This window comes from Heloderma suspectum, chromosome 2, assembly GCF_057233095.1.
Source record: "Heloderma suspectum isolate Gila_16-S chromosome 2, 16-S_ref, whole genome shotgun sequence".
NCBI lineage: Eukaryota > Metazoa > Chordata > Lepidosauria > Squamata > Helodermatidae > Heloderma > Heloderma suspectum.
Genome location: NC_139459.1, coordinates 13,967,809 through 14,089,704, shown reverse-complemented (window position 1 = coordinate 14,089,704; position 121,896 = coordinate 13,967,809). Strand labels below are relative to the sequence as shown.

The following is a 121,896-nucleotide window of genomic DNA, read 5'->3' as shown; positions in this document are numbered from 1 at the left end:
GATGGCTCAGCGTCGGATGCGATTTGCAGCCTTGTGGCTAACTTTGGCGCCACCCAGCGGGCTCTTATTTAACCAGAAACGCCATTGCCTCAGTGCTGCTAACAGACAGCGAAGTCTGGCTTTTCTTGCAGAGGAGTCAAACCCAGTGACCCCTTCAGGCTGGGAGGGAAGGCTATTTGCAGTGCTGAGCTGGGGGTCTGTCATCTGCCTCCGGAGCCAACTGGCCATCTGCCTAGCAGCCCTACGGCCATCAGCTAGCTGGACGTGAGGCATGGCTGGATATAGATGCTGCCCCAAAGAGCAGTGGGAACTGGGCATCACTGCCAGTGAGTCCTGCCTGGGCCAGAATCCTGCTCAACAAGAGGGAAAGAGAAGAGGTACTCAAAAGCCTGCTCACTAGCTGCAAATGGCCTTGTAATAGTTCAGGGACCAAAAAGCATTTCCATAGCCTTTCACAACCTGGTGCTCTGCAGATGTGTTGGACTGCAACTCCCATCATCCTCAGCCAGCATGCCCAATGCTGGCTGGGAAAGATGGAAGTTGCAGTCTAACACATCTGCAACCTCTCCCCAAGGGAAGTATTTAAAGATACCAAATGCCGCCTCTCTCCCTTCCTTCCTTCCTTCCTTCCTTCCTTCCTTCCTTCCTTCCTACGCCTTCCTCAAAACCCACTTTTTCCCATGAAAGGTTTGGCACAACCCCATAGTCTCCATATCGTTTGGTAACTAAGCCCGATTATGTACAATGGCAATTCTTCCTGGGTTTTGCCTCTGCTTCCATGTTGGCCCCTTTGCACATAACAGCAGCAAACCGTGGGTCAATTAATCCACAACTTGCCTTTGTGTCTGCCCCTGCCGTTTTGAATATGCAGCCTCCAATCAGCCCAACCGGAGGTTCCTCCATGATGTCTGAACTCAAAACACTGTGGGTTCATCATGGATTAAAAAGTCCACAGTTAACAATTAATGTAGGTTAACTGTGGGTTGTTTAATCCACAATTAACCCGTAGTGTCCAGTTTCAGATGTCACGGGGAAATATTCAAAATGGGAGTGGTACAAACCCAGCATGTGCCACAGCAAATCGTGGGTTACTTTCGAACCAGTTCATTGTCTCCCTCACGTGTCAGTTTCTAGAGACTATATGCCCCTTGAAGCAGAGAGCTGACCTCTCATTCTTTGTGAAGCACCACATAAAATCACAGAACAAATGAACGTCAGGAGTGTTTTTAAAAGAATGGAGGCTCCTCATGCAGTTCAGGGGGCAGATATGTCCTAGCCCTGTGGCAATCATGTGATAAGACAGAAAGCCATTCTTGTGGGAGCACCTAAACTTTCATGTCTGCTGCTGCTTAGACAAAGTCCAATTGGTAGATGAGGTCCCTTATGCTTAGGTTTAGCATCAGTATGTGGCTTCCTCACACAGATGCTGATGTTCCAGTGTCCCAGCAGGGTCCACCATGTTGATGCCCTCCTGCCCTTGCTTAGGACTTGAGTTCTGGCAACTGGAATTTGACCCACAGTTACCATTTTGTTTTCTCCACAATGTCCAGGATGTTACAACAAACTAGTCAGAGCACTGTGGGGTGGAGTGGGGGAATGGTTGGCCACCTGGCAACCATTATTCTTTTTTTCCCATAATGCCCTTGACCAACACCAAGCACACTGCGTGGAGAAAACAAAATGGCAGAGGTCAGAAAGCTGTCCCACAGAGGAACTCTGTCGCTTCTTAAAAAGAAGAAAAGGTGTGTGGGTGGGGGACCATTGCTCTGTCATGCTACAGACACACACACACACCGACCTTATGGGGCCAACCTACATGTGCCATGGGTCGCAATCCTGATACCTCTTCCCATAGCTCGAACACATTATCTGCCTCTTGTTCTTCCTTCTCTGCCACCACCCACTCCTAGTCAACTCAAGCTAGGGTAAAGTGGGTTTCCTCCCAACTCTGAGGGTGTTTGCTTGGGAGTAGGAAAACAGCCAGTCACAGCTGGCTAAGGAATTGTCCCATCGTCCTTCCTCTGCATCTTACTCGGTAAAATGTAACCCAGCATAGGCAGTATGTGCTGGGAGACGACACACTGATCATTGAAGTCCATCCCAATAGTCCAGTTAAGGAATGTTTATTAAAGTAAAGGTAAAAACAGGATTGTGAAGGAAAGCAGTGAGTGTGCATGATAATCTAAGAAAAGCGGAACTTCTGCCAGAATACTAACCTACCTGTACTGGGCATTTTATCAGAGCAAATAGACCTAGATCAGGGTCCCATAGGCATTCAGTGGAGTGTCTTGTGCTGGTCAAAGATGGATGACAGACAATTCAAAGTGGGCATTTTGCCATGTTTGATGCTGTTTAATTGGGGTAGACTTGATTGACAGTGGCCACCCAATTGACCCATGGGCACAGCTTCATGCATACTGGAGGAAAGGGACTATCGTTGTTGGAGTTTACCTTAGGAAGGGGAGGATTCGCAAGGATGTGGCTAACCCTTTCCTGCCAGATGGCCTTGTGTATCTCAAGGGGATGCTGGATGGGACATGACTGGAAGCGTTCCACCCAATGGAGGCTGCTATTCGTGCCACTAAATGGAAGACCGAAAATGCTAGTGTTACCTTGTTTGGGCTTCTTGACACAGACTACCACAGCTACCCCTGTGGAATACACTGGGAAACACTGTCCATGTTTAAGGGGCCGCAGGACAGTTTTCCCCAAAGCTTCCCAGGCTGAATCACGGGCACCAGCTTGGGGTAGGCTGAGCTAAAAGGACCAATGTTCTGACTCTGTAGCAAGCAATTTCCCATATTCCTAATATGTCCACAAGGTGGCACCGTGCTACAGCCCTTGGGATGCTCGAGGCAACTAGAAATCATCTCAGCAAACATGTGGACTCAAACTTGCCACTAGAAAGTGTGGCCTAGTGATTAGAGTGCCAGAGTCAGGAGTGTGGAGACTCGAGTTCAACCCCCACCCACTCTCAGCCGTAAAACACACAGGATAATCTTGGGCCAGTAACCATCTCCCAAGCTGACTTACCTCACAGGGTAAAATGGTGGGTAGAGAGAATGGGGCATATCACCAGCTCGGAGGAATTTAACCTGGGAATATCTTATAATACTGTAACTAACACACACACACCATGGCAGTGGAGGCTGATGGCTCCAATGGCAGTGGGGTGGTAAATCGGCTCTGGGTTTCAGTCTGAACTCTTAAAGGAGCTATCCAAGGTGTACCAGCTTCCACTACAACAAGGGCATGATGCAAAAGTAAGCACATAGAGCAGTCCCCCACTGTATATGCTGCGGCTCTCCCCTCCTCCCTGCTGTCCTCATGTCCAGAAGCCTACATGCGTATGGGTGCCAGGGGATTGGGGTGAAATATCTCTCTCCTGCAATGAACAAATAAAGAAAAATGCTCATCCATTTTGTTAATAGCTACATGTGCACCTCAACCGTTCTCCAAGGAGCTCAGGCCATCATACATGTCCCAGAACACCAAATCGTCATGAATTCCATCCCCGCCGGCCTTGTGTAGGTTGTTAGTTATTGGGATGATCACAGCAGTACCCTTTCAGGGCAGAACAGCTACAGTCAGGTCTAGGTATATGCCATGGTTTGGGGCGGGGGGGGGGAGAGAGACACACAGAAAACATGCGGTGTGAGGTACTAGCCCGAGAACTCCACTTTTTGAGAAATGTGACTTTCTAGCCCTAATGGTTTCTTTAAAGTGTGTGGATCTCAGAAGCTGGAAATGTTGCTGGGTAAAGTCTCCAATGACCAGACCGTGAGGATTCAGTGCCCAGTATTGCTCTTTGCCCCTCCCCATGACCAGCAAAGTTGCATGAGAAATTATTCAAAGTTTCTTAATCTGCATAATTTATGCAGGTTGCAGAATTCAGCTCAAGATGTGGGTTACACTGGCCCATAATTTTTCATTGTTGCACCACACAGACCGTCTTGGCACTTGCTTAGTTTCAGCCAAGACACAGGAGACAGTTTATTGTTATGTTGACCTAAATTGAGGTGGAAATGCAAGAGCCTCACATGAGTGGGAAAAAGAGATAATTATTTCAGCTAATAGTGACCGCAAGTGACCTTTTTAATCCTATTTGGAAATTGGGATAATCCCTAAAAAAAGACAGTTCCTTCTGTCCGTGACCATTTAAAGCGCCAGTTGCTTCAAGCAACAAGCCCCAGTGCTGATGAGCCACCTCCGAAAAAAGGTAACTGTACCTTTAAAACAAACACATACAAACCAGACACTATTTGGTATAAGGGAAAGTCCATTAGGTTACAACAACAAAAGACCTCGATATTCTTAAAACTCAAAAACAAGTTGTCTAACAGCTGAGAGACTGAGATAGTCAGTCACCCAAGAAGCTAAGCTACTGGGATATGGAAGAGCTTTGCACCTGTTGAGCTATTTGCAAATAGGTTTTTAAAAAAAACCCAGCTAGCTCAGGTAACTTTTGAGTCAGGAAGGGTTGGCTAGTCTCAGGGCACCTGCTGGACCATTTAATAAAATTAAATGAGCAAGGCAAGGTTACCTAAACAGAGTTGCTTGGGCAGACCTCCCAACAGCATTGGTATGTCTGTCAAAAATATTATATTGCATTAGCTAATTAAGACACAGTTAACCTTGGATGAGCTGAAAGATGCCAATTTCACTACAAAGAAGCAAATTAAACTCAAGATTAAAGCATTAGCTATCTAGAAAGATCAGGATTGTATCAGTAATGTGAAGTATTGTCTTCTAAAATCACATTTGAACGAATTCTCCCCCGTGAAGGCATTTACTTTCCCTGATGTAATTATCATCCTGCTGTTCTATTTGATTGTTTTCTATTGCTTTTTAATAAATTTTTATTGTTTCTGTTTATTTATCTGTTCTAACTGTAATTGTTTGTTGAGTTTTAATATTTATTTTTTAATACTTTGGCATGTAAACCACTCAGAGATTTTGTTATATTGCGCGGTATACAAATATTATCAACTGATCGATCCATCGTTCAGTTTACGACTCTACACTTTCACTAAGCTGTCTACTTATCTGAAGGTAAGGTACCTGTTGGCCCCCTTTTTAAATCTGCCAGCCTCAGCCTGGCTGCAGATCTTTGCAGACTTCAGTCAAAATTTTTGCAGCACTTCAAAGCTCCTCTAATGCATAGACAGCTAAGGCAGTTTCTCAGATCTTTTGATCCTGGGCCCACTCCTATACCCAATCCAGCAGTTTCTGAGTCCCAGCATAGCACTATCTGTTTTGTGCATATGTATGGGGATTCTTGTGAGCTGCACACAACTGCATGCAAGGATGGGGCATTACTCCTACAATGGCATTAGAAGTGTGACAGTACAAGGCATCTCTGATAACCTCCCAAAACTGCACGAAGACAAACACTGTTAGAATAAAGCAATAGCTCTTCTTGGAAAGGACCCATTCGTCCCCTCCGAAACTTTATGGCCATATCTCTCTACACAGTTCAAACACTGCACTGTCAAAGTTTATCAGAACTTCTACTATTAAGTGAAATCAAGTGGGGCCTGCAACAACATGTTGCAGTGTGTAGTACTCCTGGTTCAGGGTTCCAGCTACTCACGTCTTCACACTCCATTCTCCCCTAGTTTCATCAGTGTTCTTTCTGATTGCCCCACCCCTCTTAGCAGGTTTCCCCCCACACACCCCTGCAAATATAGGCTCCCCCAAGCCTGCTGATACCTCCCTTTTGTGTGAAGATGGTGCCATATTGGCCACATAAGGATCCACACTTGGGAGAGTTTGGTGTGTCATGCAGCCCAGTGGATACAGTTTTTACTTGGGCACTGGAGACCTGGATTCAACTCCACACTACTACCAAGTACTCATTTCTACAGCCTTGGGCAAATCACAGTATTTGCAAAGCTCTTTTCAATGTACAAGTCCCATATGTGGTAACCGATGGGATACTGTACTGGCAAAGTGTGAACTGTGAAGCAGAACCTCCCAGATTCAAGCCTCCTCTGCCATGAGCTCATTAGGTGGTCTTGGGCAAACCACTCCCTCTCTCAGCCTCACTTTGTCTGCATTGGAAATAGGATGTGATGTGGACAACCTGAAGATGGGAAGTGAGACAGCTGTGCTGGGAGAGGTCCATGTGTGCCATGTTCCAAGACATCCCTAAAAGGTCTAAGCAAAACATTACCAAATAAATGTAAGAGATATCCCCCCTGAAAAAGCCCCACACGCTACAAAGTAAGGTATTGTTTAAATAATCCACTCTATTTTATTTTGTCTTAAAATAGTTTAAACTTTATGCTACAGACTTGTTTCAAAAAAACCCAGAAAGTCTCATCTTGCACCAAAAAATATATATATATATATATATATTTTATAACACTCTGTTTTATTATTATTTTTTTCTCTGAAGACCATTAAATACTAGATGGAAATGAGAATGAGTGTTAAAAAGAACGTTATTTGTGTTTCCATCTTTTTTAAACTCAAGAGTTACACAACTGAAAACCATAAATTCTAAGCCATTGTGTTTTGTCTTCCCTGTGGAAGACTCCACGTTTGAGCTCCAGCAACAGCAGAGCTGCTAACACCAGGCCTGTAAAGAAAATAAGACGCCTGACAGCTGGGCGATGCAGTTTGCCAGATGCTTGGTGGAATCAGTTTTTGCGGCTGCAAACACTGCGTTTGTGAAAGACCCGCATGGCTGCAATTCATGACTGGCAAGCCAGGATGGGGTGTAGGCTTTGCAGGCCTGTACTAAAACTATCAAGTGCATTGGTTCTTAGCCATACAATGGCTACGGTTTCATTTATCAACTGTGAAAAAAGCAAATCAGTCTCAGAGAGCTTTTGCTCTGACAAAAAAGGAAGCAAAAAAAAGGGGGGGACCCCCAATTTCTTAGCTATCCAGTGATTGTGTTTTATTTTTTTTCCTTTCTCATTCTCTCTTTTAAAGAAGAGTATCAAGAGAGCAAAAGAAACATGTAGTGTTTTTAAATTAAAGAGAGAGAGAAACTGGTTACCAAGCTAAAAACTCATGATTCCTTTAAAACAAACACAGTGCACAATTGGAGGAAGTTCGGTTAGGATGCAGTCAAATTTTTATATGTACATGGAAGTCACAGCATATACAAACTGAAAAATAGCTTTTCTTCTTTTTTTTCCCTCCTTTTGTTTTTAAAGGAAAGCTCATCGGTGTGTTCCTCTGATGCTTCTGGTACTGGCCACCATAGGAGACAGGAGACCCTACAGCCTTCTGAAAAATCTAATTTCACGTTTTGAAAGACATCTCTATTAAACATAGTAGAAAGAGCTGCTCTAGGCCAGAGGCCATCTGGTTGACCTGCTCTTGCTTTCACACACACCTCCATTAGAGCTGCTTCCCCATGATCCAATCCCATGCCACTGCTGTATGTGTGTGAACAATGGAAGTGCATGAGTGGGCTGGATCATGTGGCTCTTCCCCATTTGGTTGTGGCCTTCCCTCCTGGCCTGGTGGCAATCAGGTGAGAAAGAACCAAGTGGCTGGCCATGCTCTCACGGTTGCAGTATTTACACACACACACACACACACACACACACACACCCTGTCATCTGGAAGAGCAGCCCAGGAAAGACGTTCCCAAGCAGTTACAGGTGAGCGAGAACGTAGCCAAAGTCTGCTCATTTAGCCATATGGGTTTAGAGCAAATGAGAAGAAAAAGAAGGGATGGCCTTTGGGCTGAGAGTTCCCTACCTGCAGGCACCACTGATTGCTTTAACAGCCTTGGGCTGGAAGGGAAGACATTGCTTGGGGCCCTCTCTCCTGTGTCCACTGGGCATCAGCAGTCCATCTACCCTGACCAATGTAGCAAATGGGCCTCTGATTTCACAAACTGACACTTTCACATCAGGGGAAGGAGCTGCTGTTCCCAAAATCTCAGGCTGATAATGTTGCAGACTGGAGGAAATGGCACATTTGAATACTCCTCCAAATTAAAACTCTCCTGCACTTTGAAAGCAAGCAAGTCAAAGTGCTGGTGGTGGTAGTAGGGAAGCGGTTCTAGCCTAGCCTTTCCCCCAACGTATTTGCTTTCTGTACACTGTGATATTTTTAATATGGCAGAGCATTCAAAAATACAATTCCTCCACCTACAGTATAAAATATGTCATCTCCATCTCAGAGGTGCCAAAGCAACAGGTGCCATCTCCAGGTCAGAAGCTGGCCATGCAAATAGCCTCTACAGCAGCCCTCCCCAATTTGGTGTCTTCCAGATGTGTTAGACTACAGCTCCCATCAACCTCAGGCACCATGCCCAATAGCTAGGAATTCTGGGGGTTGTAGTCCAACACATCTGGAGGGCACCAAGCTGCAGAAGGCTACTCTATAGTAACTGATATAAGCAAGCACCAAAGTCACAAAATGTTATCTGCTGTAATGACCAGGGTTTCGGCTGCCTCCTGCTCCCAAGCAAAGGATATTAGCAGAGTCCAAGTCCTCCTCACAGTCAATAGGGGGGGGGGGGGAAGTATTCTAATACTGTGCAGAAGCCTGTTATCCAGTTGTTCTTCTAAGTATGATTTCTAACTTTGCACAGCCAAACACCCTTCCCAGGAACAATCAGCTGGGTTTTGAAAGAGGCCTTTTTACTGACAGTATAACCTAGTGGGTAAAAATGTTCAATTGAATGTAACTGGCTTGAGTCAATACCCCTTAATGCAGGCGTGGGTAACTTGTGGCCCTCTGGATATTTTGGTCTACAACTTCCATCAGCCCTAGCCAGCATAACCAGTGGTGAGGGATCGTGGGAGTTCTAGGCCAAAACATCTGGAGGGCCACGAGCTGCCCACCCCTGCCTTAATGCCTGTTCATTCAATGGGCTGGATCTACTCCAGTGAACATGATTACTGAATTGCCACTGAAGGGCAGTCTCTTGGTTTGGTTTTCAGCAAAAAAACAATGGGCTCAAGGCTCGATCCTTCCCCCTTGAGGAATGCCTGAGCTAACTCGTGCTTCTGTAAGCAGCGGGAGGGTGGGTGAGCGAGCGTCTTTCCTGACACCAGTGCAAATGCAATGGCATCCCTCTTCTAACCTTTCACGAGCCTAAGCACACCTGACAGTTCTTCCCCAACTTGTGAGTCTCCTAGTCTTACAGAGAAAAGATATCTGCATTCCTTAGTAACTCGGGCACATTGTGATAATCTCACCATATGCAAAGGCTTGCTCCACTGACAGCTACTGCTCATGCGTACAAAAAAACACTCTGAGGACCAATCACATAATTGAAACCACTGCATGAGTGACCTGGTCATGTGAACAGTCAAGGGATTCAAGGAGTCTGAGGAACCAAGGTCGCTATACACAGTTTACTCAGAGGTTCCCCAGCATGCGCTAAGATTTGAGCCGCCGCCAATGGGAAATCAAGTGAAATCAGGCTCACCGGACAAACACGGAAATCTTGCCCGCCCAACAACCCCATCATCCGGTGCACCAGAAATCCCTCTATTAACTCCCGTGTGAAAACAGTCGGCATGGAGCAAGGATGGCTAAAATCTCATCTTGCAGCAATCCACAGAAGGCATCTGTGGAATCTGACCGAGAAGGGGCTCCGAAGCCAAGAGCTGTGGATCTAGGAACTGGTGAACTCCAGCAAGAAGATCCAAATATTTAAGGGACTTCGATAAAATGAAGGGCCATTTCTCATGCCACGTTTTAAAGACCAAGGCAGATCTTTAAGTTACACCCACAGATCTGAAGATGAGTAAAAATGAAACCCGAGTGTCCCCATTCCATCCTCTGCTTTCCAACAGGAGGTGATCTAAATATATGGTAAAACATAAGCTGCTGCTCCCAACTTTACAACTCTTTCTGAGGCAGTATGCAATGCGTAAAGGCAAGGCAATGTTAGATACCTCAGTAGCGGTAATGCAACAGGGCATTTCCTGCATTTGTTCACACCCGTTTTGCGTAGAGTCGTATCTTCCTCTTAAGGATGGTAATATTCATTGAAGAAATAGGAGACTCTCTCTCTCTCTCTCTCTCTGAATTCTCCCTTGCTTTACTTTAAACAGTGCTGGTTTTAATCTATAAAGCCCTATACGGCTTGGGACCCCAATTCCTCAAGGACCGCCTTTCCCCATATGAACCTTGGGTTCCGCTTCAGAGACCCTTCTCTATGTGCCCCTCTAAGAGAAGCTCATGGGTGGAAGTTTGGGAATGGGCCTTTCTCATGATCGTCCTCCATTTATGGACCGTTCTCTCTAAGGAAGCTCAGCTGGTGCTGACACAGTCATATTTTTGGCATCAGGCAAACATAGATTTATTTCCCCAGGCATCTGGACAGTAGTTATGTTCCAATTGTTGTAGGCTGCTTTTGTGGTGTTCGTTCTAGGCTGGGGAGGGTGGTGGTAAATTTTGTGTATTATGGATGACCGCTTTCTGTATTGTGTCGTTTTTAAGATAATAGTCATATGGTGTTTATTTTTATTTGTAATATTGTGCTGATCATAGTTTATACTGATTTTGGTTTTTTCTTGTTATATTAATTATCGATTTAATATAATTTATTTGTATTTGTGTGTGTAAGTCGCCCCAAAGCAGCTTTTTTGCAGTGGGAAGTGACACATGAATTGTAGTAGTAGTAGTAAACAGAGGAAGTACCAGCCACCCTGAGAAGGGACTGAACTGGGCTTACTCTGGTAACAATCCACCTGGAAGAGGAAATACTTCTCTTGGAAAAGGAGTCTGTGCCCCTGCCTCCTCCTCACTTTATTCTTTTCTCGTTAAGAAGAGAACAGGAAGCAAGGTGTGTCAAGCTTAAGTCAAACATCTGAGGTCCTTCGTGTGAATGCAGCACAAACAGAAGGATCCACTCCACTTTCACGTACCTTCAAATACAGAGATCTGGGTCAGGCTGCACCTGGGCCTTTAAAGCTTAACATGAAAAGCACACCTGAGTTCAGAATTAGGTACTGATGCCTTTGCCAGCCTCACCTCCTTGGGCTTTAAAAAAAATTTTTTTAAAGGCTGTGGCAAGTTGGGCCAAATCACCAGTAACAGTACAGTAGTCTAGAGAAAAATAAAATGCATTATTAGAAGCACTGAGCAGTGTGTGAGCTTCAAGTGAAGTGGAGAATAATCTTCTGCATTTTAAATAAAGCTGCTCAGTGCACATTATAGGCCTTTTGTGAGCAAGTCCTGCTGGTTTTGTAACCAAACTGACTTGTGTTATGGACACCCCTAGTCACAACTCAACACTTCTAAGCTCCCAACAGTTATACTACAATCATGATGGGGACACTCAAGAGCCATGAACAAATCAGGCCAGCGGTGTTATTTTAATGCTTACACTGCAAGGGAGAAAGAAAATAAAACCTCACATGTACCAGCGACATCCGTTTTAGTGGTGAATTAAAGAAATCATACGGCTCTCTAAAGGGTGCGAGTGGGAAGGTGTCACTGCTTCCATCAACAAATGCTCTAAATTAATCACACACAATTAAAAACTTGGAAGTTGTCAGTGAAGTCCAGTGCTGCTACGTTTTCCATAACAGGGAAGCTCCCTTTGACTATGGAGGGGTTCAGGAATTTTCTGAAATGACACTGCAATTCTAATGGGGTGGGGGGAGAGGAGGAAATTCTCCTGCAGGAGTCTGAATTCCAGAATGCCAAGAGCAGATGCTTTGGACACCAAGGTGATATCCAGGAACTTCTGTGCCACAGAAGGGAGAGGGGCTAAGTGACTAAAAACACAGTGAAATTGCATTACAGTAAGTATTTGCGCCTGCTGTCCTCGTCTAGCGTGAGATCCACCACTTCGGGGGGCGATGACCAATTTTGTGGGGGGGCCACGCCTGTCCATGGTTCTGATTGCCGGGTGCACTGCAGACCTGAGCCATGTTTCCGGGAAGACACACTTTGAATTACTCCTCCCCGAGGATGGACACACCTGTGGCAAAGCAAAGTGAAGAAACAGCATGAACATGCCTGCTAAAGGTTCCCCGTAAGAGCATCGGGGGTGGTCCACGCACATGCACTTCCATCACCTAAGGGCATTGACAAGGGACCATCTGTGATGCACGTCTTGTACTAAAGCAGGGAGAGGGAGGCAGCAAAGTTGTGAAAAAGAATGGGTGGGTATTGGTTAAATTGTGATGAGGGGGGAGGAAGGAAGGGATGAAGAAGGCATTAAGAAGTGCAGTGTACTCTTGGGAAGGTGAGCTCTCTGCACAAAACGGCCGTCACAGGTCAATCACTGAATCACCACTGTCATCATTTATATAGTGTGTGAGTGCATTCATAGCACTTCACACACATTATCCCAGTAATCCTTACAGCAGCCCTCGTTAAGTTTAGCATTACCATCCCTGTAATCCCAGGGTGGGGGTGGGTGATTTAGGCTTTTTGCCTGGTGAGTACAGACCAGGGTGGGCAACTTCCAGGGGTCTGGGGCGCCATTACCTGACCCTGGAACCCACCAGGGGGATGCACCCTGCCCTAATGCTGCTGGAAATCAGCGGAGTAGCAGCAGCAAAGCCCTGTGATATTGCTTTAAAACAAGGCATACGCTCCCTGCTCACTTTATTTTTCAGCAAAATCATAAATGTTTTTTGCTACTGCTATGGCAAAAAATTCAGAATGGGAGGAGAGCACAAAAAGTGCCCAGGGGGCGGCATAATGCCCACATCTGGTTTAGATCAACATCTAGGGAATTCTGAGATATGGAAAAGATATACATTTGATTGTTTCAAGGAGATTTATAGAAACTATGCTCTTACTAGATGAAATGGTTAATAATATGGGAGCATCATTCCATCAGTATCTTCAAATCATCAGAGCACAAGTAAGCTGCACAGGGCATTGAGGCAGGGCTGGATGAGAACATGGGGAGCATGCACAGACCTCACATTTCCTGTAATGCCCCCTTACGCTGCCTATGTGAGGGGAGGGGGAGAGGAAAACAGAGGCCTACTAAGCCCAGTGGGAATGGGGATGTGCCCATGCTTGACAAGGTAAAACCAATGGCGTACTTGAGTCAAATGTTACATGTGAAATGACCCTGAGGGCCATGTCCCATGTGCATGTGTCTCTGTGTGTGTGTTTTAATGGCATGGGTATTCCTGGTCATCTGCCTTTCTTTAGAGACATGTTAACACATCTGAAAAAAGCTTCCACTTCCAAATTCCCAATAACCACTTGGCATTTAAAGGCTAATTTGAAACCGCTTTTGCAGTGTACTCCACCCTGGAAGAAGCCTGGATCCAAAACTACATCCATCACCAAGGGCCAAAAGATACTACAGAGTAACTGCAGGGCTAGTTGCTCTCTCTGGTCGGCCACCTGTTATCAGCCAGCCCCCAAGACCACTTGCATTGCATTGGCCCCCCTCTCCCTCAAAAGAAGAGCCTGACCTAGGACTGCATCACCCGCCAGTGGCTGGAGGCCACATACTGGAAGGCAGCATGCGAGGGTTCCCTGTGGTGTCACCCTTAAAAGGTCAAAGACCCAGGGAGGGAGGGTGGATCTTTCTGCAGGTTTGGTTTTAAACTGGAAACTGAGGGATAGTTTGTCTCAGCACCTTTGTTCACATGGTTCTTCGTTTTCACTGCTTGCTTTTCCTTTTGTCACCTCATTGGTTTTCTCAGCCTTCACTCCATGTCTCCCTATGACTGGAATTCTTTTCCCCCCTGCTGTTTGACACACGTCCTTCCTGTTTTAAAAAAAGAGCTCCTTAAGAGTTTATTTTCTAGTGCTTTCCTCCCTTATGATTTCTCTCTGTTTTTATTTGAAATGAAACTTTCAGCAGCTTGTAACAATGCCTGCATCACTTGCATATCCTCCATGAGCCTCTGTGTTCAGCTTATTTTCGGCGCTACATAAATAAATAATAAATGCTCCCATGAATTTAACACTGGGCGTGTTTAATTTCTATTTTTGTTTCAGCAGGCCACAAAAACGTAACACGAGCAATTAAATGCATTCTTCATTTCAAAAATTTATTCCAGCCATTTAATTGGATTCATTAAAAACCAAGAAAGGAGAATAAAAATGTGATGAGCACCTTGCATGTTCCTGAACTCCCACAATTTCCACTTCGCTATCCGATGAGGCAATATTGATTTCTTCATTGACCTGGGTGTTGCTGGTGGAGGTTTTGTCACTTGCCAGGAATCCAGTATCCAAGTGATCTGCAGACAATAAAGTGAAAGGCAGCCTGGGATTCAGCAGCCAGGTCATCTTTGCATGCCCTCAGCAAGAAGGCATTTCTCACGACCCATGTTGATCAAGGGTCTCATTCATCACATTGCAGTAGCAGGATATACTGATGTGCATAATTTAATTTTTAAAAAATTACTGAACAGCCACAGAAGGATGCCCAGTGATGCACCCCAACTTTGGCATGCACAAAATTGAGCAACTGAAGCATCAGTCTAAAACAGCTATCAAACAATCAAACAAACAGATACAATAGCATGTAAAGAAAGCTAAAACAAGCTGCGCTGCTGAATTTCTCTGGCAAAAAAAGTCTACAACTTTAGTGCCAGAACAGAAAAGCTCCATGTGAAGCTGAAATAAGGAGAAGGCTCTTAGTACCAGATCCTAACACATCAGAGAAAGGGGAACATATGGGAGGTAGTTGGTCTGGGTGATATGATGGACCCAGTGCACCTGTGAGAGAATTAGTACCTTCACAATTCAACACCCAGCAACAGATGGGCTACTGCATTTGGGACTAGTGGAAGCTTCCAAACAATCTTCAAGGGCAGACCCATGCAGAGCGCACTGCAGGAATAGATCAACAAAGTTACAATAGTATAGGTGACAGTGCCCAGGTTCCTGATCTGGCCACAGCTGGTGCATCACACATAACGTGGACACCGTTGCCATCTGGACATAAAAGAGCAAAGTTGAATCCAGAAGCGCCCACAATAAACCCCAACACACTTATATAAGGGAAACCAAAAATATCCTGGAAGATGCACCTCAATTACCACGGCACTTGTACTCAACCAGGAAATGCACTGGTTACAGGAAGTGGGTACTAGAAAGCCATATTGGAATCCAAACAAATACATGCACATATCAGTGTCAAATAACCTTAATCTAGAGTGGTTTGTTTTCCTCCTTGTAGGAGCTGTGCACCAAACTCTTATAGCCATTGTGGGTGACATGGATGAGGAAGGCAGGCAGGCAGGCAAGCAGGCAGGCCAGCCGGCCACAGATGCCTTAATTACATCCTGTTTGGACTACTGTAACATGCTGTACGTGGAGCCGTCTTTGAAAACTGGTCAGAAACTTTAGCTACTCCAGAATGCTGCAGCCAGACTGTTGACCAGGGCCAATTATGGGGAGCATGTGACTCCCTTGTTACAACAGGTTCACTGGCTACTGGTCTGTTTCCAGGCAGAATTCAAAGTCCTGGTTATGAGCTATAAAGCCCCATATGGCTTGGGACTAGGCTACCTGAAAACCTGCTTTCTCCCATATGAACCTGCCCAGGTCTTAAAATCCTTGGGAAAGGCATTTCTTTTCAAAATGCCACCTTAGGGGGTGTGTTTGGTGGCAACATGAGAGAGGACCTTCTCAGTGCCTGCACCCAGGTTGTGGAGCTCCCTGCTGAGGGAGGCTAGGTGTGCTCCCTCTCTGCTGTCATTCTGCCAACAGGCAAAGACCTTTTTATTCAAACAGGGCTTTGGGATGTAAGCAGGTCTGTTGCGTTGGATGTTGTTTTTCTTCTGTTATTGTTGTGCTTTTAATTGTGTTTTATTATTATTTTAATCAAGTTTTATTTATGATTGTAAGCTGCCTTGAGTGCCATTTTTCTTGGTAGAAAGGCAGGGTACAAATCAAATAAATAAAGGAAGGAAGACAAACAGACCGACCCGGTGTTGCCCAACCTATTGGTTGATCCATGATTCAGCTGAAGTATGGCTGGGGTGGTACATTATAATAATATGGGGAAATGAAGGACTGTGTGTGATTTTTTTACTCAATATCCTTATTACACTGGTACACCATCTTGCTTGTACATCTGCACTTTGAATAATTCTTCATTGGATTCCAGGGCACTCAAACTATTACCAGTGTCCCTAAGCACCTTTCTCTTTTTCTTCCCTACGAACTGCTAGCTCATCCTTCTTTGCTCGTCACCTCAGTCTGAAACATCAGAAAAGGTCCTGATGAGCTCACAGAATCTGCAGTCCCATGTTAAGTGGCACAGCAGTACCCCTTGTTCAGAAGCACAATGAGACTCTTGGCAAGGAGTGCAGAAGATGCACGGTGTTCAATGAATGACGAAGGCAGGAAAGGCCACTTGTGAGAGGGAGGCAAAGCCATCAGCATGCCAGCAGGAGGGACTATGGTAGGAAGACAAGGCTCACTGAGCGATATTCTTCATGCTGTACTCTCTAACCTGGCAGGCCTAACAGCAGTTGACAGTAAACGATAATAGATATGGAGCTGCAGGCCCCATATGAGGTCACTGGCAGTCACCAGTGTGTCTCCACTAAGTGAAAACATGCACCATAACTTGCCTCCCATGAGTAAGTGGCTAATGATTAAGTTTTCGTTGTTTTGTTTACAACAGTCACTAGACTGGGTACATGCTCAGGGACCATTCACACACTCACTGCCATATTGGAGTCATTGCCCCATAATGCAATCTCACACATGGGGGTGGGGGTCATTGTATGGGTCTTTCCCACTTGTTCATTGCTCTCCCATTGGGGGCATGCATGTGGGAAAGTCACCTGGGTGAGAAACCTCAAGATAATAGGACTTTCCTGCACAGTTGCAGCATTCACTGTGTACTGCAGCCATGAAGAATTGCATCACAAGGAAGCAGCTCTCTCTCTCTCTCTCAGACTAGCAGCGCATGTCTGTAGCATGTATAGGGGGTGTCAGGAGGATGGGGAAGGAAAAAGAGGCACAGTGCTCCCTCAGGAGTAATGAGACAAGGGGATCAAAGCAATGTTGCGCATCTTATTACCTAGGCCTATTGCACATCTTATTGCCTAGGTATTGTCCAGGCCTATCTGGACAAGCCTCAAAGTTCCTTGGCCTGGTCTGCAATCCAAGTGATAACTTAACAGAAAGAGTGCGTTTGCAGCTCTGCTGCAGGCACAATTACCTCAGGCTATTCTGTATCATTTACACTGGCTGCCTGTTAATTTCTGGGCCCAATTCAAGGTGCTAAATGGTTTGGGACCACATTATCTGAAGGACCGCCTACACCTCTATGAGCCTGCCCAAGCAGTAAGATCAGTATCAGAGGCCCACCAGCAATAGCCATTAGCTACTGTGTGTGTAATTCTAATCTGTATGTTTGTGTTTTTGTAATATTGTAAGCCACCTTGTGAGGGCAGTGTGCTTGAAAAGCAGGTTAAAAATCTTTCAAATAAATAAATATGAAGGAGTGGGAGTGGCTGTGTAGGGGAGGCACAGGATATGGCCTGAGACGATGAGGTTTCCAGGTCATGGAGAAGAGGGATGGAAGCCTAAGAAGTTTAGTAGAAGGAGATGCAATGATCAAATAAGAACGGATTAAATGCTTCAAACCACTTTCCTCTACTCACCTGTTTCAGCATTCAGCTCTTCTAGCAGCCCTCTCGTCCTCCAAGTAGGCCCAGTGTCCTGGTTAACGACAGAACTGTTGTGCTCTTGAACTACTGCAGCTGCCAAAAGATTGTCCACATTCACCACTTCTGGGTCAGAGTTTGTGTCTGAGATATCATAATGAGCCACAACTGGAGGTCCATCTGGGAAGGAAAGAAAACCCACAGATATTAGATAGCAGGCATCTCAGAGGACACATACAAAATGCTAACCCTACTGTAATGTCTGTATACCTGGCATTTGAAAATCAAATGAATCAAAGCAGTGATGCAACTGTAAACTTCCCGCTCTCCCCAATTCATTCAGTGCTTTAGAACATAAATACAATGTTTTACAAGAATATGTGAATAAATGTTTACGTAACACACAAGAGATGACTACCTAAAATATTATTGCTAACAAAAAGGAACTTTATATTGCCCACCAGAAGTCAAGGATGAAGCCAGAGACCCCTAATTTTGTCCCTGTCTGCACATTGTGCAAACCAAGTAGATTTACCCAATTCTTCCCTGTTAGCCGAAATTTGCAATTCTGAGCTTTTGAAATATTTGAAAATTGAAAGCATGACTGTGGAAAAAAGTTGGTATGGAAGTGTACATATATGGCCATACGAAACTGCCTCCTACCGAGTCTGATGAACACTGGTCCATGTAGCCTATATTGTCTACTCTGACTGGCAGCAGCTCTCCAAGATCTGAGGAAGAGGTCCTGTTACAACTAGAGATGCCAGGGATTGGATACAAAGCACACACTCTACTAATGAGCCATGGAAAGGGGTTGAGAAGTCCACACACCATGTTCACCCTCTAGTTCAAGTACTTCTGATAGCACTTTCCCCACCCCCAGATGGAGGCTCATGTCACCTTATGTTTAGTGTGTATGAGAGAAATAATTAGGTGGCCTCCGAAGCACCCTGCCCCTGGCTTTTCTGCCTGAGTCACTGATCTGGGCATGTCTCCTACTTAGAAAGAGGCAGGTAGTTTTGCCATTCTCTACATTGGGAATGATCAAGCCAAAAATCCAACTACACAATACAGAGTCACAGAAAAAAACTCCACCTAGATGGAGGCTGCTTAGAAGGGAGCATGGACAGAGCTGGGAATCATACAGACACACAACAGGCAGTCTCCTCTGTGATTAGATGCTTTGTGCTTACAATAACCTTTATTTATTTGTTCAGTTTTCACATCACAGAGTCTGGAGTTTTAGTTTACGCCTCTCTCAGGCATTTGACCGACCCAGTGACCAGTGGCAGGCAAGGGACCTTGATGCACTCAAAGAGTGCATATCAGTTTTCCTCTGTGTTTTGATATACTAAACCAGTCGCGAGAATATTCTCCTCTGCTCAAGTGGAAGATCAGCTGATTCCACGAAATAAAACTGGACTTCCACGTGACCATTCCCCTACCAAAAAGAAACCCATGATCCTCACAATTCTGCTTATGCCGCCAAATTCTGTGCTGCATGGAGCAAGCAAGAATTGCAGGTTTCTAAACCCTGTGCTAAACCTTGTGAAGAATTATTGTCTGGTGTTTCTGTTTTTAAATGATAGGTCACTACGTTTAATAAAATTTGGGACAAGGGTTTCACATAATTTATTTGGCAGCTTACAATGTTAGGGCATAAATTAGGACAAATCCCCATTTTCAACTCACTCATCTAAATACACTGAAAAAAGAATCTATTTCCATTTCTTTTCAAAATTACAATAGGGTTTTTTTGCTGCTAAATGAGAGGAGAGGAGAAAAAAGAGTTCCAGATTGGGCTGTTCTCAATATAACTGCTTTAGTAACAACCATATATTCCTATGAACATGGAGAAAGGGAAATTAACTGAAAAAGCAGTTTACATTGAAAAGTCAATGGCTCAATTCAGACAAGAACAAGCTGTGGTTTAGCTAGCAGAAATCTGTTCCATGCTTATACACTCTTCTGTCCACTCCTGCAGCTCCTATTTTCTGGGATGTCCAAACTGCTTTGATGTCCAAATTGGGACCATTAACCATAGTTTACCTCCAAATTAGAATTGGAAACTATGGTTTGGACTGGGTTTCTAACTGGCCTGGAGGAAAAACCATGATTAGCAGTAACCAGAGTTTGCCCAATGCAGACTTCACAACAACCCATGGTCACTACAGGAAGTGTAGGAGAGAATTAGAGTGTGCAAACATGCCATACGTTCCTGATTACCAAATCATTTTTTCTGTTACATCTGAATTAAGTCAAGATATGTTATTCAGGCACCAATCTTTAATATCAAGAAAAAAAGGGTGGCTATCACTTAATTAATTTTATGGTTCAGCGATTCATCTGGTGGAACCAATTATCTGAACTGCTCAGCCTTAGGATAGCCCCAAAGGGATTTTTTTTTTAAATGCTCTTGGAATTTGACTTTTTTCTTTGAACAGCAAACCCTTTTCTTTGAACAGCAAACCCCCAGCAGACAAGCTGTTTAAAATGCCTTTTGCTATGAAGCACTGTATGAGGTGAGGGAAGTCTCCTGTCAACTCAAGTCCAAAGCTCCCTTGGACACACAAACTAGTTAAATGGATCTTTTGATGGTAAAACTGATAGAACAGACCAAAGGTCAATCTAAGTCAGAGGCCTGGTGCCCTTCAGATGTTTTGGACTACAGCACCCCAAATCCCTTTACCATTGGCCATACTGGCTGAAGCTTATGAGAGCTGAACACCAGCACATCTAGAGGGCACCAGGTTGCCTATCCCTGATCTAAGTTCAGCATTCTGCTTCCTTCAGTGGCCAGACAGATGCCTCTAGGAAGCCCACTAGCAGGGCATAAAGGCAAGAGCCCACCTCTGCTGTTGCTCCCCAGCAACTGACCTTCAGTGGCATATGGCCTCTGACCATGAAGGTTAAAGCCATCATGACTAATAGCTGCTGATAAGCCTCTCCTCCTCCATGAATTTGTCTCATCCCCTTTCAAAGCCTTCTAAGCTACTATCACCACAACTTGTGTACTGGATTGTATACATGAATTATGCAACCCTCACCCCTGCTGGAGGTCTCATAAGACCACCATGCAAATGTTGATAGAGAAAGCCACCACCAGTGTCAAAAGAACTGGCCCTCATTTTGGCAGGTCTACAGCAGGAGATGAAAAGAAAATCTTAAAAGTGGCCAATAGGGATTTGGAGATGGACTGCAACTCTGTAGTACCATTTGCTCATAAGAAGACCCCAGTTTCTCGGCATCCCCAGGGAAAGCATCACATGACAGAAAGCAGGGGAAGACTTTTCTTGACACCTTGGAGAACCACTGCGTGCCAGGACAGACAGTATTGGGCTCATACTGACTCAGTATAAAATCGGCTTTTTTTCCTTATATATCAGGGTGTTGAACCTCTTTCAGCCTGAGGGCCAAATTCCATTCCAGATAAACTCTCAGGGGCCACATTCCAGTGGTGGGTAGGGTCAAAGGCAAAAGGGGCGGGCCCAAAATACCAGTATATTTTAGTTTAATATTCTTACTGCCAGTAATGAAGCCTTAGGAGAGGCATTTCAACCTTTCAGAATGGGGGGGAGGGGGAGAAATTGCACAAAAGCTGGGAAACCACCAAACGATAGGTGGTCATGGGAAAGGGAGTTGGGCCAGGGGAAGGGGACATGGCCCTCTGGGGAACCCTGGAGGGCCAGACTGGGGCTTCAGGTAGGCCAGATTTGGGCCCCAGGCCTGAGGTTCTGCACCCCTGCTATATATAATGGCTGCCAGCCTCCATACATCAGTCAGATGTAATCAGATGCAGTATAAGAAGAATGTATTGTATTATGGGAAATGTGGTTAAAGTCTTAAGACTGTTAAGAGCCCTACTGGATCAGATCTAAAATCTATTATGTTTCCCACAGTGGCCAACTAGATGCTCCCAGAAAGCCCCAAAACCAGGCCATGAAGGCAACAGCTCAATCCCACTCATTGTCCTCACCCCTGGAATCTGTCATTCAGGGATACACTGCCTCTAAACATGGAAGTTCAATTTAGCTATCAGGTTAAAACAGCGGCAAAAATTTAGTCCACAGTGCATTGCTTCCAATAGGCATGTTGGAAGTTTGAGATCTAGTTCCTCAAAAACAAACAAAATCGGTAATTTAGCAAAGCCATTCTTACTTCCATAGAGAATGAATTATGTTTAAGATATCCAGTAACTGTTTTGCAACCTATACTCAAGAAAGGTATAGAAGATTCAGGTGAAACCTGCCCCAAATAATAACTGCTTCATGAAACAATGTTATAATTATAGAAATTAAGACAGACTCAACTTAAAAAGATAAATGAATGGTTAAACACTAGCATGTACAAGGGGGACAATGAACCAACATTAAACACTGATGACTATAAAACAGGGAGAAATCCTAGCAAGTTGCAGTTTGAAATTTGCTGTTCAAAATTAAACTACAGACTTTATACTATTATATGTAAGAATGAGGGGGTTTTAGGAGGGGAGAGAGAATGAGTATTATTACAGTGCTAATTAACATGCAGAATTAAGCAATGGTGTAATTTTTCTCCCCACAACATCATCAGAGTTCAGTGCAACTTGGTATCAATTGACATTACATGGTCAATAAAAAAAGTTTTGAGTGCAGAAGATACGAGGGTCAAGTACAATATTGACTGTTTATTATCTAACCAATTCAGGACCTACTCGTAATTCCTTTTAGCAGTTTGCAAATGGATTTGTTTTAATTATCAATAATACTGTCAGAAGTAGAATCAGACAGGTCTAGATAAGCCAAATTATACTTAGACAAGAATAAGAGTCAAGTCAAAATTGTACCACTCCTACATGTATAATCATGCAAAAATGTATAATAAATGTATATACATGCAGAGTGATATTCTTATCACCTACCCAGAGAATAACTTGGGTGAAAGTCTTCATCAGTAGGAAATACAAGCATAAACTTGCTATCTGTAGCTCCAACTCTTGTATCTTCCACACTTCCAAACAGCACACCTTATAACTTAGCTTAAATTTAGTATACATCAAACAGACAGTGATAGTTTACATGCTGAACAATAATTAACATTTGTCAATTAAGATGAAATGTCAAAATGCCCTTCTAAGGGTTCTTTAAAATAAGAAAAAGGAAAAAAAAAACTGGCACAAATCAAGTGTCCTCAATACGTCATCTCAACTTGCAAATGAGATTTGGAAAAGGAAAACTCCTACGCCTATTTGAATTCAGCTAAACCCAGAGGCAGACTTAACATGAGGCAAACTGAGCACATTGTGGACAGCAGAGTGGAAGACAGGCAAGTAGGGCTCCTGGAGCGCAACCCACCAAGAGGTTCTTCCGCACAAGCTCTGCTGGAGTAAACAGGAGCTGTGCAGGACATGGTTCAACGAGATCTATGCAGGAATACTGGTGGCCCTTCTGTTAACTGGGGTGCTTGCGTGTGGTGGATGCCTTTTGCATTTTCTGTCTCAGGTTGCAATTCTATGCATATGTACTTGGGAATAAGTTCCACTGAATACATCCAGGCTTGCTTCTGAGTAAACAGGCATAGATTGGATTACATCACACAAAAGTGTATTGGCTGGGCCCCTACTAAGCCTGTTAACCTCTTGGGTCAATTCACAAACCAACTTTCTGCAGCTTTGCCATTTTCTCTGGTGGGTGAAGCCTGCTATCATGATCTGTCCTTCAGTACATGTTATTTAGTTCTGATTAAATAGAATGGATGGGTCATGATGATGCACGTGTGTTGCTGGCAAGCGTTCCTTTGCAAGGCAGAATGGAAGTTTACTATCAGGGCTGGAAGGGACCCAAGGATTCAATGCTAGTGCCTAAAAATGTTGACATTTTTTCCATCCCTTCATAAGGCTGGTATCCATCAAATTGGTCAAGGAACCTAAGTAAGTGTCCCCACAGCCCTGCTACAGCTGAGCCAGAGCCATGTACATATCCCAATGACCACACCATGCTCCTGTGCACAAGGGCTCCCTATTCACTTTGGCAGAGGCAGCAATTCTGCACATGGACAGGATTACTCACTGAGAGATGTCACCTCCACTGAAATGAATGAAGGGGCCCTTGTGAGCAGGCAATTCTACACACCCCTACAAAATGGAAGGTATGGGAAACCTTCTTATCTGATAAAAACATCAGATCTAAGGGGGGGAGGAGAATCATAAAAACATGAGAAGAGCCCTGCTTGATCAGTCCAAAGGCCCATCTAATTCAGCATCCTACTTCCCTCCGTAGCTCCTGGATGAACACAAGCAAGGCATAAAGGCAACAGCGCTTCATTACTGTTGCTTCCCAACAAGTACTATTCAGAGGTATACAGCCTTCATGTCTGATAGCTGTTGATAATCTGATTCCCTATGAATATGACTAAGGACCTTTAAGACAGGGATTAAGCTAGGGGCCATCGCTGCATTTTGTGGCAGCGAGTTTCATAAATGCTGCATGGTGTGAAGGACTTTATTTCATCTGCCCTGAACCTATGACTAATCAACAACACACAAGTCATCCAGTGAAACAATGTTTTCATCCAAGCTGCCGTGTATGAATCTGCCTTGGCAAAGGATGTACTGCAACTCAATTTTATGACCAGCTTGAGTGCACATGGTTAAGAGCACATAAAGGCTCCCCCCATTGGAGACTGACGGCCTCGTGCAAAAGTGAAAGCCAGGATGAAGTTTTTTTCACATCTGCAATTTCAGAATGCTAGTAAGGGTATTGCCACATTCCACCACAGAAGAATCACCTGGAAAATCTAGTCCAAAGACATTTTTTTCCAGCATCATACTTCTTATAGTGACCTCATGAAGCTGCCTTAAACAGAGTCAGACTGTTGGCCCAAGTAGCCCAGCACCATCTTCTCCAACTGGCAGTGGCAAGTCAAGATGTCAGGTAGGGCTCTTTCCTACACTAACAACTGAGATCCTTTTAAATGGAGAAGCCAGGGATTGGACCTAGGACATTGGCATGCTAGACAAATGCCTCTGGATGCTTACAACCCTCTGCTTGTGATGGTGATTGTGTTACTCGGAAACATTTTCCCTCTGACTGCTGAGGTCCCATTTGGCTATTAGCTGTAGGAAGGCCCATAGCTTCCTACAGATTCATCTCAACCCCTCACAACAGGAACAAACTGTTTGAGCAGCCTTCCCCAACTTGGTGCCCTCCAGATGAGTTGGACTGCAACGCACATCATTCCCCACCAGCAAGGTAAACATTTGACAGAAACCTATTCTGGGGGTCTCTTGTGGCTTGATGCTTTCTACCCAAAGCTCTGCAGGCATCACTCCCTCTAACAATAAAATCAGTGCCCCTATGCCGACTGGATTAGAGCCAAAACAGGGCCACTGAGAAACAAGAGGGAGGTATTAGCATGCTGGGGGAATTCCATGGTTTCCGTAAGTATAAAGAATGTAAACCATCACTACCCACAAAAGGGACCAGCCAGCCCAATGAGGCCCAAGCATGCTCAGTGGTCATGGCGAACCACAGAATGGAAAAGAAAAACAGAAGAATTAGTGCGTGCACATGTATATGAAGTGGCTTGCTTGAGCTCATAACAGTTTATACTGCAATAGTGGGAAACTTGTGGCCCTCCTGATGTTTTTTCCATCAGCCATAGCCAGCATAGCCAATGGTGAAGGATGATGGGAGTTGCACACCAAAATATCTAGAGGGCCACAAGTTGCCCATTCCTGGCATATAGGATCCCCAAAGAGCCATGGCTGGCTGGAACCCTGAGCAGGGGCACTCCTATTAGGAGGTGAAGATATACCACAACATTAAATGCAGGTTGCAGTTGTTATCACTAAACCCAAGACTACAAAGTCAGACAGAGCTGGATTTTTTTTTAGAACAAAAAGAAAAAATCCCTCCAGTCAGGTATAAAACAAATATGGCCAAATAGTTTCAGAGAGCTGCTATTACTGTTGCTTATAATTTTGTATTAGTGTGTTAATCTATTTTAATGTTTTAATTATACTTTGTATTTTATCTGTAATTTATTATTGTTAGCTGCCTTTAGCACTATTATTAGTGGAAAGGCGGGATATAAATTTAAATAAATAAAATTACTACTGTCACCTGAGCACTTGCTGGGTTGAGCTCATCTCTGTTTCCATGCCATTATGAACCTTTGTGCACATATCTTGGTTCTCAGAAGCCTCAACGTCTTGTCTCTATGTCTCCCCTTACTCAAATCCCTTGTCAACAAAGATTACCAAAAAAGGAACTATAAAGGTGCAATCCTATGTATGTTTAAGCAGAAAATAATTCCTACAACTCCCAGCATTTATTTATTTATTTATTTCATTTATTTATTTCATTTCTATACCGCCCAATAGCCGAAGCTCTCTGGCTGGGGCACGCTGGGAGCTGTAGGACTTTTTTTCTATCTAAACATGCATAGGATTGCACCCTAAATAACATATACAATATTTAGTCAGCAAACTACACAGGGCAAGATAAAAATGGAGTGGGTCACAAGTCCCTGGATCACAACTGGTCACAAGCCTAGTTATATCAGAGGCTTTAGAACAAGGAGTAGGAAACCTGTGCCCTTCCAGATGTTGCTAGACTCTAACTCCCATCAGCCTCAGACCGCATGGTCAGGGACAATGGGTGTTGCAGTCCAACATCTGGAGGGCACAGGTTTTCCCACCCCCAGTTTAGCCAATAAAATTGGGGCGGGGGGGGGGAGAAAGATGCATATATCTGAAGGGTGGGGGGAGAATCTGAATGTGCATGAAGCAGTACCTGAACTAGATTAGCTGGATTTTAAAATAAACCTCACCAAAAAAGGTTTAACTTTACATTTGTATTGTAATAAGAATTTTATTAATATCTATATTAATTCTAGGTTACAGTAGTTACATTTCTGAATTTACATGGTTTGGCAAAGGATACACATTATTCATAAACACAGTAAAAGAACAGCACAACCATGTCCTCTCAAAATTATAATGTGAAAAGAATTATGGGGGAAATTAGCATGTATACATGTTTTCCCTTTGTTTCACATGGCTATTTTTTTTCAGGTATGAGGAGGAGGAGAAGATTTATGTATTTGGTGCACGAACAATAGATAGTTTGCATCTGATTTAAGCCATATATTAAATCTCAAACAAAATTAGGTAGATATATTTAATTGGATCCAACTCGAGTTAATTAACCCAGTCCCTAAATCACTAAAAATAAAATACCAACTACTAATTGTTCCATGCCACTGAATAAACTGGAAAAAAAAGAATTCTCTCCAATCAGTTATGAGAGGCAGGGTATATTCAATACATACAATATATACTACATAATACTGACAATGGGGACACTGACTTGAGATAAGTTACCCAGGATTTATGCAGGAACCTTGATCACATCATCATATTTGCTCCTCAATCTAAAACAGAAGCAACACCTTGCTCTCATAGCAACCTTGTGAGGCAAGAAACAAAAACAGAAGAGAAGTTGCAGTACAAATCTGGAAGGTTAAACAAATAGCTTCTGAACTAACTCTTCAGGTTAAGTGAAGAAATGCAGTCTTACAAAATTTACCCACTTTTATAGCATTAAGGTCTCAGCATTTGATGGAAGTAAAAAAACAACAACCCTGAGCCTTCAGAGACCACTTGCATGTATTTTGCTACTAGGTCCAATGCAGATGTGCCCTGATCTTTTAACCATAGTTTAGAGCAGCCTTCCCCAAGCTGGTGCCCTCCAGATTATGTTGGGTTGCAACTCCCAGCACCCCCAGCCAGCCTGGAGGCACCAGGTTGGGAAAGGCAGATTTGGAAAGTGAGAGTACCCATCACAAATCTTAACTCTCATCTCTCACCATCTTCCTCCTCCTCTCCCCCTTTCAGAACAAACCTGAAGTAATGTTGCATCTGCACCAAGTTTAATGCTAACCATGGTTACCTTTAAAAGAAGAACTTGAAGCTGATTTGCCATTCTTTGTTCAATTAGTGTTAATCTTGGTTCAGAGGTAACACTACACCATGATTAATGCTGAAAAAAGGGAAGGGGAAAAGAATGAGTGGGGAAGGAAGAAGGAAGGAGGAAGTAGAGCAGCTGAGCCTGAGGGGTACTCCCAATACCTGAACTGTGATTAAGGGATTGGTGTGATTGTTATATCTGGAGACCTTAGTCAGAAGGAACTCTGATTTCAATGTGCTTTTCTTTCTACATATGTAGATCTCCACCGTGAAGGATGTTCATCAAGTTTTCTGAATTTGCTCTCCTAAATTTGAGTATGACTGAAGGATTTTGATGGGTCTACTCTAAGTATGACTAAATCTGGAACCAAACCAATGACTAAGATAAAAACACACAGAAATACCAACATGCTGAAGAAAATAGGGAGAAACTAGACTATTTTAATGACAGGATAGGATGTAAAATAATATGGAAAATCTTCCATGCTAATTTACCACTCAGAACAAATTAGTTCAGCCCCATAACTTGATTCCAACCCAAAGATTTTAAGAAATGCCTGTAACAAGAGCCATGATGATAACTGCAATGGCATAAATGTAAAAAATATTTTTTCAGAAACATTTTCAAGACAACATCCCAACTATTTCACATGGTCTATCTTATTTAAATCAAGACGGGAACAATTCATTCAACCATCGTGTCTGTAGTAATGACAACATCAAAACAAAGGAACCAGAAATAATCAAACAACAACTTGAAATCTTAAAAGAAATCACTTGCTTGGGGCACAATCAGCAGATGCAACCCATTTAATTGCTGGACCATGAACCACCACTTCCAATATTTTTTGTGGGGGAGATTGGCAGTAGACATCCCCTATGGGTTTTTGAAAAGCTGCCCTGAGCACCAACCCTGCACCATTCCTTCAAGGCCCACAAAGGGGCGTGGCCAGGCAGTTTAAAGGGCTAGCAGGATCTCATAAGACAACAGAGAGGACACATTTTCCTTTTTATAAGATGCTGGGACATAGCCTGTCCACTCTTCCTCGGGGCTCTGCATTTCTTTCCTGACCCACTGCCACTTCCAGTTACTGCTCACCAGCCAGACATGGGACCAGACAGTGTCCCCTTGTCCTACTCTTTCCATGACCAGAATAGCAAGGCAGGGTACCTGCTAATGTAGAGCAGGGCAGGCAACCTGGTGCCCTCCATATGTTGATGGACAATACCCAGAACCCCTGACCATGCCAGCTGGGGCTTATGGGAGCTGTAGTCCAAAAAATCTGGAAGGCTCCAGGTTGCCTACCCATGAAGGAAAGTGTTACCCCTCAGTTGTTTTAAGGCACTCCATGAAGCAGCTTTCTTGGCTTTGTCATCAGATCAAGCTGAGCACCAACAGTTAGCATTATAATGCTTGCCCTCATCCTTTCCCTGCTGTTGTTTCAAGCTGGCCTGCTCACAGCACAGTCAAAACTATGATTTTCACCAATACGTTTGTCCTTTTGGGTACTTCCAATCATCAAGGAACAGCTACATGGATAGTTCCCCAGACTTGTTGACCTGTGACTTAACAGTGCAAACCTACACATATCTCCTGAGAAGTAAGCCCCCTTGAACTCAACAGGGCTTACTCTCAGGAAAGTATGTATAGGAATGCAAACTTAGGGCACATTCTGACATTACCAAAGAGCCATATGGTGCTGCAGCTCCTACGCTATGGAGATAATGTCAGAAGACAGAAAACACACAGGATGATACCAGGATGTGGCTCCTTCCCATACTAGCATTTATTCAGGAAGGGCAACGCTGGCCTGGGAAGGAGCTGCATCATTTCCCTCAGATGGCTCTCACATGATTGGGGTAGGCAATTTTGTGCCCTCCAGATGTTTTGGACTACAGCTCCCATAATTCCTGAGCACTGGCCATACTGGCTGGGGCTTATGGGAGTTATAATCCAAATCACCTGGAGGGCACCAGATTGCCAACCCCTGGCCTAGATTGTCTAAGACTGCCAGTGACATATGCTGAAGCAGCTCCCACAAAAGGTAACAGAAGGGACATGCAATAAGGGGAAGAGAGTGGGGGGGGGGTGAGCAGATTAAAGGTTTGGTAGGGAACAATATGTTCCAGTGAAGCTAAAGCTAACCCAGCATCTCTTTCCCACACTAAAGAATGCAATTTTGTCTTTATTTGCTGTATTTATTTACTGCTTTTACCATATAACCAGTGCAAGAGCCCACTTGTGTACAGCACCAATTTCATCATGCATGAATGTTCTGAGGGCAGACAAAATATGATTGCAAACAAATCTTTACATATTCATCTAAAAATAGGCTTCTCACAAGTTATTTGGATGCCAATTTTACAAGTTGCTCTTTTGTTTTTAATACATTATCAGGACATGTTCCATTTATTGCGCCACTAATTACTTTTTGTTAACGTTCACAGAACCTTACAGATATGAACACGCAGGTAAAAAAAAATGCTGCTGCTGGTAGCACCCAAACCTACAGCAGCTTCATACACTACTTTGTAGCTGGTAGTTAAGATAGTCATTGGTTAGATTTCAGATGGCAGGAAAGCTGGTTTCCTCTTAACTATGGTTAAGGGATCAGGAGACAGCTGTGGATGTGTGTGCTCCCTTCTCCTACCCCTCTCTTTTCAGGAGTAAATTCCCTCCTCCTACCTCAAACATGGTTATAAAAGCTGACCTTAACCGTGATTAACCCTAACCAGGGTGCCTACTGAAACAGAATGTGACACCAATATGAATCTGTTGTTACCATTAACCATGGTTGAGATTAATGGTGACATTTTCCTTGACTACATTCTTCCACAGCTGTCTCCTAAACTGTCTCCTAAACTCTTAAACTATGGTTAAGAGGGAGTCTGCATTACATCTTTATTGGCTCTCCACTGAATATCTCCATCCATCAGAGTTTTAACCAAAACTACAATCTTGGCACCACCAATGATATGGGAGCACTACAGAGAAACCGCAGGATTTTACAGAAAACAAGTATAATTATCTTTTGCGCAGGTAATGCATGAATAGAACTTTAAACATGTTTATCCACGGTCACTGTGAGATTTTTAAGGATCTTCAGTAAAACACCTTCTAATTTCAGTGTTAATTTTTACAAGGACTTCTAGAGCACAAAAGACCAAAACAACAACCCCCAAACCCTGCTAACAGGTTTTTGGCTAGTTACAGTTAGTTTAGAATCCATTCAAAATTATTATATTGTGAGATGTCCACAGCATAAACTGACTCAGCTGATATAGTTTCTAACACATTTGTACCATCCATTTAAAAAAATATGTTTCAGAACATTCTTGAGATGATGCTCTATATAAAAAGCAGCAGCTTCTGCGTGCTTGGGAAGATCTGTACATTTGGCACGCAGTTCTGAATATATTTCTAAATGCTTAGATGTCTCTCAGAATTAGAAAGTGGAACATATTAACTACAATAAAATAATCACAGTAAGTTCTTAACTTTTAAAGTAAATAACAGCAAATTCATAATGTTTTATTCAAGGCAAAAAAACCCAGACCTGTAAGGATAATAAAATATGACCTACGGTTTGAAGCCAATCAAGACAAGTGTATACAGAGATTAGGAAACTATCAAATTCACATCAAAACATCCATATCAAAATTATACATGGAAAGATTTAACATCAAAATTGCTTTGGAAACCATTCACATTTGCTTTTACATGAAATTAAATCCTGCATAGCCTTTCAAACAGTTACCCTGAAAATGCAGCCTTTTAAAAGCAGTGTTACTTCTTAAAAGACAAATCATTTAGCAGATAGGGCAGGAAGTAAGTATACTGACACATTTTAAAAGTTATTTTACTTTCATAAAGTCAGAGATAACATTAATGAAAGGGAAGGCCAGTGAGCATTTACACTGTGATATTGAAGAGAAATAAAAGGCCATTATTTCAACCCCAATAGGTGGGTATCACAGTAAGAAGCAGGGATTCAAAGAGTTACTTTAGGTATCACCACCCCTGGATATGTCCATTGAGATTTTTGAATGCTTTGTTTTTTAATAGCATGCCACATTACAAACTACTTTTGAAAGGCCCAGCAGTTTCAAAAGTAGTTTGCCAGGTGGCATGAGAAGGTGCTGTTAGAGAAACACATATCTTGGGCATGCATACAAAAGCCAAATTATTCAGTAGTTCTCAGCCAACATGTGCAACTGAAATTTTAGGCTGCAATCCTAAACATAAATACTAGAAAGCCCCACTGAACTCAGTGTATTTTCTGAGTAAACATGCTTAGGATCACACAATGAGCTTGAACTAGCTGCTCAATCTTTTGTCCGTATTACTTCTAATTAGATGCACTGAATTATCTGCAATATTATTTTGCCTTTTTTTGACTTTTAACACAACAAAAGAGATGATACTGAGTTACATGTACATTTTGTAAGCAACACAAATTATTTTCATCTGAAAGCCAGGCAGAGAAGAGTCAGAACTTTCCATTTCTATGAGAGCAAGCCTTATTCACAGAGCTTATCTCAGGTATAGAGTTTAACTCAAACTTGCAAATAATTATAACAATTGAACTAATGCTTGGGCATTCTCAACCAGAGGGGTTAGGACCATAGTTCAGTGATGGCTCAGAGGGTGACTTCGACAATGGTTTTATTGAACATGGATTAAAAGAGTGGGCCACAATCCAGAAAGCCATGCAGCAAGCAACACAGACAGGAGCTTTCAGCATGTGCACCCCCACATTGTCTTTATATTTTTGTAACAATCTCCGGAGGGGTAGCCATTTTAGTCTATTGTAGCAAAAACAACAAAGAATCCGATGGCACCTTCAAGACTAACAAATTTATTCTGGCATAAGCTTTTGTGGACTATAGCCCACTTAATCAGATGCATGGAATATTACGGAGAGTTTCAGGTTTATATACAGTACATGTAGTGGTGGTTGGGCTCTGGGGGGAGAATAATTGTAAACAGTGAGGTCAGAAGGAAATTAAATGCAAAAGGTTAGTCACATTATTAACAGTGGTCATTCACAGTGTAGTTGTTACTGATAACATAAACACCCTGGCACTACATGTTTTAATTGGCTTACCCAGTGCCAAGGTGTTTACAATTCTTTCCCACCCTCAGTACCACCATAACACGTTTTGTATATAAAACTGAAACTCTTCATAATACTCCACGCATCTGGTGAATGGGCTACAGTCTACAAAGGCTTATGCCAGAGTAAACTTGTTAGTCTTAAAGATGCCACTGGACTCTTTATTTATATTTTTGGGAGTTGTGACTTTTCCCACCCCAAGAGCATGGAACTCGTAAGAATGAGATGTTTATGTTAGTCCTTGGAACTAAGATCCACTTTGAATAAAAAACATCTTACATTGCTTCTAGAAGATGTACTAGCTTGGGGGAGTCTACAAAAGAAGTGAATTTGAAAGTTGAGAGGCAGCCATCAAGAATGTCTCTGCATAACTTGCAGTTCTGACTTGGCACACAGACCATTTCTAGTCTCTTAAATATAGAAAAGGGAAATAGGGCTAAAGGTGGTTTCATAGGTATGCCAGGGCCAGGCTGTATTTGGCTTCATAATGACTGTGAACTGAACCCAACTGAGGTGCAGTAAAGACATCAGAGCAGTGGCATAATGTGCTCTCAGCAGCTCACTCTCTGCAGAAGGAGGGCTGCAGCAATTTGTGCCACCTAAAATTTCTGAACCCCATTCAGTAGTCTAGCCTCAGAATTATGAAGACAGACATAGTACTTGGGTAAATTTCAAAAGTAACTTGCCATATAGCATGAGAGGCTGCTGACTGGAGGAAAAGAAGACCAATGCAATGATGCTCATGCACAACCTCTTGCATGGGCTGCCTAAACATGCTCTCTGGGTTGCAGCTACTGTACCTTATTTGTTCATGTCAGGTGATTGTGGCATGAAAATATAATTTGATCATATATAACACACACGTACATGTGCTTGTTTAGGTAGGTGTTATAAATCTTTAAATTTATTTATTTATTATTTATTTATTAAATTTATTAATCGCCCATCTGACTGGTCACCCAGCCACTCTGGGCGATGTACAACCCACCACAAAACAATTTAAAACAATAAAATTTTACCATATAAAATCAAACGTTCTTATACATTAAAACCTTACTCAACCTTTTTTATTCAAAATTTTCAGTTTTCTAAATCAATTTAACCCTAGATAGACAGACCTATTGCTTCTGTCATTAGACAGAAGCAATCTCTCAAATTCCTGTGGACCTTAAGCACTGAGTTTTTACCAAACATATGCTTCCTCAAAGTATATCTGTCGCAAACACAAACACTTGTGAGGAAAATAAATGCTAAAGAGAGGATACAAATACTGATTTATCAAACCCATCTCATTCACAGACTGGCCAACGTCTGCCTGATGTGATTGTAGGAGGAACAGAAATATGGCAAGCAATATATTTTGTTTTAAGTTGCACAATCTAGATGCTAGCATTTAAGAAAATATTCACAGGACACAAATTCCAAATGTGTATTTCCACATATAAACACTTTTGGCATGCAAAAGGAGCATACAGGAATACATGGATTGCTCCTACAGTAAGACACACAAAAATGGATTGCTAAGTTGTATCTGCCAAGCTTTGCCGATGGTAAGCTGGGAACGAGAAGCATTTTAATGGCATCCCAAGTACATCTGTTTTCTTTAAAAAACAAACAAACACTGGCTGTTAAAAAGCCTAAACAAGGAACCAAAAATTCAAATGGAACACAATGGTCAGCTTTTGCAGTATGATCCAGGTCAACAGCAAAGGTGTGAGAAGCTTGTTAAGTTTGTGACTGATTCAAGTTGGGTTCTGCGATATTCCCATTTTCAGGAAAGATAGTTGGGAAATTGTTATTAAATGTTGCTGGAAATTCTAAGGCTGTATCAGCATTCTGATAGCTCACATAAGAATTAAGGGACTGCTGTGGAAGTACTTGGCTATCAGGCACCTGAACAAATACCCCTGCCTGAGTAGTTGGGGAGATTCTTTGGCCAGCTAGTGGTACTTTAGGTTCCCTGGGCTCCAGTTGCTGCTTGCTTTCTTCATCCGTGTCAAGCCGGGTTAGCTTTTCTATCCACATGCGAAACTTCTCCTCTGTCTGCCTCTGCATCTCGGCAAAGCAGTTCATGGCCTCTTCTAGGACGCTGCCTATGCAGTTCCTATCCCATACGGTGCCCCTGTCAAGCAATCCTGGAATTTCCCTTGTCGCTCCTCCAGATCCCCCAGCACGACTGAAGCCAGCTTTAAAGACATTGAGGCCATTGCATAAGACATCATTAAAGACCATAATATCTATACATTAAGGCATGCGAGCACGAACAAGCTATACACTTGCTCTAACTGGTCAGCTACACACAATCTCAGAGAAACACTGATGTCCACCCAATTAAAAGTTCATAAGCCACCCACACTCCCCAAGATAATTACTACAATCTTCTGGCTTTCACAATGACTTTCAGAAAGTGAAATTAGTCCCATTCCTATAAGTAACTTTGGTGTCGTAATTGCTGAATGAACAATTTATCAACAATTAATCAATAATTTATTTTAAAATACAAACACTAAAATCTTGTTTTATGCACATTTTACTTAACGCCATAAAATGTAAGGACACAAGAGTTGCCCTGCTGGATCAGACCAGGGGCCATCTAGTCCAGCATTCCATTTCCAAAAGTGGCTGGTCAGATGCCACTGGGAGACATGACATGACTAATTTGTCCCATTTCAATAGGTCTACTCTCAGCATTTCTAAGTCTGGATCCAACATCCTAATTTTGCATTCAGAACAACTCGTGCTAATGTACAGAAATGCAGTCTTCATTCTGTATTCTGATAGTAGTATTTAGGTTGCCACAAAATTCAGAATATTTTGGTAAGGAATGAGCTGGCACAGAGCACAGAAGGCAGATGTGGGCATTGAAAAAGTGAAGATTAAGGGAGGTACAGATGATGAACCATGGAGAGGAGCAGGGAGCTACACAGGTAATTTATAGTACTTAGCAGCAAGTTTTCTTCCAAAACACTCTTGGTTGGGTCTTCCAATGAACACTGCTTGTATATTTTCAGCTTTTTCGTTGCTGACACATAACATTCCTACTTTAGGGGAAATATCAGAAGTTTGGGAAATCAGCTAGGCACCTGTTCTGAGATCCTGCAGATAACTGGAAATGACTGGAAATTCTCACTGAATTCATGAGTCCCTAGCTGACTTTGTTAGAGCCTTCTCCAGATGTTAGAGAAAGGGGAGGGGAAGTTTTCCAATTAATTTGACGCTATGAAAACATATTACAAGGTCACGGGGGCACCAATACTGAGGAATTACAGCATTTAGACTATCTTTTTGGAGAGGAACCAAATGGCAACAATAAGAATATGAAATAAGGTCTGATGGAGGCTAGAGATAAAATTCTCAGCTCTTGAATATCTGCAGAACTGTGCCTACTATCCCTTAATGGAAGAGATTACCTGGATTTTCATTAGAGGTATTCTTCTTAGACAGTTAAAAGTGACATGCCTCCACTTTCACAGTGAGAGGGTAGAATGACTAGAAATATCAGAAACAAACTACACATGGAGAGTTCTTTTATCCTATTCTCACAAAGCTGGCACTCTATAATGGCAGTAACTTCTGAAGTGAAAGGTGTTCAAATTTCTTTCCAATTTCTGTCATGAGATCTACTGGGAAATTCATGCGAATTCTGCCCCATCTTCTCCTCACCCCCCAACCCCTCCACAAAGAATGGGAACCTTTTCTGTGATGGGAATCTAGGAGAATTATTGCTCCAGGAAAATCAAAGCCCTAGTTTATAAGAAGCAATTCTTTCCCAGTTTTCCAGAAAAAAGCTTCCTCTGGTTTTCAAGTAGTCCATGATTCCATGAAAGTTAAGGGCTGTGAGTTTTTCCTTCTTTTTAGAACACAGAAGAACTGCACTAATCTGCCACAAATTATCCTATTACAATTCCACATGTAGAACAAAACTGGGATGAGAATTTCAGGTGCTTTGTAGAATCACAACCAACAAGTGTCTTCTGACCCTTCTCAACAGGTTGCAAAATAGCTCAACCAATATGCGCCAACAAGGTGTAACACAAAAGTCAAGTGGTCTAGGCTCTGATTCAGCTACTTGATTACCTAGCCATACACTGGCCAGACCCCACTATAATGTCAGAATAGGTAAGCCCAAGGCAGTGAAAGGAACCATGACACTACTGGATGCATAGGCTTTCAAGAAATTAGTCTGATACCCTTACCACTTAGACCAACTTGCAATATATAAGGATGGGTAGCAAGACTTGCTACAGTTTGAACATTAAACTGAAAACTGTCCATATGCCTCCAGGAAGCCTTGTGGGCACGATGATGCTTAGTTAACCCCATTCGTGGACTGTAGCATATAGATTTAGTAGCAAAGAACTGAGAACCAGGATTATTAAATTATGGTCTAAGGGGCATCTGTGGTTTCTAGTGCAACTTTTAGGTGGTCCCCAAGACCATAATGTAAATAACAGGAAAATATGAGTGAGACATTAGTTTCTTCTACATGTTGACAAGGTAAAAGCTTAAACCAGAAGCAGCTCATCTCTTCAACCATGGAAACTTCAAAGAATTAAAAGGCAATGAAGAGAACTAAATGGAAAAAATCAGGCTCCAGACTGGAAAGCTACTGGTGAGGCATCCACAACATGACGGTCACAATGTAAGATGTGGTGGTCCCCAAAGAGCAAACAAACCAGAATACTGATCCTCACTAAGACGAAAAATAAGTACCACAGGTGTACAACAGTCTAGATCAGGAGTGGGCAATTTGTGTCCCTCCAGATGTTTTAGCCTATAACTGTTGTGAACGGTACAGAAAAGTAATAAATAAATAAACCATCTCTCACCATTGGCTACTGGCTAGGGCTGATGGGGAGTTTTAGGCCAAAACATCTGTTGCCTACTCCTAGTCTAGATGGTCATCATTTTCCACAACTTTTTATAAGTCATCCTATGAATCTGTTGAAGGGTGGGGTATAAATTATATATATGTATATATATCAAATACTCTACTGAGATGCTTCAGTGATAACTGCCTCTCAATATCAGAGATAGGAGCAGACCACATATCCACTGTGAACTCAAAGTCAAAGGGCTTACTAGCATCAACATACAAAACGGGAGGGGAAGACAACTTCTGGACCTCCAGATCTTACGGAATACAACTCCCATCAGCTCTAGCCAGCATAGCCAATGGTGAGAGCTGCTGGGAGTTATATGCCAAAACATCTATAGGGCCAGAAGTTGCCCACCCCTGCAATACAGGCTACAAAACATCAGCAATGAATTCCTCTACTCAGATCTACCTATGTATATTCTACTTCAATTGTCTACATCTTTGTAAAACAAGAACAGATTAAACCAGCTAGAAAAAAGCATTTGCTGTTTCCTCTCTTTTTGGAGATGCTTAAAAATCCGCTTAAGTTTTTAAAAGCTACTTTTAGGAAGCAAAAGTCATTAAAGTACGCTCAATTCTGTACATTTCCTTCCAACCCTACTATTCTATGATTCTAATCTATGTTCACACAAACAACTATTTCTTGGACTTTTAAGTCTTCTAGTCTGTTTTTTAGTGCAACACATAGAATCAATCATTCACATACCTTCTATTCCTCTTTCTATTTGTGAGCGCATGTACATCTATATGCATGCACATAAAAGGACAAAGCACTTCTGAACAATCCCAGTAGGTATACTAACAAGCAGGGGTTGACAAAGTTGGGGTGGCCCAGATGGCCAACCAAATATTTGTTTTTGGCACCTGGCAGGTACAAAGACAACTCTTGGCGCCTCCATCCTCCCTTGCCAGTGGAGAGCTGACGAGGGACAGTGCAGGTTACTGTGCAGTTCGAGTTCCAACTCCCCCACAGGCACAGAGACAAGCCTCTGTGCCTCTACCATCCCTCCCTGTTCAGCAAGTAAGGGATGGTGGAGGTGTGCAGGCCTACTCTGCCTCTGAGTCTGGCAGAGGGTTGGAAGCTATTGCGGGTGGAGGGTTGGAGGTTCAACCTCTCCCTGAAAGATGCAGGGACCAGACTCTGCTGTCCCTCTCCTGCTCAGAGGTGGTGAAGGGTAGGAGAAGTGTGTAGGCTCACTCTGTGTCTTCCAAGTATTGGAGCTCCAACCCCCTGGCAGGTGCAGAGAGAAACCAACATGCCTGTACCATTACCCTCCATCTTGAAGTCACAGAAGGAAGGAATAAGTTTGTTTTGGCTCTCTGCTTGCACCCAGCAATTGCAGAACTAGCACAAATAGCAGACTTCTACCCGTGTTTGAGGCTGGAGAGGGGGTAGGGATCATCCCTCCCTCCCTGTAGCTCCAGCGCTGGGAGGAAGTCTTGGACTTGTCTCACTTGCTGGGGTCCAGCTGACCTCTCCCTGGTGAGAGGGGCAAATGAGGCTGTCAGAGCCTGCTAAGACAGCCAAAGACTGATTTTCAAGACAGTTTGCAGCACTTGCAGACTAAGAGAAGAAATTAATTTCTAAATTAAACAAGGAAATCCGGTATGGTAAGCCGGAGAGAGAAAGACATACAACCCTGATGTGCCTGTGTTCAGTTTCCAGATGATAATAGCCTCATGGAGTTTCAGACATTCCTTTTTGCCATTCTGGCAAAAATGGCTATCATATTGGAAATATAATTTTACTTAATACTGTACTGTAACAGGCCTCAGTAAGATCTCCATTCTTCCCAACATCTGTGTAGGCCCCCAAATCTACTTCTATTAGGAGATGGAAAATTGAACAATAAAAGCAACTTTCACTTATTCAAATTCACATTGCTGTAAACCTTTTAATTCTGGCCAGGATTCCAAAATTTTCATCTTTACAAAGGCTGCCTTGACAGTTTTAGGGAGTGTAAAGGAATCTGATTATGTGCAATTATGTACAACTAAGCAGAAGGCAGAGTACCAGCCCCCAAACCTACACATGCCTGTTCTATACATCTTTCTCAAAAATAATCTGATCAAGAATGCTTTAGGAGCGTAAAACATTTACCTTCTTATTTACATGCAAAAATAATATTTAAAATGAAGACTAGCAGCTACAGATTTTGTGCTCTTCACTTAGTTCTTCCAATTTCCCTTTGTGTTCCTTGCCCCCCTTTTAACCAAGAGAATCTGTTATCAGCTAAAAAAAAGATAGTTACCTGGTTCACACAATCTAAATAAGCCACAGTGGCTTACTCAAGCCATGGTGGCTTATTTAAATCACATCACTTGCCAGGCACGATTTCCATAATCACTGCCCAGGTGCAGCTTGATGTGGCATCCAAACCTGGGAGGCATGGCTTCTTGGGTGGGGAAACAACCCTCCAATAACCCATGAGCTGTTGTACGGTTAATTGGATGGTTGTTTTCCCCTCCAACAAGCCATGTCGCCTGGGTTCAGATGACACAAGCCACACCACGGTGATTATGAAAATCATGCCCCGTGTGAACTGGCCCAGCGTGAAGATGAGATGGCATGTTTCTAGCAACACAATTAGAGCAGTCTGCTCATGAGCACTCACCTAGATTTGTAACCTCCAATACTTGACCCCATCTGTTCTATAAAACAAGAATGCAACAATCAAAACCCTCCCTATGTTTAGATTAATACTAACACTTTCAAGAAAATCCACAACTACATCAGTAGTTTTTATAAACTTGCCTAGACTTAAATGCTTTTCTTCATACCAAGAGCCAAAAAACCAAGATTACCTACAGCAAAACACTACAGAAGGAAGCTCTGTAACAGGGGGCATATCACACTATCACTGTAAAGAGGTTGTGATGATGTAAACTTGCTACTCTTCCAAACCATTCAGCAGAGGTAAGCTAATGAAAGAACTTGTCTATATACAAATGTTCGACAAAAAATGGCACCCAACTGTTGTATACCTTACCAGAGATGGTTTAACATAAATTCTGCCTTACAGAGCACATTGTGAGAGAAATTTCCTTACTTGATAGTCAGCTCATCACCCTCATTGTTCCCAAATTTCTCTGTTGCACGGTGCCTGCCATTTCATTACACCTGGCCAAATGCTTCCTTACACTACCACATATAGTCAACAAATCAAGGGAATGAGCTAGCCTGCCAAACAATTCAAATAAACAAACCAACAAATAAATGTGAGTTTAGGCTGCACTGGTTTATGTTAGAGCTAAACCAAACTAGCAGAAGCCCCACCTGGAATATAACTGTTGTGAGCTGTACCATTTCAGACTGAGCGTAGGGCTGCCCTGCACAATATGCTCCAAGTTTAAAACAAGAATGCCAAGAAAACAAGGCTAGCCTAGAAACCTCTCCCTGAATGGCAGTTTTGTATGTGTAGCCAGCAGTTTATGTGGAGGAGCACATCACCTCCAGTCTGAAATGGCACAGCCCAGCAAGATACATCATGTTCTACTAGTCTATTCTCGCTCATAGTCCCTTTCATATCAGACTATAAAAATAAATAAATATTACAAGACTAACCTGCATCAGTTAACAATGTTTTAAACAAGTGTGAATTCCTGAGCAAAATCTTAAGGAATTTGGTCAATGATGCTGTGATCCACCCGGCATGACCGCTGAACAACCTCCATTTATTTTAACTAGTTTGTGCAAAATGCTCATGAAATCCAAGCCAAAATGAAGTATGGACAGCTATAATGTGTGGCAAACTACATCCATACACAACTGTAAACCCAAAGTGCCATGCAAAGGCAGAATCTATTGAACTTAATAGGTTACCACTGGTAGAAAGTACACTCGAATGGTCAAATGGTCAACTCAGTATTGCAGTTTTCCTTTTAATTCTTCCCAAACAGCACAGTTGTACCTTTACTTAGAACACTAATATTACAAAACTCATTTCCTCTTGTGCAAAAAAAAAAGTGTTCACCCAGAAAAGATTGGAAAACCAAAAGCTTTTTAAATAGTATTTTATTTTTAAGGTTGCTATAAAATGCAATTATTTTGAGTACCATACGCCAAGTTGAATAGTTGATACATATTCCTGATCATGCTATTTGGACTAAAGGAATAATGCAGGCCGTAACAGATTGAAAACTTTTCAAAATGCACGTTCTGATATTTTATCATAAGGCCAAAATATTTAACCTCTCAGTCAATATGGATGCAGGAGGAAAAAAAAGATTAGTAATTGCGCAATCCACGCAACAGAGGAAATTATAACTCACTGGTTTCTGAAACTGAGGAATAGTGCGGGGGCTAGTAATTTGCTATGCGCAAAATATTCCTCACAGAGGCTCTGAAGTAACCCACTTGCCTATCTGTAACTCATAGCAAGGCTGAACCAGCTAATCATGCATTGAAAGGAAGCTGGAAAGTGCAGCATTAAATGCAGTATTGGACAGAAGGGGGCCTTGTTGGAAAGATGCCCCAAAGTGTTTCAGATGCAGACAGAGAAACAGTTGCAGCTTTTTAAAAGGATCACCCATTTAGAATAAATAGCTACAAAATAGGCCTTTTTAAATATTACCATCTAAGCCACAGTGATGTTAACTGGCAAAGGGCAGGGGCAGAGAGAGACAGCAGGGTCTCAATTCATTTCATCATTATCAGGTGTTTTTTTAATTTGCTATGGTGCAAATAAGAACATTGCGAACCCCCATAATTCACTCTTAAAACGCTGCATTTTTAATGCACTGCAGCCAACATATTTACACAGAGCTGCAGTTCTCCTAGTTTATTATTTCTTTTTCTCAAGTGTCGCTCCTCTAAATTTAGCATGACAGCTGAGAAATGATGGCAGGAGTTTTACCAGTTCAGTTTAAAAAACATCCTCTACCTGGTATCTCTGCAGTGATTGTCTTGCTGCTCCCTGAAACTTCTTCATCATCATCTGATGAACTCGTGCTCGAGTCACAGGTTAGGTCACTATCACTGGTACTGCTGTCCTGCAGCAGGTTATATTTCTTGCGGGCAGCCGCCTCCCGTTTCTGCCTCAATAACCGAATTCTCTCTTTGTGCTTTTGGCTCCGATGACCTTTAACCTTAGCGACACGACCGTTTTGCTTATCACTAGACTGCCGGTTTTTCTTTGCAGCCATTGTTGAGGTTTCACTTTCCGACCTGGACCGCCTGGATTTCCTCCCAACAGTAGACCCTGACACTGCAGAAGGGTCTCCCTCTACAGTTGCTTCAGCTTGGCTGGGCTCATTCTCTTCTGCAGAAGACAGAGTGTCTGAATCAGCCAAGTGCCCACTGGAAGAAGGGGACAGCATGCAATGGTTGGAAGAGTCACTCTCATAAACACGACCAGCTACTGGCTTGTCACTCTCTGTTGATGCTAGCTGAGATTCTGATGAGTCCCGTCTCAGTTCCATCAGCAAGCATGGCATTGAGGCAAGCACTGTTGAATCCTCTACGACAGCTCCGCACTCTTTCTGAGCATGCATTTCTAGTTCTATAGATCCTTCTTCACCCAGAGCTGCCTCTTGTTTTTCTGAGAGTTTTGGTGGAACCTCTGGATCGATGAGTTCTTCTGCTTTGTCTGCTGCCTCCATCTTCATTTCAGAGTTTTAAGTCTCTCTCCTGGTCTCAAAGCATGGAGTACAGTGTCTAGCGGACAGTGCAAACTAGCCTAGGGCTTCAGCAGGAAAGCAACCTGCAGGAGAACACATAGAGCAAATGAACAGGTTGGCAGTGACAATATATTCAACTACCAAATTACTCTACGGAGAATCTGAAATAACCCCTGTAGAGTGCAAAGAATCTTGCTGATTATAGAGTAGAACTGGGTAAATCTACAGAGGCCCTTTAATGTTAATACCGTTGGCTCAGTTGGGTTTTAACCACTCCCACGTCTTCCAGAAGGGCTGGAGTTCTGCTGAAGAGCCAAGAAACTAGTCTTTTTGTTTAATGTTCGAGGTCAAACTAACGAGCATAAAAACATAAGAGCAACCACACTAGATGAGACAAGGCCTATCTAGTCCAGTATTCTGTTCCCACAGTGTCCAACCAGATGCCTATGGGAAACCCACATGCAGGACATAAGCGCAATAGTGCCTTCCCAGCAACTGGTATGGAGAGACATACTGACTCTCATACTGGAAGTAAAATATAGCCATCATGACCAGTAGCCACTGATAGCCTTGTGCTCCATGAATGTATCTAATCCCCCTTTTAAAGCTGTCCAAGTCGGTGGCCATCACTACATATCTTGGTAGCAAATTCCATAGTTTTACTATTTGGGGGCAAGAATGAGTAGTCCAGTCCAGATCTCCTTGCTAGTGAATTTGGGAAGCAGTGTTGGGATGTAGCTCTGGGGAGCGGATACTGCCTCCAGATACTCAGGAGTCAAAACAGTGGATAGTAATGGTCACCCAGTTCGATAATTTGGACACAGACAATCCAAATAATATTGAAATCTGGGAGCTGATCCAAATTCCTCTTCAGCTACATTAGTAAGGAGAAAAAGCCTCCTTTCGTGGCTTCTGGATCATTGCACAAATTAAGCACATAAAATCTCCTCCTCAATGAGGTGAATGCCCCAGTTTCCGGAGGCATGAGGGTTAATCCCCCCATCTCATTACTAGCAAACCAGTTGTGGACTACAGGAATGGTGGTAAAATTAAGTGGACTCTGCCTTAAGAGCAGAAGCAGAGCAGTCCTTAGTCATCTCAAAATATATCCTGGCATTTGGTATGCAATCTTCTCCATGCCTAAATTAAGATAATTTATGTAATAGGTTTGATTCTAATTGTCCACCATCACAATGGCGGTGGGGGAAGGTTGGGCTTGAGTTAATCTCTCAAAATGAGTTTAGGGCAGGTTGATATTAGAAATTTGGACCGCAGCAGGACTCTGCCTTACTTTCATATTGGCCTTGTTTGGATTTAATAGTGGCATCCAGCAGCAATTTAATTAAACCAATAACTGCTGGGATGCGGGCTGTCCACAAACTCCTTCTGGTTCCTGGAAGCCATGGGTTAACTTGGGGTTTTTAACCCATGAACATCCCAAGTGCCTGGGTTAGGACATCACAAAAACAACCAATAAATGTGGCATTCATAGGTTGTTCCAGGAAACCAGAAGCAGCTCGCATGCAGCACGCATCCCTGCAATTCATCTGTTAATTAACCCATTAACTGCCATAAGATGCCACTGTTAAATCCAAGCAGGGTCACTGTATCAAAGGGTTAGTGGTGATTTGAATATCCATCCACAGCTTTCTATACATATATTAATATTCTTCTTCATCTATCCCTCTCTTTTAGCTAACCCGTTTCTAAGGCCACCTATTTCATAGGTTAGGGTCTATTCAAGGCAGTACAAATTCACTATTAGCACCTCTCCCTCTTGTTCAACTGAGAATGAAACATATTCATGCTAACCTAGGTATCACAGCAGCGAGTCAATACTGATTTAGAGACCACCCTCTGGTTCCTGAGCCTTTTATGCAAATGATGCCCATTTGACAAAAAATACGGGGTCAAAGGGCATTCTATTAAGACTTCTCCATTATAATCAGCAGCATGCTACTAGCTAACTATGCAGAAAGGCTGGCTTAGTACTTGCTTAGAAGCAAGTGTGCCTCTCAGAATGCATTGCCAACATTACTTCAAGCAACATTCATGTTCTTCTTTAAGGTCTCTTTAACAGTGCTGGCCTAACAAGACCCAGATAAACTTGCGAGATCTGCCAGAGGAAGTGGGTTAAGACAATACAACTGCAAACAAGAAAATATTTATTTCCGTCCCTACTAAATCTCAACCAGTTTCATGTTTTACTTCTCTCGTTCGTAGAGAGCAGTTTATTTAAGAATTAACTAACACAGCATCCAAGCTCCTCCCATATCTTTATGATGAGAATGGTGGATCTAAAAATTTTCCTCTTCAATACAAAACATTGATCTTCAGGCTATTTCTGGATTATATGTTGCTAATCAATTCATAAACAAATCTTATTTAGGAAACTATCTTCACTGACTGGCAGTAGCTCTCCAGTGTTTCAGACAGGAATCTTTTCCAGCCCTACCCAGATTGTACATGGGTCATTCTGCATGCAAAACTACCATTTTGCTACAGCCAAAAAAAAAATAAAAATGGGAAAGATATAGGTAAAGCTAATGCAGCTAAAGATTCTGCACGATACATTGCCAAAGCCTTCTGAAGCACATTCAGAAGGGTGAGAGGCCTGCAAAAGCAAGAGTTGAACTATAAAAGGAAGGTGTGAGAGAACTATGGAAGTCAGTAATACTGCTAGAACTGTGACATAATATTAGCTTTACAAGATGCATTGATGGCGAATTTCATGTATACGAATAGCAAACTCAAGTGCTGAGTTATAAGTGATGCAGCCAAAATGGGCCTCCTAAGAAACAAGATGGAAATATCAGCATGCTAGGGTGAACCCCAAGGTTTGCAGAAATAGAAAATTATTTAGGAAAAAAACCTACAGGGCCAAACCTGTGTATGCTCTGTGGTTACAGAACACTGAATGTCTGTTGCAGGGAAAGAACAGAAAACAGGTGGGGGGGTTGAATGGAATATCCTGAAAAAAGACATCACTGGTTGAACAGGAACATTCACACTACACATTTTGTTGCAGGTCCTACTTGTTAGTTCTATTATTGCCATGCCTTAGGCTAAAATCTCTCAAATGTTGGGTCCAGAACTTGTGTGACAATAGGCTCTGGCAGATGGCTGGCTCTCACAAAATAATTTAGTTTTTAACTACCAAGATCATTTCACACAGCACACTGAACGTTAACTATTCAGCATCACATGGAAATGGTTTAAGAAATGGACATACAACTGACTACCAAGCTCAGGATTATACATGCAGTGGACCTGACTGGACATTTTCTCTCCCCTGTTCACCCAAATCTCAAAGGATGCTGTTCTTCCTCTACTTGAGACTAAGCACTCACAGTTAAGCAATTCTTACCCCTCCTCATCTTAGCTCCAATTCAGTTATTAAGGGCGCAATCCTATGCATGTTTAGACAGAGAAAAGGCCTACAACTCCCAGCAATGTTGGCTGGGGCATGCTGGGAGTTGTAGGCCTTTTCTCTGCCTAAACATGCATAGGATTGCACCCTAAAACAGTTAACCACCCAGTCACTGACCAACACAAGTTTGTAAAGACCAGTGCATAGCATATTATTGTACAATAAACAGTTCAAAACAACTAGACCATCATGTGATCAGCCTTTCAGTAATGCAGCTATATGAATGGTTCCTTGGTTATACTTAGGGAGGCTCAGCACCTCCTCCTTTCTACCTAGACAGACAGTCATGGAAACACTCTTCTTCTGGCACTTGTGGTAGATATTCATGTCTCTGTGTGCTTGCTCATGTCTGATTATTACTTCTATATAATTAGTTCTATACAAGAGGCTTAATAAGCCAAGATATGAATGAGCCTTTTGCCTGCAAATGCAGACCCTTTGCTCCTCCCCTCCCAGAGAAACTATAGTTACCTGCTGCAGAACAAGCCAAGATATTAAACCATACCACTGTTTAATAGCCTGTTCCAAAGGCTGTAATCACAGCTTCTCCACTTGTACGAAATAGGAAACTATGGTTAATTAGAGACTTCCTGGTTTGTTTGCTTGTACTGAGCTGGGAGAAGCAAAGCAGCTGTGTAGATGGGCAAAAGGTGCATTCATACCTGGCTTATTAAACCTCTTGTATACTATTGTTTTTGCAATTGTTTTCACAAGCAGTTCATATCTCAGCTTCTTAAGCCGAGATAACTGCCTGAACCAGGCTAATGAATGAACACAATACAAGTCAAATTGGGCAACTTGAAATGGATAGAATACTAATTAACTGTAATTAACTGTTTTCAAGTGATTATTCCTAGAAAGTCCATATATTATGTACATAGCTCTTCAGGAATAATAAAAATAGTATGAACAGTTAGTTTTCAGTTGCTTCATTTCCCCCCTTAAATTCTAAATAATGTAAGGGAGGTGTATGTTACTGAGTTGTCACATCTTAAAATATTTACAATAAAAATGTACAAGCAATTTATAAAATTTAAACCAGACTAAGTGCACTTTATTCAATTTTCCCCATATCAAATATTTCAGTTAAACTACTTTTGGCTATTGGGAAAAAAAATTCTGGTAAAATTATCCACACACACACACACACACACACGCCTTTAGTTGCAGGAATACCTGCAGATCTGATTTGTGCGTGCCTGCGCGTGTGTACGCGCGCAGGGGCTGGCTGTACCATTTTCTATCTCACTCTGGTACTGCTCAGTATTACTTTCCCTTTCCATGTGCTAAACCGCTTCTCCCATGCAGTCTCTTTTGCTTCCCCCCCCCCACTATCCTCCTCCTGTAAAGAACCTTTGCAGCCCCAGACTCAACCCCTGACCTTGAGAAGAAATTCCTTCCAAATGCTTCCCAGTCAACAAGCTTCTGCCATACACAGGCAGATTTATTTAAAAACAGATGATTTGCTTTTTAAATCTGTTGATTTGACTGGATGGGAAAAGGTGATTTCAAACCTCCCTTTTTACTTCCCTCAGCACATTTACTTCTACAGTCTTTTCTATGCCCCAGAGCCGTCTGCAACTGGCTTCTCCCCCTCCCCCCCATGGCTGATTAACAAACAAAACAAATTACATGACTAGGCTGTTAAGGGAAGCAAGACAAATCTGGAGTGGATTTTTTTGTCAGAGAGGGAAAGACTGTCTCTTTTTAAATTCTGGTTTTGAAGACAATTGCTTGCCAAGGAAGTGGGAGCAATGTTTAATTTTCAGAAAGAAACCTGCAGGAGACTGATGCTTATGGGGAACAATGCCTCCGCAATATTAGCCTCTCTCCTTAGTTCTGCTGGGTGGAAAGGGAAAGACACTCTGCGTATGTTCAAAAGCACTATTATATTCTTTCTGGCAAGACAGACAAAATGTGTAGACCCCTGCAGGAGAGACTAACGGTGCAAAATCCTATGCATGTTTAGACAGAAAAAAGTCCTACAACTCCCAACATTCCCCAGACAGCATGACAGGTTAGGAAATGCTGGGAGTTGTAGGACTTTTTTCTGTCTAAACATGCATAGGATTGTGCCATAAACTTACAAATTCAATTCATTTTGCCAAGGAGCTACTTGACACAATAATTGCCTTATGTGAGAATTACATGGATAACTTGCAATAGTGATTTTTCCATATTCAGATGATAAAAAGAGAGCTTAACATGTGAACTTACCCTTCAGCTACTGCTGTCACTGCTGTACCTGTTCTGTGGACAGAAGAGCTGAGTGTTCAAAGTTGTCATTCTGGCTGCGTTTCACCACCAAGTTCACTATAAAAGAACACCACACATACAAAATTCACATGATAAAAAAGCAGGGTTTTTTTAAAAAAAACAAAACAAACATGAACAAGCAAAACACATCAGGATTAGCAGGTGCTTATGAGTGCTATCCAAACTTCAGATATTATTCTACTGTATAACTAAATTTTTTTAAAAGATGATATATGATTCAAATACATTTATATAAATAAGCACAACAGATATTTCTACAACATTCTCTCCTTTGTGATGCCTGCATACAGAACTTAAAACAAATGAATTTATCTCATCCATATGCCAACAGTCGACCTTTCCTTTGGATTATGTCAAAGGAACCGAAGGGCTCTTTCACACATCCCCATTAAAGTTCACCATCACACAAAACAGACAGATATATGACCTAATGGCATACCCATTTATTCTCCTTACACCAGTGGTTATTAAACATCGTAGTTTGCAAAAACAAACAAAACCCCCAAACCAAAATGAAACAGAAGGTGCCCACATTACATTTTCTTACCTTCTGGCCACTATGACCCAGTTCACATGTCACGGCAGCAAATTGTGGGTTAACTGAAGGTTACAGGCTGTGTATGAACCACTTCCACTGTGCATAAGCAAACTCCAATCATTCCAATCATAGATTTGTGGGTTAAACCACCCAAAGTTAACCTAAGAACAAATCGTAGGTTAACTTTGGGTTGTTTAACCCACATACAGTCAAAACTGTAAGTTCACACGTCACACAGCACCCTATGATCAGGCCAATCGGAGGTTGCTTTTGCAACGTGGAAGTGGCTTGTGCTCAGCACACATCACAAGATTTGCCACTGTGACTTGTGAACTGGGTCTATATGAGTGAATGTCTGAAAGGTGTCTGAGTTAAAAACTAATGATTATGTTTGTCAACTATTTTTTAAATTATTTATTGTCCAATTTCAACAAAACAAAACTATAAAGAGGAAAAGAAAAAAATGTTATCTGTGGCCACAATCAAACAAAGCACAGGATTGACTCTGGAGGGGGGTGAGGTTTCTATGATGTTTCCACTGCAGCTGCTTGCTCTGCTAATGAGACCATTGCATTAGAGAGTATTGATTTCATGTGATCTACAAAACTAACTTCAATTCTGGCTATTTCCCACCAATATGGGTCCTTGGTAAAGCAACTAAGGGCGCAATCCTATGCATGTTTAGTCACAAAAAAGTTGTACAACTCCCAGCATTCCCTAGCCAGCAACACTGGAAGTTAAGATGATCAGAGGGTTTAGCTACCAAAGAAAAACTCACCTATAAGAGAAGAGGTGCCCTGGAGAAATTTAACTTGAATTGGTAAACCATTTTTGGACAAGTTAACACATTAATGTAGTAATCTAGCTGCTACACAAAAGCAGTTGCCTTGCCTTCAAAAGGTCAGTCTCTCTTTCCTTCCTTTCTCTTTAGCTCACTGCCAGAAGAGAATCGGGGAGAGACTGGGGATAAGGATTTTTTCACTGTTGGATATATGCAGATTTTTATGCTTTTATTGTTATGGCTCTATTTCTTTTAATAGGTATGTGCCTCTTGTAAAAGTTCTAAGTAACAAAAAGAAGCAAACTGCTTTTCAGTTTAAAGTTTGACATCTTAAACTGAAAGCAGTTAGCCTGTTCAGTATAGGGGGGGGGGGGGACATTAAAAAAAAAATCTAGATCTTTAGTCTTTTACTCACTGTACCTTAGGGACCACATGAAAATACACCAGAGACCACTGGTGACCCCCAACTGCAGTTCACACCATGCAGATTAAATGTAATGTGTAAAGCTAACCTCATGTAATGTTATTGACTTTTAGGTTTGCATTTTTGCATAAACAATTATGTGTCAACTAGGCAACAGGAATTAGCCACTCCTAAACTCTAGCAGCTTCAAATTACTGTCTCAGCGAGAACGCAGTAGCACAGGGAAGAGATAGCACTGAAGGAAACACAATACTTCCTCATTTATGTGTATTCATTAAAACAGAGTTGCAAATAGCTACTTGCCAGGTCACACAAGGTAAGTGAGAGCACATTCTAATGCAGTGACAGATGATTATGATAGCTGGGTCTCAGGATCATGTGCATTCACCTCCACCGGTAGCAACTAAGTTCTGACCAAGGCATACATGACATTTGTCCTATTTCTACCATTCTTCCAGATAAGATGTGAGTAAGAAAAGTCAAAAGAGCTGTAGACTCCTATGCTCAGGTCATATGCTATGTCTTGTTATTTCTCATTTGCTGACGGGCACACATATATGGTATTGAGGCCCCACACTGTGCCCACTGAATGTAGCATAGTAAGATTACTGTAGTCATCAAGATCTGAACCAGACGTGTTTCCAATGCAATGAAGCTTTTGTAAACTAAAGTGTTTGTTCCCTTTTGTAGAAGCCATCAAAATAGCACAACCCAGGTATTTGTTGGCAGCCTAATAAAAGTGTACATACTAGTAACATTCATAGACCCATGCACAAGATTGCATTACAAATATATGTTTTCATTTCTTCTTCTTAAGGTGCCGTCTCTTATCGGAGGTTAGCTATCATTACAGCTATTTTCATTTTTGACGCTGCAGCAGATAATCACTAGATAACTCACAGAAATCTCACTAGCACTGACAAATCATTTTGAGTATTACAGATGAACCAACAAGAGTGCTAAGCTAAGTACTAGGGTGGAACTGGAATGCAGCAAGTATCTCTTTGTAGACAAGTCTCCCCAAGCAGGTCTCACCTATTTTCTGTGACAAGCCACTAACTGATGTCATCAAAGAGAGAAGAGAGCAAGGATGACTAATCAAAGTGGGTAAGGCTTTGTGTTCTCCCCCCTTTCAAATCCCTGGATTATTAAAAAGCATCTTATTGTAAACACATATTTTACCATTCTAATAAATAGCCCAGAATGCTGTTCACTCTCAGTGTTTAAAATTATTGGTCCCCCTCTAAAATCATAAGATAGTTCTGAAATCAAGTTTGCAATTACAAATTTGCTTATTGGTTACTAAGCCTTTAAGGGAGAAATCCTATGGCCACTAGTCAGCAGCTAGATGGACGGCCATAGGATATCTAGTTTTCCAGGTACCGACCTCAGAGACCACACTCTGAGGTCAGTTCCCAGAGAACTGACCTTCCTCCCCTTCCACGCTGCTTCACAGGCAGTGCGGAACAGCCCCGTTCTCCACGCTCCGCAGAGGAGTGCAGAGCGGCCAAAACAAGGCATCCTGGGGGGCATTCCACAGCAGGGAAGACGGAAATGTCAGTACAACACATCATATGTGTCATCCTGCAGCCTCCTCCCCGCTCCGCCTTCCCACAGCTAGACAGCCAAAATCAGCTAACTAGCCACAAATGCAGGGCAGGACAGGCGCAGAGGGAATGATCCCCTCTGTGCTTCTCCTTCCCTACAATGAATAGGCAGTCACCTCCGAGTTCAGAGGCGGCCGCCTATCCTCATAGGATTGCGCCCTAAGCGGTTGTATTTTCCCCTGAGTTAAATGATTCCCAGTAATCAGGCTAAGAAACATTACGGAGGGTTTTTTATTTGTTACATTTCTATACTACCCAATATACTACCCACGATTCTATACTATCCACTACAGCAAAGCTCTCAGTGAAGCCATAAGCTATGCCGTGCAGGGCCACCCAAGATGGACAGGTCATGGCAGAGAGTTCTGACAAAATGTGGTCCACTGGAGAAGGAAATGGCAACCCACTCCAGTATTCTTGCCAAGAAAACCCCATGGAACGTAGCACAAGGCTAAAAGACATGACGCCGGAAGATGAGCCCCTCAGGTCGGAAGGTGTCCAATATGCTACTGGGGAAGAGCAGAGGGTATTTCCAAGTAGCGCCAGAAAGAGTGAAGCGGCTGGGCCAAAGCCGAAAGGACACTCAGCTGTGGATGTGTCTGGTGGTGAAAACAAAATCCAATGCTGTAAAGAACAATATTGTTTAGGAACCTGGAATGTCAGATCAATGAATCAAGGTAAGCTGGAGGTGGTCAAACAGGAGATGGCAAGATTGAACATCGACATCTTGGGAATCAGTGAACTAAAATGGACAGGCATGGGCGAATTTAATTCAGGTGACCATCATATCTACTATTGTGGGCAAGAATCCCTTAGAAGAAATGGAGTAGTGCTCATAGTCAACAAAAGGGTGGGAAAAGCAGTACTGGGGTACAATCTTAAAAATGATAGAATGATCTCAGTACGAATCCAAGGCAAACCATTCAACATCACAGTAATTCAAGTCTATGCCCCAACCACTGAGGCCGAAGAAGCTGAGGTTGATCGGTTCTATGAAGACCTACAACACCTTGTAGAACTAACACCAAAAAAAGATGTCCTCTTCATCATAGGGGATTGGAAGGCTAAAGTAGGAAGTCAAGAAATCACTGGGATAACAGGCAGGCATGGCCTTGGTGTACAAAATGAAGCAGGACAAAGGCTAATAGAGTTTTGCCAAGAGAACACGCTGATCATAGCAAACACGCTTTTCCAACAGCACAAGAGACGACTCTACACATGGACGTCACCAGATGGTCAATATCGAAATCAGATTGATTATGTCCTTTGCAGCCAAAGATGGAAAAGCTCTATCCAGTCAGTAAAAACAAGACCTGGAGCTGACTGTGGCTCAGATCATGAGCTTCTTGTTGCAAAATTTCGGCTTAAATTGAAGAACATAGGGAAAACCACTAAACCATTCAGGTATGACCTAAATCATATCCCTTATGAATATACAGTGGAGGTGAGGAATAGATTTCAGGGATTAGACCTGATAGACAGAGTGCCTGAGGAACTATGGACGGAGGTTCATAACATTGTTCAGGAGGCAGCAACGAAATCCATCCCAAAGAAAAAGAAATGCAAGAAAGCCAAGTGGCTGTCTGATGAGGCTTTACAAGTAGCTGACGAAAGAAGGGAATCAAAAAGCAAGGGAGAAAGGGGAAGATATATCCAACTGAATGCAGAGTTCCAGAGAATAGCAAGGAGAGACAAGAAGGCCTTCTTAAATGAACAATGCAAAGAAATCGAGGAAAACAACAGAATGGGAAAGACTAGAGATCTCTTCAAGAAAATCGGAGATCTCAAGGGAACGTTTTGTGCAAAGACAGGCATGATAAAGGACAAAGAAGGCAGGGACCTCACAGAAGCAGATGAGATTAAGAAGTGGTGGAAAGAATACACAGAAGAACTATACAGGAAAGATCTGAATGTCCCTGATAGCCATGATAGTGCGGTCACTGAACTTGAGCCGGACATCCTAGAGAGTGAAGTCAAGTGGGCCTTAGGAAGCATTACTAACAACAAAGCCAGCGGAGATGACAGAATTCCAGCTGAGCTATTTAAAATCCTAAAAGATGATGCTGTTAAAGTGCTGCATTCAATATGCCAACAAATTTGGAACACTCAACAATGGCCGCAAGACTGGAAAAGGTCAGTTTACATTCCAATTCCAAAGAAGGGCAACGCCAAAGAGTGTTCAAACTACCGCACAATTGCGCTCATTTCACATGCCAGCAAGGTGATGCTCAAAATCCTACAAGCTAGGCTTCAGCAGTATGCGAACCGAGAACTACCGGAAGTACAAGCTGGGTTTCGAAGAGGCAGAGGAACTAGAGATCAAATCGCCAACGTTCGCTGCATCATGGAGAAAGCAAGAGAATTCCAGAAAAACGTCTATTTCTGCTTCATTGACTACGCTAAAGCCTTTGATTGTGTGGATCATAACAAACTGTGGCAAATTCTTCAGGAGATGGGAGTACCAGACCACCTTACCTGTCTCCTGAGAAACCTGTACGAGGGTCAAGAAGCAACAGTAAGAACCAGACATGGAACAACCGAGTGGTTCAAAATTGGGATAGGAGTATGACAAGGCTGCATATTGTCACCCTGCTTATTTAACTTATATGCAGAGTACATCATGAGAAATGCTGGGTTGGATGAATCAGAGGTCGGAATTAAGATTGCCGGGAGAATTATCAACAACCTCTGATATGCAGACGATACCACCCTAATGGCAGAAAGCAAAGAGGATTTCAAGAGCCTCTTGTTGGGGGTGAAAGAGGAGAGTGCAAAAGCTGGTTTGAAACTCAACATTACAAAAACGAAGATCATGGCATTTGGCCCTATCACTTCCTGGCATATAGAAGGGGAAGAAATGGAAGCAGTGACAGATTTTACTTTCTTGGGCTCCAAGATCACCGTAGACGGTGACTGTAGCCATGAAATTAAAAGACGCTTGCTCCTTGGGAGGAAAGCTATGGCCAACCTAGACAGCATAGTAAGAAGCGGAGACATCACCTTGCTGACAAAGGTTCGTCTAATCAAAGCTATGGTTTTCCCAGTAGTAATGTATGGCTGTGAGAGCTGGACTATAAGGAAGGCTGAGCGCCGAAGAATTGATGCTTTCGAACTGTGGTGCTGGAGAAGACTCTTACGAGTCCCCTGGACTGCAAGGAGGTCAAATCAGTCCATCCTCAAGGAAATCAAGCCTGAGTGCTCATTGGAAGGACAGATACTGAAGCTGAAGCTCAAATATTTTGGCCACCTAATGCGAAGAGAAAACTCTCTGGAAAAGACCCTGATGCTGGGAAAGACTGAAGGCAAAAGGAGAAGGGGACGGCAGAGGATGACATGGCTAGATAGCATCAGCGATGCAATGAATATGAACTTGAGCACGCTCCGGGAGACAGCGGAGGAAAGGAAGGCCTGGCGTGCTATGGTCCATGGGGTCACGAAGAGTCGGACACGACTGAACGACAACAAAAGCGTAAGTGACCTCTAGTGCAATGCCAACCCCAGAAAACCCACTGCATCAGCAAATGCCACTGGTACTGTACTAGAGGTTGCTTATGTAGTACAACATAATTTATGTTAGCACTTGTTTCCAACTGGATATTGTGCATTTGCTTCACAGATTACTTTATTCAGGTATGTGTTCTCTGCTTATAATACTTGGGGCATACTGGACTTGACATCTGTCATGTAGTCTATGCTTGTATAATTTTTTTTTTTTTTTAAATAAATAGCTGGCAAGGGGTGAGCCATACCAGGACCATTGTGTGTGTGTGGGAGAGGGGCTTTAAGACTTTGCTCACACTATGGTCTTGATCAGAATGCACTATCCCATGCATCTGCTATTCCCAATGGGAGAGAAATCACCAAAGCATTCCTCTCCCCTGGTTTTGGCTCAGCACAAAATGTTAATGTCAAATGACTGTAAAATCTATGAAAAAAGAATAAAGAGAAAATTAAGTAGTCCTAACAATTTATTGCTACAGAAATGCTAGCTTCCCTAAAAGTGGTAGAAGCTCTTTGCTTCATAACCACCATAGTTATTGTTACTGCTCTTCTGGTATGATTTAAGGGGAGAGATGCAAGTTATTCCAAGACCTTGTTTTTTGTTTGTTTGTATTTTACAGATATACCAAGCATACTCATCCTCATTAACATCAGAAAGAAGAGTATTCCATTTTACTTAAGTTGGTGGAATAGCTTTTCCTTGCATTTGAACCTGCAGCTTTCCACTTGGTTAATAATGTTTTCACAACAGCAAGCTATTTTCTAAAGCGCAAGAAGCTAGGTTTAGGGGAGAAATGCTCTGTCACAGCTGATTCCCCATTCTACTCAAGGCTTTGGGAAATTACTTTGGCACTTCACCAGACAATTAATAAATTAGCTCCAGAAGCCACCCCAGAGGCACCAAGCTCTACTATGTCCAACTAGGATGATGAGTGAAACAAGAGATGAAAGGATGAAATTAGAGCACTGTTTCAGCTAGCTTTGTATAAACAAATAAGGGTTAAGAAAATAGACTGTTTCTATTTAGTGCTCAGCAGACAATATACTCAAGCCAGTACTGAAACGAAAGGAAGTGTCTTTATTATTGTCTGTAGAATATCCTGTGCATTTCTGGAAGCTACAACACTTTCAACAGAAACATAAAGGTAAAGATATGAACATTTAAAATGTGTACACAATTAAAAAAGCTCCTAGCACAAGTTATTTCCAAGGAAGTCAAATATTTAATGCAAACTAAGAAAAAGGTCTAAAATATCAACATGCTATACACCCTGTTCATTTGCTGACTGAAAGGCAACCCCACAACACTATCCCAGTGAATTTAAAAAAAAAAAAAACCTATATAGGGGAAAAAAAACAAAGTAATGTTTGTTTTTTATCTCCCTCTCAAAAAATTCTGCCTTTGGTGCTTTGTCATCCATTGTTGGCCCAGGCTCAGTCCACACACTGAATGCCACTGTCCACCCCTCTATCGTAGGCCGAATGAATTCTTTCTCATTTTTCCCACAGCAAAGGTGAATGTAAAGACAACCAACATTCAAAACCTTGTTTTCCGGAAGGGCATCAGAAGGGCATTTTGTGAACCGCCCAGAGAGCTTCGGCTATGGGGCGGTATAGAAATATAATAAATGAAATTAAATGAAACCAGAGGAGCTGTGTCAAATGAGGTTATATTTTACAAATAACTGATAAACTAAGAAAGTAGGGCCAGATGCCATTCACCCTAAATGACACACATGTGAAATTGCTTATCTTTTAACAAAAATATACAACTTAATAAAAATCAGGCTCCCTTACAAAGGACTGATAAGTAGCCAATGTAACATGCATTTAAAAACAAGGGATACAAGTCAATCTTATCAGTCTAACTTCTGTTCCAGACAGAACTAGTAGAAAGCACTATTAAAGATAAAATCATTCAGAGCCACAGAAGAACAAGCCTTGCTGAAGATGAATCACAATGGCTTCTTCAAAGAGAAGTGTTGCCTCACCAATCTTTTTAGAATTCGTTAATGAGCATGCATATAGCAGTCATTGGATAGATGTTATATACTTGGACTTCTAAAAGCTTTTCACAAAGTCCCAAAGCAAAAAGCACCCAAGTAAACTTAGCAATCATTAGATATGAAGATAGGTCCCTTTAAAGTTCAGCAACTGGTTAAAGAACAGGAAGCAAAGCAGGAATAAATAGACAGTTTGTACAATGGAGGGAAGTAGAATCTGTATTCAGGCTGGAACTATTCATAAATGATTTGGAGTTACAGAAGGGCTGGATGCACCTGATCTCGGAAGCTAAGCAGGGTCAGCCCTGGTTAGTACTTGGATGGGACACCTGCCTGGGAATCAGGCTTTCTGCATTGAGCAGGGGGTTGGACTCGGTCTTGTAGGACCCTTCCAACCCTATGATTCTATGAGTGAGCAGTGTGGTAGCCAACTTATGACATCAAATTATTCAGGATGGTGAAATCCAATGCATACTGAAGGACTCCAGAAGGATCTCTCCAAGCTAGGTGAATGAGCAAACAAGTAGCTAAAGGGGTTCAAAGTAAGTGCAAAATGATGTATCTTGGGACAAAAACATAACCTAAAATATGTGCTAATGAGGTCCGACCTCATGGTGACAACTATGAACAGATATACAACATGTACTGATGGCCACCATCTTTAAAAGGGTATCAAATAAATTCATGGAGGAAAAGGCTATCGATAGCTACTAGTCATGATGACTACAGATTATCACCACTGTCATAGGCAGCATGCCTCTCAATACTTTTTGCTGGAGTTCATAAGGAGGAGAGTGCTACTGAGCTCATGTCCTGCTTGTGGGCTTCCTAATGGGACATCTAGTTAGCCACTCTGGGAACAGAATGCTGGACTAGATTATGTTCTTATACCCAATTAAATCAATTAGTTCAATTAAATCATCAGTGTGTAGTAGAACCAGTGTGTGTGTGTGTATGTGTGTGTCTTAGGGAAATGGCAAATCCTATGTTAGGAATTATTAAGGGAGGCACTGAAAACAAAATTGCCATATAATGCTTTTGTGTAAATGTGTGGTTGGACTGCCATTGGAACAATTCTGGTTACCCCACCTCAATTCTGGATTTTTTTTAAATCCGGATTTTACTGATAAAATCTGCATGTTGAGTGCCATTCTTTGGCAGAAAGATGAGATATAAAACAAAGAAAATAAAATGAAATCACAGAAGTGAAAAATGTGAAGAAGAGGGCAACCAAAATAATCAAGACTATGAAGAGCTTCCCTATGAGGAAAGGCTTACATTGTTTGGGTTTCTTAATGTGAAAAAGAGTCGGGGGGGGGGGCACTGCAGAGATACAGTATTTAATTAACAATATGGAGGGAATGGATAGGGGGGAAATGTCCTTTATAATACTAGAACTCAGGATTACCCAATGAAATTGATGGGCAATACAGTAGAAACACATTAAGTACTGTTTCGCACTACACAAAAACTTATGGAATTCACTGCCACAGCATGCAATGACCACTAACTTAAATGGCTTTAAATTAGGTGTGATGAATTCATCGAGGAAAGGATGTATCCACAGGTGTTACTATAATTTTATTCATATTTTATTCTTATTTATTAGGGTATTTATAAACCACCCTTCAAAACACATCAGGGCAATAAATATTGAATTTCTAAAAACTTTCATACAATCACAAAATAGTCATAAAGCAACATTTAAAGGCAATAAAAACACCATGAAACTGACTCACCAACTTAAAATGCCTTAACAGAAAAGTTCTGACCTGGCGCCTAAGTGATTGCAAGGTTGACACTGGTCACATCTCTGTGGGGAGAGCGGTCCACTCATGGGGCACCATAACAGAGAAGCTAAACAACAGCTAATAGTTAAAGGGAAAGCTTACGTTCAGAGACATTGACCTGGTTCACACATAATGCTAACCCATGGTTTATTTAACCCAAGAGTTGTTGAATTCTTGGTTGTCGTGATGTGCAAACCCAGCCCCACTAACAAACCAGTTTGTTAACCACGAACAGCCCAGAAAGACAACCCATGGTTTGTTGTTGGGCTGTGAACTCTGGATTGTTTAAACTATGGGTAGTCGCTATGTGTGAACCCAGAATCGTGGACTGTTCATGAGTTGTTTTGCCAGCATTCATGAGGCAGTGGGCAAGTGTGGTGAAGAGACCAGCCGCTCTCCATGACAGTCCTACAGTGCTGTAAAGGCATTTGGGATACAGGGTGTGAGCGGGCAAAGGAGGATGAAAACAATCCCAGGACTGAGAAAACAAACCATGGTTTGTTCTGCCAGACAAATCTTGGGTGGGCAACAAACTATGGGTTAGTGTTATGCGCAAACCAGGTAAACACATCAGAATATCAGGGGCTTATATAACAGGACAGACACAGCTGCAGGCTTCCTTAGCAATCTGGCTGGCCATTGTTGGAAACAGAATGCTGGACTAGATGGATCCTCAGACTGATAAATCAGGACTCTTATGCTGTTAAGTCTTTACACTAGCCCATCCTGGGCTCAGAGGAAGTGAACATTATTGGCAAGGTTAAGTGAAGGAGAGGAAGGTATCAGCTTTTTGTAGTTACTAGTATGCCTTTTCCAACAGAAAGTCACTCCTCCCTCTATTTCAAATAGCTGGCCAAGTGGGAAGAAGAGTGACAATATCTGGATTTGGTAACACGCCATTTAAGGTGGGCCTTAGGCCTTATATGTCCATATTCCATTCCAAGTGGCCATAAGTAACTCCTTATTTTGTTCGTAAGTTCAAGATTTTCTGTACCATGTAAGCTCACCAAGATGAATCAATCCTTATCTCCACACCCCAAGCAGTGCCTTACCAACAGAGGTGTTCAAGACTGGAAAGACAGTGCAGCCCAAAGTGTGTGGATGCTATGGAAGAGAGGTATATTTATTTGTTTGACTTTTGTTACAGCTGCTACGAAATGAAGCATTTCTCGCATTACATCTGTCCAAATTATAAACAATTTTTCAAGATCAACATTGCAACATTCTACATCTTCCTTCCAACTTTAATGTCTGGGTCTGGACAATTAACTATTAAGATCTTTAAGGGGAAAGAGTTATCTTTAAGGACACCATATATAATTGAAATGGCACTTGAATGCCTTTGTCTGCACCCTACAGCCAATACCCCAAGCACAATTTTAGGAATTCTGCTCATGATTTATAGCAGCACAAGTAGTATTCAAAGATTCTATGACAACTACTATAAGTTGACAACTAGTAGCTGTCATATCCTAGCTATATTCCACTTAACCTGTTGAGTAAGTGGCAGCACTGTTGCGTAAAAGTCTACCTCAGGGTAATACCTAGTGATACTAATCCTTTGTGTATATTTCTACAGTGAGCTATTAAGATTTTATCAGCATGCTGTTAAGTGTCAATGAATGGCAGCAGAGAATTACACATCTTTGTGTTGGATTAGTCTCACGAAGCTTCTGATGGCTGAAATGCCACTAACTGACAAGCGAACATTTACCCAAGTCTGTAACTTAACATCAGTAAACGTTTATCTGTCGGTATAAAGATACCAATAAAGATAACTGCAAATACCTCAGGAGATGAGAAGAGTCAGGACAAGATTTTTAATCTTTTTATTTATTATTACATTTATATCCCACCATTCCCCCCCCCTTGCAAGGAACATGGTCCTCCTCCCCATTTTATCCTCAAAACATGGTCCTCCTCCCCACCCCCCATTCAATCTTCACAACACCTCTTGAGTTAGGTTAGGCTGAGAGTCAGTGACTGCCCCAAAGTCACCCAGTGATCTTCATGGCCAAGTGGGGACTACAAACCAGATCTCCCAAGTCCCAGTTACACATCTTTGTAATATAAATTGATGACTTAAAACGGTATTTTTATGGGGTGATTTAAGAGAATAAACTGTTTTTGTAACTGAAATGTCAAACTTATATTCATTCAACTGTTGCATTTCATTTCTTTGTATGTTACAAAGGTAACACACACTTACTGATAGCGAGATGGATAGCTAGTAAATCAATGCGCTCATTCTTATTAGATTTTTAGCCTTAAGCCTTTGCTGAAGCAAAAACAAGAACTGTCATTTCTCTTTGTTTTCCAGTGGTGATAATGTTGATGGTTTCTAAAACCTTGGTGGTGAAGAGAAGTATGAAAGGAAAGAACAGTCTTCAACAATCTGCAGCCTACATACTAACAGAGAGAAATGGTACCCCAGAATTGAGCAATATATAGTGGCTATATTATAGCCAATGTTTTGGGCTTGATAGCTCATTTCTTCATCATCTTGATAAAACACCTCCTTTCATTTTTAAAAATGGAAGTTTGAGAATATGACAGCAAGAAACAGTCACTTAATTCCAAACAACCATTAACAGGACAAGTGTTAAGGCTCAATACAATGAGGTGAATAATGTTCGAATTCCTCTTTCTGTCTTGTTGTGGCAAAGGGGCTTGCGTAACTCAGTGAAGCCAGAAGCTATGCCGTGCAGGGCCACCCAAGATGGACAGGTCATGGCAGAGAGTTCTGACAAAATGTGGTCCACTGGAGAAGGAAATGGCAACCCACTCCAGTATTCTTGCCAAGAAAACCCCATGGAACGTAGCACAAGGCTAAAAGACATGACACCGGAAGATGAGCCCCTCAGGTAGGAAGGTGTCCAATATGCTACTGGGGAAGAGCAGAGGGTATTTCCAAGTAGCGCCAGAAAGAGTGAAGCGGCTGGGCCAAAGCCGAAAGGACACTCAGCTGTGGATGTGTCTGGTGGTGAAAAGAAAATCCGATACTGTAAATAACAATATTGTTTAGGAACCTGGAATGTCAGATCAATGAATCAAGGTAAGCTGGAGATGGTCAAACAGGAGATGGCAAGATTGAACATCGACATCTTGGGAATCAGCGAAATAAAATGGACAAGCATGGGCAAGGTGACCATCATATCTACTACTGTGGGCAAGAACCCCGTAGAAGAAATGGAGTAGCACTCATAGTCAACAAAAGGGTGGGAAAAGCAGTACTGGGGTACAATCTTAAAAACGATAGAATGATCTCAGTACGAATCCAAGGCAAACCATTCAGCATCAAAGTAATTCAAGTCTATGCCCCAACCACTGTGGCTGAAGAAGCTGAGGTTGATCGGTTCTATGAAGACCTACAACACCTTCTAGAACTAACACCAAAAAAAGATGTCCTCTTCATCATAGGGGATTGGAAGGCTAAAGTAGGAAGTCAAGAAATCACTGGGATAACAGGCAAGCGTGGCCTTGGTGTACAAAATGAAGCAGGACAAAGGCTAATAGAGTTTTGCCAAGAGAACACGCTGATCATAGCAAACACTCTTTTCCAACAGCACAAGAGGCGACTCTACACATGGACATCACCAGATGGTCAATATCGAAAACACATTGATTATGTCCTTTGTAGCTAAAGATGGAGAATCTCTATCCAGTCAGTAAAAACAAGACCTGGAGCTGACTGTGGCTCAGATCATGAGCTGCTTCTTGCAAAATTTCGGCTTAAGCTGAAGAACGTAGGGAAAACCACTAAACCATTCAGGTATGACCTAAATCATATCCCTTATGAATATACAGTGGAGGTGACGAATATATTTAAGGAATTAGACCTGATAGACAGAGTGCCTGAGGAACTATGGACGGAGGTCCATAACATTGTTCAGGAGGCAGCAACGAAATCCATCCCAAAGAAAAAGAAATGGCTGTCTGATGAGGTTTTACAAGTAGCTGAGGAAAGAAGGGAAGCGAAAAGCAAGGGAGAAAGGGGAAGATATACCCAACTGAATGCAGAGTTCCAGAGAATAGCAAGGAGAAACAAGAAGGCCTTCTTAAATGAACAATGCAAGGAAATTGAGGAAAACAACAGAATGGGAAAGACGAGAGATCTCTTCAAGAAAATCGGAGATCTCAAGGGAACGTTTTGTGCAAAGACGGGCATGATAAAGGACAAAGAAGGCAGGGACCTAACAGAAGCAGATGAGATTAAGAAGAGGTGGAAAGAATACACAGAAGAACTATACAGGAAAGATCTGAATGTCCCTGATAGCCATGATAGTGTGGTCACTGAACTTGAGCTGGACATCCTCAAGAGTGTAGTCAAGTGGGCCTTAGGAAGCATTACTAACAACAAAGCTAGCAGAGATGACAGTATTCCAGCTGAGCTATTTAAAATCCTAAAAGGTGATGCTGTTAAAGTGCTGCACTCAATATGCCAACAAATTTGGAACACTCAACAGTGGCCACAAGACTGCAAAAGGTCAGTTTACATCCCAATTCCAAAGAAGGGCAATGCCAAAGAGTATTCAAACTACGGTACAATTGCGCTCATTTCACATGCCAGCAAGGTGATGCTCAAAATCCTACAAGCTAGGCTTCAGCAGTATGCGAACCGAGAACTACCGGAAGTACAAGCTGGGTTTCGAAGAGGCAGAGGAACTAGAGAACAAGTCACCAACATTCGCTGCATCATGGAGAAAGCAAGAGAATTCCAGAAAAAATGTCTACTTCTGCTTCATTGACTACGCTAAAGCCTTTGATTGTGTGGACCACAACAAACTGTGGCAAATTCTTAAAGAGATGGGAGTACCAGACCACCCTACCTGTCTCCTGAGAAACCTGTACGAGGGTCAAGAAGCAACAGTAAGAACCAGACATGGAACAACCGACTGGTTCAAAATTGGGAAAGGAGTACGACAAGGCTGCATATTGTCGCCCTGCTTATTTAACTTATATGCAGAGTACATCATGAGAAACGCCGGGTTGGATGAATCAGAGGTCGGAATTAAGATTGCTGGGAGAATTATCAACAACCTCAGATATGCAGATGATACCACCCTAATGGCAGAAAGCGAAGAGGATCTAAAGAGCCTCTTGTTGAGGGTGAAAGTGGAGAGTGCAAAAGCTGGTTTGAAACTCAACATTACAAAAACGAAGATCATAGCATCTGGCCCCATCACTTCCTGGCATATGGAAGGGGAAGAAATGGAAGCAGTGACAGATTGTATTTTCTTGGGCTCCAAGGTCACCGCAGACGGTGACTGTAGCCATGAAATTAAAAGACGCTTGCTCCTTGGGAGGAAAGCTATGGCCAACCTAGACAGCATAGTAAGAAGCAGAGATATCACCTTGCCGACAAAGGTCCGTCTAATCAAAGCTATGGTTTTCCCAGTAGCAATGTATGGCTGTGAGAGCTGGACTATAAGGAAGGCTGAGCGCCAAAGAATTGATGCTTTCGAACTGTGGTGCTGGACAAGACTCTTACGAGTCCCCTGGACTGCAAGGAGGTCAAATCAGTCCATCCTCAAGGAAATCAAGCCTGAGTGCTCATTGGAAGGACAGATACTGAAGCTGAAGCTCAAATATTTTGGCCACCTAGCGCGAAGAGAAAACTCTCTGGAAAAGACCCTGATGCTGGGAAAGACTGAAGGCAAAAGGAGAAGGGGACAGCAGAGGATAAGATGGCTAGATAGCATCACTGATGCAATGAATATGGACTTGAGCACGCTCCGGGAGAGAGCACAGGACAGGAAGGCCTGGCGTGCTATGGTCCATTGGGTCACGAAGAGTCGGACACGACTGAACGACTGAACAACAACAAGTCTATATAAGATATTCAGAGGGCTCAAATCAATTAGTTCAATACCGTTTAGCCTTAAGAGTAAGCAAGTTAACATTCACAAGCAACAGTGTAGCACTGCCTTCCTCAACCTGTGACAGCCTTCAGATGTGTGGGACTGCAACTCCCATAATTCCCAGCCAGCATGTTCTTCCCCAACCTGACACTCCATAGGGCACCAGGTTGGGGAAGGCTGGCCTAGCACGTAGTGTGACCAGTTCACTGTGCTTTCACAACTGAGCATCTCGGAACTCAGACTACAGACACAGTTTTAAATTCATGGTGGATTTTGTCCAAAAAGCAATTACATAAGGAACTCAGCAGGTAATCTGTAATGTTGCTTCAGGCTACAGAATATTTTAAGGTGCCTTTAAATCAAACTGCATAGCATTTGTACTGTTATGCTCAGGGCTTTTAAAAGTTACAGCTTGCCTAATAGCTCAGTCCTAAGCCTTTATCAATTGTCATCAAAAGGGATAGAGAGAAGACTTGCATGAAAATAGAAGGCCTAGTTCAAGCTCTCTCCTAAATAACTTCAACGAACTGACATTTTGGATTCCAGCAGTTAATAGAGGCGGATGCACTGAGCTGACCTGCACTGAACTATTAGCTAACATCATGTGGGGAAAAAACCCTATATTTTCCGAGCCTTTGCACTGACCACCTTAAAACAGAGGCCTTATAGCCATTTTTTGCTATGGCATTGACTCCTATTTCCCTGGGAACACATTCTTCAAAAAGCTAGATAGAACTGGCAGAGTAAAGGCATGGATGGAAAACTGGCACCCAACTATAAATTCTTAATGACCCTGAAATGTCCAGTGAAGTCCTGCTGGCTCTACACAAATAGCACCAGTGCATTTTATAATTCTATAGTCCCATACAAGTAGGAAACAAAGTTTCCAGGAGCAAGAACACAGTAACATCTGTAATCTAGAAATCAGAGCAGGTAGTCATGGTTACTTGGCTCAATTTCCAGTTCTTCCACTTACTGTCCCAAACCCGAGAAATTCAGACCATTCTGGAAGACTGAAAACATGACCAACTGGGTTCTCATCTGCAAGTTGTCTTCTTGGGATTGTCTTAGGTGCCACACCAAACTGAGTACTGTTCTCTTCTGACCAATAAGAAGCACAAAACGATGAGAACAGTTTGAGAAAATGCTACTTTCTCAAATGCGCTCCTTAGGACAACCTCTCCTTTCGGGCTTCGGGTGAGTTATTTCAGAGTTTCATGTAACGCTAAAACTACTTGACCTCAAAGAATAATTAACAGGATCGTAATGTATCACCTCACTAACAGTGGGGATGGTTTCCTCATCCACAGAAAGCCAATCCCCATGGACAGGCAAAACAATATATAAAAAAATCAAACTCAATTACAAACCCAGGATCATCTGATAAGGCCGGTATGATAAGTACAAAATGCAAAGATCTTAAAAACAAAAAAAATTTCTTCCTCTTTTAAGAAGGATTCAGATAAATTGTCCCCAGCATCTGATATTCAGAGATTGAATGTCGGTGTGCATCAGGGATTGTGAACGTGCAAAAAAACCAAACACATTTGCAGATTGTATCAGTAGAAGTATAGTTTAAAAATCATAGGAAGTAACAGTTCCATTCTACTCTGCCCTGGTCAGACCTCACCTCGAATACTGTGTCCAATTCTGGACACCTCAGTTTAATAAGGATTCAGATAAATTGGAACAAGTTCAGAGAAGGGCAATGAGGATGATCAAGGGCCTGGAAACTAAGAGGAAAGACTGAAGAAACTGGGTATGTTTAGCCTTGAGAAAAGAAAACTGAAGGGGGATCTGTTAGCACTTTTCAAGTACCTGAAGGGTTGTCACACAGAAGAGGACCACAACCTGTTCACTATTATCCAAGACTTGTTGTTGTTTATTCGTTCAGTCGCTTCCGACTCTTCGTGACTTCATGGACCAGCCCAGCCAGAGCTTCCTGTCAGCCGTCGCCACCCCCAGCTCACCCAAGCTCAAGTCTTGTCACCTCCAGAATATCATCCATCCATCTTGCCCTTGGTCGGCCCCTCTTCCTTTTGCCTTCCACTTTCCCTAGCATCAGCGTCTTCTCCAGGGTATCCTGTCTTCTCATTATGTGGCCAAAGTACTTCAGTTTTGCCTTTAAGATCATTCCCTCAAGTGAGCAGTCATGGAACGAGAATTGCCAGATGTACAAGCTGGGTTTAGAAAAGGCAGAGGAAATAGAGACCAAATTGCCAATATCCGCTGGATAATGGAGAAAGCCAGGGAGTTTCATAAAAACATCTATTTCTGTTTTATTGACTGTTCTAAAGCCTTTGACTGTGTGGATCATCACAAATTGTGGCAAGTTCTTGGTGGCATGGGGATACCAAGTCATCTTGTCTGCCTCCTGAGGAATCTGTATAACGACCAAGTAGCAACGGTAAGAACAGACCACGGAACAACAGACTGGTTTAAGATTGGGAAAGGAGTATGGCAGGGTTGTATACTCTCACCCTACCTATTCAACCTGTATGCAGAACACATCATGCGACATGCTGGGCTTGATGAAGCCAAGGCTGGAGTTAAAATCGCTGGAAGAAACACTAACTATCTCAGATATGCAGATGATACCACTTTGATGGCTGAAAGCGAGGAGGAGCTGAGGAGCCTCATGACGAAGGTGAAAGAAGAAAGTGCAAAAGCTGGGTTGCAGTTAAACCTCAAAAAAACCAAGATTATGGCAACCAGCTTGATTGATAACTGGCAAATAGAGGGAGAAAACGTGGAGGCAGTGACAGACTTTGTCTTTCTAGGCGCAAAGATTACTGCAGAAGCTGTCTGCAGCCAGGAAATCAGAAGACATTTACTAGGACGCAAAATAGGCTTAAGTTACAGGAAGACAGATTTCAGCTGAACGTCAGGAAAAACATCCTAACAGGCAGTGCAGTCAGACAATGGAACCAAATTCCTAGAGAGGTGGTGGGGTCTCCATCACTGGAGGTATTCAAGCAGAGACTGGACAGACATCTGTCGAAGATGCTTTAAACTGGATTCCTGTGCTGAGCAGGAAGCTGGACTCAATGGCCTAAACGCCCCCTTCCAACTATATGGTTCTATGATCCCATCACTGAAGTATAGGAAAATTTGCTCTTTTTTGTTCCAACAAGGAACAAAGCTAATGCCACTCCAAACTGGACTGCAACACCATTAAGCAAGACCCCCCCCCCAAATTCTAACACATTTAAAACACAGTCAGAGAAGAAGAGACTACACCCAGTTGGAACAAAGAAAAATCAGACAATGACAGTGACAACAACAAAAACCCCAAAGTGGGCCTAGACATTCTCTGCCAAAGATGCTCCCATCACTTTGTAAGCCCCCCTAATGCAAGCTCTAACCCATTTAGAAACAGATGTCACAGAGGGTCTCTTATTCTGATTTTCCTTATCACAATTAGCAAGTAGGTCCAACACAAATCTGGAAGATGCTTTTAGAAATAAAAACCTTCTAACATCCAGGGAATGAAAAGCCTTCTCCTTAGGGTGACTGGAATTTGGATAGAAGACAGAAGGGATTAACTCCAAAATTTTATAGGCAATAGAATTTAGCTTGGGACTGAACCACAAACCCGGATGAAGAACTACTTAGTACACACCTAACTCAGGGACTTTGATGTTATGGTAACTAGAAATGTACCTTCAAGAAAAGGGTAATATGAAAACTCAATGAAGAGGCTGAAAAGATGGTTTGGCAAGGGCCTTAAAGATCAGGTTTATGTTACAAGCTGGTAGTTTGTATATACCAGGGGAGGAGAAAAGAGGGTACTTGGTCCAGGAAAAGGAGGAGGGCAGATGAGAAGCGTTCCTTGACTGGTTACAGGCAAGGACACTTGTCAGAGCTGAAACTTGCCTTTTGGGAGCACTAGATTTGAGACTTTTAGCTAGATCCCCTTAGGAGAATTTAAAGGATATACTTGATCTTTATACCTGTCATTGGATAAATGGCGAATGCAGTATGGCCACCTGTATTCATTTGGTAGCCTGCCTGAATGCTGATGAATGTTTAGATTCTAAACACCGCAGATAACCCAAGGCCAAGTATTCCTTCGAGTCTCCCAGTGGTAAGGTTAGGAAAGGAGAGATGTGGGGGGCACGGTATGTCCAGAGCTGATACTCATGTGAGGGGAGGATCTACATCCATTTCCAGAGCCTTTGAAAACCATTGCCTGCATGGCCAATATGGAGTCACCACAATGACTTGCGCAATATCTTTTGGCAATGGAGAATCAAATCACTGCTACTGAAGACAGATGCACTTCTGTTCACAAAAAGATTGCCCAAGCTCCTCCTGACGTCTGCATGATCTCAACACCCTTGGCTTACTGATGTATGAAACCAATGTAACAGTCATCTGGACCAGTATTTTCTCCCTCTGAATCCATCAATGAAAGGAAGCTGGCACCAGAAGGATGGTCCTTAAGAGTAGGAAAATCATATGGAGACCTTTCTTCACTTAAAGCCACCTGCCCGGAATAGTCTGACTCTAGGTAGCATTCTATTCCCACAGATTCTTTCAATGGACATGATTCTATCTGCTGGATTCTGTCAATGGGAACCCAATGTTAGCCCCCAGCACTGACTCTACCTCCCACTAATTAATACAATCATATAACAGCAGGGTTGGAAGGGGCCTATAAAACCATCAAGTCCAACCCCCTGCTCAATGCAGGAATTCAAGTCAGAGCATCCCTGACAGATGGCTGTCCAGCCTCATCTTGAATGCCTCCAGTGTGGGAGAGCCCACTACCTCCCTAGGTCATTGGTTCCATTGTCGTATTGCTCTAACAGTCAGAAATTTTCTCCTGATGTTCCGACAGAATCTGGCTTCCTGTAACTTGAGCCCATTATTCCTTGTCCTGCATTCTGGGATAAGCGAAAAGAGATGCTGGCCTTCCTCTCTGTGACAACTTTTCAAGTAATTGAAGAGCGCTATCCTATCTCCCCTCCTCCTGCCAAGTTCTTTCAGTCTCTCTTCATAGGGCTTTGTTTCCAGTCCCCTGATCATCTTTGCTGCCCTCCTCTGAACCCTCTCCAGCTTGTCTGCATCCTTCTTAAAGTGCAGTACCCAGAACTGGACACAGTACTCCAGATGAGACCTAACCAGTGCTGACTAGAGGGGAACTAGTACTTCCCGGGATTTGGAAGCTATGCCTCTATTAATGTAGCCCAAAATAGCATTTGCCTTTTTTGCAGCCACATCACATTGTTGGCTCGTATTCAGCTTGTGATCAACAACAATTCCAAGATCCTTCTCGCTTGTAGTGTTCTTGAGCCAAGTATCCCCCATCTTGTAACTGTGCATTTGGTTTCTTTTTCCTAGGTGCAGAACTTGGCATTTATCCCTATTAAATGTCATTCTGTTGTTTCCTGCCCAGCGCTCCAGTCTATCCAGATCACTTTGAATTGTGTTTCTGTCTTCCAAAGTATTAGCTATCCTGCCCAATTTTGTGTCATCTGCAAATTTGATCAGCATTCCCTGCACCTCCTCCTCCAAGTCATTCATAAAAATGTTGAAGAGCACTGGGCCCAGGACTGAGCCCTGCGGTGCCCTGCTCGTTACCTCTCCCCAGCTGGAGAAGATCCCATTGAGAAGCACTCTTTGAGTCTGATTCTGTAGCCAGCTGTGGATCCACTGGATCATTGTTTCATCTAGCCCACTTTGAGCTCGTTTGCACATCAGGAGATCACGGGGCACTTTGTCGAAAGCTTTGCTGAGTCGAGGTATATGATGTCCACAGCATTCCCACAGTCCACAAGGGAGGTTACCTGATCCAAAAATGAGATCAAATTAATCTGGCAGAATGCCAGACGTCCCTTGACAAGGGACGTGGTGGTGCAGCAGCTTAATGGCACTGGAGTCTGCTGGCCAGAAATGGTTGACACTCCAATGGTTCAAGCCCAGCTCCACGTGACGGGAGTGAGCTCCCATCATTTCATCCCTAGCTCCTGCCCACCTAGCAGTTTGAAAGCATACCATCTGCAAGTAGATAAATAGGCACCCCCATTTCGGTGGGGGAAACGCGGGCAGCACTCTATGTGAGGAGCAGGAACCAGCACTGGATCTGCCTGGACACGATCGGCAGAGGAGCGGTGGAGAAAAAGCCCGGATGAGCCAACTTCCCTAAGAACGCTGCTGGCCAGCTGATGCAAAGCTAGGTCGCCCTCTTGTGGTGCATCAGGGCAACAAAGACTAGCAACTACTGGCACCAGAACATCTACCATGTAAAAACACTGTAGACTCCTTGGCAATGTGTGCCATACACTAAATAAGTAAGTAAGTAAATAAATGTTCTTGACAAATCCATGTTGGCTTCGAGTAATCACTGCATTGTTTTCAAGGTGCTTACAGATGGATTGCTTTATCATCTGCTCCAGAATTTCCCCAGGGATTGATGTGAGACTGACTGGTCTGTAGTTCTCAGGTTCCTCCTTTTTACCCTTTTTGAAGATAGGGACAACATTAGCCCCCCTCCAGTCATCTGGCACTTCACCCGTCCTCCATGATTTCTCAAAGATAATAGACAGCGGTTCTGAGAGCTCTTCTGCCAGTTCCTTTATTACTCTAGGATGCGGTTCATCTGGCCCTGGAGATTTGAACTCATTCAAAGTAATTAGGTGTTTCTTGACCATATGCCTATCAATCTCAAGCTGCAATCCTGCCCCTTCAGCCTGCACTTCACCTTTGCCAGGGGGGTCATAGACCCTCTTTTGGGAGAAGACTGAGCCAAAGTAGGAATTGAGCCCTTCTGCCTTTTCTCTGTCATCTGTTATCATTTTGCCATCCTTATTTAAATGAGTCCTTCATGTAATCCAGAATTCAAAACCAATTTTTGCATTTTTTCAGTGTGTTTGCCTCTACAAATGATGCTGACAGCTCTTAAAGTAGCCACAGAATAATGCCATGTAATGTCATTGACCCTAGAAGCCTGGCCAATGGCTTGATTTTTGATGACAAACTTCCCCTGATCTGGTGGACGTGCAACAGAATCTTGGACTTTATTTTAAATGATTTTTAAGCCACCTTGAAGGGTAGAACCCTCTCAAGGTGGCATACAATTTAAAAACAGTACAAAAATATGCAAAAATAAAAACCAGTCAATGTTGAACTATAAAAACATTAAGAAATAAAACCAATAAAATCTGCAGTCCACATATTATGGAAAGGCCAGCAAAAACAAGTGGATCTTTAAAGCCTTCCTGGAGACCTGCAAAGAAGGGGCCTGACAAAACCTTGATGACAAACTCCTGCAGAAGAGGGGATGACATGAAGTTAGACTCTGCTCCTATTGGAGTTCTGGAAGTGGACCTAGCCAAACATCCTAGCCTGTCCTCACTGGGTCCTAGATTATCTCTGCTCAAACCTTGCCAGGTCACACGCCATATGCAACCTGCTTCTGCTTTGCATAAACAACCTCTGATTGGAGGTTGCTACGTGACATGTGAACCTGGACACTTTGGTTGTTTGTGACCTAAGAACACATCCCTAAGAACATGAACTTTGGGTTGTTTAACCCCCAAATAGAGATGTGAAGGCCTGGGGAAATAACTGGAAAAATTCAGGGGGAAAACAGTTTTTCTGTTGTTTCCCAAGGGCAGTTTTTGTCCCCCACCCCCAATAGAAAAATTGAATAGCTCTGGATTATGAAATATTTTCTTTTAGAATTTAAGATAAAGTGTTTTATATGTTGTCACCAAGCCTTTACTCACTCCCCCCCCCACCCACGATTTCTAAAAACTATGTAATAAGACTTTTGTAGAAAGACTAGAGATGTAAAATGTCTGGAAATAATGAAGCCATGGGGAAAATGTTTTTTAATCCTCTCTGTAAGATTCTCAGTATAGTTATTTCTTTCATTTTTTATTAAAATTACAGATCCAGTGTATCTTTTACTGATAAAGATTTCAGGATGCTCCAAGTTATGCTCAGTTTCCCATTCACATTCTTGACGTGTGAATGTACGTTCTCTTTGAGTTTTGTTCTACAGAGTCCTGTGTTTCTGGATATGTCTTCCTCTGCCTCCAGGTCTTCCTGTGTCTTCTGGCCTCTAGGATGGTTCAGATGTTTCAAGGCCTACTTGCTGAAGTTCCCTCTGGTCAGACATAAACTAGGAATCTAAAATATGTTATGTATAACTTGGTTTGCTCATGAAATTAATCATGTTTAGTATATTAAATTTTTAAAGTAGAGTTTATTCAGACAATAATTACAACTTTATCATGTTTACTTTTTAAAATTTTCAAAGATAATAATTTCATGAGCAAACCAAGTTATACATGATATAACTTTAGGAACATAAAGGCTGCTTTACATTCCTAAAGTGGCCTTCTTCAAGCTGGTCCCCTAGAGATGTTTTGGACTACAATGCCCAGCATTCCTGGCCATCCTGCCGATAGGAGTCGAAGCCCAAAATATCTGGTGAACACCAGGTTGGGGAAGGCTGTCTTAAAGCTACAAAGCGACTGTAGATCTGTAAAGAGTGCTAAAAAAATTCTTATTTTTCGATTTCCCCGCACGTTTTAATTCCCCCACCCCCCACCCCCCACCCCAGAAAAAAACTGTTTTTCCATGGCTTCAAAATTTCTGGAAATTTTACATCTCTACCCACAAAGAACCCAAAGTGTCCAGGTTCGCCCATCACACAGCAAGCTCCAATCAACCTACTTCTTGCAATCAAAATAGTACTAACTGTAGTTTTAAAAATGTACTGAGATCTAATATTTTGTAATTAAACAGTTGGCAGTTATGTAAGTTCTCTTGTCACATTAGAGGCGTTATGCTGCATCCATAAGAGCAGTGACTCATAAAATAATTTACATAGCCAGTCTTAGAAAAAGTGCATGAGAGGAGAGCTGAATAGTCTTGGGTCTAGACTTTTAATTCAACATGTAGCTTCAGTGAGGGCCGGTGTGTTGGATTTTGACCACAAAGGCCCATGTTCAAAGCCATGAAGCTCAGTGGGTGTCTTCAGCAAAGCTGTTAACTTCCCACCTAACGTATCCTACAAGGTTGGTATGACAAAGAATATTGTGATATGGAATCATACAAGACCGACTGAGATACTGGGTGCTTTCACACAACACACTAGCCAATGGTGGGTGACTAGCCATGCAGTGTCGATGGTATTTCGAACAACCCACAGTGCGTGGTTAGTACACCCACCACTGTGTGGCTTGTTTGGCCCCTCGTTCCCCTTCGTTCCCCCTCAGTCCTCCACCCAACATCCCAGCCAACTTGGTGGCAGACCCATCTTGTCTGCTGCCAAATCCCCCTTCCCAGCTTCAGTTGTGAACTTGATTGGAGCCCTTTAAAAAAAAATCCCGGCCCCGTTTATGCGCAAAAATGGGACTGGGAATTTTTTTCCCACACATCCCCATGCCTGGGGAAAGTGTGCAAATGTTGTTTTTTTTTTTAACATTTTTTTAAAAGCCCCCCCATGCCAAAAATCAGTTGAGGGGGAGAATCCCAACTCCCTGCCCTGAACCCTTGGAAAAACAGGAGCTATGGCAGGGGGGTGGATTCCATACACACCCAACTGATTTTCAGCACAGGACACTTCTGAATCCCAATACAACACTATGGAGCCAACTGAGAAAGGGGGATCGGCAGGGGCGAAGCAGGGATGACAGCCCCTTGAAGGTGCCATCTGAACACCAGTGGAAGGGCTGTCACTGGCAGGGGCAGTGGCTTGGCCATGACTGCAAATGGCGATTATGGCCCTGCATGGCAAGCCTGGCAGGAGTTTCTGCCGCTCTTGCCAAGCAGCTCACTGCCCAATGCCTTTTACCCACAATGGGGTGGCATGTCTGGGTTTACACAACACGGCAACCTATCGTGGGTAAAACAACCCCTACTACAGATCGTTGGTTATCAGGGTGGGTTGTTTGGGAAAAACAATCTGCCCTGATAAGAATGGTTCAGGTTTGCATGACACACTAACACATCATGGGCAGTCACCCATGGTGGGTTAGTGTGTCATGTGAGCCCAATCACTGGGCCTGTTCACACATCATGCTAGTCTATGGTGGGTGATAAGCTACTCAGAGTAGGTTGTTTTGCAAACAACCTACTGTGCTCCCATCAGACAAGCAGGCAAACAAGCTATACTGCATGGTTTATTCCCCACCCCTCCTCTTCCTGTAGTCCTCCCACCAAGCTGGCCAGGTAGGCCAGCTACCTTTGTGGTGGAAACCATATCCCGTCATCCCTCACACTGTTGCTATGTCAGCAGCCTGTTTCCGACTGGTTCGCTTAACGCTTAACTGGTTCTTCTGCCTCTGCTGTTCCCCCACCCCCATTCTCAATCCCATGTTGATCCTTACCCACTGTACCATTTGCTTCCCTTCCCTTCCCACTCCTACCCCTCTTCCCCAGTCCTTATTCCTTACCCACCACCACAATTTCTAAGCCTTTGACGGCTCCCCCTTCACCAGCAACAAACCAACAATACAGAATAAAAAGGAATTAAAAGACACTTTTTATTGGTATACGAAGTGGCTTATTTGGCTTTCTTAATATTGGGCTTGCTTCATTCTGCCTTGATTCTACCTGTGGAAATATTCTACCCAAAAGAGGCTCCAACTCCATGAAAGTTTGCAGGAATGGGACAAAATTTAATATAGGGGCTCCCCTTATGGGGAGGCACAAGGTGCACTACTGGATAATTGTGTGACTGCTTTTCCATGGAAAAGTGAGGATTTAACCACAGGTGAAACTGTTTAGGAACCACGCAGGAGGGGATGGGAATGCTTTGGAGTCTGAGACACAGCTGAATGTGGTAGGTAAACAACTTTGCTCAAGGTTTTCCACCTATTACACAATCGTGCAAGCAAAAGCATCTTTGCAGAGCACATCACCAAAGGAGGGGGGAGGGAGAAGTTGGGCAGCAAAGGGGATGGAGCGTCAGTAGCAGTACAATCTGTTGCTAGGCAGATCTTGGGAATGGAGCAGCAGCAGCAGCATTTTTGGCCACTCTTGCCGAGTGGCTCTGCAGGCAATCTCCATAACCCATACTGGCGCAACAGACAAGACACTAACCCACCATAGATAAAACTATCCCTACTGCAGACCATGGGTTCTCAGGGTGGGTTATTTGGGGGAAACAAGCCACCGCGGGCAGGGAAAACAGCTCACAGACAACACGCTAACCCATCATGGGTTGTTCTAGAAAACAACCCATCATGGGTTAGCGTGTCATGTGAACTCAGTCACTGTGATATGGGATTACCCCATGCATGTCTCGCTGAATTCCTTGGAGGATAGGCGGAATGCAAGTGTGATAAAATAAATTTCACACACATTACTTCATTTCTGCATGCCTTGGGCAACCACTGTAATTGTGCAAGAGAAAGCCGTATGTAGCATCTTGAATTAATAGGTTCTCTGGAGTTTGGCTGTTTGGCGAAGAGATAACCAACTGCAACACTTATTTTTTAAAGCAACCTTCCCATGGGGCTCATTGTCTGATTATAGTTGCTGGGCTAATACAAGGAAACTCTTCCACTTGAATCATTATTGATTAAGGGCACAAACCTATGCACGTTTAGACCAAAAAAGAAGTCCTACAACTCCCAGCATTCCCTAACCAGGATGGCATGGCTGAAGAATGATGAGGGTTGTAGGACATTTTTTCTGCCTAAACATACATGGGATTGTGTCCTAAGTCTCCTTGTCAAATTTTTCTGAGAATATAGAATCAGACGAGTCTCAGCACATGCTCTATCATACAGAAGCATGCAAGTGTTTCAGTGACACAGAACTCTAAGGCAGAACTCAAAGGCAGCTAACATTCAGTTACACCTAACAGTCTACAACATTTTTCAGTCCACGTAAAATACAATGTATGCATAAAACCCTCACTATTTCAAACAATACCCTGGGCGCAGCAGGATGTGAACACTTAACTATAAAGCAGCAAATGCAAATGGTCATAGACAACACATGGGTATTCATACAACTTGACCACTTCTTCTCAGAAAAGAAATCCATACAGACTTTTTACAAAACATACCTGAGAACAAACGTTCCTAAATATTTATTATTTATTACTATATATCCTGCAATTCCAGGAAAATTAATGCTGTAGGTGGCCATCAATACAAATAAAATAGCTATAATTAACATAAAAATAAATAACACATTGTAATAAAAACACATTGATTTAAGGGATTAGACCTGATAGACAGAGTGCCTGAGGAACTATGGACGGAGGTCCGTAACATTATTCAGGAAGCAGCAACTCAATCCATCCCAAAGAAAAAAAAATGCAAGAAAGCAAAGTGGCTGTCTGATGAGGCTTTACAAGTAGCTGAGGAAAGAAGGGAAGCGAAAAGCAAGGGAGAAAGGGGAAGATATATCCAACTGAATGCAGAGTTCCAGAGAACAGCAAGGAGAGACAAGAAGGCCTTCTTAAATGAACAATGCAAAGAAATCGAGGAAAACAACAGAATGGGAAAGACAAGAGATCTCTTCAAGAAAATCAGAGATATCAAGGGAACGTTTTGTGCAAAGACGGGCATGATAAAGGACAAAGAAGGCAGGGACCTAACAGAAGCAGATGAGATTAAGAAGAGGGGGAAAGAATACACTGAAGAACTATACAGGAAAGATCTGAATGTCCCTGATAGCCATGATAGTGTGGTCACTGAACTTGAGCCGGACATCCTCGAGAGTGAAGTCAAGTGAGCCTTAGGAAGCATTAGTAACAACAAAGCTAGCGGAGACAACAGGATTCCAGCTGAGCTATTTAAAACCCTAAAAGATGATGCTGTTAAGGTGCTGCACTCAGTATGCCAACAAATTTGGAACACTCAACAGTGGCCACAAGACTGCAAAAGGTCAGTTTACATTCCAATTCCAAAGAAGGGCAACGCGAAAGAGTGTTCAAACTACGGTACAATTGCGCTCATTTCACATGCCAGCAAGGTGATGCTCAAAATCCTACAAGCTAGGCTTCAGCAGTATGCGAACCGAGAACTACCGGAAGTACAAGCTGGGTTTCGAAGAGGCAGAGAAACTAGAGATCAAGTCGCCAACTTCTGCTGGATCATGGAGAAAGCAAAAGAATTCCAGAAAAATGTCTATTTCTGCTTCACTGACTACGCTAAAGCCTTTGATTATGTGGATCACAACAAACTCTGGCAAATTCTGAAAGAGATGGGGGTACCAGACCACCTTACCTGTCTCCTGAGAAACCTGTACGAGGGTCAAGAAGCAACAGTAAGAACCAGACATGGAACAACCGACTGGTTCAAAATTGGGAAAGGAGTACGACAAGGCTGCATATTGTCGCCCTGCTTATTTAACTTACATGCAGAGTACATCATGAGAAACGCCGGGTTGGATGAATCACAGGTCAGAATTAAGATTGCCGGGAGAATTATCAACAACCTCAGATACGCAGATGATACCACCCTAACAGCAGAAAGCAAAGAGGATCTAAGGAGCCTCTTGTTGAGGGTGAAAGAGGAAAGTGCAAAAGCTGGTCTGATACTCAACATTAAAAAAACGAAGATCATGGCATGTGGCCCCATCACTTCCTGGCATATAGAAGGGGAAGAAATGGAAGCAGTGACAGATTGTATTTTCTTGGGCTCCAAGATCACCGCAGACGGTGACCATAGCCATGAAATTAAAAGACGCTTGCTCCTTGGGAGGAAAGCTATGGCAAACCTAGACAGCATAGTAAGAAGCAGAGACATCACCTTGCCGACAAAGGTCCGCATAATCAAAGCTATGGTTTTCCCAGTAGTAACGTATGGCTGTGAGAGCTGGACTATAAGGAAAGCTGAGTGCCGAAGAATTGATGCTTTCGAACTGTGGTAAAAAATTTCTTTACTACTTGTTTTCTTAAGACAAGAGACAATGTTTCTAATGCTATATATTTATTGCTACCAGTTTGTGTTAAAAGCTTTCCCCACAACTGTGGAGTAAGAGTTCCATTAAAAATAGCAAATCCCTCCTGGGACTTGGTTTAAGAACTTTATCCTTTCTAGTAAACAGCTACATTAGCAAAAATTTTATCTCCTGGTTTTGTTAGTTCACTTTTGAAACATGCTATAAATATATTGGGGATGATATTTCATAGCAGTGAGACGCATGGAGATCAGCAACATTAATTTTTAGTTTTGTTTTCATAGGGTTAGATAAAATAAAAGCTCTTTGTCTTAAATTTAGATGTCATGGGGGACTGCAACATGATACTTTAAAAATAAAATCTCTGCTGCTGCGTGGTTGAATAGCTACACTAAGAATTTAAACAAACTGAATTCTCTCTCCTTCCTAAAGGCTGAAGTCCTAGGCACACACTTACCTTGGAGTAAGTCCCACCAAATTCATGGACTTACTCTTACAAAAACATGGATAGGGTTGGGCTGCATAGGTGTAAAAAGCATTCAAATAGCAGCTTCTAAAAAATTACAATGGAACCAGAAGTCTGGTGGCATATGCAGGATGCCTACTCCCATGTTTATTTTTGATATGCAGAGTGGAGGCACTTATAGGGAGAATGCATGGGCAAAAGGGGGTGGGGTTTGCTTAACCCTTCCTCCACCTACTCTTCTCTACACCTCAGCTGTTAACTCAATTAGCATGCCTCGTTTGCATATTGGAGTGGAACATGACAAACTGTTCATAGGAAAGGTCAGGTCCAGCACCAGTATGAAGAAAAAAAACATACTACCAATTAATTTCTCTGGTTTTTCCTTAAGAGTATACAGACATTTAATGAAGGCTTGCAATAACCCCTTCAACTTTATAATTTTGCACAAGTGTTTTAATTTAGTTTAATGAACTTTTAAAAACTTAGCAAATAGGAAGTGATAGCTGTACACGCAATTCAAATAAATACCACAACTCTTCCTCCTACATACCTGTTATAAATCTATCCCATCCTTCTTTCAATTAGCTTGAAGTGGCATACACAGGATTCTCTCTGTTATCTTTGCCAACACTTTTGAGGTATGCTAGGCTAGGAGACAGCAAATGGCCCTAAGCCTTCCAGTGAGGTTCATGGTTGGGCAAAGAATTGCATCCAGGTCTTGTTGTTGTTGTTATTCAAGTCGTTCAGTCGTGTCCGACTCTTCGTGACCCCATGGACCATAGCACGCCAGGCCTTCCTGTCCTCCGCTCTCACCCGCAGCATGCTCAAGTCCATATTCATTGCATTGGTGATGCTATCTAGCCATCTCATCCTCTGCCGTCCCCTTCTCCTTTTGACTTCAGTCTTTCCCAGCATCAGGGTCTTTTCCAGAGAGTTTTCTCTTCGCATTAGGTGGCCAAAATATTTGAGCTTCAGCTTCAGTATCTGTCCTTCCAATGAGCACTCAGGGTTGATTTCCTTGAGGATGGACTGATTTGACCTCCTTGCAGTCCAGGGGACTCGTAAGAGTCTTCTCCAGCTCCACAGTTCAAAAGCATCAATTCTTCAGCGCTCAGCCTTCCTTATAGTCCAGCTCTCACAGCCATACGTTGCTACTGGGAAAACCATAGCTTTGATTATACAGACCTTTGTCGGCAAGGTGATATCTCTGCTTCTTACTATGCTGTCTAGGTTTGCCATAGCTTTCCTCCCAAGGAGCAAGCGTCTTTTAATTTCATGGCTACAGTCACCGTCTGCGGTGATCTTGGAGCCCAAGAAAATACAATCTGTCACTGCTTCCATTTCTTCCCTTCTATATGCCAGAAAGTGATGGGGCCACATGCCATGATTTTAGTTTTTTTTAATGTTGAGTTTCAAACCAGCTTTTGCACTCTCCTCTTTCACCCTCAACAAGAGGCTCTTTAGATCCTCTTCGCTTTCTGCCATTAGGGTGGTATCATCTGCATATCTGAGGTTTTTGATAATTCTCCTGGCAATCTTAATTCCAGCCTGTGATTCATCCATCCCGGCGTTTCTCGTGATATACTCTGCATATAAGTTAAATAAGCAGGGCGACAATATGCAGCCTTGTCGTACTCCTTTCCCAATTTTGAACCAATCGGTTGTTCCATGTCCGGTTCTTACGGTTGCTTCTTGACCCTCGTACAGGTTTCTCAGGAGACAGGTAAGGTGGTCTGGTACTCCCATCTCTTTCAGAATTTGCCAGTTTGTTGTGATCCACACAATCAAAGGCTTTAGCATAGTCAATGAAGCAGAAATAGACATTTTTCTGGAATTCTCTTGCTTTCTCCATGATCCAGCGAATGTTGGCGACTTGATCTCTAGTTCCTCTGCCTCTTCGAAAGCCATTCCCCTACACTGAGCAACACTATGCGAAAATAAGAGTTGTGTGGCACTTTAAACACTAATAGAAATATAAGCTTTCATGGAGTAAAGTCCACTTCATCAGATGTATGAAGTGTTATCCTGAGTTACAGGAGGAGTTCCACAGGACTTCAGTAACTTGCACCCCACCATCAACCCCATGCCTAGACCAGACCACACAACAGGCTCACTTTCTGAATACTATTGTGCAACTACATAATGGACATGCAAGCACAATCTTATATTGGAACCCTATTGACTGCTAAACATTCTTACATGCTTTTAGCTTCCACTCAGACCGTACCACAAACTACATTGTCTACAACCAAGCCCTACAATGTTGTATCTGTGTACAGGGTCAGAGATTCACAACTTAAGGATTTACATCAGGCATTTCTCAAACTACAGTCCCCATCCAACTAAGTGGAAGGTGAAAAAAAAACTACTGACAAAGCCAGATAGCTAGCTAGGAATAATTTTCTACAGGATCTCATCTACAGCTCCCAGCTAAAATCACTCAAGTTTATCATCAATGAGCTACAGTCCAACCGAGATAAGGGGATTTCCCTCTTACAGGTTTTGGGTGGTAGGTTTATACTTGCTTACAGACAGCCCCCCAACCTAAAACAGCTACTCACCAGCAACAGAGATAGTAACACAGTAAACAAATCCTGTGGCAAGCCCCCTGTCCCCATGCTTACTCTGGCAACATTAGCATAGGGCTTAATGTCACCCACAACACCAGAAGTTCATTCACTTACATTGATTCATTCATTTATTAAATTTCTTCATTACCCATCTGGCCTGTCACCCAGCACCTCTGGGTGATGTACAATAATACAAACAGTTTAAAAACAATAAAATTAAACATTAAAACATCATTTCTAAAATTTCCCTAGCCCACACCAAATGCCTGCCTGACCAACCAAGTGTTCAACGCATGGTGGAAGCTCATTAAAGAGGAGGTATGGTGGAGTTCCCTAGGGAGGAAGTTCCACAGAGTGGGGGCTACCACAGAGAAGGCCCTCTCCCTTGTCCTCACCAGCCTAGCTGTCCTGGCTGATGGGACAGGGAGAAAGCCATCCGAGGCTGATCTTGTTGAGTTGTCTGGTGTTGCTGAAGGCGCTCCTTGAGATAGGCTGGGCCGGAACTGTATAGGATTTTAAAGGTCAAAACCAACACCTTGAATTTGGCCCAGAAAACAACTGGTAACCAGTGCAACTCCTTTAGCACCGGAGTGATGTGATCATGCTAGCGGCTGCCTTTAATCATTTATAAATACATAAGTCACCTTTCAGCCCAAACAGGGCCCCCAAGGTGCCCTTACAATTAAAGTTTAAAAAACTTTAAAAGCAAATACAAAACAACACTTTAAAACCAACCAAATCTCTCTCTTGGTTGTGGGTTACACAGAAGGGCATCCAAAGAGGATCTTAAACTATAGGCTGGTTCATATGGGAAGAGGTGTTCTTTCAGATATCCTGGCCCCAAGCCATTTAGGGCTTTATAGAGAAGTACTAGCACCTTCAATTGCACATGGAAAGAGACTGGCAGGCAATGCAGTTGATACAAGACAAGGTGGAATATGATCAACAAAGTGTGTGCCAGAAAGCAATCTGGGGGCTGCAATTTGCACTAGCTGCAGTTTCCAAACACTCTTCAAGAGCAGCCCTATGTAGAGCACATTGCAATAATTGAAATGGGAGGTGATTACGGCACAGATCAGTGTGGCCAGATCTGCCTTCTTCAGGAAACCGGGCAAAGGAGCTACTGTCTACAGTAGCTACCTGACCCTCCAGGAGCAATGCAGTGTCCAGGAGCACCCCCAAGCTGTGAACCTGATCCTCCAAAGGGAGCACCACCTCATCCAGAACAGACCATACCGCCAATCCTAGACTAGCTTTCCTACTGACCAACAGTAACTCTGTCTTGTCTGGACTGAGCCTCAGCTTGTTAGCCCACATCCAATCCATCACTGCATCCAGACAATGACCTGGTTCACATGACACACTGGGCTTATCAGGGGTTATTTAACCCACAGTGAGCCACAGCACATGCCAAGTGACATTTTAAATAAGCAACCCGCACTTGGGGGTTCCTGTGTTGTGCAAACCCAGCAACCAAGGGTTATTTGAGGGTTAAACAACCCTCAAATAAGCCTACAATGAACTGAGGGTTCTGTGAGGATTGTTTAACTCTCAAATAACCCTTGGTGACCAAGTTCACATGACATAGCAATCCCCATGTGGGGGTTGCATATTCAAAATGTCACTTGGCACACTCCGCAGCTCATTACGAGTTAAACCACGCCCAACGAACCTGGAGTATCAAACCAGGCCAATGGTTCCAGGCTTCCACAGTCTCCTGGGCATCAGTTGATAAGAGAAACAGAGCTAGGTATTATCAGCAGAGTGGTGAGACTCAACTGCAAAACTCCAGATGACCTCTCCCAACGGCTTCATGTTGATGTTAGAGGGGATAAAACAGAGCCCTGAGAGACCCCATGCACCATAGGCCAGGCCATGGGGCCAAGCAGCAGTCCCCCGGCACCACCTTCTGGGAGCACTCATCCAGGTAGCATTGGAACCACTGCAACACAGTGTTCCCAAGCCCCATACTGGCCAAATGCCCCAGAATGATACCATGGTCAATGTTACCAAATGCCTCTGAGAAATCCAACAAAACCAACAGGATGCACTACCCCTGTGTAGTTCCCAGCAATTGTCATCCACCAAGCTGGTTTCAGTCCCAGAACACAGCCTGAACCCAAATAAAGAGCTTCAGCAAAGAAGGCCTGGAACTGAGTCACCACCACCAAGGTGAGTGATATGCCAACAGAATCCCAGTCATGTCTCAGTGCCCCACCACCACATGCATACATTCAAATTTTGGAAACTGCTGCACAGGGTACCTAAATAGGGCCATGGGTTCATGATAGATTGCTGTGACTCCTCCGCCACACCCATCGGGTCTTGCCTGGTGCTGCACTGGAAAGCCTGGTGGGTACAATTGGGTCAAATCATCTTCCAATGAAACAGCCATCTTCCAATGAGATATATACCATTGGAATATGGTATATATCCCAATGCCTGCAATGTACATATGACAAGCAGGCCAATCTCTACACAAAATCTAACATCAGAAATGGCAATACTCAAAAATCAGTGGGAGAACACTTCAATCTCCAAGGGTACTCTGTCAATGACCTTAAAGTCTTGAGCAAGGAAACTTCACAGGGATAATAGAATGAGAGACTGCTGTGTTAGAATTGAACCTCTTGATTAACTGTATCTCCTGCCGCTTGAATCAGGATAAATATATTTACCACACTACATGTCTTAATTGGCTTATCCAGTGACAGTTATATGTGTGATACCAACAACAATTGTTTTGTGACAGGCGACTGTTAATAATGATTGACACCGAGTCTGTTCTTTCTGCATTTCATTTTCCTCTGACATCACTTTCTGCATTTCATTATCCTCTGACATCACTGTTTACAATCCCCAGCCAAGCAAATCAGGATAACATTTCATGCATCTGATGAAGTGGACTGTAGTCCACAAAAGCTTATACCATAATAAAACTATTATGCTGCAGCAAAAACAAAGTTTTACCTTAAAGACCAACGTAGAAATACCCAAAGATAGAAAGAATAGAAATCCTGAACAGTCATCTATTTTAGCAATTATACTTAAAGAATTATATGTGGAGCCATCCAAGTAACAGCTTTAGACAGGAAGTTGAGTGCTATATGCCAATGTATCCCATGTGTTTTTTTAAGTCTAATGTATAAAAAATAGTGTTATACACTTAGGTGTACTTAATTAAAACAAATGATAAGGCTGACCCCTGCAGTCTTTTTCTACCACAAGCTGACCACAGTTGAGATCCCACCTGTTGTGGAGCCTTCTAACTCAAAACCACGTTTTTCATAGCTTCTTGGACGGCACTGCACCAAACACCCGATACTAACAATGGACCAATTCACATATCCAAACCAGCACACTGTAAATGCTAGCTGAGCATGCTATTTTCTACAAGAGAAGTAATCATGAACTCTCAGCTAAACCATGTGCCATCAAAAAATTGGCAAAAATTGGGTAAACAGTGGCATACCAAGTACAGTTTAGGATGTGAACTGGGCATGGGCAAAAATCACTCAACAACTACAGGACCATGTCAAACTCTGCACCAGTCACCTGTACAGTCTGCTGCCTCAAGATGACATGTGAACTGGCCTAAAGTTGCTTGCACAAGAACTTCTACAACATGGGTACAGTTGTAACTGTATCAGTAGCGTGAAGTGATTCCCAGCTACCTACAGGTCCAGACCACACCACTACAGAAATCAGTGGGCTACTAATGACTAGCCTATTACTGAAAAACTGAGAACATAAGGTAAAAGAGAAAATTAAAAATGGACAGAGAAATAGAATAATGCAATGCAGAGAGACCGAGACTGAGCAGATGTTCTCAAAACATTCCAAAAAGTCCACAGCCTATGATAATCTCACCACTGGCTACTGATCTACTGATGAGGACCTAGTCTACTCAATTTCCATACATCTAATTCCTCTGTTCATTTATATACACCTGACGTTATTCATGCTCACTTTTGTCTACACCATTATTCCAAATACGATAATCAAGACTCTACCAAAGGCAACTCTTTTGCTGAACTGTGCACAATCTTCAGAGCCATTGTTCTTCCTCACACCGATTACACCCACCTCTGTCTTCTAAAATAAAACTGATCTGCTAAGCAACAGCTTATGTCTGTGTACAATGGAATCCTGACCCTCTGACTGAAGCCTGGTATCTCCAACTAAACAGCCAATGTATACCATTATTGCACCTGTGAAAGATATCAGCTTTGGCCCTCATCAATTTTACAGGGCAGATGGAAAATTCACATTAACATAACTAGATAACCTAACTACACAACAGATTGATCTGTGGCCTGATTATCCAGCTTTTCTTTCTTTATCTCTCCTGACAGTTCTCTTCCTTCATAAAAAAAAAAAAACAAAGCACACACACAGGTACTACTGGGAAACTAGCTCTATTAACTAGAGCTGATAAAATTACACTTCAAGTCTCCAAGTAATAAAAATACACTCTGGATCAGTTTCTCATGTCAGTACATAACTCCCTCAGGTCACTAACCATGTAGATAAACAACATGTTTGAGAGAAAGCAGCCCCACAAGTAAATCAGTTACATTGCTCAGAATAGCTGCTATGAGACCCTGTATCATATGCTCTTTCTGCTTCAAGCACTCTCAGACTACTTGCAACTCTGAGGAATGGCAACTACGGAATGCACTTGTCAGATTCTCCCCACTAATTATTCTCTTTATAATTTTGCAAAGATGGGCAATTGTAAGCTAACTGCCTCCAAATGTGACACCCCCCACAAAAACAACATACACACCACAAAGCAGAGAGGGGATTGAAGTAGAATTGCATTTTTCCAGATGCCAGTTCTTAGGATTTGCATCCACCGGCCTTCTCTATGATGGTTAGAAGTATATCTATTCTGCTACTCTCTACTTTATCTAAACAGCCAGCTCTGGGTGAGCCATCCCCGAATTAGAACCTGAAGAGGCAGATGTTTAAATAATTTAGAGAGAGAAACTGTCATGTTTCAAAACCATTTAAGAAGCATCCTTTGCAACGTATATATTGTCTAATAAAACACTGACACTTTATCTTTACCTTTAATATTTCCCCATTGTATTAGCTATACACTGACAATATTTTCTTAAGTACTCCTAAACAGTATAGCACTTTGTATATAGTGATAGCCAGACATCCATCACTACCCATCTTGGTAACATTTTAATACACATCATATCCAAGGATGACAGCTGCAAAATTTGATCTATATCTATCTAGGTTTTCCATATTTATAAGGCTCCTATATTTCTATTCCTATTTTTGGTTGACTTTGTAGACAACCATCAACTGAACTCCTCCACCCATAGTAAAACCATGAGAGTATTGCTCATGTTTCTTGCTCGGTCATTCTTGAATAGATCAACTGAAAACTCCCCTCGAGATAAAATGATATTTGTACTGAAAGGCAAACCGATTAAGGTTCAGCAAAAAGAATCCCACAATCAGAAGATGGTAACTGAAATTACCACCTGAATGCAGACTACAGAAGAGTCATTATGCAACTTATTGAGACAGCATCAATACAAAGTATTACTCTAGAAGTCTGCACAAGCTAAATCTTCCAGTGCTGCAATATCGGTTTGAACAGAACTATTGATAAACTGAAATCTTAGGCAACAAGAATAGTTCTCATTTCTCTTCAGTATTTGCAAAACAATTCACATCTACATGTGTAATTCTCAGAAAATTCACAGCACTTTTAAATAAATGAACCAATACCATTTAAGCACTGGGGAACAGTAGAGGCAGCAAGATACAGCAGCATTTGAGATTAGCTGTTATGTCCCGGCCACACAGGGAGATTGACAGTTCAGGGACTGTCAACCCTAGAAAAAGCGAAGTTATATGTAAATCAAGGCCAAGAGGTTCTTCATTTTCCTTTGGGATCCTAAACCATTGAGCACTGCACAGTCGCAGGTCAGCATCCAAAGAGCTGCACCCAATGTTCCACTCACCCATAGGAACTTATCTTGCCCTCCTTCCCTCTAGATTTCCTTGCATTCACCCCAAAAACTGCTCCTGAAAGTAGAGGTACCTTCTAAAGCAGCATTCTAAAGATGCAGTACAAGCGGCTTTGCTGAAAGGGAAATTCAGCATGTGCAACGCACGCCATTCCAGGCACCGAAGCTTTTTCCACTCGTGCATGGTTCTGGCCATATCATTTTCCCTAGTACTTTAAGAGTTAGAAATTTAGAGGAAATAAATCAAAGCTGAGATTTCCACAGATCCACTCCAAGATGAACACCACATGTTTTGATAACCTATGTTGGATCATCACTACAGAAACCTTTTTTGTTTTTTCATTGATTCAGCAAAATAATGAATACCCTTTCAATGAAGTCTGCCCCAATCACTGTAACTTTCAGTTCTAGCCATTTAAAAACTGACTAAGGTAAAATGTCAATTTCCATAAGGAGAAGTAGATCTCATCTAATTCTGTTAGTCGGTTAAGTCAAAGCTGTCAAAGTAAAAAAAAAAAAAGCAACATGTCCATGGACATCTGGAATGTCATCACTTGAAAAACAGTATGCTCTTATATGAATATGATTGTATTCCAAGCTTGTACTGGTCCTCTGGCTGTGAAGAGCTTTGCTTTGAGGGATTTGTTGATGCTGAATTATGATCTCATCAATAACTTCATCTTTTGCTCTAAGCATCCAAAAAAGAATGTCCTCCAACATTATGAATACGCCTGATTAATGACCTACAGCAATCACTATTCTTACTCAGCATCCCACAGGGCTACAAGATAGCTGCTAAACCTACAAATTAAACTTTGCTAAAGCTATGCATCAGGTCACAGAAATTCAAAGGAGCTATATTTATCATTCACTGTCATTAAACCAGCTGAAAGGAATTATTTACTTGAAGCCAGACAGCTGAATTTCAGTTACACCTCTTGCTTGTTTCCGCCTTCACTAACAATGATAGATAAAATATTCAAAGCATGAACTGGGGGGCGGATTTAAAATGTGAACATCTAGTATATTTCCAACCTTTCCGGAGGAAAGAAAGGTCAGTACAGACAACATCATCATCATGCCAGAAAGGAAATACCCAACCTGGAATAACTTTCAATTGAAGCAAGTGGATTAACAAGAATGTGTGTACACTTGAACTTCCCTAGAGACAAAATTTTATTTCCTCCTGTGTCTTAAGTCTCCACTAGGGTTCTGCTCTGCATCAGCTTATGAAGAACTACAACCCTGCAGGACATGTCTAAGAAAACCCTACTTTTCTTCCCGCTATGTCAGGGTTACCTTTTTGGGCTGGTGGGCACATTTGGAATTTAGAGTGCCGTGGGTGCTCTCACAGAATGGCTGCAATCGGGGCTTGCTCATTCCTAAAATGGCTACCATAGCAGGCATGGCCAGTCACAAAATACTGATTTCCTAGAAATCAAAAGAAACGTAACCTGTCCAAGTACCTAAGTACATTGAAGAAACGGGTTCTGAGCTCCAAACTAAAAAGCACTCTTTTGAAACGAAATAAAGATGGCACTGAAGGGCAGCACTTCACTTTGCGGCATACCAGCCCTGCAGTTTAATTTTCTTTTTAAATATCTTAGGAAATAAAATAAAAATCAGGAGGGACAGGGAACCTGGTGGGCGCCAAGAGACATGCCCACAGGCACCACCCTGGGGACTATAGCACTTAGGTACATACACAACAGTTATTCTAGTTTGCTTTCTGGAAAAAACATTCATTCTAGCTTATTAAATTTGAAGAAAAGGAGGCTTCTCTGCTTCTTCTTCTCTCAATAGAAGATTCCATGTTCACCCACAGAGAAGGTTCCACGGCTTCTCTTTACACACTTTGATGTCTCACAGCTACTTTATTGAGCTATCTCTTTTCAGCACCAACTACTACTGAAGGCTATATAACCTTAAGCATGCATACCCCAAGTCCCACTGAATCCAGCAGAACAGACTTATGAGAGAGAAGTTGTTTAGGAGCTGACTGTATACTGTGTAGAGGGCAAGCTACGCCTCCTCGACTATATAGCCAAAAATCCTGGAAGACATGGCATAAGGGAGAAAGCCATTGCCCCAAAAACACTGAAGTAAGAGAGCAGCCACCCATCCATTCTACCTTTGATTCAAAGTTAAAATGAAAACATAAAAACTGGGTGGGGGTGGGGAGGAAAGGCGAGAAACAGAAGAAGCCTCCCCATGACATTTCACTCTTTTAGGATATCACGTAAACACAAGGCACAGAATAGGCAAGTGGGGCAGAGACCTCAGATCCATGGCTACCTGTTTATTCTGCGCTAGGCGCAGCCGTAAAATGGGCCCAAGCTTTCCCCCTCCCTAGCCTCCCAATTTCTGCATCCAAAGGCAGGATTACGTGGTCGTACCCCTTCCTTTTAAAAACCCGACATGACTCGACCTCAGGCGCTGCTCCTCTCCTCTGCGCTCGCCTACGCCCCCCCCCCCCGCCCCGGTCCAGCTATGTGCAGGGCAAAAGCACCGCTTACACCACCTTCGCTACAACTCATGCAACAGAAGGGGGGGGGGGATAAAGAAAGGAAGTGTGGGGGGGCACTTCTCTCTACTAGCTCCTCAATCTCAGGATGGGGGGGCGAGGAAGGAGATGAGAAAACGAAGGTGAAATCTCCCCTCCAATCCAGGGGAGAGACTCAAACTTGCCCCCCCTCCTTCCAATGGGGGGGGCTCTCCACTCTCCGGCCTAGTTTGTCAAGGAGGTTAAAAGCCGCCGACAGAAAGGGTCGCTCACCAGGGCCGCCTCCGCCGCCGCCGCGGCTCCTCCCGGCCTCAGGCCCCGCGGAAAGGGCCAGCTCGAGCATGAGGGGCCAGGTCTCCTCCCCTACCGCCGCTACCGCTTCTACCGCCGCCGCCTCTTCCTCGGCGCGGTAGGAGGGACGGAAAGAGGGAGCCGGAGGGGGAAAATGTCACCGCAGGGAGGGGAGGCCGCTAGGCTCGCCTCAGCTCGAGCTCCCTCCAGCGTCACTTCCGGCAGCATCAGCGGCGCTGCGGGCGGCGGCGAGGGGAAGCGAGGGGGAAGGAAGTCGCCCGGGAAGAGCGCCCGACGGAGCGGCTCGCGCCCTCGCAGCGCCGCCTAGCGGCTCCCGAGGCGCGCCTGCGGCCGCGGAGGGAGGCGGGGGGAGCCCGAAACAAACTACCAGAAAGGGCGGGAAACCGAAGGCGCCGTGACGCGCCCCGCCCCGCCCCCTCCAGCTGGCCCCCCTCAGAGAGGGGCGGGGGAAACCGCCGCTCCCCCGTAACGGCTATAACCGTCGAGGCGGCGGCGCGCGCCGCGCCCCCCCGCGCCGTTTCGGAGCGCCGCGGCGTGGGAAGCCGTTGGCATAGCACGCGCGAGACGGGGCCGCGATGGCGACGAGCCGCGCAACGGTTCGTGAGAAAGAAAAGACGGGGAGGAGGCAGCACCCCCGTCAGAACCGGCCTCACGCAGAACCGCGGCTCCCTCCACCCCCGGGCTGCCCTCGTTTTTAAGCGCTGCCAGGCCCGGGGAAATACCAGACATGCAGCCCCTTTCCTCTCGAGAAGGCTGCACCTGCCGAGCTTCTGCCTGTCCCGTATTTTCAGGCACGGGAACTTTTCAGGGGAGAGAGGGCACGTGTGGATCGCCTCAAAAGCGGGAATAAACTCGAATCCTCTTTGCCTTCTCCGACGTGCGACTGGGTTTTCATACCCTGCGTGTGGACTGCCCGAAAGCTTCTGGCTCGCCGTCCTAGGCCAGATACTGCACTGGCGGCCGATCGCGTGACGTGACACGTGCCGTGTTGCGCATCCAACCTTCACGCAAGTTGTGTTGTGAGAAGCTGGTGAGCGTGGGTTTTGCCAGGGTTAAACAACCCTGGCATAGCCCACGCTTGCCAGGTTCACGCAACAGCCCCGAGCAGAGGTTGCAACATGGCGTCCGTGGGTGCCACGGCTTGTTGTGGAGCCGCGGTGTGTTGTCTGAACCTGGTCGTTGACATTCTTGGCTTGATTTAAAAAGGTTCCTCTTCTGTTCTTAAAAATTAACTTGTACTAGGGTGAGCACTCACGGATCTCTCAAAAAGAGGAAATGCATCACACGCACCCCGAAAAAGAGGCTACTGGTGTGCATTAAATTTGCATTTGCTAATTTATATGTATGGGTGCAAATTTAGACATAGTTATAATTTAAATAGAAATACAGTACATCTCACAATTGTGTGGAAGATTGTGACCGGGTGACCTGTGCTGATGGATAACTTCAAGGCCCCTTTTCTTCCTTCCGATAGTTCTTTATCATTAAACTGTACTTGGACTGTAAAAGACACATGGCCACCCTGTACCCCAAAATATGTCCTAGCCCCACTGCCCTCCAGATTGCCACTTGAAGTGACAGATTGCCTCTACAGTTTCTTTACAACTCCATGTAAACGTTAAAGAGTCCCAAGACTTGAAATGCGGGTGAATTAGAAGTGCTCTCCCCAGCTAGCAGAGTATGTGTCGCGCGTCTGACAAAGTGGGCTCCAGCCCACAAACGGTTGTGCCACAATAAATGTTTTTAGTTTTTATGGTGCGATCATGGCTTCCACTCTGAAAAGCATATTTTAGTGTAAAGCTCTTGCTGCCAGTAACTGAGCCTTAGGAGAGGCATTTCAGTCTTTTAGAACGGGGAGAAAACTGCACGAAAGCCAGGAAACCGCCAAACAATCAGCGGTCAGGAACCCCCAGAGGGCCATATTAGGACCATAATGCTGCTGGCAGCGCTGCTGTTGCCACTGCTGCTGCCACTATTAGCTGCCAGAGCTGCTCCATGAGTAAAATAGTACTTACCTCAATCACATCTTCATCTTATCCCACTGGCAATGACAGCTCTGGGCTGCTGCCACTATCACTCATTTCTGAAGTAAATGAGGCTTCAGCCAGGCTCAGAGACAAGCTTTGGCGCGCGGGGGGTGGGGGCGTGGGAAGAACAGTTCCAGTACAAGCAGACCAAGATCCAAAGGTCATCCGGTTCTGGAGCACGCAGGCAAGCAGGCAGAAAGGGATAGACAAGGCTGAGCGCGAGGCCAAGACCAAGGAGTTGGCTTGGATATTAAGGCTTTATAGGATTTGCAGTGAAAGAAATTCACTGGGTTCTGGCTAATTTCTGGGCACAATTCGAAGGGCTGGTGCTTACCTTAAAAGCCCCATACAGCTTAGAGCACAGATACCTGATGGAACACCTGCTCTGATAGAAACTTGCCTATTCATTGAGGCCATTTTCAGAGGCCCTCCTCCAATGGCTACCCCCCCGCCCATCTGAGATAAGGGGAGTGGCGATCAAAGAGAGAGCCTTCTCAGTGGTGGTGCCCTGTTTGTGGAATCCTCTCCCCAGAGATGCCTGACTGGCAGCACCAATATTGTTATCTTTTCAACACCACATAAAGACCTTTTGTATTGTCCTAGACTTTTTAATAACTTGGGAATGTCTTTTTCTTTTTATAAGATGTTGTTATATTTTAGCTGTGTCTTTCTCTGGGGACCAAAGGGCAGATCAGCAGTCAGGAATAAGGAGCATGCCAAGGACAAGACCATAGAATAAACAAGGATACAGAAACACACCAGAGATCAGGAAACCTTTTATACTCCCTTCCTGGCCAGGAGTATCCAATGGCAAGCTGAGGTGGGTGGAGTCAGTCCATTTGCCACCTGCAACTCAGTGTCTCACCACATGGGGAGCTACACACAGTTCTAGCAGGCTGCCCTAGAGTGCCAGACATAGAGCTCGGCTATTTTAATTTCCCACGATGCCCTGGAACATCATGGGAAATGCTGCCCTGGAGCATCATGGGAAATTTAAGTGGTGGTTCATAATTGCCTAACTCCAGAGGCTGTGGACAGACATTAGTAGCAGGATCTTTAGCAGTTACCCAAAGGTGGTGGGCCTGACTAGCAGTGGCCATGAGTAACAAGGGCTGGGAAAGGTCAGGCTCAAAAGTGAGCAGTGCTGTTTTTAGCTAAAAATGAAACTTTCCTGAGGTTATTTCTGTTCTTATAACTATTTAGAGCACCACCTTAAGGACAGCTATCAAATCTGATTACTACAAATGCTTATTGTAAAAGGTTTATTCAGAAAGATTGAACAATAAAACATTCTCATGGGGAAAAAAACCACAACCAGAAATATATACAAAATACAAAAGCTGTATATTTTTTTAAATATTGCTTTTGTTGAAGAAATGGAGGTGAAAGACAGGGTAATGTCATATGAAGACAAGAAAGACATACTAACATCCACAACATTTACAACTGCCCCTTTTTTCAACACCACAGTTGTTAGGTAAAGTGACGTTTGGTAGGTAAAGTGACTGAAAGTGCTGTCATGTCCACCTTTTCTGAAAACTCTGCCTCAAGTGCTTCCTGAAAAGAGGAAGAGAAGAATCTGTAACAACAGTACTTGGATTAAAGAAAGGCTCCCCATATGGCATGAATGGAAGCTGAAATGCACAAATAATCGTAGTGTATTGGGATGACAGGTGTGGCCCCTTTTACATTTGTTAGAACTTACACAGAGCCTTTTCCAATAACCTCAGTGCACAGGCACCCACAGAGATCTATTCAAGTGCCTAACATACATGGAGCCTCTTCCATGTTTCTTCAAAGCCCTCCAAGAAACTTCAACAGATTCTCACAGAGATGTGAAGGCCTGGGGGAAAAACCCAAGAAAAGATGGGGAGGAAACTAGAAAAATTCAGGGGGGAAAATGTGTGTGTGTGTATGTGTGTGTGTGTGTCCGGGGGGGGGGGGGTTGTGAAAATTTGGGAGGGAAACCCCTAGTGATGGTTATTCCCTTGGAAAATAACAAATTCATCTGTGCAATCTTGGACAACAGTTCTACTTTAATTCAAGATCTCGTTAGACCCCTGCCGATTCTCTTACACCCCGCAATTGTATTGTGCAGGCGGCCTCTACCACTTGCATACCAGCAATTTAGCACTTCCAGGGCAACCTGAAACAAGCATAAATGCTGATTTCTGGAAGGAGGTGAGTCTAGCATAAGGGAGCTCTGCCAACTTGCCTCCTTCCTGCAATATACTGATGTAAAGGGTACAGTTCATGGTCCTATAAAAGAATGCACAATTGTGCATCATTATCACCACTGTCGCTACTTCAGCACAATTCTGGATTCCTCCAGTACACAGGCCTAACAGGATGGGAAGCAAAGGGGAGGAGTGGTGGAAAAGTTTAGATTGCAATGGATCCTCTGGGAGGTTTTCTGTGCTGGGATATTTGTACAGCAATTAGAAGGCAGCACAAACAATATGGTTAGCTGGCAACAGGGAAGTGGCATTCATGCTGACTTTCAGACTAAAGATACCTGGGCCATCCAGTGCAGTACTTCTGCACAAGAATGATGCAGGGAAAATAGCTCTAAAATTAGTCCAGAAGAGCAGGGCTAATTAAGATAAGACCAAGAAGTCCAGACCAAATTAGTCCAGAACAGCAGGACTAATTAAGATAAGACCAAGATAAATATATTAATAAGAACAGAAATACCCACCAGCTCCCTCTTTGCTTCTTCAATCTTCACTCGAGCCAGAGAAGGGCTCTGAAAATAACAACACACAGCTGTTTAGGCAGATGCAGTTTTCCTGCCCTCCTGAATTTTTGTAGTCACACTAAAGATCACTTGGAGGTGTTGTCACCAACATTTTTAAGAGCTAAAAAGTGCATTTGGTCACACACTCTAACACCAGCCAAAGTCTTTCCATGGAAGATAAAATAATGTAAAAGGAAAAAGGTGGACTTGAAACAAACAGAGAACTGAAGGTTTCCTCTCCCTTGAACACCTTGCCCTTGCTCCCTTACTGCCCTCATGCCTGGAACAGCCCCACTAACAATTTTCATGCCACCTCCCTCTCTTCCTTCAAATCCAGCCTTTACATATTTTTTTCCTCACCCCCCACCCCCACCCGCCGCAATCCTTTTCCTTGTGTGTCGTGTCTTTTTAGATTGTAAGCCTGCCAGTAGGGACTGACTTATTTTGCCAACTGACTGTAAGCTGTTCCAAGAGTTGGGGGGGGGGGGGCTTGAGTGGTGGCATAAAATACTTTAATTAAATAAATAATAAAGCCATTAAAGCCAATAAACTTTTCCATGAAGCCTTTGGCATAATCTCTTCATCCTCATCCCCTACTGAAAAGTTCCAAGTATGCATAATTAAAATAAAAGGCATATTCTTTCCCTGTTGACTCCCCCACCCCACTCCCTCCATCCTGTCGTATTTTACATTGCAAGTTCCTTGAGGCAAGGACCTGCCCAATTGTATTGTGATGTTGGTATATAAATAGAAAAGGTTTTCAAAAGCACAGCTCAGGCAGCCAGGAACCACCCCCGGCTCAAAGGCTCACCTGCACCAGACATGTGCCACGCTTCATTGAGAAGTTGTGCAAAATTCCTAGTGAAGTAGTCAGCTCTCCCCTTTGCTCCCCTTTGTGTATTCTCACTCTCCTCAGATCCATTTATCCAGTCTGACCTCTCCCTTTCCATCACCACAGCATTTTCTCGAGGCCACCAAGAGCACTGCTCACCCCTGGTGTGTAAACGTCAGGCTTGTGGAATCTGCTTTGGCGGGTATTTTTCCCTAGACGCTAAGATCTACCAACCAGAACCTGGCGCAAACAACATACACTAGGAATTAACAGATTCTAAGCTCTGGAATTTGGTTTGATTACCAGAACTGAATGCAGATCACAGTTCTTCCACCGGGGGGGGGGGGTGCATTTTGTTGCTACTAATATTAAATCATTGAAAGTCAGAAGTCCTTGCCTGTTTCCAGCAAATCAACCAGAGATCTATAAGTAGATCCATTCTACCTTCTGCGCACCCCTGCTGTATGCCTATATAAAGAGGATAGGGCCTAAAGAATAGAGATGGGTAGGGGGAAGAATTACAGGTGTAAGGTCCAGATACGACTCCAGTTTCTTCTTCAAAGGTGCTGCCTGTTTCTTTAATTCTGCCAATTTCTGTGGACAGAAAACAGCAAGACATTCATACATGAGGTCCAGCTTTTTCCAAATCAGAATAAAAATAAAAGGAGAATTTGGGTAGACACTTTTTAGTCTGGAATGACACCCAAAGCAGTCTGCAAAACATTTATGTTATGGATGTTATCTATACATTTCATTTCCATACTTTGGGTTGGTCCCAATGGTGCCATTCCATCAGCGGAAGGGAAACCATTGGTGGAACCAATTCCCTCTGCCACATCTGGTCCGGACAGTTGGGAGACCCTCCGGAGCAAATGCAGGGGGCACAGAGAGGGATGAAGTAGGGAGGAGAGGACAGGGAATTCCCACTACATGATAAATTCCCACTACATCCACTCATGCGACATTAGATCCAACCCTTTGGAAGAAGAGACTGGAACACTTGGGTCCAAATGTCTGGCTCCACAAATGGAAAGTAAACCAGAATACCTACATATAGGGCCCCCCTCTTTTCCACCACTAATATAGCAATAAAATGCTCAGATCAGGGCTGGAAGCCAGACCCAAACCTATACTACTTGGCTATAGACAGCTCAGCAGAGGAAGGTGTTGGGGCGTGTGTGTGTCTGTGTTTCAATTTCCCACTCATTTCAGATATTTCCCACTCTGCCAGGCCTCAACATGACTACAAGTCTCCTGTTCCAGGCTGGCTGGAGTCCTGAACTGTGAGGGGCTCTGGATACATGGCAACACATTGATACAAAGCTCACTTGTAAACACAGATTGTCCATATTTATTTTAGGTTGCAGTCCTATATCCTATACCTGGAAGTAAGTCCCATTGAATTCCATAGGACTTACTTCTGAGTAGGCACGCATACAACTGTGCCATTAGTCATGTTGCGCTGGTTGGACTTTTTTGAAGTTACATACAATTATTACAGCCTTGACTGTATGTGACTTTTGAAGTTGCGTACAATTATCACAGCCTTGACTCATAGTTTTCTCTCTGCACCTCCACAGTACAAGTCAGCATATTTTGTTTTGCTTCTTTCACACTTTCTCCCATCGAGTTCTCATTTCTCCCCCATAGTATTCCAATTAATTCCAGGGGTATATTTAATATTTAATTAATTCCAGGGGTATAATTAACACCTTGGATATATAAGAATCGGAGCTCTTTTGCATTCTGAAATGCTAATTAGAGAGGGGCATTTGGATCTGATCTCACCATCTCTAACAAACTCACATCCAAGCACCATCTGGGTAAATGTCAGTTCCTCCCAAATCACCCAGGTTAAATGCCAACTAGCATGCGTCATTTTAGAACGTCGTCAATATCCGTGGCATAACACCCACCTCTGAAAGATTCACTAGAGACTCATGAGTCAGGGAAACATCCAGCCCACTCACAGAAAGTTGTTCCTGCAGGGAGGAAAATAAAGAGACAGAAAAAGCAGTGACTACTATTCCAAGGCAAAATCAGACAGTAAGCATTGTAGGATTACCCAGAGAAAAAGAGACGACAAGGTGCGAAAAGCCATTTTGCTATTGCCCTTCTAATGAAAACGGCAGGAATCCCAGTGAGTACAAATCTGCTTTATATTTGCCCACTGGGTCAGGTCCCTACTATGGATGGGGTTACACTCCCCCTAAAGGAGCAGGAATGTAGTCTGGGGGTGCTCACTGATCCAGCACAGTCATTGGAGGGAAAAGTGTCTTCAGTGGCTAGGAGTGTCTTTTACCAGCTGGGATGGGTAAGACAGTTATGGCCATTCCTGGACAGGGATAGATTTACCACTGTGGTCCATGCATTGGTAACCTCAAAACTGGATTACTGCAACGCACGTTATGTGGGGCTACCCTTAAAGTTAGTCTGGAAACTGTAGTTAATGTAGAATATTGCAACCAGATCGGTAATGGGAGCAGCTTATCACCACCATATTACACCTATGTTGAGAAAACTACACTGGCTGCCTATATGCTGCCAGGCCAAGTTTAGGTACTTGTTTAGAAATCCCTAAACTACTCAGGACCAGGATACTTGAGAGATCACCCGGTCCTCTACCAGCCTGCTTGGCTGCTGAGCTCATCAGGACAAACCCTCCTGGCGATATCCAAGATTTTGGAGGCCCGGTCCATCATGGGTTGGAATAAGGTCTTTAGTATCGTAGCACCCCCCCCTTCATGGATCACTGCCTTGTTGTGGCGAAGGGGCTTGTGTAACTCAGTGAAGCCATAAGCTATGCCATGCAGGGCCACCCAAGATGGACAGGTCATGGTGGAGAGTTCTGACAAAATGTGGTCCACTGGAGAAGGAAATGGCAACCCACTCCAGTATTCTTGCCAAGAAAACCCCATGGAACGTATCACAAGGCTAAAAGAGATGATGCCGGAAGATGAGCCCCTCAGGTCGGAAGGTGTCCAATATACTACTGGGGAAGAGCAGAGGGAATTTCTAAGTAGCGCCAGAAAGAGTGAAGCAGCTGGGCCAAAGCCACTCAGCTGTGGATGTGTCTGGTGGTGAAAAGAAAGTCCGATGCTGTAAAGAACAATATTGTTTAGGAACCTGGAATGTCAGATCAATGAATCAAGGTAAGCTGGAGGTGGTCAAACAGGAGACGGCAAGATTGAACATTGACATCTTGGGAATCAGTGAACTAAAATGGACAGGCATGGGCGAATTTAATTCAGGTGACCATTATATCTACTACTGTGGGCAAGAATCCCTTAGAAGAAATGGAGTAGCACTCATAGCCAACAAAAGGGTGGGAAAAGCAGTACTGGGGTACAACCTCAAAAACGACAGAATGATCTCAGTACAAATCCAAGGCAAACCATTCAACATCACAGTAATTCAAGTCTATGCCCCAACCACTGTGGCCGAAGAAGCTGAGGTTGATCAGTTCTGTGAAGACCTACAACACCTTCTAGAACTAACACCAAAAAAAGATGCCCTCTTCATCGTAGGGGATTGGAATGCCAAAGTAGGAAGTCAAGAAATCACAGGATAACAGGCAAGCATGGCCTTGGTGTACAAAATGAAGCAGGACAAAAGCTAATAGAGTTTTGCCAAGAGAACATGCTGATCATAGCAAACACTCTTCCAACAGCACAAGAGGCGACTCTACACATGGACATCACCAGATAGTCAATATCGAAAACACATTGATTATGTCCTTTGCAGCCAAAGATGGAGAAGCTCTATCCAGTCAGTAAAAACAAGACCTGGAGCTGACTGTGGCTCAGATCATGAGCTGCTTCTTGCAAAATTTCGGCTTAAACTGAAGAATGTAGGGAAAGCACTAAACCATTCAGGTATGACCTAAATCATATCCCTTATGAATATACAGTGGAGGTGAGGAATAGATTTAAGGGATTAGACCTGATAGACAGAATGCCTGAGGAACTATGGACGGAGGTCCGTAACATTGTTCAGGAGGCAGCAACTCAATCCATCCCAAAGAAAAAGAAATGCAAGAAAGCCAAGTGGCTGTCTGATGAGGCTTTACAAGTAGCTGAGGAAAGAAGGGAAGCAAAAAGCAAGGGAGAAAGGGGAAGATATAGCCAACTGAATGCAGATTTCCAGAGAATAGCAAGGAGAGACAAGAAGGCCTTCTTAAATGAACAATGCAAAGAAATCGAAGAAAACAATAGAATGGGAAAGACGAGAGATCTCTTCAAGAAAACTGGAGATCTCAAGGGAACGTTTTGTGCAAAGACGGGCATGATAAAGGCCAAAGAAGGCAGAGACCTAACAGAAGCAGATGAGATTAAGAAGAGGTGGAAAGAATACACAGAAGAACTATACAGGAAAGATCTGAATGTCCCTGATAGCCATGATAGTGTGGTCACTGAACTTGAGCCGGACATCCTAGAGAGTGAGGTCAAGTGGGCCTTAGGAAGCATTACTAACAACAAAGCTAGTGGAGATGACAGTATTCCAGCTGAGCTATTTAAGATCCTAAAAGATGATGCTGTTAAAGTGCTGCACTCAATATGCCAACAAATTTGGAACACTCAACAATGGCCACAAGACTGGAAAAGGTCAGTTTACATTCCAATTCCAAAGAAAGGCAATGCCAAAGAGTGTTCAAACTACCGTACAATTGCGCTCATTTCACATGCCAGCAAGGTGATGCTCAAAATCCTACAAGCTAGGCTTCAGCAGTATGTGAACCGAGAACTACCGGAAGTACAAGCTGGGTTTCGAAGAGGCAGAAGAACTAGAGATCAAATCGCCAACATTCGCTGGATCATGGAGAAAGCAAGAGAATTCCAGAAAAAAATTCTATTTCTGCTTCATTGACTATGCTAAAGCCTTTGATTGTGTGGATCATAACAAACTGTGGCAAATTCTTCAAGAGATGGGAGTACCAGACCACCTTACCTGTCTCCTGAGAAACCTGTACAAGTGTCAAGAAGCAACAGTAAGAACCGGACATGGAACAACCGATTGGTTCAAAATTGGGAAAGGAGTACGACAAGGCTGTATACTGTCGCCCTGCTTATTTAATTTATTTGCAGAGGACATCATGAGAAACGCCAGGATGGATGAATCACAGGTTGGAATTAAGATTGCTGGGAGAATTATCAACAACCTCAGATACGCAGATGATACCACCCTAATGGCAGAAAGCGAAGAGGATCTAAAGAGCTTCTTGTTGAGGGTGACAGTGGAGAGTGCAAAAGCTGGTTTGAAACTCAACATTAAAAAAACGAAGATCATGGCATCTGGCCCCATCACTTCCTGGCATATAGAAGGGGAAGAAATGGAAGCAGTGACAGATTTTATTTTCTTGGGCTCCAAGATCACCGCAGATGGTGACTGTAGCCATGAAATTAAAAGACACTTGCTCCTTGCAAGGAAAGCTATGGCAAACCTTGACAGCAGAGTAAGAAGCAGAGACATCACCTTGCCGACAAAGGTCCGTATAATCAAAGCTATGGTTTTCCCAGTAGCAATGTATGGCTGTGAGAGCTGGACTACAAGGAAGGCTGAGCGCCAAAGAATCGATGCATTCGAAGTGTGGTGCTGGACAAGACTCTTACGAGTCCCCTGGACTGCAAGGAGGTCAAATCAGTCAGTGCTCAAGGAAATCAAGCCTGACTGCTCATTGGAAGGACAGATACTGAAGCTGAAGCTCCAATATTTTGGCCACCTAATGCGAAGAGAAAACTCTCTGGAAAAGACCCTGATGCTGGGAAAGATTGAAGGCAAAAGGAGAAGGGGACGGCAGAGGATGAGATGGCTAGATAGCATCACTGATGCAATGAATATGGACTTGAGCACACTCTGGGAGAGAGCGCAGGACAGGAAAGCCTGGCGTGCTATGGTCCATGGGGTCATGAAGAGTCGGACACGACTGAACGACTGAACAACAACATCGTAGCACCCACTCTCTGGAATTCCCTAACGGTACAACTTAGGCAGGTACCGACCCTTCTGGGTTTTAAGCACCTACCAAAACATGCCTTTTTCAACATGCATTCCTAGGAAAGCAATCTCGTCCTTTGTATAAACACTTGTTTTTGTACATTGTTTAGAAATGTCTTTAATATACGCCATAAATATTGTTAAATAAATAAATAGCCCTGTGCCGCCTACTCTAACTGGCAGTGCCTCTCCAGGGTAGTTGGATCTCAAGCCCTGCCACTATCTCCGATCCCTTAACTGGAAGTGCCGGGATTTGAGAGTGGACATTTCTGCACACAAAATCATGTGCTCCGCTACTGAGCTACAGTGCACAAACCCCTTGGAAAATACAGATATCAACCTCATTGCCTCTCCCAATAGGGTCTTGCAAGAAAGAGGGCATGAGATTAGTACCAATGCTGACTCAGGATTCTTCCACCTGAAAACAGTACTCAGGTACATACTGGTAGATCGCCATAGCCCTATGAGCTTCGTGTTTTCTAACAGTTGTCAGCTGGCCATACAAGAATGGTGCTTTCCATTTTCAATGGGGTGGCCAAGACGCTGCTCGCATGTGCCCCCCACCATGGACGTTTCATCCCCCACTCCCCCCGCTGAGTTCCCCTGCTGCTGTGGCCATCAAAACCATGTTGTTTTTGCAGGGAAACAAGGCACATGTGGGGAAGATTGCAGTCTGCAATCTTCCCCCCACCCCCTTCTCAAGTAATAGCTGAGCAGTGGTAAAAGGAAATTGCATAGTGCAGAGGTGCCAAATTTCTTTCAGCCTGAGGGCCGCATTCCACTTTGGATAAGCTCTCGGGGGGGGGGGGGGGATTCTAGTGGTGGATGGGGCTGAAGGGAGAAGGGGAGGGCCAAATTACCAAAAATCCCAGAGCATAGTCTTAAGGCACATGAGGCAGCCTCCATGCTGAAGCTAGAGATGGCAGAGAATTCTGCCGCGGACTCAAATGAGGCCGTATTCTTTGGAATCTGGCCTCCGGAATCTGTGGCAGCATGGCACGACTCACCTCTGCCTCCCAAGGATCCCCCACGGACCGGCACTCTGGCTCCGGATCCTTTGCGATACGGTAACAGCAGCTGTCTGTGTTTTTTCCTGCGATCACAGATGCAAATGGCACATTGGACACCACTTGCAGCAGTAAAGCCCTGCGTTTAACCTAATTGCAGCTGTTTACGGCTGCATTTAGGTTAAACTCAAGGCTTTACGGCCACAAGTGGCGTCCACTATGCCATTTGCGGCTGGGTTCCTCCCAGCGATAGGTAATCATCGGTGGATCCTGAGCCTGAGCCTGCTTCTGCCCCCACCCACAGGTACTTAAGGCGGGGCTGCCAGAGGCTGCTCGGGAAGGAGCCTGGGGAAGGAGGACCAGCCAGCAGCTGCACCAGGTGGATCCTGAGCCTGAGCCTGCTTCTGCCCCCACCCACAGGTACTTAAGGCGGGGCTGCCAGAGGCTGCTCGGGAAGGAGCCTGGGGAAGGAGGACCAGCCAGCAGCTGCACCAGGTGGATCCTGAGCCTGAGCCTGCTTCTGCCCCCACCCACAGGTACTTAAGGCGGGGCTGCCAGAGGCTGCTCGGGAAGGAGCCTGGGGAAGGAGGACCAGCCAGCAGCTGCACCAGGTGGATCCTGAGCCTGCTTTTGCCCCCGCCCACAGGTACTTAAGGCGGGGCTGCCAGAGGCACTTAGCGTTGCACTTGGAGTCGCGTAGGACCTGAAGACCTACCCACCTGCTTCTCCAGAGACACCAGCAGCCACAATACCAGCAGCAAATAGCGGCAGCAGAGGGCAGCAGCTTTAAAGACAAGGGGAAAGGGGCAAACGTGGACTTTATCTGCTCCTTCTTAGCTGCTGTTCTCTTTTATCTCTTTTATCTTTTATATTCTTTTAAACTGTTGTGCTATTTATATCTTAACATTTTAATATGTGCCTGGGAGGACTATTGGGCAACTCAGGGAGTCAGAGAGGTGCCACCATAACTGTGGTCACGGGCAGGGGGAGGTATGGCGTTGGGGGATTAACAGGCCAGCTGAGGAGAAGAGGGGCTAGACACCTTACAGCTGTCCCCTCTTCTGGTTCTTCCCCCAACCTGATGGTTCCTGGCAGCCTTACCAGTCTGCCCTCGGGTCTGGTGGTGCTGCTGCTGAATGCCAGGTCGGTCCAAAATAAAATCTCCCTCATCCATGATTTGATTGTGGATGAGGGGGCTGACCTGGCATGTATTACTGAGACCTGGGTGGGGGAACTGGGAGGGGTCACTCTCTCCCAGCTGTGACCTCCTGGGTACTCGGTGCAGCACCAACACTGACTTGAGGGTCGGGGAGGGGGGGTTGCCGTAGTCTATAGGAATTCAATCTCCCTCTCCAGTCTTCCTGCTCATTCGAGCGCAGATCTTGAGTGTTTGTACCTTGTGTTGGGTACCCGGGACAGATTGGGGATTCTGTTGGTGTACCGCCCACCCCACTGCCCATCAGACTCCCTGCCTGAGCTGACGGAGGTGGTCTCGGACTTGGTGTTGAGGACCCCCAGGATGATGGTCCTGGGGGATCTCAACTTCCATGCCGAGGCCGCTGTATCCGGGGCGGCTCAGGACTTCATGGCCGCCATGACAACCATGGGGCTGTCCCAACATGTCATCAGCCCAACGCATACAAAAGGACACACGCTTGATCTGGTTTCCTCGACTGGGCAGGAGGATGGTGATCTGGAAGTGGAGGAATTAACATCTGTCCCTTTGTCATGGTCAGATCACTTCCTGCTGAGGTTTAGACTCCTGGCGGCCTTTCCCCTCTGCAAGGGTGGGGGACCAATTAAAATGGTCCACCCCCAGAGATTAATGGATTCCGATGGATTCCAGAGGGCTCGGGGGGATTTTCCTGCTGGTATGGCTGGTGCTCCTGTCAAAGCCCAGGTCGCTCTGTGGAATGCAGAGATGACTCGGGCGGTTGACACGATCGCACCCAAGCGCCCTCTCCCTCTGAGCAGAGCCCGGCCAGCTCCTTGGTATACACCTGAGCTGAGGACAATGAAGCAAGAGGGGAGACAGCTAGAACGCAGGTGGAGGAAAACTCGTGCTGAGTCTGACTGAACACAGGTAGGAGCCCACTATCGAGCCTACTCTGTGGCGGTGAGGGTGGCAAAGAGACAGTTCTTTTCCACCAGCATTGCATCTTCTCAGTGTCATCAAGCGGAGCTTTTCCGAGTGGTTCGCGGCCTGTTACATTCTGGGCCAGGGAGAGAGACGGTGGAACCCTCGGTGGCACGCTGTGACGAGTTTGCATGGCACTTTGAGGATAAAGTCGCTCAGATTCGTCATGAATTGGACACCACCATTAATGCAGTTCCATTGGTAGAGGCATTCAGAGCACCGTCTGGTCCAGTTTTATTGGATGAGTTTCAGTTACTGAGGCCTGAGGATGCGGACAAGGTGCTTGGCCAAGTCCGATCGACCACTTGTGTGCTTGACCCTTGCCCTTCATGGCTTATTAAATCAAACAAGGAGGGGTTGTCTGGCTGGGTCCAGGAGGTTGTAAATTCCTCCTTGAGAGAGGGAGTGGTGCCTGCTGCTTTAAAAGAGGCAGTAATTAGACCACTCCTGAAAAAGCCTAACCTGGACCCAGAGGATGTTAACAATTATAGGCCAGTGGCCAACATCCCCTTCCTGGGCAAGGTGCTTGAGCGGGTGGTTGTAGGACAGCTCCAGGCACTGTTGAATGAAACGGATTATCTAGATCCATTTCAATCGGGCTTCAGGCCTGGTTTTGGAACGGAAACTGCCTTGGTCTCCCTGTGGGATGACCTCTGCCAGGAGAGGGACAGGGGGAGTGCGACCCTGTTGATTCTCCTGGACCTCTCAGCGGCTTTCGATACCATCGACCATGGTATCCTTCTGGATAGGTTGTCTGGGTTGGGAGTTGGAGGCACTGCACTACAGTGGTTCCACTCCTACTTGGATGGCCGATTCCAGAAGGTGGTGCTGGGGGATTACTGCTCTGTGCCATGGGGTTCCACAGGGCTCTATTTTATCCCCCATGCTGTTTAACATCTACATGAAACCGCTGGGGGAGGTTATCCGGAGGTGTGGGCTGAGGTGCCATCAATATGTGGATGACACCCAGCTCTACCTCTCTTTCTCATCAAAACCAGGTGAGGCAGTGGCTGTTCTGAACCAGTACCTGGGCACAGTAATGGACTGGATGAGGGCTAATAAACTGAAACTCAATCCAGACAAGAGGGAGGTAGTGGGTGGTTCGTCTGCCCGGCTAGGTGATATTCAACCTGTTCTGGAGGGGGTTGCACTCCCCCTAAAGGATCAGGTTCGTAGTTTGGGGGTGCTCTTGGATCCAGAACTGTCACTTGAGGCACAGGTGAACTCAGTGGCACGGAGCACTTTTTATCAGCTTAGGCTGGTATACCAACTACGCCCTTATCTGGACAGAGATAGCCTTGCTACAGTTATCCATGCTTTGATAACTTCTCGTCTGGATTACTGCAATGCATTATACGTGGGGCTGCCTTTGAAAACGGTCCGGAAACTTCAGCTGGTCCAAAATAAGGCAGCAAGATTGTTAACAGGGACTGGCCTGCGAGCTCATATTACACCAGTACTTTTCCAGCTGCACTGGCTGCCAGTGCATTTCCGGGCCTGATTCAAAGTGCTGGTGTTAACATTCAAAGCCCTTAACGGCTTGGGGCCAGGTTACCTGAAGGATCGCCTCCTCCCATATGTGCCTGCCCGGACCTTAAGATCATCAGCAGCAGCCCTTCTCCATGAGCCCCTGCCAAAGGAAGTGAGGCGGGGGGCTACTAGGAGGAGGGCTTTTTCTGCTGTGGCACCCCGGCTCTGGAATGAGCTCCCTAGTGAGGTTCGCCTGGCGCCTACATTGTACTCCTTTCGGCGCCAGGTGAAGACCTTTTTATTTTCCCAGGCATTTTAGCATTTTAGCTTTCTAAATTTTTATCTTTGCTGTTTTAAATCTGTATTTAAACTCCTGCACTGCTGCTAGGTTTTATTGTGGTTGTATTATTATATTGTGGTTTTAATGTTCTGTATATTTTAAATTGTTTTATTGTGTGTTGCTTGGATTTAATTTTTGTGAACCGCCCAGAGAGCTTCGGCTATTGGGCGGCATAGAAATGAAATAAAATAAATAAATAAATAATGGCGGCCGCCATTATCATATCGCTGGCAGTACAGAGCCAGAGTGTGGCTCCGTGGAATCCTCCCGGAGCGGAGCCACTCTGGAGGATTCCAAGGGGGAGGAACGGATCACCTCCCCCCGGGGCGGATTCCCTACCGGAATGGAAGGTAGGGAATCCATACACCCCTAGCTAAAGCTAAGTCTGGTCAGTGCTTGGAGGGGAAACTACCTGGGAACCACATGTAGCCACCTTGACTTCCATGATGGAAGAAAGTTGGGATATAAATGTAATAAATACCAGCATATTTCAGCTTAAAGCCCTTACTGCCAGTCCCTACACCTTAGGAGAGGCACTTCAACCTTTTAGAATGAGAGAACAAAAGCTGAAAACCCACCAAACGATCAATGGTAGAGGAAAGAGTGTGTGGCCTTCTGGGGACCCCGCCGGAGGGCCAAATTGGGACCCCCAGCCAAAGGTTCTGTACCCCCGGCACAATGTGAAGCCCTATGAAAGTCTGAAGTGGTACAACCTGGACCACAGGTTGATGACCTCAAAGAACTAAGTATAAGAAGCTCTACAGTTTATCATTTTGTTTTGAAGCCCAGAAGGGCGTAACTGCATTTGCTCATATTCATCCTTCATTACCCCCACCTCTCCCTTTTTCTTCCGCTCTATCCAATTCAGATTGCAAGCTCCTCAGGGCAGGGACTTGTCTGTTTTGTTACGTTACTCTGTAAAGCAGCATGTGCCCCCATGGTGCTCTATAAAGTAATAGTAAAACTAAATGGTACACAGGTCTCCATTCTAGTCAGATTCTGTCATCTGCACCAACACCTGTAGAAGGCTCTTTGCGCTAACCTCTGCTGCCTTGACTCTGAATTTGATATCCTCAGATTTGTCTTTTAGGAACTTCATGTTCTGAGTCCGGCTATCAGCTTTTGCTTTTTCCATTACCAGAAGTTCTTCTGTTTTCATGAGGTCGCTAAAAATTAAAAAAGATCTCTTTTCAGTAAACACAGAGTTCCAGCCCTGTCACCAGACAGCTGTGCCCCCATCCCTTGGTCCCACCCGCTTTCCACAAGTCACCAATCCTTGGGTTGTTTCCTGGCTTTTGTGCAGCTTTTTCTCCCATTCTAAAATGCCTCACCTAAGGCTTAATTATTGGTACTAAGGGTTTAAGCTAAAATATGCTGACATTTTTGGTATTTTGGTCCCAACCCCCTTTGCTTTTGGCCCTACTCACCACTAGAATGTGCCCCCCCGCCCCAGAGCCTCTCCGAAATGGAATTCTGAGCAAAGCACAAGGAGGCCTTGCTGCAGAGCAAGGACAAGGGCTCCCTTTAGAAAGTCCTCTGACATGCTGGGACAGAGAAGGTTACAAGTTACGAGTGCAGCAAGAACCACATAACAGCACCAGACTCTGGCCTGGTCTACACATGAAGCCAGATGTGGTGGTAGCATTCTGAGTGGTAAAAAGGACTGTGAGCATCTCTACACCAGCCTAAAATCCCACATTTTAGGGGCTTTCTGCTTCCATTTTAAATAGTGCTGTGCAGAAAATTTCTCCCACATCTTTTTCAACCATTCTCATTCAATTTGATAGAAGAGAAATTGCTTTCAAAAAGAAAATACTGAAGAAATTCTCATGGGTTGGGTTTGGGTTTCTTGGGAGGTGGCCAAGGAATGAGCACAAGTGAAAGATTGTGTCTTTCATTGCACAATCATCTCTTTGGTAGCGTGTAGCCCCCTCAGCTTCCTACACTTCAATTAAAGCCCAGCTTAAGGCTTTAATTCCTCCCATGGGGCTTTTTCAGATCAGGAAGTGCAGGCTGCCTGGGAGGCTAGCTGTGATTAGGTAAACTCAAAAACACCACCAAAAGAAATTCAACATAAATTACAGACTGTCCTGAGAATGAGGCAGAACGATGGAAGCCCTTTTCATGCGGGAAGCAAACTTTCTGGAAATTGGAGGGCAGATTTTGGCAAAGCACTAACTCCACCTCATCCCTGGGGCTTGACACAACACTGCCCCCCTTCACACCTGCATTGTGGTGGATGCAAAACGGGGCCCAGCCTGCCAACACAGGTGATGCTGTTGCAGCATGAAAAACGCCCAAACCCTTAGCAAAAATGAAAGAAGCTGTGCTACAAGCCCTGTCAATGGGAAGCCCTACCTGTGAGAAACTGTTGAGAATTGATCCTTCCCCTGGATAAATTTGGTGAAATGATGGCCCAAATTTCTTTGCCCACAAATAAGGCGGAGAATTTTGAGAGGCCATGTGCACACAGCTCTAGTTTTAAATGCAGGATCATGACAGACGCCTTTTACACATGCTTCCTTCCCTTCCCCCTTATCTGAGTCTTCCATATGTTTCATTATACAGCCGCTAGATGGTGCGGTGGTCTAACTCCTCTTATTACAGCTTTTCCTCTTTTCATGGAGGGAACTCAAGTGCGGTAATTTGATAGCTCATTATCTCCCATCTTTTAAAAAACAGAATAAAGGTCACTTAGTGCGGGAAATGCCCTGGAGGTTGACGACATCATCTAAAAGACCCACAAACTTCTGTGAGTAACCAATCTCAATAGCAGGATAAAAAGCTCCGTGTGAAGCAGCCCTGTATCACTTCAGACTGCAGATAGTGGACAGCATTTATGAACAACTTCCTGCAAAAGAAAACTAGTGCAACAAGGACCAGGCTGGGCTAGAATCTTTTCCCTACCTTTTTACGTGGAGAGGTGCTTAGGTGGGGATGCATTCAAAAATGGTATCCCTCCACCTGCAGTCTGAAGTGGTACAGTCTATTCTACTTCATTCTTTTGTATGTGAAGATCAGGCCATAATCACTAACCAGCAATGCAGTGTTGGTTGGCATAAGCCATGGAATTTAAAAGCAGTTCAGCTGCTACAGTCTAACCCTGTAAGCTGGCTGGCTGGGAGACTGCCTGCGACCATACAGAAGCTGCTCTGAGCTTTTTGGGAAACGAGCAGGATGGAAAGAAAAAGGAGGAGAAACTCTGTGGAGTGCTTACTCCTGAAGACGTTTTTCCAGCACCAGCGCTGAAGTGAACTTCTTCCTCAGGTTGCTCAGCTCAAGCTCCATGTCTTTGTTTTTTGACTCTGCTGCATACAGATCTGAAGTCAAGCCATTGATGGCAGGAATGAAGCTAGAAACAATAGGATCATGTTAATCAGGTTTTTCTTTTTTCTTTGCTTGGATTCGAAGGCTGCAACGGAGAACCTACTAATGGTCACCAGCGTCTTTTAGGGGAGCGTCTCACAAGGGGGGAGCGTCTCTTTGGCCCGTTCACACAAACTCTTAACAACACCCTTAATTCACTTTCGAAAACGACATATACCCGTTCATGAATTGTTCACCCACATGAATGTTACCACAACAGGATCTGTACCAGGCCCTTCCTAGAGTTCTTCTGTATATGTCAGACAGGACAACTACTTAATTTCTACAAAACAAAGGAGAACTCAGAGATGACTTCAGTGGCTACTGTAGTGATACATGACCTCACATGACTTCACTGGCCATTGTAGTGACATCTACAGACATCATCGATTTATTTAATACTTTTAAGTATTAAAACCCTGGAGAGGTGCTGCCTCTCAGTGTTGATGATACTGGGCTAGATGGACTGATGATCTGACTCAGTATATGACAGCTTCCTATGTCTTCGGTTCATTATGGGTACACTCCTATGCGTGTTTAGACGGCTGGGTGCGGTAGGACTTTTTTCCGTCTAAACACGCATAGGATTGTGCACTAAACCTCTTAAGCCAGCGGTCACCATCCTCTGGAGGGCACCAGGTTGGTGAACGCCAGCCTGGATCAAGGGGTGGAACAAATGGGGTAGGTGTGCCAACAACTGTCCTTGCCTGTGGCCGATCCTGATGGCTTTGCTGTCCTTAGTAGAGTATCCTTATATGCCCACCTCTTATCAACAGAGGTGTATGCCAGGGGCAAACCAGGCAGGTACACTCCATCTATCCATGGGGCTTATGTGGGACCCTCCAGCATGAAGGTTCCTAAACCAGGATTGGGTAGAAGGTAAAATCCAGCATAATTCCTGCTTCAAATAAACCCATTTTGCTGCCTTTATTTTTATTTATTTTATTTCTATACCACCCAATAGCCGAAGCTCTCTGGGTGGTTATTTTGTTAACCTTGTTTCAAAATAAAATTAAATTTCATGATTAAAAAAATAGACCCATTGAAATGAATGGGACTGCAGCTACTCATAACTTAAATCCCATTCATTTCAATGGCTCTGCTAGGTCAGCAGGTACAGCTGATTTGGCAGTGATGCCCCACTTCTTAGGCATATTGTCTGTGAAGATAGGCCTGACTAGGCCTTGTAAATAGTTTGGTTTGGGCAAGGTGCCTGATGGGATAGAGAAAGAAAGAGTGTCTGACCATGAAAAGGTAATTTTAATTTGCTCATAAGCAAGAAATTCCTAGCCACCAAAGTAACTCATCCCTAAAGATAAGAAGGCCACTGTGCTGATAAGACTGTTGCTGAGTACTGATTGATTTCTGAGCATGCGTAGTGTAATTTCTTTGTTCTCCAACTTTCAGTCTGAATAAATGCATCCTGTTTCTTTTATTTGGGAGAGACACAGTTTCGTCTGTCTCTCCCACAGCCATGATGTGCTTTAATAAATTTCTGACTGCTCCACCTAACCTACCTTAGATACTTCCTTAACATGTTCTAGGCGTGAAGGGATAATAGGAGGAAGCCTGGATAAAAAGAGGGGCTGATGTCACAGTGGGCAATGAATTTGTGAGGAAGAGAGACTGCTTAGGATGGAGGCTCACCTAGGTTGCATTCATGTGAACAAAAGCTAACACGGTCATTCCAGACAGTACACCTCAGTCCTATGTTGTTTCAAAGCACGCTTTTTATGCTGGAGTTCAATTCCTATTTTCCTAATTAACAGCAATCAAATTCAGTGAGGTCATGCATGGATATTCCAGAGTTCTTTTTAGAGAGAAAGCAGTCATCTTCCTTAGGACAGGCAAAGGTATTTTGGAAGGGATAGAGCAGGTTACACTCTAGCAACACAATCCTATGGATGCTTACCCCAGAGTATTGTGTCCAGTTATGGGCACTACATGTTAAGGACATGGACAACCTAGAGCGCACCCAGAGGAGTGTAACCAGGATGGGGAGGGAGACTGGAAATCAAGCCCTATGAGGAATTGTTGACAGAGCTGGGTATGTTTAGCCTGGAGAAAAAAAAGATTAAGGGACAACAGGATATCAGTTCTCAGATGTCTGGAGAATGGTCAAGCAGACTTGTTCTCTACTGCTCCGAAGAGCCAGACTAGAACTAATGGATGGATATTCAAGGAAGCTGATTTCGGCTATACATTAGAAGAAACTTCCTAATGGTAAGAGGTGTTTGACAGTGGAACAGACAGCCTTGGAAAGTGGTGGTATCTCCTTCGCTGGAGATATTTAAGCAGAGGTTGGATGGCCACCTGCCAAGGATGCTGTAGTTTCATCCTGCACTGTAGATCCTGCACTGAACAGGTGGTTGGACTAGATGACCTCCAAGGCCGCTTCCAATTCTGTAATTCTATGGTATGTCCCACTGTCTTTAATGGGGTTTGCTCCCTAGTAAGTGTTTTTAGGACTGCAGCCTTTCCCAACTTGGTGCCCTCCAGATGTTTTGCACTGCAGCTTCCATCATCCCTGACCATTAATCATGCTGGCTATTGCTGGTGGGATTTGTAGTCCAAACCATTTGGTGGATACCAGATTGGGGAAGGCTGGCTTACACGAACAAGCCATTCCAAAGTAATGGAACATGCTCCTCTTTAAGTTTCCTATGGCTTTAACTTCTCTCTCAACAAGAATATAGCCGTTAAAACATTAAAGTTAATGAAGTTGCTGTAATTCCTCATGCAAACCAGGGACTACTCGAGCCTTCAAAATGAGCTTATCCAATGAGTCAAAAAACTACAGGCATATTACCTTGCAAGAGAAGTGTCCTTTGTTTCAAGGGCCAATGCTGTGTCCACCAAGTTGTTCAGATAGCTGGTGCTGACCTTAGACAGGCTGCTGAAAGAAAGATTCAGACTCTCCATCAGAAGATCCTGTAGATAGCTGCCTGAAAAACAAAAATAAAAAGCCCATATTTTATAAAGTGTGTCAAAGATGACAGAGGGAGGAATGAACTTTGTACAGCCCAAACCTAACAGCTTTGTTGGAGGGGAAACCTCATGTCAGGTACTTATTGTGGATTCTAAACTGCAATAAGCAGATGAAAAACTAAACATTTATTTTTTACAGAGAAACTTTGTTGTTGCTAGATCTGAAGCTTTTACATCCAGTCTCACCATCCGATTCATACTCTGCTGCTTTCTGCTTCATGTCATCAATTAACAGGTTGATGTCCCCATCTCTGGACTCATTGCATTCTGCCAGTTCGTACAGAATATCAATCGTTCGTGTATCTGCTTCGTACGGGGGGATGGGCTGGTCCCCGTATGTCTTTTTCAACCACAAAGCAACCTGTCAGGGATGTGGAAAGAGATAATATATGAACATGGTGGGTTTTCTCCCCCAGAGTTAATTCTACCACCACTACTACCACACTGACATTATAAATTATAACATGATTACCTAAATAATGTAACTATTATAACCAAGACAATTCTATTTCATAGCATTCTCAAAACAGTAAGGCCACAAAGTCCATCCTCTGTTACAAAGGCAGGAACTGTGTAATCTAGAACATTCTGCACAGCGCACAAAGACCAGGTATACCACAGAAAGGCAATTGTGGAACAAATGATCAACCCTTGTTCCCTTTAGTCACAATTTTATCACAATTAAAGCACTTACGGAATGGCAAAAGGTGGCCAGCCCTTAGCATTTCAACAGAGGCTTATGGATGAAATGGGATTTCTAAAGTTTGTTAGTCAAACACAATCTGTATTAAAAGCAACCAGGAATCATCATGATATACCACGCAAGGCTCTGAGTTACACAGGTCTTCTCCTGTTTCAAGAACAGAAGGATCTGATCAGAGGTATAACATTAAAGGTGCAATCCTATGGCTGCTAGTCAGCAGCTAGACAGCCATAGGATAGGTCAGTGCCCAGGAACCGACCTCAGAGCCCACACTCCGTGGTTGGTTCCCCGAGAACTGACCTCCACCCTCTCCTGCGCTGCCTCGTAGGCAGCCCCGTGCTCTGCACTTGTAAGAGGAGAGTGGAGCAGTGAAGACGGGGCGTTCCTGGGGGCAGGGTGAGGAGGGTGGACGTACCTTTCCAACACTTCCTATGCGTCGTCGTCCCCCAACTTCCCATAGCTAGACAGCTGAAATCGGCCGCCTAGTCGCGAATGCAGGGCAGCTGAAACGTGGAGGGGAAGATCCCCTCTGCGCTGCTCCTGCCCTGCATTGGATAGGCGGTCGCTTCCGAGTTCAGAGGCAGCCACTTATCCTGATAGGATAGTGCCCTAAGGGATTGTATGCCGATTGTTCTGATTGTAAACAATGTAAACATTGGCTAGTCCAACAATTGAGTTATTTTACTGATCCTATGAATGTTGGTAGATGAGAGCAACAGAGCCACCTAGTTTTAACCCATTAGAGCAGCCTTCTTCAATACATCTGGAGGGCACCAGGTTGGGGAAAGCTGCATTAAGGCTACTGTGAGTGCAGAATCAGGCACTGGCAGCTTAGTCTAAATTAAGGGTTTACATGGCTCAGGACCACAATACCTGATGGAGCATCTCTCCTGACATGAATCTACTGGACACTACGATCAACATCTGAAGCCTTCTCCGAGAGAGGGTCAGAAGGTGGCAACAAGGGAGAGGGCCTTCTCGGTGGTCCCCCCCCCCCCCGATTATGGAACAATCTCCCCCGTTAGGCCCATCTGGCACCAACACTGTCATCTTTTCGGTTAAGATTGAGATTAACCGATTAAGATTCGGTTTTCGGTGCCAGGTTAAGACTGTCCTCTACCCATGGTGTAGTGGCTAGAGTGCTGGACTGGGAGTCGGGAGATCCGGGTTCTAGTCCCCACTCGGCCATGGAAGCTCACTGGGTGACTTTGGGCCAGTCACATACTCTCAGCCCAACCTACCTCACAGGGTTGTTGTTGTGAGGATAAAATGGAGGAGGAGGAGGATTATGTACGCCACCTTGAGTTCCTTGGAGGAAAAGAGGCGGGATATAAATGTAATAAATAAATAAATAAATAGGGCATTTATGTCAGGTCTATTATTTTATTTATATTGTTTAGCTGTTTATACTAATAAAAACATAACCCAAAAATTTTAACATAAGATATTTTAAATTATTTTAAATATCGTATGTTAAAAATTTGATACCATGTTTTTATTATCTTGTATTTTACGGGTTGCGATTTTTGTGAACCGCCCAGGGAGCTTTGGGGTTTGGGTGGTACAGAAATGAAATAGTATGTTTGGATAGGAAAACTAATGTTTGGACATGCTGGCTTGGGAACGGTGGGAGTTGTAGAGCTTTCTCCTCTCTAAACATGTATAGGACTGCAGTCTAGGGTAAATTAAAGTGAAGAAAAAGGAAGGCGGAGATTCGGTCACCCCCACAAGATGGCTCTGCCTCACCACCCTATCCCAAAACCAAGGGATTTGGTTCCCTTGGAACCCTCCCTATCCCCAAAACCAAGTGACTCCACCGCCAAAACCCTCCTGTCCTCACTCACTCCTTCCCTCCCGCCCAGGGAGCACAAGAACAGCCAGCCCCGCACAAACCCCATCCTGCCCACAGTTAACACTTTCTCACCTGCACATACATTTAGCAAAACTAAATGCATTCATGTTAATACAGTTAAAGAGGTTATCATAGCGAGCAGGTGATTCTGTCACACCCACAAGGTGGTTCTTAAGGGTGCAGTCCTGTGCATGAGTAGACAGACGAAAGTCTTCCAACTCCCATGGGAGCTGCAGGGCGTTTCCCTGTCCAAACAGGCGTAGGGCTGCGCCCTTGGTAAGAAGCTGCTCAAGCGTGCGTGTAACCTGGGGAAATTCAAAGCATCCCTTCCGCAGGCGCCCTCTTACCAGCGCACATCTTCCTTCATCGGAACCGCTCCAGAGCCACTCACCTTGCTGAGCTTCTCCTCCATTCCCGCGCCGCCCGCCTCTCTCGCGAACCTCGCGCTTTCCTCCTCGGCCCTCCTCGCTCACGAGCCGATGGCCTCATCATGCGCGGTGGCGCTTGGGATTTGTAGTCCCGCGGCCGTCCCGCCCGCCTGCAGAGCTCTCCCGGTCATGAACGAAAAGCCCAACCCGCGGCCGAGAGCGGGGAGACTTTCTGTTTCTTCGCCTTGCTCTCCTCCCCGACTTCAGCTGAAGGGCGCGCTGGCCTGGCAAAATCTACCGGAGTTGCATAAGGCTGCTTTTGGAAAGGGCGCAAGGAAATGGCTCTTTGCGTAATGGCTCTTTGCGTAAAGAGGGAAAGGGACCCTCGGCTGAGAGCCGTAATGGAATGTTTTGTTGGAACTTCCAACAAAAAATGGGGAGGATGACAATCGTCATCGAACCTGAAACTTGGAAGGTGCCTTGGAGGTCGTTTAGACCAGGCGTGGGCAGAAAGTAGATCTCCAGATGTTTTGGACTTCAACTCCCAGCGCTCCTGACTAATGGCCGTGCTGGCAGGGGCTTCTGGGGGTTGAAGTCCGGGCGATCTAGGGTAAAAACCAACGTAAGTCCTAGAGCAGAGCCATTGAAATGAATGGGATTTAAGTTATGAGTAGCTGCAGTCCCATTCATTTCAATGGGTCTATTGATTTCTTAATCATGAAATTTAATTTTATTTTGAAACAAGGTTAACAAAATAACCGCCCAGAGAGCTTCGGCTATTGGGTGGTATAGAAATAAAATAAATAAAAATAAAGGCAGCAAAATGGGTTTATTTGAAGCAGGAATTATGCTGGATTTTACCTTCTACCCAATCCTGGTTTAGGAACCTTCATGCTGGAGGGACCCACATAAGCCCCATAGATGGATGGAGTGCACCTGCTTGGTTCACCCCTGGCATACACCTCTGCTGATAAGAGGTGGGCATATAGGGATACTCCACTACGGACAGCAAAGTCATCAGGGTCAGCCGCAGGCAAGGACGGTTGTTGGCACATCTACCCCATTTGTTCCACACTTTTGTCCAGGCCAACATTCACCAACCTGGTGCCCTCCAGAGGATGGTGACCGCTGGCTTAGGAGGTTTAGGGCACAATCCTACGTGTGTTTAGATGGGAAAAAAGTCCTGCCATTCCTAGCATTCAGCTGGCCGGGGAATGCTGGGAGCAGTAGGGCTTTTTTCCATCTAAACATGCATAGGATTGTGCCCGTACCGAGCCTGACATAGGAAGCAGCCTTATATAGAGCCAGATCATCCGTCCACCTCGCCCAGTATCGTGGCCACTGACGGGCAGCCGCTCAGCAGGGTTTCGGCAGGATTGTGTCCTGGCCCTACCCGAAGTTGCCAGGGACGGGACTCGGACCTTCTGCACACAGAGCAGGGGCTCTGCCTCTGAGCTATGCCCGCTCCCACCTCTAGCACCCAGGTTTTCAGGGAAGAGGAGTCCCTTGGCAGTTCAGTGGTGGAGGGAGCGCAGTCTGCGCGTGCTCAGAGGCACTTTTCTCACGGGAGCAGGGGTTGGGAAGGCGGGACCCTTCAGACACGGTGGGACTACAACCCCCATCACCCTGGCGAGCGCAGCCAAAAGCGAGGGGTGATGGGAATCGGGGTCCAGCGACGTCTGCGGGAGCCACACCCCCCCCCCCCCAATCTCTGCGCTAGGGCAGAACCCTGCAGCGGCCTGCAGACGGGCGCGGGGCTTAAATTGCGCGCGCGCGCAGAAACGGCCTGCGGACGCCCGCAGCAGCCACGCCGGGCTCCCGCCCCGCCCACTCCTCCCTCCTCCCGCGCGAGGGGGCGGAGCCAGATCGTGCGGACCTCGCCCCTCGCGTCGACCTCCGGCCTCGGGTGGGCGCGGCCTGTGCCTCCGGAGCTTGTCCGCCCCCCGCCATTTTCAAGGGCAACGGACACGGGGCAGGAAACGGAAAAAGCGACCAGTTCTTATTTTCTGTTTAAAAGCCAGGGAGAAATCTACCCCTAGCCACGCACCAAGCCAGAAACGTTTGAAAAGGGGCTGCCCGAGCAGCAGTGATCTGAGGCGAGGGCGGGGTAGAGAAGCGCTTCCGGGTCGCGGCCGAGGTGACTTCCCCTCCCCGCGACGGCTGGAGGGGCGGGGCGGGGCTTCCGCCGCGAGGGGCGGGGCGCCGCGCCGGCGGCGGCCATTTTCTCTGCGGCCCCTGCGAGCGGCGGCGGCGGCGGCGGCGGCTGCAGCGGGAGTCGGAAGGAGCGGCCCCGGTCTCGGCCCCTGATCTCGCCCGCCCCGTCGGGCTCCTCGCCGTGATGCTGTCCGTGCGCGTGGCCGCCGCCCTCGCGCGCTCCCTGCCTCGGCAGGCCGGCCTGGTGAGCCGCGCGGCGGGCGAGGCGCGGGCGAGGGCTGGCAGCGGCGCCGCCATCTTGGGCCCGCGCCCGGGGGTGACATTGACGCGGCGGCTGCGGCTCGGGCTCGCTGGCTGGCTGGCTGGCTGGCTGCCCTCTCGCCCTTCCCCGCGGCCTGGCCGGCCGGCGGGGCCCCTTCCCCTGCTGCCCTTCGCGCCCTGAGACCTGGTCCGGCAAGGTCACGCCGCGGATTGGCCCGCCCTCCCCTCAGCAGCGGGGCAGTGTGCTCTTGCTCGGGCCTTCCCCGAGCTGGTGTCCCCCCCGAAGACGTGTTGGGCTTCAGCGCCCGTCAGCCCCAGCCAGCATGGCCAGTGGGCAGGGCTGCTGGGAGCTGTAGTCCAGAAATCCGTGGGGCAGCAGGTGGCAAAGGCTGCCGCACAAGCAAGGGAAAGCGGGGCCCCCGGCCTTTGAAAATACTTTGGTGGGAGGCGTTTTGGTAGGTGATGGAGCGAGAGAGAGAAGGCTTTTTTCCCCCAAATCCGTTTTGCAGAATAGCCATTTAACGGTGTAGGAGAGCCCGTTTTCTCGTTGCATTGGCTCATTGGGATGGTGTGGTGGGCCGAAATCCAACAGGGACATCCTTTCTTACTGCATTTTTCACTGTGGAGGATGCTGCATCTGTTGGGATTCCGCCTGTCATATCGCTGTAAAAGCGGGCAGGAGTTTGGGGCAGGAGGCGGCAGGGAAGTGGCTGTTAGAAGCATGTCCGACTTGACCTGTGGGACAGGGCGTGTAGTTGTACACTGTCATTTTCAGATATTTGTGACCTTGAAGCCTTCTAAGAAGGGAAGCCCCTGGTATATCCAAACTTACTGTTTATGAACTTTAAAAGCTGCCTTTGTAATAAAACATTGCTCATATTTTTGCTTTAATTCGGGATTAAGGGGAATGTCTGCGTCCAGGCTTAACTTCCTGGTTCCCCTCACTAAAAACCAAGTTCATGACTTAATGTAGAGGGCTGCAGTTGTGAGTATTAGTAGTGGGGCTTCCCTTTAGCTCTTCCTGTCTTGGGAATCTATTGGGTTTTTAATACTTAGTGTTCTGAATGAAGCTTAGGTCTCCATTCATTCTAGTAAAATACTTTGGCTCAGATAAAATTCTGTGTTTGGTGCAGCCCTGTACATCCATTTCCTAATTAGTATTCACAGCTTTCACTATGCTGCTACAATTTTGACAGTTCTTGCAATACTTTACAGGGCTGTAGTTTCAGATATGTCATGACTTTATAAAGCTGATGTCGTTGCACTTGCTGTTTCACCAATTATTACTTATATCATGCCTGGTGTATAGCACAAACCTTTGGAGCCAATGTCAAATGCAAGGCCCTTAGCGACTCAAAGAGCTGGATAGGGTACACTGGCCAGGTAGACGTTACCAAGATGACTGTTACAACAGTTGTCATCACCTTGAAAAAGGCTACTGCCGTGACCTTGTAGACACCTCTTCTCAGCTGTGAATAAGTTTGTCAAAGACACAATGGATATGACACAGCTTCTTAAAAGCTTTTGGATGGCAGGGATCTTTTCCCTCCTATTTGGGTTTTTTTTTTTAATGAAAGTGGTACAAAAATTATCTGAAATAAAATAAGTAGAAACCTTCATTCATGTAGGGTTCTGCAGAGGCAGTGGGTGCCACTAAAACCTTAAAGGAAGTGGGCTTCTTTTTTCTCTTACACCTTCTGACAATTGGTCACTGAATGCTCTGTATAAATCAAGAAGAGATTCTGCTTGTTAAAGTCACTTATAGAGAGTACTGAGTTTGGAGCTGCAATTGTATACATACTTCATTGGGAGTAAGCTCCATTTCACACCGCAGGACTTGTATCCGTGTACTGAGTTGGGCTGTATCTGTACAGGATTGGACTGCACAAACTGCTTACCTGTTCCAGATACAGTAATTATGGTCTGGTACCCTGGCTGTTACCATGGGAGTTCCAGCATAGATTATTGAAAAGCAAAATGCTGACTAAGGTTATTAAGTTAGCAGCCCTGTGGATAGATGTAGTAGCTGTTCAGTATTTGCTATGTAATCCTGCACGTGGAAAATGATCTAATGAAATAAGAGACTCATTGGTCAAGCAATGAGGTAATCAACTCCCTTAATGCAAAACCATGCCAGAAGAGTATGATTTCTTAAGTGTCAGAGGGGGATGCTATCGAACATAACACTGAAATGTTTTTTCTTTGTGCTAGGTGTCCCGGAATGCCTTGGGTGCATCATTTGTTGCAACAAGGAACCTCCATGCCTCCAAAACAAGTCTACAGAAAACTGGTGGGTCAAAACAAATATCCACGAACTCAGTTTTGGTAATAAAGTAATGAAAGCTGTTAATTGCAACTAAGTGTTGCTTTTGTAGCTGTGCTAGTGACCCCTGCTTGAATGCTTGTTTGACTTTTTGGCATTCCAGTCTTTCTGCCCAGTTTGTAGCATTTCTCTACTACTACTTTGATTTTAGGGTCCAGTAGCAGTGACACTTGAGGCTGTTTTGGAGCATTCAGAACCAAAACAAAGCTAGTGTTTCAGTAGTTTGGTCACTACCCAGCTGTTCATTCTTCCAAATATTTTAGTAGTGGAATTCAGCCAATGTTAGTTGT

The 121,896-nt window shown here is 44.1% G+C and overlaps 3 protein-coding genes across 9 annotated transcripts in view; 1 reads left to right on the top strand and 2 right to left on the bottom strand.

Annotated features, from left to right (window-relative positions):
- Positions 1-7,064: 7,064 nt before the first annotated feature.
- ARK2N (arkadia (RNF111) N-terminal like PKA signaling regulator 2N) lies at positions 7,065-91,240 on the bottom strand. 5 transcript variants are annotated; one of them, XM_084832857.1, is made up of 8 exons: positions 91,009-91,240; positions 70,909-71,114; positions 48,758-48,853; positions 42,375-43,193; positions 17,541-17,723; positions 14,027-14,153; positions 13,544-13,675; positions 7,065-11,914 (listed from the first exon to the last, which is right to left on the bottom strand). In XM_084832857.1, exons 4-8 carry the CDS (start codon positions 43,096-43,098, stop codon positions 11,731-11,733), a joined length of 1,350 nt encoding a protein of 449 aa, XP_084688983.1. In that variant the 5' UTR covers positions 43,099-43,193; positions 48,758-48,853; positions 70,909-71,114; positions 91,009-91,240; the 3' UTR covers positions 7,065-11,730. The 5 variants fall into 5 exon arrangements, 4 of the variants coding, with proteins under 4 accessions (XP_084688983.1, XP_084688982.1, XP_084688984.1 ...); XM_084832856.1 differs by lacking the exon at positions 70,909-71,114; XM_084832858.1 differs by lacking the exons at positions 13,544-13,675; positions 70,909-71,114.
- Positions 91,241-94,314: 3,074 nt separating this feature from the next.
- On the bottom strand, positions 94,315-116,932 carry HAUS1 (HAUS augmin like complex subunit 1). Of its 3 annotated transcripts, none has more exons than XM_084832853.1 (9): positions 116,892-116,932; positions 114,132-114,306; positions 113,767-113,902; positions 110,809-110,943; positions 108,634-108,757; positions 98,560-98,625; positions 97,166-97,237; positions 95,773-95,820; positions 94,315-94,631 (listed from the first exon to the last, which is right to left on the bottom strand). In XM_084832853.1, the coding sequence occupies exons 1-9, from the start codon at positions 116,910-116,912 to the stop codon at positions 94,548-94,550; spliced, it is 861 nt and encodes a 286-aa protein (XP_084688979.1). In that variant the 5' UTR covers positions 116,913-116,932; the 3' UTR covers positions 94,315-94,547. The 3 variants fall into 3 exon arrangements, with proteins under 3 accessions (XP_084688979.1, XP_084688981.1, XP_084688980.1); XM_084832855.1 differs by lacking the exon at positions 116,892-116,932 and adding an exon at positions 115,890-115,960; XM_084832854.1 differs by lacking the exon at positions 97,166-97,237 and having other exon boundaries at positions 94,321-94,631.
- Positions 116,933-119,096: 2,164 nt separating this feature from the next.
- Positions 119,097-121,896, top strand: part of ATP5F1A (ATP synthase F1 subunit alpha) — an 11,073-nt gene continuing 8,273 nt past the window's right edge. The window contains exons 1-2 of the mRNA XM_084832851.1: positions 119,097-119,266; positions 121,495-121,573. Of these exons, the coding sequence (XP_084688977.1) occupies positions 119,207-119,266; positions 121,495-121,573 (139 nt within the window). The 5' untranslated portion in view covers positions 119,097-119,206. The remainder of the gene's footprint in view (positions 119,267-121,494; positions 121,574-121,896) is intronic.

Coding starts and splice junctions, on each gene's coding strand:
- HAUS1 (XM_084832853.1), bottom strand. CDS start 116,912: ATGGAGGAGAAGCTCAGCAAG. Junction 108,758..110,808: donor CTGGAAAAACGTCTTCAGGA/GTAAGCACTCCA, acceptor TTTAATTTTTAG/CGACCTCATGAAAACAGAAG. Junction 97,238..98,559: donor CTCTAGTGAATCTTTCAGAG/GTGGGTGTTATG, acceptor TTCTGTCCACAG/AAATTGGCAGAATTAAAGAA.
- ARK2N (XM_084832857.1), bottom strand. CDS start 43,098: ATGAAGATGGAGGCAGCAGACAAAGCAGAAGAACTCATCGATCCAGAG. Junction 17,724..42,374: donor AATCACTGCAGAGATACCAG/GTAGAGGATGTT, acceptor TTTCCTTCCCAG/ATGGACCTCCAGTTGTGGCT. Junction 14,154..17,540: donor AGAGCTGAATGCTGAAACAG/GTGAGTAGAGGA, acceptor TATTGTCTGCAG/ATCACTTGGATACTGGATTC.